Source organism: Canis aureus, chromosome 34 (genome assembly GCF_053574225.1).
Source record: "Canis aureus isolate CA01 chromosome 34, VMU_Caureus_v.1.0, whole genome shotgun sequence".
Lineage (NCBI taxonomy): Eukaryota > Metazoa > Chordata > Mammalia > Carnivora > Canidae > Canis > Canis aureus.
Window position 1 is genome coordinate 13,116,524 of NC_135644.1, and position 144,179 is coordinate 13,260,702.

The window sequence follows — 144,179 nt, forward strand, 5'->3', positions numbered from 1 at the left end:
CACACCTATTGCCTCTCCAGCTTTCTGAAACTCCGCATGTTTCTCTTGGATCAGGGACCCATTACTATGGGTCAAAACAGATATAGCAGAGCAAAATGATGTACTTATTTATTTTTTTTAAAGATTTTTTAAAATTTATATATTCATGATAGAGAGAGAGGCAGAGACACAGGCAGAGGGAGAAGCAGGCTCCATGCTAGGAGCCTGGCACGGGACTCGATCCCGGACTCCAGGATCACTCCCTGGGCCAAAGGCAGGTACTAAACCACTGAGCCACCCAGGGTTCCCAAAATGATGTATTTATTGACTTAATTACCCTTCAAACTATAACTTTACCATCGGCAACTAACCCCACCTCATCACTCATTAGACCAATCATTTTCTACATTTTCTGAAGATAGTATGATTTTTTTTTTTTTGGTAGGCTTTCAGGTCCCAGCCCTATGATGGACGGTGTATGAACAGGTCTCGACAGCTATCTTACCAGGTAAAGTGGCTCGACACGATGGAAAGCAGGTAAGATTTGGGGCCAGAAGACAGGCTCCTGGTTGCAGCTCCAACACTTCCTAGGTGTGTGACCCTGGGAAAGTCGGCCTCTATGGATCTCAGGTCCCTCATCTGTAGACGGGAACAAGTGATTGATTCTTCCTTTATAGGTTTAGGGTGAAGATTTAGTAAGATCTCGGACCTCTTAAATGAATTCTCTAGTGAATTATAAAGCCCCACGAACATTACCATCTTTACTTTGAGGATCTACTGTAGCATTCAAGGACCATTTCAAGAGCCTGCTCTCTATGGTACAGAATCTTTCATTGGTGCTCAAGCCATCGTCTTCTTTCTCTTTCCCCATTTTTTTATAAGATGAATGGCAGAGTCTTTATCATAAAATACATGTTTTGAGTTTCCAATCCGTAGGTCTGAGGGTTTGGGTGACTTTACCCTGAATCTGTGCTCCCTGTGGCAACCCTGATTTCACTGAAGGAGATCTGACCTGCAGGGTTACAAGTGGGATGGAGAGGACAAGTCTGCTGGGTCACAGGAGTGGTCTGGTTCTCATCGGTCATGCTCATAAATCATTACCATTCAACTGGACATCAGCAGTCTCTCTAAAAAGAATCAGTGCTGCACACTCATTTCCCAGGGACACACAAGCCTGCATGGACCCTGCCCCAGCACCCACCTGCTCACTAGGGTGATGATGAGCTCTTGGGCGGTTCTCTGTGCCCCCCAGTGACCTCTTCTGCTGGTGACTGCTACATGTGAGTACCCTATCGTGGAGGCCTAATGCTTCTATCCCCTCCATTCCATTTTCTCCAACGCCATACAGAAGGTACCACCTTTCATTCATTCACTTACTCACTCACTCAGCACTGAGGGTCTACTCCATGCAAAGTGCTGGGTTTAAACCCTGGGAACATTTTTAAAAACATTATCAGAAATAAACAGTGCTATGAAGGAGCAAATAGCCCAGTAGGAGCTGGAAGACATAATCATAAATAACTTTAGTCAGTGTAACAGAGACCAAAAAGTATGTTAAATGGTGGCAAATAGGGGGGCCTGGGTGGCTCAGTCAGTTAAGTGCCCATCTTTGACTCAGGTCAGGATCCCGGGATGCTGGGAACGAGCCCCAAGCTATTACAGGGGTAAAGGAATCGAGTGGCAAGGCAAGGGGGGAAGAGGAAGAGAGACAGGCAGGCCAGATGGCTGCGGCTTCGCCATGGTGAAAAGTAGCTTTTAAGAGTAAGGCTGTATAAGATTTAATATTGTGGCATTTAGGAATATAAACTTCCACTCATTGCTTCAGCTCTCTAGTAAACTTGACACACAGCGCGTCCTTCTCTGACTGCTCTGTGTGTTGGAAATTATGAAAAAGGGAGGTGGGGCTGAGCACCACATCAGCTAAGAGAGGAAAGAGCCACAGAAGGTAAGACACGGAGTTTAAAATTTCAGTGAGAGCAGGAACTTGGAGCCAAAAGAGCCCATGAGTCTGTAATTCTCCAGAACTTTCTGGACAGAGGAATAGACATTGCCTTTCCCGTAGGATTGGTTTGACATCTCAAGGACAGGTGATTTCTTCTGTAATCTGGGCCCCCAAGCAGAACAGGAGGTTGTTGTAAGTAGAGACTCTATGAAGCAGCTGGTGTGAGTGAACAGATCTTGGGAAGGATTTCATGGGACCAGGAAGAGAAAGAAGACAATCCGGGCAGAGGTAAAGGCTGAGGCCAGCTGTGGACAAGTGTGGGACATGTGCCAGCCACAGCCAGAGTAGCGGGAGAATAAACTAGAAGGCAGTTTGGACCGTTGGGATATAGAAGGTTATTTCATTCTTTGGTAGGCACCTGGGAGCCTACCTTTTACAAAGTATTTTAGCGCTTACGATCTGATTTGATTTTTATCACCTCTCTATTTAGAAGAGAAATACAAAACGTCATGATTCCCATTTTACAGATAAAGAAATTTAAAAACTGATGAACAAAGTTGTTCATGATCAGCACAATAACTGAAAAAAATTTCACCCCCCCCCCCAATTTCCTAAATTCGAATTCAACAACCTTCTGGTGCTTCTAGTGCCCATAAATATCCTCTTTGAATAAACACATCCAGGAGCTCCAGGAGAGTCCCTGGGGAGTGGGGGTGGGGGGGAGGGAGGGAGAATCAGGGGGCATGCTCTGGCTGATTTTCTTGGGAGCAATTCTGGAGAAGAATTTCTGATGAATAAAATTCTCCACCTCATTACACAAGTAACTAATCTAATCAGCCAGGCCAGCAAGTGGGCTAATTTCTGGCATGTGTACGTCTCCCTCAGCCCACCCACTCTCCCAGATGCCCTTTCCTTCTTCTTGAGTATCAGCTGATTGTCAGCAGTTCATTCATTGAGCTGATACTCCCACCCAGGCTCGTGGAGTGTCAGGGAAACAGCCTTCTGGGGACAGGGATCTATCTTATCCCAAACCAAAACCTTTATCCTTCCTACAAACAAGGATGAGCACACGTCTGTCACACCGCCTGCAACCCAAGGCGGCCTTGCCGAGTAAATACTTGGTAAAGAGTTGTTAAAACTTCTGTTTTCCCGGCCCACCCACATCCACTCGTCTTCCAAGTTCTGTATATTCTGAGTCCCCATCATGAAGGACATCTCGCATGTTGATTTTCCGAAATTCCACCCCTGATTCTCCCTGCGACCTGCTGCTGCTTCCATTTTCTTACAGTTCAGTCCTGGTGGGATGACATTCTTGATCTAGAAAAAGCATTAGCTCCCCAGCCAAGAATCCTACTCCTAGGTATTTATCTTCCCACCCCCGTCATCCCCAGGTGAGCATACATCCCCCAAAAGAGAAACTTCACAACTGCTTTGTTCACAATTGGCCATAAACTGGAAACAACTCAAATGGCCACGGACAGAAGCTCGAATAAACCAAATATGGTACATTTATTCTATTTAGGAATAAAAAAGAATGAACTACCAACACATGTAACAGCAGGAATGAATCTCAAAATAGTATTATTTGGGGCAAAAGAAGCCAGACACAAGAGTACATAATGTGTGCTTCCATTTACGTGAAGTTTAAGAAAAAAAAAACAAAGCTAATTTATGGTGATAGTAATCAGTACGATGGTTGCTCATGGAGTAGGATCAGCTAAAATAGTCTATAGGAGAACTTTCTGGGGTGGTGAAAATGTTCTGTATTTGGGGGAATTAGTAAGATATGTGTATATATTGCTTAAAATTCACTGAATCTTACACTTAAGATCTATGTATTTCATATGTGCAAATTCTACCTCAATTTAGATAATTGGTAGCTCCCAACTCTCTAGTTAGTTCTATACAAATTCATGGGCCGAATCCATACGGACAGAAAGTAGATTAATGGTTGCCAGGGGCTGGGGGAGGGGAGAATGGGAAGTGGCTGCTAATAGGTGGGGGGTTGTTTTTTGGGGTGATAAAAATTTCTGAGATTAGATAATTTTTATGGTGGCACAACCCTGGGAATGTACTAAAACCATGAATCACACGGTTTAAAAAGAATGAATTTCATGACATGTGAATTATACCCCAATTAACAAATCTTCATCTACCCAGCATTCCAGACAGTCATGAGATGGTTCTAAACTAACTTTCTGGCTCAAACCCACTAACTGGTGGTTCCCAAACACCTTAGGCTCTACAGTTTTCTCACTTTGTTCCTTCTTCCCAGAATCCCAACACACTCAGCAAACATCTCCGCCTGTGAAATTTTCCCCATCATTCAAAGCCCATCTCAAAAACCATGGCTTCCTAGTTCTCCACGCAGATCATGGCCACTTTCTTCTCTGAACTTTGGGTACTCGGTAGAGCTCTTTCTTGGGAAGATCTCACCATTTTCTGCCTTGCATTATATTTATTTGTGCATTTGTCTGATACTTCTTACTCAATTCTAAGATTTGTGAGGACAAGAACTAGGTCCTGCTCAGCCCTGTGTCCCTGACAGCAAGACACTGTTGTTCATTAAATGCTTGATCAATTGAATTAACCAAGATTAAGTAGCTCTAACTTTATAAATTTTGACCCAGGAAGAAAATGATGTCTACCCAGTGACAGTTCTTGTAAGGCACGAATGTTTAGGCTGTGAAGTGATCACCCACTCCAGCAGGTTCTCAAATTTCAGATGTACCAGCATCACTTGAGGGAGCTATTACTAACTGATTCCGCACTAGAATGAAGCCCAGAAGAACCCCAGGTGACCCACAGACCACATTTTGGGAAACTTTGACTTTGAATTGGACGTTTACAAACGAATACAAAAAATGACTTCACTTAATTTATTTTCTTGAGCTGTTTTACCAGCTAAATTCTTCACCTTCTTATGGGAATGCCCTGCTGGAAGTCAAAGAGGGCTACAGTTTGTTGGAAGTTTTCCAAACAACCCCCAAAAAGTTTGTGGTTTTTGAGTAAGAATCCTATGGTGATTTCGCAACCATGCTGCTATCATGGAAACCAAATCACACTGATGCCTCAAACTTTGAGTCTAGTGGTGATTTCTGATTTCCCAGATTTCCCAGCATCACAGTGCTTCCAGCTTGGCTTTGGGCAGTTTGTTATTCCATGGGAAAATTCACTGAGGGGCGTGTATGTGGGGTGGGGGGCGAGAGGGGGAGTGTTGGCTGGTTTTTCACACTGAGTTCGGAACATAAGTTCTGAAAGTAGAAAATGTTCATACCTTACCACATGGGCGAAAGAGCATAGCTGTACACCAAAGCACTCCAATACTCATCTTGAAATAAAAGTGGGCCTCTCCCAAAGCCAACATAATCTAAAGATCTAATAAATATTACGATTCACTTGGATTTTAAGCCTAACGACCACAGACAAAAAGGTCCTCTCTCACAATCGTCCTATCTGCAGGAGGAGATAAAATGTGCTCTCCACACCCCCCTGCCCTAGACGGGAGGCCTGGCGCGCCTCCTGCCAGAGTGGAGGGCTCTGAAAGGATGCGTAGACACTCGATCTGAAGCACAAAGAGCTGAAAGAGCAGAGAGCCACGTCCGTCCTGCGCACATTTCTTTTTCATTGTGTCCTTCATTTGATCCACGCACCAAGTATCTCCATTAGCGCCCACAGGACTCCCGGGAGCAGAGCAAAGGGACGATGTTCCAGCAATGAATCATCTGGTTCCTGAGCGAGCCTCTGGTTTTCCTTGGATCCCCACGGCTGTAGGTCTCGGATCCTCCTGTCCCTTTTTACCTGTGCCTTCAGGCAGGGGTTCATGTATAAAGCCCCAGCAAGCGAGAACTTTGAATCGAGGGCTCGGTGGGGAGTGAGCCAGGTTCAGGGGCTGGCTAAGGTCTGCTTTTGTTCTGAGATTAATTAGAGTTGCATTTTCCCCCGCCAAGTGTCACCGAAACAGTAGCACTAAGGCCGTGGGAGCAGACCTCACCTAATTGTACATCTTCCCACTTCTTGTCACAAGAACGCAGATTGCCCATTTGCTGGCAGTGCACTGATGCATGGGCTCTGTTTACTTGACCTGCAGTCCTGAATGGCTCTGTCCTAGTCAGTCGGGGCAGAACAGGCTCCTCAAGAGGTCTAGGGTGCTGGATCCCCAGGCATCTTGTTGGATCAGAGTTAAGGACAATGAGAGAGGTCAGCAGAAAAGAAGCCGTTCTTACCTGGCCTGGCTCTTTCTCTCCCTCCACATCTCCTTACCCCTAATCAGCCCTAGGTTTAGACTTCCAGAGAGAAGAGGATGGGATGAGGATGCCGGGTCTGATGAGCACTGCTGAGGCAAGCGCAGGAGAGGAGTGGAGCTCATTCGTGGAGCTCCACATTCTGTGGCTCGGAAGGCCCAAGACCAGGCAAGGATACCGGAGGCTCAGGACGTTTTGTCCCACTCTGGGATAGCCTTGGACACATCGAGGGTCTAGAACTGCTGACCCAGGACCACCACTACTCTAGAAGAGACCTAACTAGAACCAGCCCGTAGGTGCAATGACTTCTTTCTCTGGATTCGCCCCGGTGTCTCTCATCATTTGGCGGCTCCTGCCGGAGGTCAGGGGCCTTTAGCTAGGCCGAGAACCATCTCTCCAACCATGTACCAGCTGTAGATCTTGGGGCAGTTACTTAACCTTGATGTGTTTCATCTGGAAAATGGAAATGATAGCTCCCCGATGAAATAATGCATTTTGCAAAAGGTTTAGCAACGTGCCTAGTTTGGGGCAAGCCCTCAATCAGTGGTCACCGTTCTTCTTGTTACCCATTTTTCACAGTAATACTGTGAAAAAGTATAATAAATACTGTTATTTTAGTATTATTTACTAAAACAGTCTGACCCGTCCCCACATGTTCTATGCCCCCTTGGCACCGATGCCAGGGGTCGCTGGAGAAGGCTCGGCGGGGAAGCCTGAACCTTAGGAAGTGGTGGCCGCTCCAGTGGTGTGACGTCAGAATGTTCTGGGCTTGGAAGAAAAGGTTTCCTCTCCGGGCTGCCTCTGCATAGAAAGGAAGGGAGAGGTGAGGAACAAATCTGTTTACTTTTTCTTCGCTGTAGAGTAAATGAGGTTTGTTGAGCCAGCACACGGTTGTTTGCAGAACTCAGGTTTTCCAAGAATGGGGGCTTGTGAATGGAGGCAGTGATAGCATGGGTTCGCCCTCTTTCCTCCTACATGCAGCCCCAGAATTTGCCAAGACCGGCTTTTCTGTGCTCCTCCGGCCAGTGCCAGTGCCACAGGACTCCCTCCGCATGCCCGCATGGCCTCTGCTCTGCCCCCCTGGTGGGCGGGAGGACACATTCACAGACGACAGCTCCAGGAAATCAGGAAATAAGCCCGTCTCTGACCCAGATTTGGCAATTCCAAGCTAAATTCTTTAAACATTTGGAAGGATTGTAGAGAAGGAAAACAGCTAATAACTTTATTCCTTACTGAAATATTGGAATGAAAATGTGAAGAATGTATCAAGGGTATTTGTAGACCTTCAGCTGGGATCCCCCGAGTTCTAAACCCGAGAGTGAAGAGTCTGTGCTGCAAAGCCTCCGTGACAGCCAGGCACCCCCAAAGGTAGAGTCCAAGCCCCTCTGCACGATGCACAGAATGTTCCATCAAGTGCCACCTGCCGCCTCTCCAGCCTTGGACAGAGGCTGGGTGGTGACTAAGAGACCTTCCAGTATTCATAGATTTGGATTCAAGTTTTCAAGCAAAACTCGGGCGTGAAGAAGCTGTCGCCCAAGGAGAAGGGTGGGCGCTGGGGGAGGCTCAAGCATGACCCCGGGGTGCTCAGTGTGTAGGCACTGCAGGCTGCTCCAGGAGAAGGTCCGTGGAAGAGCGGGGGTCTTAGAACTTGATTATTAACTAAAAGTTTAAATCGTATTGAAAGAGAACCAGATCCTGAGTTTCCCTTTTAATTCTGCTGCTTATTACCAGTGTGAACCTGGGTGAGTTACTTATGATGCCCAAGCCCTATTTCCTTCCCCAGTAATAATACCTGTCTAACCAACCCCATGTTTTGTGAGATTAAGTGCAGTTTGTAACTGTAAAGCACTACACCAATATGAGTGATGATTACTTTCACCATAATTCTGGGGCTTCAGAAGAAACAATGACAAGGTGATCGATTATTTTCAAGGTCCTTAGAAGAAGAGGAATAAACAAAAATACTTAAAAAAATAAGTGACTTCTGATAATATATATATATTTTTAAAAAAATTAGCAGACTCAGGCTAGGAAGGGTTCATTGTAGAGGGAGTTTCAGAGACCAAGTATATTAATCAGGATGCTTCAGAGAAACAAAACCAAAGGATATATATCTATATGCTACCCTTACAAAAAGTTTAAAGATTGAGACACAGATGGTGACAGGGTTAGAAAGAGAGAGATTTGTTTAAGGCCTTGGCTCAGGTGATTTTGGAAGCTGGAAAGTCTGCAGCAGCCTGGTGACCCAGGGAAGAGTTAATGCTGCAGCTCTAGTTCAATTCCCTGTTCTTCAGAGCTCCTGTCTTTTCTTTTAAGGCCTTCAACTGATTGGATGAGCCCCACACACATTACAAAGATAATCTACTTTACTTGAAGTCTTCGGATACAAATGTCAATCCTATCTTTAAAAACCCGTTACAGCAGCATCTAAACTGGCATTTGACTAAATGTCTCGATACCATGTCCTAGCCAGGTTGACACATAAAATTAACCACCACGGCAAGTAATCCAGCACTGCCACTCAGGGTAGTTTTGCAGGTTCTCAAAGACCCTAGCAGGGTGGAGACCAAACAAATAACATGGGGACCAGCTGAGTAATCTCAGGACTTCACTGGATGCTGAAGGGCAAATGGAAAAGCATTAAAGATAGAAGACATTGGGCCAGATTGCTGAAGATGGTGCTAAGGGTGGGTAGGAAGGAAACAAGTACTATCGCTAGAGCCGTCGGTAAGATAGGCATGAGCAGGAAGGGAGAAGGGAGGATGGAGATGGGAAATTGCAGAGACCACCCAATCTCCGCCCAAAGACCAACCCCTTTTATGGTTTAGCACAGTCTGATAAGCAGAAGACATGGGCCACTGGGACCGTCCAACTTTGGAGCATGCGCACGTAAGAAAAACCTTGTCCCTAATAGTCTCAAGGCTGTTATAATATCATTATGATATCCTTTGCACTGAGACTTTGCCCCACCCTCACCCTCACCCCCACATCAACCCCCACCCCATGGGTTTCACTTAGGAGCTCGTCAGAAGATGGCCAACTTGAACACCTGCAAAAGGTTGGAGGGGAAGAAACCAGGGGGAGGGATCTAAGAGGTGGTGTGATGGTGACAAGATGGGACAGAGGAGACCAAATAGACCCACATAAGAAAACGCAAAGCAGAAGTCATCAGGCTGCTCCCCACCCTCAGGTCAGGCTCTCCTCCAAGCTTCGAGTGCACCTTCACCTTGCTAAATAAAAGCTTTTGTTGCTTTAACTCTCTTTGGGGGGTCTTTCGACAGAATTCTTTCCTTTGAGAAGACAAGAACCAAGGAATTCCACAGTCCACCACCAGGTAACACAACGAGAAGGGAGGCCGACAAGTATTTCAGAAGCTGCTTCAGCAGCAGCTGAGTCCAAGCAGGACCAAGTGCTGGTAGAGGGGAGGCCTAAGCAGTCTCCGCTACAGGAAGGAATGCTGGAGAGGACAATAAAAGGCAGAAGCAGTCATTTGTCTTTCAGGTTGGTTTGTTGTTGTTTTTTAAATATAAAGTGCAAACTCTAAACCAATCAAGACTCAGTTGTTTTGGAAAAAATTGAAACCAGATGAGACCAGAGGCCAAATAGGTTTACAGAGAATCTGAAAGCTGGATGCACGCAAGTGAGCCAGTTCTAATGATATGCAGATAGAACCTTCTAGCGCCTAAGATTCTTTTTTTTCTTTTAAGACTAGAGAGGACAGAAGTTCCTTTTGAGTAGAAATGTGAGCAAATGTTATACTCATTTTTTAAAAGATGGGGGCTGGGAGGTGAAGATGAATTAATAGAGTAATTACAGACCACATAGCACGGATAACTAGAAAAATTTGATTAAATCACTCATTAATCTATGCATCAAAGAGCATAAAACACCAGGAAGCAGCCAATGGGTTTTTTTTTTTTTTTTGAAATGCCTAAGGGACAGAAGGTTTAAGGGCAACTTTCTTTCCAAATTTGGGACACACACCATGGTCACACTGCCCCTTAACCCAGGACTCCTGGATTTATGTCATCCTCCAGCCCTAGCCTCCAGGGGTCTGGGGCTGCAGAGCCCATGCTCTTGGTGTAAAATATACTTGAGCAGTGGTCCTTTTATGTGGGGGAAATGCAAACAATTGAATTAAATCCAGCGCTCACCTCTTGAGTGTTTACTACGTGCTGCCTCGCCAGGAAATGATTTTGAAATTACGAGAATGCAGAGGACATGGTTTCTGCCCCCCGCCCCCCCCCCAAGATCACTGAAAGAGACCAACGAACATATTCATAAAAGAAAGAGTTTGATTGTAGTTAAAACAGGAGGGGAGCATTTCAGACCCAAGCAATAACTCCTAAACATCAGGATGATAACATTGGAATTTCCTCTGGAGAGAGAACTGAAGAGTTTGGGTCTCAGATGTAAAATTGAGACGAAAAGCCAGCCTGTCTTGGGTGGTTAGACTTTCACCTGGCCCGGAACAGAGCCTGGGGCAGGTAAGGTGGGGCGGTCCCTTCCACTGTATAATTCTAAGACACTCTCATTTCAAAGTTGCTAAAAATAGAAGCTTGGCGTCTGGTATGTAACAATATACACTATTGCAGCTGTGTCTTTATGATGAATAATAATACTTTGGAGTTATATGATGAGGCAATCACTTTGCAAGCAAAATCTCATTAACCCTCACAATATTCTGATTAGGTAGGCAGGTGGCAAGTGATCTGAACTCAGTTGGCAGTTGAAGCAACCGAGACACAGAGAAGCCCAGAAACCTCCCAGGGAGCACATGGTTTTGGGGCAGAGCTGGGAATGGCAGCCAGGTCTCCCTTTCCCCAAATCTGGGGCCCTGAGTAGTAGCAAGCATCCCTTCTCAGGTGCAGCCCCAGCCACAACCCAGAACCGTGCTGCCCAGTGGGCACCCTCTTGGGAAACATTGCTGACTTCTCTTCAATAAACTCCAGGGTCACCCCAAGATACAAGGTTTACTGTTTCTTTGTTGATCCTTCCTCTCTGGGAGCTAATAACCAACCTCTTCTTCCCTACAAACCCCAACCTGTCTTGAAACAAATGAAAGAAATGTAAAAACCACACCCAAGTCTCTTCAGCACTTTTTTTCTTTCCTGTCTCTGTTCATGCCTCCTGAGCTTTGGTTTTCATTCTGGGGCCGATTTAACCAAAGGGCAGGTTTAAGAAAGTTTTAAGAGGAAGTCACTGTTGCAAAAGTTTCTGAACACTGGGACAGGCACTGTCTAAACAGCTTTCTCCTTTCAGTCCTGATTTTGTTTCTTTGTTTAAAAAAAAAAGGAAAGAAAAAAAAAAGAAAAAGATTCTTTGGCTTTCCTAAACTCAGACTAGAGGAACAGGTTTGGTGGTGCTGATAGAAAATTACAGGGAAATGACACCATTAACCAGGAAACGTTTGCCAGCCAAGAGCAAAGGAACCTTCCCGGCCTCTGGGGAGACACTGACGTTTGTCTATGTGGGAACCGTGAGATTAATATGGGAACTCGGGTTTTGTGCTTTTGGGGTAGGCTTCCCTGGCTCCCTTTGAGACAATGACACATCTTCAAATTGTTAATTATGTACTGCCCCCTAGGGATTTTCGCTTTGCTGGTGGCAACCTGCTTCAAATCCTACAGGAAATATTTATCAGCTGGCTTCAGCCAGGATTTGGTCTCATAGAAAGCGGTACCTTTTGGTGACCTTGTTGTACTGAGTCCACCCTTTTCCCTAGCAAGTCGCATGCAGGCACTTTACTTTTTGGATTATTGATTTTTTTCTCCCCCTCCCTCTTTTGTCTTTATGTCCCCAGGATGGCTACATTTGCATAATGTGGGGGTAGACCTCGCCTCCGCTCTTTTCACAGCTTTGCTTACTGCATCCCCCCCACATTTACCCCCCTGCCGTTTTGTAAACATCTCCGGATCTGGGGAAAAGAGGAAGAGCAAACTGTGAATTAGAGACACTTACACATATGCACTTACATATTTATCTGTACTTATCGATGGAGGAGTTCTCTACACTCCAGAATGTTCTCTATGAAATCCCATTTAAATCAAAAACTTTTATCAGAAAAATGAAATTGCTTTATGATTGAATAGCACTTTGCTTCTAAGTACCAGCCATCGAGGCTTGATGAAATGACCACGATGACATTCTTCCCCAGAAAGACATCCTTGCCCTTTATTTTAAAGGTGGAGTAAAAAAATTCGGTGCTGTATTCTTTCATACTGGCCCCCTCGTTCCCGGGAACAGCCTTTGGCCAAAATTAAGGGCATTTTGGCATCTGATAAGAATGTTGTAAACATGCATGTTTTGAGTCTTTACGTAGTTTTGCTTTTAATAATGCAGAGGACAGACTTGGCAGGAATCTTTCTTTCTGCATTATATATTTTTCAACACATAGGCACACACGCGCACACAAATCCTGTACACAACTTTAGCAAATATATGCATGATCAAAACAGTTCAGAAATATAAGATCTGAAAATGAGAAAGGGCAGCAGGTTTTTGAATAGGCTTCATCAGCGGAGGGGAGAGGTCAGCCGCGGAGATTAGTTATAGGAGCTATTAAGTCTCCTCTGACACCCACAGTACAAGCTGCTTAACATAATCAGCCGCAATCAGCAAAACTGCTGTTTATTACAAAACGTTTTTCCCTTTTAATATTTCATATTGTTATGTAAAATGGTGCAGTGTAGGGACACACACATTTCACCAGGGACAAATTGTACAAATTGTCAGCAATAATAATTTGTGGCTCTTCTCGTGACATCTTTCGAAGTTAAAAACCGTTGAGCGATACCTCTCCAGAGCTATTTTCTCTAATGTGGTTAATGGTTTGCACCGGAGTTGACCAGCCACTCTCGGTGCGATGTTGTCACCACCGTGTACCGGCACGAGAAAATGTTTGTGTGACCGCGCATCAATCAGTCAAGTCTCTAATTTGGGGCGCTGAAGCTTGGTTCTGCTCACTCTCGCCCATGTGGTCAGAGCCTTGCATGATAGGTGGGTCTCCTGTGTATTTACTAGTCTGTCTGAATCACCAAAGTAATTCCTTTTCCAAAATCTTTTCCTTTAAACAGCACTGTGTATGAGGCGTATGAGAGTGGGCCTTGTAGCATTCCCTTGGATTTCACACAGTAGGTGTTGGGATGGGAGCAATGTCCTAGCTGTCCTATTGCATAGGCTGCAGTGGCCTAGATCGGAGGGCATCTGGAGATGACGCCTGCACTTCCCTAAGGAGGAGGAGGAGGAGGGATGGAGACAGGCACTGCTGGTCCCGACCCATTCCAGCCCCCTAGGGATCTCCTACAAGATGCCCCCACCCCTGGAAGCTGAGCCTCCTAAGGCTCCACTCCTGGTCCTGGGCCTGCTGGACTGAGAGGCGGCAGTGGGAACAGGACATGGGGATAGGATTTCATTTTTACAAACATGCTAATAAATACATAAAAGATTAGGTAAAAACTGTCGCTTACCAAGCAGTCACTTCAGCAGGCTAAATAACACTTATTCAAACAAACAATGATGCTGCTATTGCTCACTTTTTCGGGCTATCTTGTTTGCCATCTTGTTTATCCGCCACCCCAAGCAAGCAGTTTCATGGCTTTGCACTCAACTTCCCTTTTGAACCTCACCTTAATCATCTATTTTATTCGCCAGGCCTGGCTCCAAATTAATGGACATTCCTCAGACTTTGTACAACCTCCTGTTAAAATAATTCCTTTAAAAAAAAAAAGATTTTATTTATTTATTCATGAAAGACACAGAGAGAGAGGCAGAGACACAGGCAGAAGGAGAAGCAAGCCCAATGAGGGACTTGATCCCAGGATCCTGGGATCACACTGGGATCACAACCAGAGCCAAAGGCAGACCTCAACCACCGAGCCACCCAGGTGCTCTAAAATAATTCTTATGGATGTGTATTTATGGATGTTTCTCAGGGGTAATGAACTCCTGAAGGTTAGGAAATTTTCATTTCCACCTGACCATGCATCACCGTCTCACTGTGTCAGGCGCACAGTAAGTGCTCAAAGCATGTTTGCTCAATAACCCAGTGAATGGTGTCTGGAAATTAAACTCCTTCCTAGAGGACAAAGATGCACTTCCATGAGAGGTCTGGACTCTGAAGATTATTCTATTACAGTTTTCTTTCCTTGAACATTTCTTGAACCATGTAAACTTCTCAGGAATTATGGGGACAGTGTGTCATTAAAATGTAAAAGCTCTATTAGGATTCTTAAAACCCCCAGTCACCAGACCTTCTAGACTAGTGATGTCCAATGGAAATATAATGGCAATCCACTTAATGAAATACAAATTTTCTAGTGAAATACAAATTTTCTAAGAGCCACATTAAAAAAGATGAAACGGGTGAAATTACTTTCAATTCAATATTAATATTTTATTTCACTCGATACATCTGAAATTTTATTATTTCAACATATAATCAACTTAAAAATCGTTAGTGAGGCACTTCACATTCTTTTTTTCCTTGTTGCCTTAAGTCTTTAAAATTTGGTGTGTGTTTTACACGTCCAGTACATCTCCGCTCCCACCAGCAAAGGGAGCGGAGATGTACTGGACGTGTAAAACACACAATGCAAAGGCTCACAGCCACGTGTGGTAGCAGCTACCCCATTAGATGGTGCAGCTCCAGACCTGTCTCACAGCCCTTTTGACCTGTGCCTTCCTGGCACTGATACATTTCCAGGTGGGCTGCAGGGGGCAGCAACAGGCAATGACTGGATGTGCCATGAGTGGTCACTTCATGACTTGACTTGTCCTTTCTCCCCATTGGAAGCCATGGCTAGAAATGGGATCTTGTTCAGATTAGAACAAAAAGCTCATGAGACGCACCAGCCTTTCTATTGTCCATACTGACCACATTTGTATTCCTTAGGCTAATTGTTCCCTTGCTGCTTTTCCTTGTTTTCAGCCCAATCTAGCTGCTGATGACAAGTATGGTTTGGACTAGAGTAGCAACGGTAGAGTTGATGGGCTTATTGACACCAGATATAAGAAAAAGAGAGGAGCCAAGGATGATTCCTGGGTGTTTTCTTTGCTCAACCATGTCAGATGGTGGGATTGACAATCCCCTAGAGAGGAGAGTGTGGCTAGAGAAGCAGGTATTACTAATTGCAGAGCCTTGGAATAGTCCACCGCTACAGGCAGAGAAGAGTAGAGGGAGCCAACAACAGAGGCCGAGGGGAGGAGCAGCCTTAGAGTTAGAGATCAACCATGGGGTAACGGTGGGGGTGGAGGTGGGGGTTCGTGGGAGGGTGGGGACACATGGTCCCAGAAGTGGAGAAAAACTACCTCCAAAAGGCTGGCATCAACAGTTTCTGGAGGTCAAGTAAGACAGTGTGGATACAAAAATGCGAAACACATGAAGTGGATTGAGAACACAGGCTCCGGCAGTGAGCAGAGCAGAATCAGGATAGTCTGAGGACAGGGTAGCAGATCATATTGCTCCAACAGGCCAACTAAGCCAACGCTGGAAGAAGGAAAAAAACAAAGCTACATGTACACCTTGAGGGCTTCTATGTCCCTCATTAGCCCAGGAAAAGCTACCCCTCCACGGAGTTTTCCTTATACACAGAAAAGGGCTAGTAACACTTCCAATCCCCAAGGGATTGTAAAAGTTGAAGTGTGCAGTGGTTTGAGCCAATCTAAATTTAGCATAACCTGAGGCCTTGACTTAGGAAATTTATTTATAGAAATTCTTGCTCATATAATTGACCTAAATGTTCTTCAGTAGAGAATTGGTCAAATAAATTATGAGACATTCAAATAATGCAATAGCAAGCACTCATTAAAAAGAACAAGTGAGAGCTGTACATATTGACCTATAAAAACACTCAAGATTCGTTTCTAAGTGGAGAAAGCAAGGTTTGTAACAGTGTAAAAAGTATGCTCACTTTTGTGGTTAAAAAAAGAGGGTTATAGGGGCACCTGGGTGGCTAAGTTGGTTAGGCATCCGACTCTTGATTTTGGCTCAGGTCATGATCTCAGAGCTCCACCGGGCATGGAGCCTGCTTGAGGTTCTCTCACCCTCCCTCTGCCCCACCTCCCCAGGCTCCTGTGCATGTGCATGCACATGCTCTCTCTCTCTTAAAAAAAAAAAAAGTTCTATACATATTATGTATCTACATAAATGTACCCTCTGTGTGCACAGGAATTTTCTGGAAGGATAAGAAAGAAGCTGTTAATAGCATTTGCCTCTGGAGGAGAAACCAGAAGGGAATTTGGAATGAGAGGGACATGTAATCTTTAGTATCACTCAATTTCTTTTGGCTAGGTGCAGGAATTATTATTTTTTAAGTCAAAATAACAGTTTAAAGTGTTCTGAGCAATATTTTACTTACACTGTTTAAATTACAGGATTTAATAGTCCTGTAAGTCCAAAGCCCAAGAGACTTTGGAAAAAGGACTGCATTTCTTTGCAACCAGTGTACCATATTCATTCAACCACTCTTCCAAATTTCAAATTTGGTGGCACTGGAAGACTGCAGTGACTAAGGGTCCACTTCCTCTGTATCAAAGCTTTTCCTCTTAGCAACTGTACTTAGAGTCCAGAAATCAAGCTCATTGGTGGCTGACATGAAGGCGCTGCTGTGGCCCTGGACTTCACGGAATCTGAAAGATCCCAAAAGCTGGACAAATGTGAAAAGCAAGACCTGGACTAGTCACGGACTCACCTCTAGGGTCTTTCATCGGTTTCTTAGCACCACCTGCATGCCTTGCTTCCCTCCAGGTGACACCCACGATCAGGCCCAGGGAGACACCAGAAGGCTGTCTATCGGGAAGGAGACAATGCTTCTCGTTCTGGAGCTCCCAATGACACCGATGTGAAGAGGCATGGCATCAGGCACGATGAAGAAGATGAAGGAGAAAGGGATCCCCGTGTACTTTGGAGAGATAAGAGAAACTTCCACAGGCAAGCCTCCCAAGGCTCTGTTTGAGGACTGTCTGCTACAGGAGTTCAGAGGTGGTAGAGACCATATGTAATCTATGCGATTAGCAAAGATGGAATTTGAATGGGGTCTTAATATTATTGTAAAGGGTGATTGTCAGCCCCCAGTTTCTTGCTGCTTTGCCATCTTCCATCCCTTGGAGCCGAAGCAATCTGTCTCTTAAAGAAGGGCAGAACCTAGTCCTTGTAGAAAAGACAGTATTTCTTCCTATTTCAGATCCCAGAGTCGTGAGGCTTTTGTCTGTGAGAGCCAAGCTTTGCTGAAGGAAGGAAGAGTCAGTGGACTTCAGGGACCTAAAGTTAGAGGAGTAGAGTTTTGACAATTAGCCATAGGGAACGGGGCAGGGGGAGTTCTTGAAACCCTGGGAGGAGAAAAGCTGCTCCAAGGACAGGGAGTGTCGGCTGTGGGGATGAAAGAGGCGTTTAGGAGATACAGGCCTGGGGTTAAAGCACTAATTACACATGTGAGAAAGCACCTGTGTCTTCGAGCCCTCGGCTTGAGAGAGCGCCAAATGATAGAACCCGAGGTCACTGTAGGGGGCTTGGGGCTTTCTGTTGAAGTCTAGGGAGGAGGCATCTTGTGGGTCCCTAAGCCAACAAGCACCGCTGTGGGAGAACATGGCCAGTAGATGCACTTCGCTAGAGAGGGTCTGAGTGGGAGATCCTCACAGGCTGCATGTGGAGATTCAGAAGTCCCCCCGGGAGCTCTTGGGGAGCATGGGAGGCCTGAGATACTGGAAGGATCAGAGAGATCCTGGAGTTAAAAAGAAAAGCTGGCAGACCTTGCCGACAGAGGCTTCAGCGGCGACCTCACAACTTTTGGCTGAAGATGCCACTGAACAGTTCCCGGCAGGGAGGAACATGGCGAGTGTGGTACTTTGGTTTCATAGCTGGGTTAGCTTAGGAAGCAAGGACTCAAAAAGCTGAGTGTTTACGTAAAACAACAGCACCCACGGCCAGAAGGTCATCTTTAACGGAATGGCAAAATGGTGCTGCTCCAAGGGAAACCAGAAAGTTCTTGTAGGGAACTGTATTTTAAGTGCTTTTGTTTGTATATTGGTTTTCACCTGGATTTGAGGAGAGAGAACAGCAATGGCTTTCTGCATCCGGAAGCTGTTCCGTGACCACGGCAGGTCTCCACCCTGCCCACCTGTGGGTCAGTCACCTTTGGTGATGATCACCTGGCTCCGTGGGGTTGCTCAGAGTCCACGGTTACTCATAACTAATAACATTTCTCATCCTGAAATGATAAAGCTCCCCACGTCTTTAACATTCGGTACCATCCAGTATGGCCAGAATGCAAAACAAAAGCCAGAAATTACAGTTAATAAACCCAGGGGAGCTGGTTATTGTTCCTTGTTCTTAAATTTGTTGAACTGGAAATACAGTGTGAACTGAATTCTTCAAGTAAATAATAAATCCAGTTTGCTGCTGAGAACAAATTCGAGTAGACTCTATTGTTGAACTTTTTTTTTTTTTTAAGATTGTATTTATTGGGATCCCTGGGTGGTGCAGCGGTTTGGCGCCTGCCTTTGGCCCAGGGCGCGATCCTGGAGACCTGGGATCAAATCCCACGTCGGGCTCCCCGTGCATGGAGTCTGCTTCTCCCTCTGCCTGTGTCTCTGCCTCTCTCTCTCTCTCTCCCTGTGTGAGTGACTATCATAAATAAATAAAAATTAAAAAAAATAAGATTGTATTTATTTGAGAGAGAATGAACAGGGGGAGGGGCAGAGGGAGAGGGAGAAGCAGGCTCCCTGCTGAGCAGATTGCCCAACGTAGAGCTCAATCTCAGGACCTTGGGATCATGACCTGGGCTGAAGGCAGACGCTTAACGGATTGAGCCACCCAGGAGCCCCTACTGTTGAACTTCTTTTGACTCATCCTGAATAACCTTTCCTTTGGCCTCCATTTCTAGACACTGGCTAAAAATCATACTTAGTAGAGAGCCTAATGTACTCATCTCCACCATTTCTTATGAGAGGAGTATGTTTTGATAGCCCAGCTAAGAAAATAGAACAGAGTGCTTCATCCCTGCTTCCTCCAACATTAGAATGGTATTGTGTCTATCTAAAAAGATCATCCAGCCGTGAAGATGCAAATGAAAAAGAGCAGTGCCAATCTAGATGCCTTTCAACTCTGTATTAAGTGTTCACCAATACACGTGCATCCCATGCTTCTTTTAAATTTCATTTATAGAGAAGAAACACTTACACCATTATACATTATGCATTGTATCTCTGATGGACAGTAAAGAAGATTATAGTAGATTTACTGCCCTTGGTGTATTTTTTTTTCTCCCTCATTGGCTAGGAGCTCAGATAGCCAAATAGGGCCAGCAAGAGCCAGCCACATCAGCTCATACAATTTTAAAAGCATTTTGGCTGAACAGTAAGTCGAAATCCTCTTCTAATGAATTTCTGTCCTAAAAATTATCTTCCATGTCAGGAAAGATACCACAAGGAACAAGCATCTTCTTTCTCTGATTTGCATTGTGGAAAGAAAAGGAAAATAGCACAGATGCATTCGGTATTGTACAAAGAGCATATATGGGCATTTCAATCCCTAATATCACACTAGTTTCTGATGCTAATGTAAAATATGTTCTTTTTGCATTTATAATCATGATGAGCAGATGGCGAAGACGGTTTAAAGTAGTACAGTATGTCTATTAAAATAATGTATGCTGTTAGTGAGTCTTCCCTAAAACTGGAGTTTAATTGCTTATAAACACATACGTTAGAAAGAATCAGGATTCTAAGAACCATTTGCTTTGCTAGGACAATAGTTAGAGTTCTCTATAACAGGCTTTGGCCTCAAGACTTTTTGTGGCAGCAGATGCTTTGCTATGCTCTCTCTCTCTCAAAGAGGCTTAATTGAAAAAAAAAAAAGAAAACATCAGTAGTGGCACAAAAGGACCTTGGTTTCTTAAAACAAAGGAATCCTTCTTAAAATTAACCTAAAATAGGGAAATTAAAGGAAATGTTGGCTGGGGGGAGAACAGGTATGGGAAAAAGGAGGTATCAAGCTTCCTCTTTCTTTTTTCTCTTTTCACAACCTTGTCTCAAGCAAACCATCAACAATAGCATTTTGTCATGTTCAGTGATGAATATTGATTGTACCGTTGCTGCTTTCTGGAAGGAAAACTGTCAGATGGGAGAGCTTCCCCTGCTGAATTTCCAGGGGCTGCTGAGCTGCTGGGGCGCGGGGGAGGGGGGAGCGGGCAGGGCATAAGCCATCCGCACCAGCCGCCAGGCCTCCCTGGGAAGGCAGTGCTCCCCAGGAAGGATGTGTGATCAGGGAAGCAAACGACAAAGTCGGGAGGATCACAATCCACCCCGAACACCAGTGAAAGGAAACGGATACTGTTTGCAAACAGGAGGAGGAGAAAAGGGAGGAGGCGGCAATAGAGAAAGGCAGGCGGAGAGCCAAGGGCCCTAAAAAGGCAGCAAGTTTTAGAAAACACTCATTTGACTAATTTGCCCAATATAATAAAGAAAGGATGGTTTGATTTTCAAATACAGAAGTGGTGATTGATTAGGTGGGCATTATATTTGGAGCATGTGGGATGAATAATGGTTGTGAATGGATATGGAAAATATCTCACCAAGAAGGAAAAAAAAAATCCATAAGTCATACAAGGCAGAGCACAAAAATACCAACATACCAACATTCAGAGAGAGTTTAAATAATAACAGACTGAATCTTGGAAGCACTCCAAAGAAACAGGGAACAGAAAGAGAGCTACACGCAGCATAATGGTTTCTAGACAATAGGCATTGAGAGAGGGTCTGCACATGCTTGTGAATGTGGTATTAGCTCTTTAATTGCTGTAATTACCCAAGTTTAAGGTCAAATCACCTGTGTATTGCTGATAAAATGAATGATTTCTTCTAAAATAGTGGAAGTAGCACTTAAATTGCCCAGGATGTTATAGGAATGGGTAATCCATGGGAGTGAGATACTGCGGAATTATCCCCATTTTGTACAACATCTCTGATAAAGAATGGCACGGAATCCCACCACATCTGCAGTAGTCAGAGACCCCGGGGAATACATTCCAATGCATGAGTTCCCTCTTTGGTCGAAAGGGGCTCCTCTCACTACTTAAGAAATGCCTCCCGGCAGTTTAAGAATTTACCTTGTAATAGGTAAGATGCAGCGAGGCCCAGAAATTTGAACTCAAGTTTTGTGAGCTTTGACCAGTCATCAAATTGCAGCCTGAATCAAAAAAAGACTGGGTGCGGAAGATTTGCACGACACCTGTATTTGGAATGTTTCTGAATGATGAAATTCCAGAAAGTGTTATTTAAGTGGTGAGGTGAAAGATTTCACTTTTTCTTGTCGGGACTAACTAAAAACTTCTGTGATTTAATTTTTCATCAGCATGAATTCCAAATTGTTGAGAACCAATACTTGAAGCGTCTGATCCAAAAACTCCAGGAAAAAGCTCTCCTGTTGTCCTTCAGGTAGGACCTAGCTAGATCTCAAGCAATATGGATGCAGCTCAGACATCTATATTTTTCAAGTACTTCATGGGTGATTGTGATGTACATCATCAGGCTTGAGAACCATTGCTGTAGGTAGGGGGCAGTCTTTAATGGTTTAAGGGCTTGTGGGATCCGTATTTTTTCAACAGATCACTGGTTACTACATAGTGGATCAATTTGAGGTGAAGCAAGACTGGTGTTAGGGAGGGCTGTTGGGATACCACTGTAATCATCCATGGGACAGGTGATGGGTTCTGAACCAGGGCGGTGGAAGCTGGAAAGGGAGACAGAGCTTAGGAGTAGGGAGGCTGACTCAATACGTATTTAGAAGGCAAAATCAGCCCTACTCTGTGATTGAATGTGGAGGGTAGACTAGCAAAGAAGTCTAAAATAACTCAGATTTGTACGCTGAGTGACTGGTTGCATTGGTGAAGCTTTTATCTAAATACATTTTAACAGCAACTCTCTGACACCAGTGGGTATTCTATAGTTCGACTCAATTCCAGCACAATTCAGAATTAAAGCAGACCCCACAACTTAAAGGCTCAGTCCCAAAAGACTGCTTCGCTCAGCCCCCAGGTGACCCACACTTCTGTTGGGCTTGGCTACAAATTCAGGGGTTCCCACAACCTGACTTTATGTTCAGTAGGGTGCTAAAATGACTCACAGAACTCACTGAAACTCATTATACTTAACCATGACCATTTTATTGTAAGGATGCAAATAAATGACCAGATGAAGAGATGCATGGGGTATCTGGAAGGGTCTGAGTATAGGAGCCTCCGTCTCTCTAGAGTGGGTTACACCACCTTCCTGATAAGTCGATATGTTCACCAACCAGGAACTTCCTTGGCTTCCTCATTTCAGAGTTTTTCTGGGTGTCTGGGATTTCCCTGCAGGCATGTTGGTTAAATGACTGGCCACTCAATCTCCAGCCCCACTCCTCTCTAGAGATGGAGGGTACTGAAATCCCAGTCCTCTAATCCGTTGCATAGTCTTTCTGGTACAGCCAGCCCATTTCTTGAAATTATCCAAGGGCCCCCATGACTCACCCTGTTAGCACAAACTCAGGAACGGTTGAAAGAGGCTTGTTATGAGGGACAAAGATGCTCCTATCACTCAAGAAATTTCAGAGGTTTTCTTTTTAGGTTTTTGTTTAAATTCCAGTTAGTTAACATATACTGTAATATTAATTTCAGGTGTATGATATACTAATTCAACACTTCCATACATCACCCAATGCCCATCACAAGTGCATCCTTAATCCCCATCACCTATTTCACCTCCCCCCGCAGTGCTGTTAACCATCTGTTTGTTCTCTATAGTTAAGAGTCTGTTTCTTGGTTTGTCTCTCTTTTTTTCCCCTTTGCTCATTTGTTTTGTTTCTTAGATTGCACATATGAATGAAATCATATGGTATTTGTCTTTCTCTGACTGACTTATTTTGCTTAGCATTATACCCTCTAGCTGCATCCATGTTCTTGCAAATGGCAGGATTTCATTCTCTTTGATGGCTAGGTAATATTCCACTACACACACACACACGTGTGTGTGTGTGTGTATAGTAGATCCATATATATATATGGATATGGATATCCACTATGTATTATATGTGTATGTATCCATATATCTATTGATGGACATTGGGTTTCTTTCCATAATTTTTCTATTGTCAATAACACTGCCATAAACATGCATGTGCCCCTTCGATTCAGTATTTTTGTATCCTTTGGGTAAATCTGCAGTAATACAATTGCTATCGTAGGGTAGTTCTATTTTTAACTTTTTGTGGAAACTCCACAAAAACTGTTTTCCACAGTGGCTGTACCAGTTTGCGTTCCTACCAACGGTGTAAGAAGGTCTCTGCATCCTTGCCAATATCTGTGCTGTTGATTTTAGTCATTCTGATGTGTGTGACATGATAGCTCATTGTGGTTTTGATTTGTAAGGAAAATTCCAAGGATTTTGGAAGCTCTGTGCCAGTAACTGGGGCAAAGACCAAATATAAATTTTTTTATTGTATCACACTAAGAAATAATAAATTAAGTTTGCTAAGGAACATAGCTAGTTCCATTTTACCACGATGAGCTTAAGGATTACTTGAGTGAAGCTTAAGCCTAGCAGGCACTTAGGAGAAACTCAGGAAGGAGGTCAGTCACAACTGGAGGCAGAAATTCAGAAATCATTGTTTGGATGAAATACTCTCTATCATGAACTATGGTGAAAAGAAAAAAAGGCTTCAAGTTAAGCTGTGCCCAACAAAATGCAAGATGAAGAGATAAAGCTTGTAGCCTACCACTCCTTACACATGGTAATATAAATTTTGTGCTCTAAACCAAGGGTCAGAAAACTTTTTCTGGGAAAGGACAGGCAGTAAATATCTTACGCTTTGCACAACATAGAGTCCAGAGCAACTACTTAACTCCACCATTATCATGAAAAAGCAGCCAAAGAAAATAAGCAATCAAATGTGCACGGCTATGTTTTAATCAAACTTTGTAGACACTGAATTCGAATTTCTTATAATGTTTTATGTGCCACAAAATATTCTTCCTCTGATTTTTTTTCAACCATTAAAATTAGTAGGAACCATTCTTGGCTTGTAGGCTATTAAAAAGCAGGCAGGAGGCCAATTTGGCCCTCAGGCTACAGTCTGCCAACCTTGTTCTAAACCAGTAGGCTTGGGCAGCCCCAGTGGCTCAGCGGTTTAGCGCTGCCTTCAACCCAGGGTATGATCCTGGAGACTATGGATCGAGTCCCACGTCGGGCTCCCTTGCATGGAGCCTGCTTCTCCCTCTGCCTGTGTCTCTGCCTCTCTTTCTCTGTGTCTCTCATGAATAAATAAATAAAATCTTTAAATAAATAAATAAATAAATAAATAAATAAATAAATAAATAAATCAACAGGCTTGTGTGACTTCCTGAAGAGGAAAACTAAATGTGAGGACCCAAGGGCAAGGTGTTGGTGCACAGCGGAGGAGCATGGTAGTCCCCTTGCTGATGGACCAGAACTGACCCGGGGAAATGTGGAGAGTCTCCTGTTCAAAGGGGTGTTGCATCTGAATTGGTGTTTGTATCTCTCAGAGCTGAAGCCAGACACAACCCTTCAGTTTGTGAACAATTCTAGATACAGCTCTTCAGCGCAGGAGCAAATTTCCTCTTGGCTTTTTGCCATGACACTTTTGTGGATTCCTCCTACCTGCTGGATGCCCTTTCTTGCTCCCTTTGCCAATTCCTGTCTGTTCCCCCTTCTGATACTAAGCTGATCAGCTGTCAGTGCTTGCTTCTCTTTTTTTTTTTTTTTTGCTTCTCTTTATCTACACTCATTTCCTAGTTGGTTTTATCCAGTCCTGTGAGTTGAAACATCTTCCAGATTCTGATGGCCACCAAATCTCTATCTTCAGTCCTGATCTAACCCAGAACTCTGCATGCGCATGTCTAGTAGCATTCTTCACCTTTCTCCATCTCAGAGATAAACAGGTAAACTGTAGGACCGTTCACCCACTGGCTTAACCCCAAACACTGGCTTTCTTTCATCTCATATCCGGGCCATTGAGAAGTCCTGTTAAACCAATTTCTAGATCTCTCCATCTTCCCCACTTCCTTCCCTCCCCTCCACCCCAAAATACAGGCCACATATGCCTCATGTGGACTGCAGCAGTGTCTCCAAACCACTCTTCCCTCCAAAATTAGCTCCAATGACTTAAAAAAAAAGTAATCAGTAGATCATGACAGTATCATACAGAATAATTTCACTGCCCTGAAAATCTCTGTACTCCAATCCCATTCCTCCCTGGCTCTCCGAAATCCCTGGCAGCCACTGATCTTTTTCCTGTCTCTATAGTTTTGCCTCTTCCAGAATGTCATATAGGTGGAATCATACAGTAGGTAGTCTTTTCAGATTGGCTTCCTTTACTTAGTTATATGCATCTAAGTTTCCTCCATGTGTTTTTTTTTTAATTTTTAATTTATTTATGATAGTCACAGAGAGAGAGAGAGAGAGAGAGAGGCAGAGACACAGGCAGAGGGAGAAGCAGGCTCCATGCACCGGGAGCCCGACGTGGGATTCGATCCCGGGTCTCCAGGATCACGCCCTGGGCCAAAGGCAGGCGCTAAACCGCTGCACCACCCAGGGATCCCATCCTTCATGTGTTTTTGTGACTTGATAGTTCATTCCTTTTTATTACCAAATATTATTCCATTGTACCACGGTTGATTTATCTATTCACCTGTTGAAGGACATCTTTGTTGCATCCACATTCCAGTGGCTTTTTAACATAGAAGCCAGAACATATCACACTATCCTTGCACCCAACTACCCTGACTCTGACTTTTAATGCCCTAGTAATTTGGCCCTTGCTTGCCCTTCTTAGCTTCTCCTCCTCACTGTGCTGCTTCACTTTGTCATTCTTTCTATTCCTGCCTTAGCACCTTTGTACCACTGCTTCCTCCACTGGGATGTTGTTCCTTTGATTATCCACATGGGCCACTTCTTCACAATTCCGATCTCAGCTCACTTTTCTCATCCTCAGAGAGGCAGAGAGGTTCTCTCTGACCCTAATCCAAAGTTACCATTCAGTTGCCCCCATCACAATATCTCACTTTTAATTCTTTCCTTACCATTTAACTCTACTTGATATTTTCCTTTTCATTTATTTATAGTCTTTCTTCTCTCAATAAGAGCACAGACTCCCTCTGTCTTATTCCCGGATATAAACCCAACACCTAAAACCATACTGACGAATCAACACTTTATTAAATGCTTCTCATTTCTAGAAGTCAGTTGCACCCGCTTCTTTACAATACTAAAGGGGAAATCAACTTTTGGAAATGTAATTTTCCCAGACTATGTATTTTTTATTTGCATCATGAAATTCTTCTCTTGGTTTCTATTCTTAGTCAAGTTCTTACCTTCCAAGGCCCTCTAAAACTGTTCCTGAGTCTCTTAGATCTTTGCTAACATGACGAAGCTGTAGGTTTAAGTGGCAGAGCCAAAGTGGTAGGGCAGGGATAAGGACACTAACTAGGTGCTGCCCAAAGAGAGGGAGAGGAAACAGCAAACGGACAATCAACCAAAAATATCAAGTAAGAGCTGGTTTGGTGAAAAGTTCTGAAAGCAATTCAAAAGGTAAAGTCTTACAACTGTCTTGAATAAGTAAAACAACCTCTGAATAAGTGTTCAGCTTTTATACCCATACATTTTATTCGATTTTTAGATAAAGCTGTTAAAGGGGGAAAAAATCAGTGCTTAAAGGATGGTTGTAGTCTTTGATCTTAAGAAAAGGTATACAACTTATGACTTTTAACTCTGTGGGTTTAGAATCAAACTTGGCATTGTAGGTCTTTATATTCCCTTCCAGCTGTAAGGTTCTACAGTTCTGTATATGGCCATCATTCAAGCCATCTTTCCTTTGTGAAAATGTGGTAATAGATCAAAGGATAAAATATCCAGTGAACATTTGGATTAGGTCATATACAGTCAAGTTGTCTTATATTCCCTGATCAGCCTTCAGGTGGAGGAATAAGAATCAGAGTGGTCAACAACTTAATTATCAAAAGGCTTGCGGGTGGGAGGTAGCTATAGATTAAAGCCACTTTAATGCAGGGGTCCCTGATTTACAGAGGCAACTCCTCAGAGAGGTGAACAGATTTATACATGAGCATTAATTTATTGCAAGCCATGGCCAGCATCTGAACCCAAGACCTCAGGCTTCCCATCCAGTGCCCTACCTACCTCATTTCAGCTGTCTCTCTGCTGGTACTTTAGGTCACTAAGTTTTGGGATAATTTGTCACTCAGCATTAGATTACTGGAACACACTCATTGAGGACAATTCTTTAAAAAAAAAAAAAAGACAGAGGGAGAGAAAAAGGAAAGAAGGAGGGACATGAAAAAGATGATTATAATAAACACCTATATGTGTTTTACAAAAAGGACCCCCAAAGGTCCTCCCATCTCCCATCAATCCCTTTAAAGACAATTAGAAGAATAGAAGAAAGGGCTCTCCCCCTAAAGAATCCTTTCCATATTAATTGCCTTGATGGAGCTCTTCTTTTGTTTTCTGCTTTGCTACTGGAAAAACAAACAGGAATTATGAAGGTAGACATTTGGTAGTGTGTTCTGAGCTCTGTGATAATATCCGGTGACTGGCTACTGTATGATTTTGTTAATTGAACCACTGCATATATTTTACTTATTTATTATCTAAAGTTTTTATTTATTTATTTATTTATTTATTTATTTATTTATTTATTTGAGAGAGAGAGCACACATGCACAAACAGAGGGAGGGGCTAAAGGAGAGGGAAAGGGAGAAACACTCCCCACTGAGCAGGAAGCCCAACATGGGGCTCGATCCCAGGACCCTGAGATCATGCCCTGAGCCAAAGGCAGACACTATACCGACTGAGACACCCAGGGGCCCCAAGCCCCTGCATAAATTTTAGAAAGCTTCTCGGTATCTAGCCATATCATATATATGGCTTATTGAATATCATAGTTGAAGTCATTTTTGGAAAGCCTGGACATAGGGTCTTTGAATGGGAATGTTACACCACTATTTATAAGTCAAGTCAGAGATGACTCACATCATTTCAACTCATAGTACCATTTTCCAGGAACAGAAATACAAGGACTTTCAACTATAGAATATTCCTAATTCTGACACTATACGTAACTCATTAACCCTTTTGGGAGTGACTTGGGAGATCACTGTACCTTTTATAAGTCCCAATTAGCATTGCTTTCCTGACACAGAGAATTATCAATTAATTCAAACTTTAGGGAGGGATGTTTGAATGGAAAATCAAGGCTTTTAGTCTGCTTCTTAAAAGCTCTCTATATTTTTTTGTTTCAGTAACCATATGATAAAAATATCATTAAACCACTTGGTTTTGTAGAATTTTCTCATCCTCATCGAGATATTCACAATGTCACTAGACTAAGATGAGTTTTTGAGGCCCCTGATAACTAGATATCGCCGATGGAAAAAATCAGTAAATGAATTTTTCCCTTTTACTAAAGAAAGCAATTTACCGGAGTGCCTGGATGGCTCAGTCAGTAGAGAATGAGACTCTTGATCTCAACAAGCCCTACGGTGGGTGTAGAGATTACTTTGAAAAAGAAAAATCTTTAAAAAAAAAGGAAAGAAAGAAAGCAACTTGCCAAAAACACTGTCATTATGAGAATTCACTGCTGGAGGATTTATTTGTTGATTGAAGGGGTGGGGGGAGTTTTCTTTCTTCACATCTTTCTCTTCATCTTTGGCTCTTGGTAAATTTTGTCAATTAAAACCTGTCAGTAGTTCTTTCTGGAACTGACTTGGCCAAGTCTTTAGACAGTATCAGCTTATCCACTTCATTATCACTAAACATGCTAATATTTCTCCCCAAGACTGTAATATTCTCTTATGAATGTTACAACGAATTTCTTTCCTACGTTGGCTATATTTTAAAAGTGCTTCGCTTAAAAATTCATTGCATTTCATTAAGGTACCGAATGCTATGCGTAACTTTCTATAAAAATTTGTGAAGTGTTAAGTACTGTTTTCTTACCTGTAACTCACATTATCTTTTCTAAAAACCAAGAGCATCATTTCTTTACCTTGTAGATAAAGCACTTTGCTCTTTTTTTCTCAATAAAACTTTCAGGCACTGCAGTTTTACCCACTTCTTCCCTTTCAGGATTTGTTAACTGCTCTTGAGGCACTGAAAGCTTTTTCCTTTCTATTTTACTTCCCGGTACTCAGATACGAAATAGAAGCTCTTTTACCTTCTTCTCTTCCACTTCAATCAGAATGATGGGCGTGCTTACTCTGCCTTGCTCTACTCCTTTGGCGTGGGTGACAGCTAATTTCTTGCTTTTATCCAGAACTGCACCATAGGAACCTGGTGCTTTTTACTGCAACTCCCAACTCCTTTACGACTTTCAGGGGTCCCCAGATGAGTACCTCTTTCAAATGCCAACAAAAATGCTGCTCAACCCCCTAATTAGATGGAAAGCACACCACCATGTCTCATTCAGAGGAAATGTATATGATTAGGATCCATCACACTGATCAAAATGACTTTACTTGTCTCAGATAAACTCACAATAGCCTAAGTGATCATGGGAATTTGCCACATTACATAACGAAGAACTCTTCTTTGGAGAATTTAAAAGAAATTTTTGTTTTTACTTTCTTTTTTTTTTAAAGAAAATTTTAAAGGTGGATTTGTGCCTTAGAATCTATATACTGTTGACACTTCATCTACAAATATACATGATAACAGTGTCTGGTTAATTAATAAAACACTTTTATGGTGGTATAATTAGAGGGTTGGAAGGTGGAAAATCCTGAATTTCTTTTTTTGGTTTGTTTTAGGTAACTGTGATTCACATGAATGAGAAGTTATCCCATTCTAATAATTAATCATTGGTATACAGGCTGTAACCTTAAAAAAAAAAAAACAATTCCGAATTGTAAAGCAAGAAGAAAAAAAAGGGCGGGGGGGGGCGGTGGAGAGGCTTCCAGTGAAACATGGCGAATTGTAACAGTTTTAACTTGCATTTGTCTCCTCTTCCTCCCCAAAAGTCCCCAGAATGACAATAAAGTATTAATATATGAGGACAGAGAGGAGAGAAGAGGAGACCAAAGAGGAACAGAGACTTCAGGAGGTTATTTGAAAGATGAAACCTATGTGGGAGAGACAGGAGCCAACTTTGCAGAGCTGAGGAAGTAGCAGGTGGGAGTGCTGCAGAGTGAGGTCTAGACACCCCAAGCCTGCCCAGGTTCCACCAAGCTCACAGGACAGTTCAGGTTCGTCTCGCAGAAGCTGAACAATAGAGCTTCAGAATGGGCTCCCAAGGATCAGTGGCAGGTAGGAGTGAGGCCATCCTTCACACAGAGAGATGAATTGTGGGACACAGTCCCTGTTCCCCAAAAGCCAGCAGCCAAGTCTCTGAAGCAGGAGACTGGAGGACTCTTCTCTTAACAAAGCTAAACAGCTGTTTATTTGCCAAAATACCAATCAAACAAGAAAGAATAGTGTAGTGGTTTATTTGAGCTGATATAATAAAATACCGTAAACTGATGGCTTAAGCAACAAAAATGTATTTTCTCATAGTTCTGAAGACCAGAAGTCCAAGATCAAGATGTCAGCAATACTGGTGTCCGGTGTGAGCCCTCTCCTTGGTTGCAGATGCCTGCCATCTCTCTGTGTACTCTCTGTGCGCAGAGGAAGCAGGGGCAGGTGAGTTTTCTTCTGTCTCACTTCTAGGGACACTAATCCTATTGGATTAGGGCCCAACCTCTATGACTTCAATGAACTCAACTTTAATTGCTTTCTTACCCACATACAGGTATACTAGGGGTTGGGGCTTCAATATATGAATCTGGTGGGAGGACACACACATTTAGTCCATCAAAGATAGCCTAGAGACTATTTCAAATGTGCAGACTTAAATGCTTAATCCATGATACTCCTGCCTTAGGGAGCTGCTAAGGGACATATCCCTTTGGCTTGGAATCCAGAAAACAGGGACATGGGACTGGAGATGTTCCAGGATAACTGATGTGTACCAAGTTAAAGAACACCAGTCCACTTTGGAGCTGGAAGGAAAACCGTAAGAAAACTAGGAACCTCTATTATCTCTATGAACTACATTATTAACAAAAAGTTTAATTAAAAGGTAAGATAAATGTAGTGTATCATTTGGTTCAGCAATGATATTCTGCATATAGTCATAATAATGGAAATATTGACTCTTGATTTAAGCAAAAATTGTGATACAACTGTATATTTGCAGCGGAGTGAGGGGAGGTGGGGAGGGTGCTGTGTGTGGATGGCCACAGTGGTGTAATAAAGCCAGGTCCTCAATCACCATCATAGGAAGTCAAAAGAGAACGTCTCTTCTAAATCAATTTATTTCACAAATACTTATATGTCAGTATCAGGCACTTTTCTAAGGCTTAGTTCATACGAGATCAGCACTATTGTTATCCTTATTTTATAGAATAAGAAACAGACACAGAGAGGTTAAGTAGTTCACTCAAGGTCATGTAGCTAGTTTGTTCAGAGTTAGGATTCTAAAACAGGCAGTCTGGTTCAAGAGTGCTGTGCTCTTAGCATAGTAAAACGGATAAATGAAGACATAGCAGTATAAGCATTTCATTTAGAAATATGGAGGTAAATTCTGGAAGAAATAGTTAAGAGTTGAATGTGTTCGGCTCTGAGAAATAAGACTAGAAGTAGGGATAGGTTGGGCAAGGGATCAGAGTTTTTATTATAAGATTTTTTAAAACTTTGATTTTTGGGGTGCCCTGGGTGACTGGGTCAGTAAGCATCTGACTCTTGATTTTGGCTCAAGTCATGATATCAGGGTTGTGAGATTGAGCCCCACATTCAGCTCCACTCTGGATATGGAGCCTGCTTAAGATTCTCTCTTTCTCCTCCCTCTACCCATCCCTACCTTGCTCTTTCTCTCTTTCTGTCTCTAAATACAACAACAAACTATTTGCTTTTAAAAAACTATTTGCATGTATTTTAAAGGAATAATGTTATTTTTTAAAAAAAGAAAAGAGAAAGAAAAGAAAAATACCAGCTTTTTTTACCATTGCCTCTTCTTCATCCCTTCTCCCCACAACCATAATTGTTCCTGAATCCTACTATAACTTGACCAGATGGAGTCTGAGCTCCTGGCTCTGCATGAGCCTTCCTGCTTCTCCAGCCTTGTCTTACCCATGCCCTGTCTCAGAGTCTATACTCTAATTATGTTAAAATATTGATAATTCCCTGCACACCTCCTGCTGTTCTGGCCCTCTGTGTCCTATCTCTTGCATTCCTCTTGATCTGAAATTCTCTGATAAGCATAACAGTTTGCCCAAAGGCCCAACTGGACTGCAGCATTGGCCATTTACTCTGGGTTTCACACCTCTCTGAACCCTAATTATAATGAAATTGTTTACATCTCCCCCAATTACTGTGAGGCTCTCAAGGCCAAAGGCTCTTTTGTTTATATTGTGCCCTGGATCCTAGAACAGTGTCAGGCCCATAGCAGGTCCTCAATAAACATTTGTCTTTGTATTTTTACCTTCCTTTACATGGAATTTAGGACACCCTCATGTTGTGCAGTCCAGGTAAGTTTCTCAAGAAGCTCTGTCAGGTTGGAGAGCCAGTCCAGGTTTACTTTGGCCAGCTCATCTGAGTTCTTTCTGTAATGGTGAGCATAAAAACTGGACAGTGCTACAGAAGGTAAGTCTTAAAGTCCATCCAAAGAAAGATCCCATTTCCATTAGCACAGAGAGACATAAATGGAAAGATGTAGAGGCTCTCTTTCATGTCTACCTCAAATGTCAGGGAACATAATATCATGAAATGCCAAGGTTTCAAAGGATCTCAAAATTCATCTGTTCCAACTCAAAATGCAATTAGAGCAGTACAGAGACAAAGAGCATAACTTATACTCCCCAACACAGGTGTCTAACTTCTCACTCAACTTCTCTTCTTTGAACTCTTACAGAAAGCACAAAGTCAGTATGTCCAAAATTCAACTCCTGATGTCCCCACTAGGGTGTTTCTCTTGTACTATTTCCTGTTTCCGTAAATGACACCACCATAAACCCAGCTGCAGACACAAGAAACCAGCACCATCCTAGACCAAGTTCATCATCTCTTTCCAGGATCATCGCAATGACCTTTTAACTGGTCTTCTATGGACACTGAGCCACACTCCATACAAATAGTTTCTTCACAGGCATAATTGAACACATTTCACATTCACATTTAAAATCTTCCAGTGGCTTTCAGTGCTCCTGAATAAAGACTAAATTTTTAACATGGCTTAGAAAATTTTACATGGTCTAGCCATTCAGGTATCTCTAGCTTCATCCTGTACTGTGGCCCCTTCAGTCTCTGCCCAGCTACATTGTCCACCTCTCAGTCCCTTTTACTATTCATCATCTAGTGAACAGTGTGCTTTCAGTAAAGAAATCTTGAATGTATGATATCATACAGATGTGGGCTCAAAACCTAGTATGTTTTTGAACACAGAAACCTCCCTAAACCTGTTTCCTTATCTACAGTGTAGAGACAAAAATAGCACCTACTCATGGGTTCTTATCAGGATTCAACAAGATAAGGACAATAAAGAACTTATCATACTGTCTGGCATAAAGTAAGAACCCTTAATTTTTTTGCTATCTAATATTCTGCAGAACCCCATCCAAATATTCTATTTTCATTAGTAACTAGTCATGCAAGTCATTTATTAATTAATTGAAACCTTTAAAAACTTAAAATGTTCAGTCTGTGCAAGTTCTTGGGGATAATAAATTTTATGACTTTATTACCCTAAGTGCAGAGTAGTCAAGTAATGCCAGAGGTGTGCTGGAGCTGGTCTGTCCCAGCCCAGAAGAGCTAACTGTTAAATTTTCAGGAATTTTGTGAACCAGTTGTTAAATATGGATTTTATTAAAAACTAGACTATATAAACTTACAACCGAAAAAAATTATATTAAAAGCAATAGTAATAAAGGTAATAAATACTCAAAATGCATCACTTCCCAATTATTTTGCTACATTTTACTATTATCTATACTCTTTATGACTGTTGTATCTATATAGTAAAAATACTAGACAATGGAGGACTACACATCTTTTCCCAACTCTGTATTCAGTGATGTCACATTGGGAGCTTGAAACTGGCCACGCTGGGAGTATTTACACCATGGAAATCAGCAACCATTATAAAAGAAAGCTTCTCCCCACTGCCCCCAAAAGCTGGTTTTTAAACATTCACTAGCACGTCAGTGTGTAATGTCCAATTATGTAGACATCAGACACAGATGAAGACCTCAACATAAATGACAATGACCTCTCAGCAAAGTCAAGAGCTCTCATAAAGCCCTTTAACTAAAGATCATTTCATTTACTCTATTATGAATCCATTCCTTCCTTAGAGGATATACTGACCTTAAGTTTACATACAATTCTTGTTAGTTTGGCTACCAGGTTTGTTAGTCTATAAAATAAATGAGATAGGCACATTGCTATGAGGGAGACATGACAGCTAAGATCTTGGCAGCAAACAGTATAATAGCAAAGGAGGACAAATAAAAACAATGAAAACATAGGAATGAATAAAGTCTAATAGTGGGAGGTCATTAGGATAGGAGAGCCACTTTAAGAGTCACTGTAATACAGCATAGATTAAGAGTTAACAATCTTGGATGTAACAAAGAACCTTCAAGAAAAGGTTTGCTGTTTTCCATACACTGTTGAAGAAAATAGAATAGTGTGTAATATGCATTTTAAATATCTAAAAATGCATTTCAACAAATGGGGCTGAAGAAACTGGATATGCACATGTAGAAGAGTTAATTTGGAACCTTAGCTTACAGAGTGCATTAACAAATTGACTCAAGATGGTTCAAAGACCTAAACATAAGAACTAAAACTATAAAACTCTCAGAAGAAAACATAGGAGGAAAGATGCATGACATCTTGGATATAATACCAAAAACACAGGCAACAACAGTAAAAAAAATTTAAAAGATACATCGGTCTTCAATAAAATTAAAAACATTTGTGCATCAAAGGACACCATGAAGAAAGTGAACAGGCAACCCATGGATGAAAGAAAATATTTGTAAACCATAGATCTGGTAAGGGATTAATACCCCAAATATATACTAAATGCCTACAACTCACAACAACAAATATAAACAACTCAATTTAAAAATGGGCAAAGAACTTGAACAGGCATTTTTCCAAAGAAAATACACAAACATCCAATAAGCACTGGAAAAGATGCTCAACATCACTACATCACTAATCACTAGAGGAACGCAAATCAAAACCACAATGATACACCATTTTATGCCCATAAAATGGCTATTATCAAAAAACTAGGAAATAACAAGTATTGGCAAGGATGTAGAGAAATTGGAACCCTTGTGCATTATTGGTGAGAATGTAAAATGGTACAGCCACTAAGAAAAGCAGCATGGCAGTTTCTCAAAAAATTAGCATAGAATTACTATATGATCCAGCAATTCCACTTCTAGGTATAGAATCAAAAATACTGGAAGCAAGGACCCAAATAAATATTCATACACCCATAACCATAGCAATATTATTCATAATAGTCAAAAGGTAAAAACAGCCCAAATGTCCATAGACAGATGAATGGATAAGGAAAATGTGGTACATGTGTACAAGGGAACATCATTCAGCCTTTTAAAAAGGAATGAAATTCTGAGACATGCTATACCATGGATAAGCCTTGAAAACATGCCAAGAGGAAGAAGACAGACATAGCAAGACAAATATTCTATGATTCCACCGCCACAGAATAGTTAAATCCATAGAGACAGGAAGTAGAATAAGGATTTCCAGGGCCTGGGGGGTGGGCAGGAATGGGAAGGGAATTCTTAAACAGTAACTGGGTCTAGAGTTTTGGTTTAAAATGATGAAAAGTTCTGGAGATGGAAAGTCATGATAGTCATACAACATGGTGAATATACACTGAATTGCACACCTAAAAATTATTAAAATGGTACATATCATGTTATGTATATTTTACCACAACAAAAAGTGCTTTATAAGCATACGAATCTAAAACTGGGTAACTCTATTCAAAATGTGCGACTTACAGTGTGTGAGCTCCAGATCTCCCAAATCGTACCTTATATGAAACATCTTAGTCTCTGGTAGGAACGATACACGAGATGTAAGGTTTGTTATGAACATATCGTGAGATGTCAAAAATTGACATCCTCTATTGCTGTAATTTAAACACGTGGTCAGTATAAAAATTAATACAGTCCTTGTGTCTGTGGCAGGAGAGAGAGAAAGCACACACTGGAACTGGAAGCAAGGACAGGGGGTGGCTCATCTCAGGAAAGGTGAAAAAAGAAAGAAAGAAAGAAGATAAAAGAAGGCAAAAGTGTCCTTAACCATAACAAAAGATGTGAACTACAGTAGGACAGGAAACAAAAATGATCACGGGGTGGGTCTAAATACTGCTGGCTCTTGCACTTGTTTCCATTGTATACCACTTTGGGCCTGCAAATAACGCATTCCTGCACACCTCACTCTGCACCACCCATCCGTGTCCTTTTTGCCCACTGGCACTTCCCCCGTTAGAGTCCTTCCCCTCCCTCATTGCCACTGATAGTACAGAAAAGAAGATTCTAGGAGATTCTTCTTGACTTTTTGTATTTCAATAACCTCAATACTGAAGGGAACACGCACACACACGCACACACACGCACACACAAATGAAGGTTTTTGCCACAATATTTAAAAGTTTAAGATGAGGGGTCACCCTCCCCCACCTCCTACCCAAACCACATGGAAACCAGAAAGGCTTTGCCCAGGCTGTGTTGAGGGAGCAAAGGTGGTAAGGTAGGGAAGTGTTGGGAAGGGACCACAGATGAGAGGGGAGTTCATAGCAGCCCTGAGCCAGGGACTGCATGGTGGGTTTAGGGCAAACAGGCTCTCTGATGATTTTCTAGTTTTGTGGGGGTGGGTAGGAGAAACCCCTACACTGAGAATAGACACCCAAGGTTAAATTTCTGCTACTTTGGTAGAATAGTGATGTAAAACAGACCTAAGTTATAGAAAAATCAAGAAAGGGGCATCTGGGTGGTTCACTTGGTTAAGCGGTTAAGCATCTGTCTGCCTTTGGCTCAGGTCATGATCTCAGGGTCTTTGGATAGAGCCCAGCATTAGGCTCCTGCTCAGTGGGGAGCCTGCTTCTCCCTCTCCCTTTACCCCCTGCTCATGCCCTCTTGTTCACTCTATCTCAAAAAAGTAAATAGAAAAAGAAAGAAAGAAAGAAAGAAAGAAAGAAAGAAAGAAAGAAAGAAAGAAAGAAGAAAGAAAGAAAGAAAGAAAGAAAGAAAGAAAGAAAGAAAGAAAGAAAGAAAGAGAAGAAAGAAAGAAAGAGAAGAAAGAAAGAAAGAAAGAAAGAAAGAAAGAAAGAAAGAAAGAGAAGAAAGAGAAGGAAAGATCAAGAAAGCTATGTTTTTTTCCACAAGCCAGTTTGTATACTAAGATTGGCACTTACTACATAGTTTTGGGGAGCCCAGGAAAACAAGAAAATGGTCCAGGAAAGCACATCAAGTGAGAAGGTTAGTGGGGTTGGCGGAAACTCTTTATGACTTAGTGACCAAGAAGTAGAAACATCTACAAAGGAAATATAGACCCAGAAAGGTAGGAGAGAGGAATGACCTGGAAAACAAGGCCCTGCACTTCATCGAGAGGTCTTGATAATCTGGTGGTGCCAAAGTCATCAACGTGCTATCACTTTCCTGGCCTTAGACTGTAATCCTCTTCTCTGACTCACCTGGTTAAAGTCCAGCCCTGTGCTCTCTGCCTGGAAATCCAAGCCCACTGATTTCCATTTTGAGTTCCCCGGTCTGTGTGACATAAAGGCACCCCCAGGGCTTTCTAGGTCACTGCTCACTTGTCTCCTAAGTGCCTCTCCACTTGGTCCATGACGGTTCTGGTTGGCTGTGTGTCTGCCTCTTTGTCACAATCTCACCTCTTTCATATCCCCGAGTCCCTGCCATGCTGTGACCTTACCTCTTCCTTTCAACCTGTCTTCAGGATTAGGATCAATACCTGCTGCTTGGCTTTTATTCAAGTGATGGATAGCTTTGGAAACTCTTATCTGGGCTGGTTTGCTGTCTCCATCTGATACTTCAAACTGACCTTCAGCCTAGGAGTCTTAAAAAAAATGTCCATGTTTTAAGGAAAGATGGATGATCCTCTCTGTTTTAAACAAGAAGGAAAATCTTTTGATCAGAATGGAAGCAATGGAGGAATTTGGTTCTGTTTTGTTTCAAGAAGTCTTTGAAAACCTGTGAATAGGTTATCCTTCTTTCCTTTAATTACGTTTGTGTCCGAAATTCAGTAAAGAACTGGCTAGGGGAAGAGAAGATCAGTAGCAGTAGCATCCCGGGTCTCAAACTAGGGCTGTACACAGAACTTCTAAATATCTTTTTTGAAAATTTCTCACCAGATTATTTTCTGCTTGTTCTTCTAGGCTCAAGAAATACAGAGACATCAAGAAATAGCTGAGATTTCATCTAGACACTCAAATTAGACTCCCACAGTGAAATTAAAGCTTTCCTCAAGGTTGCTCATCCTTATAGATCCTCGGAAGCTTTGTACTTGGGCTTTGAGCTCAAGCAGGAAAAGAGATGCCACAGATTTCACCCAGAAATGGTCTTTTTCACCCCATCTCCAGGAGGTGGCTTTGTCTGTTGCTCCCTCAACTCACGGGATGACTCAATCACAAGTGTGTCTTTCAAAAGCTGCCCATTTGATTTAAATTGTGAAACACTTAGCAGAGACCTAAGACATGCAAAGTATAGAGCTAGCTAAGGGAAGCTGGGGGACCATAAAGAAAAGGGAGTGATGGTGAACTTGTAACCTTGTGACCTTGACATCAAGGAACCTGCCAAATATAAGATAGAAAATAAGGATGAAAAGAACTATGATGTAATAGTGTCATCAAACAGAAAGGAATGAACACTTAGATGAATTCTGAAGTAGACATGTGAGTTTTTAATGAAGGGGCATTTAGAAAAGGATCGATGATACAGTGGGACTTCTTTGGGGCTGACCCTGGAAGATTGGGTAAGATGTCAAGCATAAGTACGGAGTTGACGGGACAGTTTGTTGGTTTAGAAAATAAAGAATAGCAGTCGAATGCAGAAGAACTAGGCGTTAGTGTCTGTTTTAAACTGATCGATGCTAGTTTTTCCTCCAGCAGTGCTATAAAGAATAGAGAAGTTCCTGAAAAATCTAGCTGTGAAGCAAATTTTTGCCCAGCACATTCAATGCTACTTTTCCCCAGTGGCTTATGGATTGAGAGCAGAAATGCACGTTAGGGTTGGAAGGGATAGAGGGGTGGGAGGATGGAAACTGATGATGCAATAAAAGGTTTAAAAATGTTTTTAATGTAATAAAAATATGATTCAAGAACTGTGAGAAATTACAAAGTTAAGGCAAAAACCTCTGTTTTCAGATGTATGCAAAGTAGTTTGGGAGTCCACAACTAAGCACACCACAGAGCTCCTTCCCTCAGGCTGGCTGTGTTGAGAGTCTAGAGTGACAGGAACGGCTTGTGAATGATTCAGAGCAGATTCAGAGCAGAAACAGAGACATGGGAGGAGGTAATTTAGCACCACAAAAGAGAAGGGAAACAAGCTTTCTGAGTAGAGGTGGGGCAACCATGGGTATTCTGTGAATACATCAGGGAGGATAAGCTCTGAAGCAAAGATCTACTGGGTGTTAGGCTTGGGAGATCGCTGACCTTCCAAAATGCAAGAAAATGGAGACAGTGTGGGCAGGCTGCCCTGTCAAGAGGTTCGGTAGTGAGGAAAGGGGGAGTGGAGAGAAGCAGACAGCCTGGGATGCCAAGAGCTGGGCATTGGACTGGATGGGGAGATGGGTAAAGCTGGAAATGGACATAGAGTGAAAAGGAGTTAAGGGTGTGAAGGTCAAGATGGACAGGAAGAGCCAAGAGAAGCCGGGCTGGAGAAGTCATGATGACACCTCAATATTTAGGGTCTCCAACAGGCCACGCTTGCAAGACAGGACGATAACCCCTATTTCCCCTTACATGCTTCTACTCCTAGTTGAAAATATAGCAGGGAAATTCAGTTCTCAAAATAAATTCCCTCCTCAACAACCAAAACAGAATAATACATTATCCAAATTCTGCAGTAGTAGGGTCGATCAGAGAAGTGGAGTGCTGTGAGTGGCAGAGGGGATTTACTTTTTATTTATTTATTTATTTATTTATTTATTTATTTATTTATTTATTTATTTATTTTTAGGGATTAGACCTCGTCTTGCCGGATCACTGGAGCATGGCAAGCAGTTGTGTACGTCTGCTGTTCCTGTGCGGGCTGGTGGACATGAGGTCAGCAGAGCCAGCAGTGAGAACAAGCCAATGGTTGGGAAGTGGGGGCAGGTGAGAGCAGACAGGAGTCTGGGAGAAGGAGCTGGAATCTGCTTCCCTTTCTCACTGGAACCCACTTCAGCCTCTCAGCACCTTCAAGTGTCCAGCTCCAGCAGAGAACTGGCACATGTCACCAGAAAGCCCTCACACACCTGCCCTGGAGTCAAGGAGGCTCAAGGAAGAGTTCTGTGGAGGCTGGAGGAGCTGTGGGTGGGGCGGCTGCCTCACACCTGAAGATGAGCTAACAGACCGCCCCCCAACCCCCTCAGCAAGCCTGATCTTATTACACTGGCAAACTTTATGCTGTTCTCACTTTCTGCCTCATTCATGTATTTAAGAAATTGTTCCTGAAGGAAAAGCGATAGTAGAGATTGAATAAATAAATGGAAAAGGTGCTTGAGACTTACCCACCCACCTCTGGGTAAAACCCTATCTTTGTAGTCCCTGGGGTCTACTAAGACCAGTGGCTCTTCCAAAAATGTCTTCTAAATTCAATCTCTTTTGGAAACTGGAAAAATCAACCTTTTCCTAACAGTATTGAAAGAGGCAAATAATCTTAGTGTTATTAACAAGATCAGTTAAACAACCCGAATGGTAAACACCCCTTCCCAAGAAGGTTTGCAGTTTTAGTACCCTGTCTCTCACACCACGGAGATTCTGATCCTTCTTCTCCAGGATTGCGAATCAGAGCTCTACAGCAATCATTCCTAAGGCGGTGTGGCAAGACAGCCTCATCTGAATTATCTGGCAAGATTTTTTAATTGCACCCCAAACCCCATGACAAGTGGTCAGACATAGAGGAGAAGGCCCTGGCAAGGAGAGCAGCAGGGACTAGAATTACATGGTCACATGATGAGCAATGACTGGAGCCACTAGAAGGCAGAGGGAGCAAGGATGGAGTCTCCTCTAGAGCCTTTGGAGGGATGGACGCCCTCCCTGGTCTACACTTTGGTTTTAGGCTTCGGAACTGTGAAACAACAGATTTCTGTTTGTTTTAAGCCATCAGGTTTGTGGCAATTGTTAACGGCAGCCCCAAAAAACTAGTACACCCTGCACGTGTCCTCATAACCCTGCAAATGAAAGTTAATGCTTGGTACAGAAGGGGCTTCCAGGAAACTGTTCTAGTATCGTGGACAAGCAGCAGTTCTGATGGGTTAGCAGTTCTGATGGGTTCTTCCTGCATAACATCATGCAGGAAGTTTAAAAAGAGAGCAATGCCAGTTGTGAAATACTTTGAAGAACACCGTGAAAAAAAGTGTAAGCGTATGATTGAGCCTCGTGCAGGTAAACATTGAAGAACAATATAAAACAGAAATGGTTTTGTTAATGATTAGGAAATGAGCCCAGGTGGGAAGAAAGACCTATTTTTGCATTTTGTTCTCTTCTACACTGTTTGGAGTTTTATTTTCCCCACGCATAACCTATTTTTTAAACCCCTAAGAAAAAAAATAAAACACCACGTAGTTCTGATAAACAGACATGTTCGAGAATGCCTGCATTAGGGACCAGCTAAAAGAGGCACAAGAGAGTCAGCCCAAGGCAAAATTCGGAAACACATGAGGTGGTTCTGGGAGTTTCCAATCTAGATGATTCTGAAGGTCAAGAAAGAAAGGTCAAAGATCTGGGTAACCAGAGGTTATCTGTTTCTAAGTTTCATCACATGTGAAGCCTCTACCATCCCAGAAACAGCCATATTTTAGCCAGGTCTCTGTTCTCGGCTGGGAGGACCATTCATTCACGAATACGGACACTGCTTTGCATATCATTATTTACGCCACTGCTTGCCTACCTCCTGAGGTGTTTATGGTGAGGAGTGAGTATCACATATATAAAATCACACTAATGTTTTATATGAAAAGGAAATCATACTGAAAAGGAGAAAAGTCCATGGCACCTTGTTAACAGCCCCCACTGCCGTCAGTGAGATCTGTCAAGGGTTCTGGTTGCAAAACATTGATTTTATAATAGCAATAAAGTTTACAAATGGCAAAAATATGAGCTTGTTTACTTCTGGAAGATTTTATTATTCATGCAAACTATTAGTCAAATACAGAGGCTGTGATATACACTGCAAAAACCATTTTTTGAGCCAGAAAGACCCCAGAGAGAGAGATACAAAGGAAATGATTTTGTAAAATCTAAGGATTTCTTAATCCTTAGGTTAAAAAGCCAGGTTCTATACCTGGAGCAAAGGTGAGCCTGGTCCGGATCTTTGTGATCAGCGCTCTCTTATAGTTGGTTGTGTTAGTTGTACCAATAGAAACTTCCAGGCTATGGGATACCTGCAGCTCAAACCCAAGTCTACTAGACCTAGTGATCATACACTGTTGGAGGGTTGAGTTCTTTTGCCTTAAACGCAGTTGTTCAGTGGGTCCTGCCAGGTAGCATGCTTGTTGCTGGTTTTTAGGATCTTTTATGCATCTCCTCCACTGGTCTACACTCAGTAAAAGCGATGGTTTCCCTCTACTTCTCGATCTTAGCCTGGCTTCCTAGCTGGTTACCAGAGTCTCTCTAATCCAACTGTGGCTATTCACTGAGGAGCTGAATATACTTAGTGTAAGTGAGACAGACCTGTTTTCCTTCTGCCTTAGCATAATCTGCTTAGAACTCCCCTAAAATACATTGTACAGATTCTAACTATAGATTTCCTTCCTGCATAATATCACGCAGGAAGTTTAAAAAGATAGCAATGATACTGTTAATTCCTCCAGTAAGAGCCATTACAATGTTCTACAGGCAGACACCGAGGGTCTTCACGGATCCATGAATAAAATGTTTTCCTAAGACTGTAATGATGATAGTGAGCTTTTTTGTCTGTTTTCCCTCATCTCCCACTCTATGAGCATTCATTTCTCCCTTTCCTCCTACTAGGACCCTGAAATTTCTAGCTATATAATTTGAGTGTCCCTGACCTTCCCCAACAAGGACACACTGGCCTTACTTACCTGTCTCCTTTGATTGGTTCAGAGTTGATGACACAAGTTGGTTTAAGTAGATAAAAGATCTACTGGGGAGAAAAAGCTGATGCTTTCTCCTAGTGAAGGAAAATTAAGACCCATCTAATTCCAATTGTTACTTCCCTCCATTCCACAATAAAGAGGAGAACCAGCCTTTAAAAAAGCTGCCATAGTACAAGGCAAAGCAGAGAGAAGAAGACCAGAGGACACCAGTAGCCATTGTTGGGCTTCTGGATCAATTCTAGCATAAAGCTCTCCTTTCCTCTGGATTCTTCTGCCAATAAACTCCTTTTAATTGTTTAAGCCAATTTTATACAACTTAAACCTTATATACAAGTAAAACCTAACTGATACAGTGATCAACACAAAATTAAGTGCTGTTTCATAGACATTCAGCTACTTTCCATGCAAATCCTTAGATTTCATTTCCAACAGTAAGACTGAAATGTTGGGGCCACCCCTAAATGGTCCTTATAATTAGGGACCTCAAAATACTTCCTGGAACCTGTGTACAGAATTCAAGGTCGAGATTTGAGTTCTAGATGAATCTGTGAACTCCAAGATTTCTGGGTATTTACAAACAATCCCACAACCATCTAGAGGGAAGGAGCTACCCCAGGAATACCCCCAGCTTCCCTAGGATCATTGGACCTATGGATGAATTCTGGTCACTGCCAAGAAAGGGTCTTGATCACACCAGGGTTTGGCCAGAATCAGGACACCTTCCTATACCACCACTCGCCTACTTGCCTTTGCCCTTTTGCTAGCTAGAGGCACTGAATGAGTATTTACAGATGAGCTAGTTAAAGCAATTCACAATCCAGAGTTCCTTAATTTTACCACTACAGCTTCTGTGAGAAGAGCCACAGAAGGATTCCAGAAAACACTCCCACAGGGTCAGTCTGTGAACACAAGATATTTTAAAATCTTTTAAATAGGTGTTGGGTATATTGTTTTAATAGTGAATATATTTACTTATACTTTATCTCTGAAAACTATTTGAGGTCGCTTTAAAACTATGTAGGAAAAAAGATTAATAAATGAAATCAAACAACATAAAAGTAAAAATAGGAAAATCAAAGACAGGGTAAGGTTAGTATACAAAATGGTTTCATAATATCCTACATAGTTACTATAGATAGACAGCAAATTTGTTTCTGACTTTTTGAATTAGATGTGGCAAAAAGGAAAACACACCTCTAATAGATTCCCAAAGTCTGGTAGATTTAAGAAGAAAGAAAGAAAGAAAGAAAGAAAGAAAGAAAGAAAGAAAGAAAGAAAGAAAGAAAGAAAGGAAGGAAGGAAGGAAGGAAGGAAGGAAGGAAGGAAGGAAGGAAGGAAGGAAAAGAGAGAGAGAAAGAGAAGCAAACAAAAAGGTAGTTGCATGAGAAAGAATAGTTTTCCTGTGAAAACTTTCTCCTGCAGCGAAGGGGACGTTGTGTTACGGAGAGTCTCAAAGAACAAACTGTGGAAATCACATCAGCTTAGCTGATGGGATAACCTCAAAGTACTGTTCAGCAAAAGCAGTTCTAGGGAACAAATTACTCTCTGGTTGGAGCACATAGCTTTTTCACTATCTGCCTTGGTCCAATGAGGCAATTTACAACATCTATTTAAATGTCAGGACCTCAAGCCGTAAGGATGCCACCCAGGGGTGTCTTATATCCATGCAGAGAAACCACCAACAAGGAAAGGAGACCTGAGAGACAAAGAGACACACACAGATGAATTTGATTGTCTGAACACCTGGACGGCTCAGGTCCATCAGCCAATAAATTCCCTTTGTGCTTAAACGATTGGAGTTGAGTTCTGTCCACTGTACTCTATTTCCATACTCTTGACAGATGACTCCCACTGCGTTCAAAAACGGTCTAGGGGCACCTGGGTGGCTTGGCTGGTTAAGTGTCTGCCTTCGGCTTGGGCAATGGTCCCAGGGCCCTGGGATCAGGCCCCGCATCATGTTCCCTGCTCGGTGGGGAGTCGGCTTCTCCCTCTCTCTCTGTCTGCCACTTCTGCTTGTGAGCTCTCTCTCTCTTTCTCTCATCAAATGAATAAATAAAAATCTTTAAAAAAAAAAAAACAGGGCTAAATCGAGGAGGAAGGAGATACAGGGGCACCCATACTCATCCCAGAGGTAAGAGAAAGTGGGGCTTTGTTAATTCTAAAACCTACCACTCCCTCCACACACGATGACCAGGTAGCAAAATGACAACAAGATTTATGTGTGCGGGTCCCTTCACATCTCTGGCTGTTGTATGAAACCAATTGCTTCATTTCTTTATCTACCATCTATTAAATCATGAGTTAAGGAAAGATGCTCTGTGAATTGATTCCACATATGAACTGAATGAATACACATCATCTGAGGAACCAACTGTCGGAGCACAGATGGTATATCGGAGCATGAGATAGTTTCCTTGTCGCAAAGCTCTGCTCTCTGCAACTGCTTTGCCCCCTGCTGTAGGACTGACTTGTTCAGGTAATCTATATTTATCAATAGAGCACTAACATTGTAAAAATAAGGCAATTATACTCCGGTGACAGAGTTAAATATTATGTCACTATATGCAGCAAATGGCATTGTAAGTCATTTCTTCAGATATGATTTGCTCTATAAAAGCTGCATTTCAAGGCATTGGAACTCAGCGGGGATTCTTTGTCAACAATCTGCCATTTCTAGCAAAATTAAGTAATCATCTGGCTACTATATTTAGAAAGCATGTGCAGGCTATAGAACATATAGAAAGCTCTAAATGATGCATTTATCTTCAGGGGACACCATTAGATAGGTGCAGAGTAACATCTGCTTTTATAAGAAAATGGGCTTTCTATTGGAACCATAGAACAAAAAGAACACCACAGTGTAAAGTTCCCTTTGCCTCCCAGAATATCCAGGATCAGGGGATCAGGTCACAAAAACAATGTAGAATAACTTGTAGTTTTTCTTAAAGAGAGTTCTGTGGTTTGAAATTATTTCTCTCCCGTGCCTCTAGCCTTCGCAGAAGTTTTAAGAGACTCACCCTTGGATTATTTCAGAATCTCTCCTTCTATAAGAAGATACTCTGCGCTCACAGACCAGAGATTCATTATTTTAAACCATTATGGTAACTTTGAAAACTATGATGGCAGCTCCTGTTTCTTGTGCACTTACCATGTCTGAGGAATAAATAGGCATTGTGCATACGTTATTTCATTAAGTAAATGATACGAAATTATATAGATGTATGTGTGTGTGCCTATTGTGGTTAGGATATATGTATAAGGTATATATTTGTGTATATATCCCTGGTTCATAAATAAAGAAATCAATATTCAGAGACATAAGAAATTTACCGAATATCTCATAGAAAGTAAGGGATAGAGCTGGCTCTGGCTACTTCTGAGGCCAGGCCTAACACCACACCACAGCTGCCCCCCGAACAATCAAACCATCCATTGTATTATTTACCCTCTCACATTAATTCACATCTTTCTCCTCCTGGATCTCCAAGCCCCTCTTGCCTTCCATCTATAGTTACACATGGTAATGGGCTGAAACATAACGACTGCTTTCAGGAGGTGTCCCGAGTTCTCTGAGAAAATAAAACTGAATTCTGTGAAAGTTAAAGGACAAGTGAAAAGGACAAGAAGAAGAGCAGATGACATGAGACCCTGGTGTGCCCATTGCCTGATTTCCAGTAGGCTCATCCTGATTCACTGGGCCCGGATGCTTTGGAAGATGTGTTTATTCCATGCCTGCACTCTTGCCCACTGCTGCTAGAAAAAAGACCTCGGGACCTTGCTGGAGGAGTTTTTCCTGTGTGCTTTTTTTTAAAGATTTATGTATTTATTTGAGAGAAAGACAGAGAGTGCAAGCAGTGGAAGGGTAGAGGGAGAAAAAGAGGAAGAGGAAGAGGAAGAGGAAGAGGAAGCGATCTCAAGCAGACTCCCCACTGAATCTCTCAGACTCTCAGATTCCTGAGATCATGATCTGAAACAAAACTAAGAGTTGATTGCTTAACCTGTTGAGTCACGCAGCCGCCCCAGGACTTTGCTGTTTATGAGAACTCCTTGCGGGAAGGAATGCAGGGAGTGCGAGGCAGCCAGTGTGGGCCTGAAGACCACTGCACGTCAGGTTCTATCCAACTTCCAGGCTTTCTTTTCTACCTGAGATCTACTCTGTGGTCAGCAAGAATTTGATCACCGTATGCTGCGTGAGAGAGAGACAGAGAGAAAGAGTCTCTCCTGCTTGGAGTTATTGGGCTTCTTTTACTTACAAGTTTACAATTTTAATCAAAATTGGAACATTTTTTAGCCATTATTTATTCAAATAAATTATTGTTGCCTTCTAGTCTCGCCCCTTCTTCTGAGACCCTAGTAACATATATGTAAACTGCTTAATATCATCCTACAAGTCACTGCTGCTCTGTTAGGCTTTTTGGTTCCATGATTTTTTAACTCTATATTTCATTCTGTATAGATTTTATTCCTGGATCTTCAAGTTCACTGATTTTTTTCCCCATCTTTAGTGCCTAATCTTCTGTTAATTCTATACACTAAATTTTTCTTTTCAAATGTTGTATTTCAATCTCCAGAAGTTTCATCTGGTTCTTTTTACCTTCCATTTTCTCATTCCATTCATGCTTTGCTTTACTTGAACATATTTATTATAGCTGGTCTAACGTCCTTCTTTGCTAATTCCATCTATAGAGCTAGAGTGTCTCTATTGATTGATTTTCTCCTGGTGTGGGTTACATTTTCTTGCTTTGTAGCATGTTTGATGATTTTTTAAAAATGGATTATGGAAATTATGAATGTTATGCTATTGAATGTGTGGATTTTTGTTTTTCTGTTTTCCTTTAAAGAATAGTGGGCTTTGTTTCAGCAAGCAATGACTTGCTTTCCAGCTTCACCCCTTCTAGACCTGTTTGGTTTTTTTGTTTGTCTGTTTTGTTTTTTCAGGTTTTCTATCACACACCTTGTGTAGTTTTATTCCAGGGGTTGTTCAGCCTTACTATTAACACATGACCCCTTGTAGTCTCCACTGAATGCCCTCATGACCAGTGAGGACTCTCTACCGTGGGTGCCTGGAGCTTAAACATCTCCTTGCCCTTGTGAATTTACAAGTCTCTGATTATATTTCCCCCTGCCTCATGGACTTTTACCCCATGCACACACAATGTAATAATTGGCAAAATGCAAGGGAGCCCTGCAGGAAGATTCATGCAGCTCCATTTCTGCATAGTACCGTCTTCTTTACAGTTATGATCTGCAACTCCCAAGGTGCTCAGCCTCCCTTTATCTCCTTTTCCTTAGTTCAGCAAGCCTACTGAGCTCTGCTTGGGATTCTCATCCCTGCACTGTGGTTGGAAGTTGCCTCCAAGTGGAAACCAGGGTGAGAATGGGGCTCATCTCATTTGCTCCTGTCTCTCAGGAACCTCAGCCCTGAGCTACCTCTGTCTGGTGTTTGGAAATAGCTGTTTTAGAGACTTTGTCCAGTTTCCTACTTGTTTATGGTAGAAAGATAAATTTGGTCCCAATGCCTCTTCTCTGGAAATAAACAGAAATTCAAGAAATTTTTTGAAGCTTCAAAGTTCTCATAACATTTCCCAATTTATCTGACCATGCACCACCTCTTATAGAGCAGCTATTAACATCTTTGGGAGTTAGTCTTCCTTGGAATACCTTTTGGAAAACTTTGCTTTAAGGGAACATATTCTTTAGAGTAGATATAAGAGCGTGTAGGAATGTCAGGAAGGATGATTACATGGGTCTAGCATATTTCTGATATAGTTATTTTTCTCCAAATGGCTCCTCTTTCAGTAAGTTAGTTTGGGTCTATTCATTGGATTTATGGTGATTTTTTTTTAAATTATGCTCTGTTACTACTTACTGTTAAGTATGCCCTATAGATTGAATAATTTAGTTACCAGGGGAAATGACACTGCAAAGTTCAAAACCCAAATTAATATAAGTAATCTGTTTTCTTATTCAATAGTCTAAATCTCCAGCAACGTGACCAGAAAAAGCTTGTAATCCTTTTCTGCAAATATGTTAAAGAATACTCAGGGATGCCGCATAAGTGACTCAAATGTCCCCAAATGCACTAATTGACAGGTCACATTATTTTCTCTCGGGGTGGAAATGTGAAAGATTGTGTCATATGTGATCAATTACTACCTGCAGCTCTAGGGGTCTGAAGCCTCCCTGACAGCCTGAGTTCCTTGGTGGGCCACAAACTGGTTTTTCTTTCAGACCTCAGATCCTGTCCCACTGCCTGTCTTTGGTGACATTCTTCACACTGTGTTAACAACAATTTTGAAGCAAGAAAATATAATTCAAGAATTGTTTGAGGGTCAGAAATGATCTCCAGATATAGACAAGGAGAAGCTGGAACGTGATTTCCTGAAGCCACCGAAAACTTTGGCTCAATTTAATAAGTATTTACGAAGTATGCACAAGATAAAATATTTTTTAAAGATTTATCTATTTATGCATGAGAGACACAAAGAGAGGCAGAGACACAGGCAGAGGGAGAAGCAGGCTCCCTGCAGGGTGCCCGATGCAGGACTCGATCCCAGAACCTCAGGATCATGCCCTGAGCCAAAGGCGGGCACTCAGCCTCTGAGCCACCCAGGTGCCCCAAGATAAAATACCTTTAACACGTCTTCTCAATAGCCAATCTTTTCCAATCATGTTAGAACCAACAGAATGCAGTCAGGCTAGCATAAGCTACTTTGGCCATCCCTAGCCAGAACTTCTGACATCCGTTTTTGTTGTTGTTTGAGGAAAATCTTTATTTCTGGGATTTTTAAAATGATATTGCGCCTTGTAGAAGACGTGAGGGTGGGATCTGGTTCAAAATACCAAATATTAACACATGAATGAACTCTTCAAGCTAAAATTACTCCAGCTGCAACGTGACTTGTAAGAGATAAAAAGGGAAGCAAAGAGGAAAACAATTCCGTAAGCTAACAAGTTCAGATAAATGAAATGAATAAAAACCCATAGTGACTTAAGGAGGGATGTGGGACAGTTCATTTAAACGTGTGTGTGTGTGTGTGTGCGTGTGTGTGTGTGTGTGAAAATACAAAGCTGAAGCCATCTGAGTACTTCCATAAGAAAAAATGCATTTTTCCATTTCACCGATAGCCTTATGTCTTTCTATATATTTTTTAAAGATTTATTTACTTAAGAGGAAGAGAGAAAGAGAGAGAGTGGTGGGAGAGGAAGAGGGAGAAAATCTCAAGCTGACTCGGGGGCCCAACGTCACGCCCCTGAGACCACGACCTGAGCCAATTGTCAGATGCTTAACCGGCTGAGCCACCCAGGCACCCCTATGTTTCCAATTTTTTTTTAAGTAGAAAAATATTATCTGTGGTTTTAGGTAGAATGAGCCACTTGCACACATAAGTAGTTCAGAAAACATCTATAAACTCTTCATGAATCCATGATCTTTCTGTGTATATTTTTGCAAGCCTCGTTTCAGATCTCATATGTCTTTGAGGATGAAATCCCTCCTAGTATGCCACAGTATCACTTTCCTTAAGAAATCTCAAAGAATAGGGCAGTCCCGGTGACGCAGCGGTTTGGCGCCGCCTGCAGCCTGGGGCGCGATCCTGGAGACCCTGGATCGAGTCCCACATCGGGTTCCCTGCATGGAGCCTGCTTCTCCCTCTGCCTGTGTCTCTGCCTCTCATTCTCTCTCTGTGTCTCTATAAATAAATAAATAAACAAAATCTTTAAGAGAAAGAATAGATTACTTATGCTTCAAATTAAAAGTGTGATAACTTACTATAGGTCAGTGAGTGTGCATAATATATTGTTCCTTATACTTACCCTGACTGCGGAAAGCTTCGTTTTTTGCTCCCCCAGGTACATGTGATTTGAGACCACTCGCCTTTGATGAGTGGGACTCATGTGCAAACCAACCTTCGGTTTGGAACTGCAGTTGTTTTTAACAGAAGCTGTTATTTGTGGTTTTGTCTCACTGCATTGCAGTCTACAAAATGCCTTTGTTCAGTGTTTGTCGCCTCACCTCTAGTTACGACTCATTATACTGCCTTTTCACTTTTTCTTTGACCGCTTTCCAAAATTCAGTATTTAATAGCTAACCTACCAGCACAAATACGGGCCCCGAGGTATGCACACGGCGCACCTTCTCACCTGATACCCATTACGTTGGCAAATGGTGCCTGTTTATCCCTCCACTTGACACCTTCTTCCTGTGTGTCCTTTGAGTGAAATTGTGATGTCTCAATATTTACCTCTATCATTCACAGACGGAACTTATCATCTGGCTTATCGGTAAGTAGAAATGATGCACAGCTTATGTGCAATGAAATCATCGCAGAAGCGAAATCCAGAGACTGATCCTAACCTTGTAGGGCAGTGTCTTGTCTCTCTTTGGTGAGGTGATTCGGTATCTCTAAGAGTATCAGTCATTCATAGGGTGTTTGGGATACTGATGTCAATAATCCTCCCACTGCTTAAAGATCACGTGTGGTGCTTGTTAATAATACAAATTCCAGTATCCCATTCTCAGAGATTCTAACTAACAGGCCTTGTGCGTGGCCCATTTTAGCAGTTCAGCAAACACTTTCAGATGGTGTCCTGATTGGACTTCGAGACACACTGACCTGTACAACCTCAGAGGTTAAATACCTGCACCACTGGGCTAGAGCTATACATTCTTTTTTTTTTTTTTTTAAGTGTGTTCTGAGTTTTACGGAGAGGTAAACAAGATAGTGCGCTCTGATTTTTATCAACAGATATCAGTAGCTGAATTAAACATCACTTCAACTTCCCTAGCTGACATTCTGTCCAGTTCAACTTTGAAATATTATTATCCCAAAGAGGATCACTGGCACTTCCATGTGGCGATTTGACCTTGATGAGATGCTCTGCTCCGCAGATAGCAGGACCTACGATACCATGAGCTGCTCGCACGCAGTCAGGAGACACCTGCTCAGAGAAAGAAATGGATTTGTTTTCCTCTCCAAACCCAATGTGGGACCTTGTCCCATTTTATTTGTAACTAAAACACAACCGAGGAGACTTCATCAAATCTGTCAAATACTAGCCAAAGATACACTTGACCTGGAGTGAAGTATCAGGAATTTTTAAACATTTAACTCCTAGTGTGTATGAGTTTGAAACCAAGTTGAGCAGAACCCATTAATGTCACAGTGATCGGTTACCAATGGAAATAAATAATTCATGATGAAGGGAATTAGTCTAATTAGCAGGCAGTTTGAGTCCTTTGATAAAACCTCGCTCTAATTCCGTGAAGGGCAGGAAGTGCTGTCATCAGTCAGCCCTGAAAAGATTAGCATCTATTATGAATGAGGTTCGACACCCTAGCGAAGTCATGTGTGTCCTGGAGACAAACTTAATATGTTCCAGAATGGGACACAGTTTGTCTCACCAACACATCACGATTCCTACCAGGCTATTGTATGTAATAACAAGCAAAGATCAACGCTCCATCCTGTCACTCACTCCGCTGTCCGTCATTCTGACAACTGTGCAAATACATTCTCCATGCAAAGGAGGGAGTGTGCCCTGAATACTTGTAAAATTGCACAGGATGTCAAGGAAAATATGTGTTACTTTCTCACTCACCAAAACAAACACACAGAACCAAATGTCAGCCCGGAAACTGACGGTTTCAGAGATGGTGGGCAATATAGGATGTCAGGTTTGGTGTATACACATTTCATTTTAAAAACTGTTGTCAGCTCTCCCGGGAAATTTGCTTCCCTACTTATCTCTCTCTAGATATTGAAGTTACAAGATCAATCACAGGCTTCTGGCTTCTGCAACTGCAGATAAATGGAGATAAGGGTCCTGAGCAAAGAAGCTGCTGGAATTCCAAACGAATGTTATAAAGGAAAACAGGGAAAAGTTTTTTGGTTTGGCCCGTCGTTAGAGTGCACAAATGGCTTGCATCCTTGGGATGGCTCAGTTCTGGGAAGATCTGCAGTTTCTGAATATGTGGCCTGATGTATCTAAAAGATGTTGACTGTTCCGCACTGTGCAAGCCCCACATTATTTTGCAGCCCACAAGCTGACGCGGCATCAGCTGTGTTTCCATTTTTACTTATGAGCCTTTTGAAATTACATGTTTCCATTTTGCAATTTGATGTAATAATGAAGAAACTCCAAATTTGTAAGTTATTGTATTGCTTGTTTTTATTGTGTAAAATTAATTGCTCCATTTATTTATGTCATTAAGAAGGGGGGTACCATTTTGCGCATTTTATCATTTGCTGTAATAATTAACATGCCAATAACACCACAGACGCCTTGGAAACAGCAAGGATCAAGCCTGAAAGTCTGAATAGCACATAACATGGCAGCCCCTGTTGTGAGAAGGGCTGCTTCCCAAAAGTGAGGGGAAGAACGTAACATCACACGAGTATTAATAATCCTGATGAGCACATACTTGTGGAAATGAAGTGGAAGTGAGCATGTTTAGCCAATACAAGAAGTGACGTTTGTAGAAGCAAAATAGTATAGTTCTCATAAATTGTAATCCAGCTGTCCAAACACAGTTGAAATAAGCGTCGATACTGTAGACATACATGGGCTGCACCAACTTGGTGTTGACAACTCACTTAGATCTGAAAAGATACCTTGGTAAATATTTGGTATAGTTCTTTAGAATTAGCTGTTACTAAGGAGGGTTAGATATTGGCTCTATCTTTCTTTGCAACCTATCTACCAACTAGAGAGCTGAATCAAAATCTTACAGTTTTGCATTTATGTAGCCAACACTGGAATTGCTCTGCAGGGGAGCAGAGAAATGATTTGCAGATCTGCAAAATCTTTAGCACTTCGTGTATACCTCCTATTTATGACCAATTACATAGATAGATAGATGATAGATAGATAGATGATAGATAGATAGATAGATAGATAGATAGATAGATAGATAGATGATAATAGATAATCTTGAGGGCAGGAAGCATTCTTTATAAAAATTTTTTTACTTAAAATTCAATTTAACTGACATAGAGTGTGTTATTAGTTCCAGAGGTAGAATTTAGTGACTCATCAGTTGCATAGAACATCCAGTGTTCATTACATCAAGTGCCCTCCTTAATGCTCATCACTCCATTGCCCTACACTCACTCCCCTCCAGCAACTCTCAGTTTGTTTCCTACAGTTAAGAGTATTTTTTTAAAGATTTTGTTTATTTATTCATGAGACACACACACACAGAGAGAGAGAGAGAGAGAGAGGCAGAGACACAGGCAGAGGGAGAAGCAGGCTCGATGCAGGGAGCCCGACGTGGGACTCGATCCCGGGTCTCCAGGATCAGGCCCTGGGCTGAAGGTGGTGCTAAACCACTGAGCCACTTGGGCTACCCTAGTTAAGAGTATTTAATGGTTTGCCTTCTTCTCTGTTTTCATCTTATTTTATTTTTCCTTCCCTTTGGCTATGTTCATCTGTTTTGTTTCTTAAATTTTACATATGAATGAAATAATATATTTGTCTTTCTCTGACTGATTTATTTCGCTTAGCATAATACCCCCCTAGTTCTAGCCACGTTGTTGCAAATGGCAAGATCTCACTCTTTTTGATGGTTGAGTAATATTTCATCATATATATGTAGATATACACGCACACATGCACATCTTTACCCATTCATCGGTCGATAGACATCTGGGCTCTTTCCATATTTTGGCTATTGTGGACATTGCTGATATAAACATTGGGGTGCAGTGCCCCTTCAAATCACTGTTTGTCTCCTTTGGATAAATACCCAGTAGTGCAGTTGCTGGGTCATAGGGTAGCTCTATCTCCACACTGTTTTCCAGAGTGGCTGCACCAGTTTGCATTCCCACTACAGCGTAAGAGGGTTTCCCTTTCTCAGGAACCATTCTTTATCCCTCTATATATCTTCTCTTCCTCATACCAGTCTCCAGCAGGGGGAAAACGATATAACTGGTGTCGAGTGAATCTTGACTGGGTAAATGGACAGAACCTACTAACCAAGGTGCAGTCACCCAATCAAGCATTTCTCTATAAAGAACAACAGAATGGCAACAATCCACACCAATCTTAGAATGCATCTGTGGCTCAAAGTCTCAGGGTATGATCATGGCTGGCCTTCTCAGCTCCAAGGATCTGTTGCCTGTTTAACTAATGGATGCAGAGTCCTGTTCTGACAGCATCCATCAGCTGAGCTTGAGCTCAAAAATCACCTTGTGTTCTACCAAGAGCTCCGACTCCACAGAGAGGGAAAACCTTCCAACTGAGACCCTATCCTCTCTCAGATGTCCCTACAGAGAAACCCATAAAAGACTGAAAGTATTTTGACATGCAGTAATTAAAATTATTTTTCAGAATCCAGAACATTAATCCAAGTCTCATGTCTCCTTAGAATTCAGTTCTCTTTAGCCAAATATTTAAGACACTGTTGCCAGAGCAGACAGTTCATAGATCACAGGGAAGTTGGTTACTTGAATCTAGTAAAAATCACTAATTTAGATTAATTGAGAAAACTCTGTCTGAATTAGTGAAGAATATTATAAACAGATTTTTTTTTAGATTTTTTTTATTTATTCATGAGAAACACAGAGAGAAAGGCCGAGACACAGGCAGAGAGAGAAGCAGGCTCCCTGCAGGGAGCTCGACGTGGGACTCGATCCCGGGACTCCAGGATCACACCCTGGGCCAAAGGCAGACACTCAACTGCTGAGCCACCCAGGCATTCCTATAAACAAACTTTTTTAAACAAGTGTTTTATTCCTTTTAAGAAGTATGGCCTAGCTTGAATGGGCTAGGAGAACTCTGCAAGTATCTGCATGGAGAATTCAGATATGGAATTATTATGTTATTTGCCGGTAAATAATCATTTTAATTCATTTGTATTTGTTACAACCTTTTAGTAGAATGTGACTTGAACACTACATTGCCACTCAAAACTTGCTGAGTTATGGGCAGCCCGGGTAACTCAGTGGTTTAGCCCCGCCTTCAGCCCAGGGTGTGATCCTAAAGACCGGGGATCGAGTCCCGGGTCAGGCTCCCTGCATGGATCCTGCTTCTCCCTCTGCCTGTGTCTCTGCCTCTCTCTCTCTCTCTCTCTCTCTCATGAATAGATAAATAAATAAAATCTTAAAAAAAAAAGCTTGCTGAGTTACGTTTTTAACAGCTTTATGACACGTCTAGGTAAGCTTATAATTTTGTCACTCTAAACAATGCTCTTTGGAAAGCATGCCCTAGGGACGGTTACTCCCATCAAGTTGGTTCAGTTTAATGTATGAGTTCCTAGAGGCCTGGTACATGCGGTTGGTAACGGCAGGGGATGAAAGATTTAGAAAGTAGATCCTAGAAGGTAAAAGTTCTTTTAACCAATATTTATTTTTCTTTTAAACATCAGAGTACAGCTCAGAACATTTCACTAAGAAAAAAAATTGGTTTTACTAAGGAATCCACTCCATTGCTGAACACTTCAGTCTGCACAGTTAACATTTAGTTACATACATTTTGCAACAAATGTCACCTTGTCCTGTTAAAATAAGCCAATGTGGAACTTTTAGCTGGGCTTTTAGTTCCTACATATCAATCACACACAGAAATAGAAATCTTTTATTCCTGTTAAGTAGCTCTTATCATGCCATACAGATTTTTTAAATGTTAACAAACAAAAGGAAAAACATCCTTGAGTATTATCAGAGGGAATGAAGACAAAAATACTGAACACATGTACAAATAATAATTCTAAATTAGTGGTTTTGAACCAAAGGAAGTATAGTGAAAGCTGTAGCCCTTTCTTTCCAGAAAAACACACAAAATGTCCACACAAATGAAATTTGGGCACAATTTCTTTAAGAAATCTGTGATATTCTGTGTCTTCTTAGGTGTATTTAGGCAGTTATTTCTTTAATATCGTGCAAAAGTACATTTTGGTTCTGGAACCTAAAGAAATTACTACTGCTTCTGAGTAACTAGAGCCCAGATTGATCAGTTTCTAATTTTATCTCCCACTTCTCTTTTCTATCATTCTATTTTGCCCTCTGCTAAGAAGTTCTGAATTCACCTTATTTGCAAAGACATTCCAAAGAGCAGAAGACATAGACTAGGTTCTCAGCAGTGACAAGAGATGGAATGAGGGCGATATTTCAGAGCCAGTAATTTTCATTAATAGATCCAAGGAGAGATTTGGATAATTTTCTCCTCAATAGCCATGTTCTCCTTTCCTATTAACATAATTTCTATTTCCTACTTTAGCTGAGGGTTAGAAAAGAACTCTACCTTGCAGCCTCTCTCGCAGCTAGAAGCAGCCATATCAAACCATGGCCAGCAGAAGCTTCTGGGGAGAAGCTCTTTTGAATGCTCTTTACAACGGGCTCAGTGGTTTGCTCTCACATGACTTTTTTGCCCTTTGCCAGAATGCAAAGACGATGCCTTGAGGTCCAGGACCCACCTGGCAGCCATAAGAGCAACAGTCACACACTAAAGATGGCAGAGGAAGAACATGAATGGACAGTGAGGCAATCATGAAACCAGCCCTGAACTGATTTATCTCCAGATTTCATATTATGTGAGAAAAATAAAACCCTTCTTTTTTTTTTTAAACTACTGTTTTCCTGGCTTTTCTTTCATTTGCAACTGAGCCTACATCCTAACTCATATACCCACATCTACTCAACCAGCCACGTTGAAGCTGTGTTCCACTGACTTCCAAAGCAGTGTTTTCATAACTTTAAGGAACATATAACTCCTTGAGAATGCTGTTAAAATGCAGATTCTGATTCAAGCTTGAGATGGGGCCCAAGAGCCTGCATTTCAAGCTCCCAGGTGAGGCTGAGTCTGCTGGTCTATGTGCAGATCCCCCTTTGAGCATTAAGGTTCTATAGGATATATAAATTGAATGGAAATTTCATCCATATGTGATTTTTCTTTCCTAGGGAGAGGTCCTATTGTTTTCATCAGATTCTCAAGGGGGTCTGTCAAACAAAAAGATTTAAAACAGATATTGTATGGGATTAATTGACAACAAAAGAAGAGAACCCTATTGACCATGGGATCCAATTCCCCATCCGTGAGGGTCTTTGGGAAAAGAGTAGATAAAGCAAGAACTGACTGTCCCCCCTTTGCCTCCAGTCCCTAGCCAGCTTCATTCCTCACCCTCTGTGCCTTTCTCTGGCCCTGGGAGGAGGACCCTAAGAACTCCATCACCTGGATTGTCTTATCAGCTGGCTCTGGTTGGGTTAACCAGCAGAGGCACCAGTGGGAAATCCCAGGCCTGGAGAAGAGAGAGGTGGGGTTTTCCTCCCTCACTTCTGTCCTGGGCATCACACCTCTGGCTTGTGTCTATGGCAGACACTATGTCCCTTCGTGAGTCCAGCTCTCTGAGTCGCCTCACTGGGCTCTGGCAAAGGCATCTTCCTTTGCCTTGTCAGCCCAAGGACTAGTTCCCACGATGGCTAGTGTCTGAGTAGCCAAACCAACCGGAATGATTTCCACTTCCTGCTGGATGCTGAATGATGTACACGGCAACTGTCCTCTGGGCCATCAGGCCAGTGGCCACCTACCAGTACCCAGTTTGGACTTCTTTCTCTAGCACTCCAAACTGTTTGCCACTGTCACACTTCTCTGTCCTCAACACGCTCCTTCTAAAGTTTGCTCAGACCTCTGGTGGGAAGGGGTGACTAATGGGCAGCAGCCTCTTCCTGCCACTGCTCAGGGACTCCTCAGCCCCATCTTCTCCCTCCACCACAGTCCTAGCACCTATAAGATGGGGGGAAAACCCCAAACAAACCTCAGACTCCTTAGTAAAGCATCAAGGTCCCTTTCCAGGCCCATTTCCTACCTCTCCTCCAGTCATGTCCTCCATGGATTCACACCGATCCATTTGACGCTCCCTAAATACATCTTGCTATTTCAAGCCTCTAAACCTTTTCATTTTTTTCCTTCTTCCCAGAAGGGGCCTTTAATTCTCCAGCTTCCCAGAAAATTCCACTTGTGCCTTAAAATTCTGCCAAATGTCACTCACAGAGACAGTGGGTTCAGCCATCCTGTCCATCCTTTGTGCCTTCAGAACATTCTTCACATGATGTACCCATCACCCAATATGGGGCAATCTGTTTCCAGGTCTCTCTTTGCCCTGTGGCTGGGCACGCTGAGGACATGCATGACAGCTTTCTGAGGTCCCGCTCCCAAGTGTCTGACACCAGTCAGTGCCCTTAATACGGGAGGAGGGAGGGCACCTGGGTGGCTCAGCGGTTGAGCATCTGCCTTTGGTGCAGGGCGTGATCCTGGGGTCCTGGGATCGAGTCCCCCATCGGGCTCCCTGCATGGAGCCTGCTTCTCCCTCTGCCTGTGTCTCTGCCTCTCTCTCTGTGTGTGTGTCTCTTATGAATAAATAAATAAAATCTTTAAAAAAAAATACAGGAGGGGGGAAACAGGTAAAGAGAGAGGGAGAAGCCTGGGGACATTTACATCTACTTGATCAGCCTCTCCCTTCCGTGGAAGCAAGGGTAGCAGCGCCCCACTCCATCTTCCAAGAATCTTTCTGTTTACGCTGAATTCTGTATGTGCCTTGGACCTGGGAGAGCTCGGAAGGCCCGAGACTGAATCCCTGAATCATCGTATAGGCGGGACTGATGCAGGGCTCGGCGCCGCTCAGTGATGAGAAATACAACACGAGGGGTGATTCCCACAGGGGGCCTGGGCCATTCCCCTGGAAGTTCATCAGATGACCTACAGTTTTCTGTTTCCACAACAATTGCTGTGGTTGTTTTTTGCCTCCATGTAATATTTATTCTTCAGGAGTCCCCCGGCTTACAAAATAGAAGCCCATGAGAAGGGGGGAAACGCTGTGGGTAGTTATGGAAACCCAGTTAGTGTTCATCACGGTGCCCTAAAAGATAGAGAGGCCAAACCGCTTCAGTAACTGCCCGTCCCCTCGCCCTCCCGGCCAGCGGCCCCGCGTCTCTATCCTTGCTCTGCAGACTGCCCTGCTTGACCCACAGGTGCCGGGTCTTTATGAACCAAACATAGAAATGAAAATATTCATCTGCCTCATTCCGTCTCTCCTTTGTTTCTCCCGCTGCTTCAGCTCCCCCTGTACAACCTCCGACAACAAAGCCCAGTGCGGCCGCCGCTAAGAACACGCCGGGGAACGCTCACGGCTGAGCCTGCATTACTTACGGCGCTAGCTTTTGTTCGTCTGTGTGAAGTATGTGAGGGCCCCTAGTGATTCCGACCCCACTGGTGATTAATCATCTTGTTTTGTATCATTCTTCCCGTTGTGCACGGCCAGGGAGGCGACATCTGTCCCAAAGCTAACTGTCAATATCTTCGTTAGGACCTCTGCGTTAATCCTGCGGCCTCCCTTGCTCACGGCCAGGTGGCCGATTCCCCAGAGTCCCACTCCCGAGAGGGGCTCTGAGCAGGACTTTGAGCTCTTGTATGGACCACAAGCCAGCCTCAAACCTTAAGTATCGGTGGCTCAGTGGCTGAGCATCTGCCTTTGACTCAGGTCATGATCCTGGAGGCCCAGGATCGAGTCCCCCATCGGGCTCCCTGCATGGAGCCTGCTTCTCCCTCTGCCTGTGTCTCTGCCTCTCTCTCTCTCTCTCTCTCTCTCCCTAAGTGTGTTTCTCATGAATAAATAAATAAAATCTTTTTTTAAAAAAAAAGCCTTAAGTATCATAACTCAAGAATGGGGCCTGTTGGCCTTGCCGCGAGCTTCCTGCCTACAGATGATCTTGAAGGACTACTTATTTCCATTTTTTTCTCCTCCTGATTGCAGTTAGAAGAAGAGTTAGAACTGCTTTCTGATCCTCAACCACAGTCCCTTACTATCAATTCACTTCCAAGAGCATCTTGCTTTGTCCCTCGGGAATTTCTTACTCTTACCACTTAGACACCATCTTAATTTGATGTTAAGGTTGTGTTAGAAGAGTAGGGTTTTCCATCATTCCAAATACAGAAAGGAATGACTTCTGCCAAGGAGTTTATGTGGACTCAAAACGAAAGAGAGGCCTGTCACCCAGATTTGGGTCCTAGTTAGGAGCTGTTGAAAGACAGAAATGTGGAGGAGGATGTGCTTTTCTTCTCCGTGAGGTTGTTTCTCATAAGGTCTCATTATTTTGAATTGTACCGGGTGTGGGAGCAGCTGCTCTCTATCCCCCCAAATCATTTTCCTTTTGCTCTTCACATAACAGAATTTTTCATCTTTCCCTTTCTCCCTCAACATAACAGAAGAAAAAAGACTACATTTCCCATCGACTCTTGCAGGTAAAGATGGCCATGACAGTAAGTTCTGGCCAGTGAGATGTAAATGGAACTGAAGAATGCAATGAACAGGCTAAGCCCTTAAAAAGAAGGAGCCTCTTTCTCTCTCTCTTCCCCTTGGCCTAATGTGGAAATAGACCATCTTGGACCTGCCAGTGAAGGTGATACATTATGAACGATACAACAGTAAGATGGAAGGTGTCTGGCCTCCTGCTTATCACTAATGTTCTTCAGATGCCACAGTATATGAGGTCCCTCTATTAAGGACCAAGGTTATCACTTCCTAGCTTACCAAAAATAACCCTCTTTCTTGCTGTCCCTCCTGCTAACTTCCTTACTACTAATGGAAAAATAAGACCTCACGTGATAATTTTTTAATTCCTTCCTAACATCTTACCTCCAGAGAACCTTACTTTAAAGATTTTCTTATTATTCATTTATTTGACAGAGAGAGAGAGCACAAGCAGGGGCAATGGCAGGTAGAGGGAGAAGCCGGCTTCCCACTGAGCAGGAAGCCCAATGCGGGGTTCGATTCCAGGACCCTGGGATCACCATCTGAACCAAAGGCAGACGCTTAACCGACTGAGCCACAGAGAACCTTACCTTAGAGTAAGTGTGATGAGGAAACTACAACAAAGTGACTTATTCTCTGCATTGATATTACCATTCACTGGAAGGTGCAGAAAAGATCCAAGGATCAAGACCCTCAAGATCCAAGGATCTCAAGAAGTGAAGGGCCCCAGAAATGCACTGGCTCTTCACAGTGCCATATGTACTAGTGGTACCTGTGACTGGCCTCTTCCTCACTGACCGCAGCTGAATTCCTAGAGACTGTCCCCAGAGCCCTCCAGCATCCACTTCCATCTGGCAACTTTTCAGTGCCACCTCCCTGCATTGGCAGTCCTCCTGTGGGGTGGAGCAGTGACACACAGCAGTGGCCAGCATTGTCATCCTGAGAAGCAGCCAGCAGCAACAGGATCGTTCTGCTTTGGGGCACCTGGGTGGCTCAGTGGTGGAGCGTCTGCCTTTGGCTCAGGACGTGATCCCAGGGTCCCGGGAAGGAGTCCCTCATCGGACTCTCCACAGGGAACCTGCTTCTCCCTCTGCTTATATCTCTGCCTCCCTCTCTGTGTCTCTCATGAATAAATAAAATCTTAAAAAAAAATTGTTCTGCTTCTGTGCTGATTCTTTACTATCCCTTATAGAGCTTAACTACAGTCACTTTACCTTTTTCCCATGCCCAATACCCTTGGATGTCTTCCCTGAAACAATGTGTCACCGGCCCAAGATCTGCTCTCTGTCAAACAAGCAGAAAGCTGAATGCACTTGTGAAACAAGAGGTGCTTGTGGTTAGGAGTTCACACTTCCAGATTTAACCAATGAGAAGCATCAAATGCTTTTCCTGTCCTTGAGAGAAACTGTGTGGTTTGATTTTGGAGCCTCCCATATCGCTTTTCTTTGCTCTGGCCTCTTGTCTAGCTCCTTCCTTATCCAGCAGATGGTCAACTGGCTTTTGATGCTCCTGACGTAGAGAAAAGTCTGACAAAATGCAGGGCCTTGCACAGAGTTGGTGTACAGGAACCTTAAGTTACTTGTAAATAACATAAACTAATTCTAATTAAAGTGTAATAAATGCATATGTTAGGCCTTGAGAGCATCTGTAATATGTTTCAAGTATCCAAACTAAAGGCTAATAACCATAATAATAAAGATTGGGGCCATCTGGTAGCTAAGTAGGGGAAGTATTTTGGTTGAAGCACAGGATGGAAGATAGGAGAGTAGTACATGTGGCTCACCTGTTAAAAACAAACCTCTGGGGCAGCCCGGGTGGCTCAGCGGTTTAGCGCCGCCTTAAGCCCAGGTCGTGATCCTGGAGACCCGGAATCGAGTCCCACGTCGGGCTCCCTGCATGGAGCCTGCTTCTCCCTCTGCCTGTGTCTCTGCCTCTCTCTCTCTTTCTCTCTGTCTCTCATGAATAGATAAATAAAATCTTAAAAAATTGTCAATAAATAAATAAATAAAAATAAAAACCAGACTCTGATTTAGTGGATCCCAGAGTGTAGCCTGGATTCTGCATTTCTGACAAAGCCCCCAGTGATGTCAGTGCTGCAGTTCCATGGGCCCTGCCTGGAGGTCAATGTTCAATCAATACTCTCATGACATGTCGCATGGGAATAACCTACTTGTTGATTCATTTCTGTTCATGACAACAACACAAATACAGCTATCATTCTGACCAACCTCTAAGCTTTAATGAGTTCTCACATTTTATACTTCCTCAGGAAGCTAAAGTGAGTAATGAACTGTTATTATTGGGGGCTACGGAGAGTCCTCTTAGCAGATTAGAATCTTCATTGGGTCCAGGACTTGGCTACCTATTTACAAGATTCCAAATTACGATCTGGCAAGGAAGAATGGCCACCTCTCTCGGTGGTTCCGTATCACAGAGTCTGAAAGGACCTTTCAAGTCAGAAACCCTGTGTTGCAGGTTTCCCACGAAGTAGACTCTGAGACAGAGATTAGCAGGCAAGACGTTCTTGGGACCAACACACGTGGATGGGAGGAGGCAGGACTGGCCAGCAGACACTGAGCCGAGACACAGGCTCAAGGAAGTTCTTACTCTGGGAGCCCTGAACCTGGGATGGCCCTTGCCTCAAGTGGAACTAAGGGGCCTGTCCTTGGATGCAGGCTGACCCTGGAAAGAGCATGACCTTGAGAAAGACAATTTTCCTCTGCAGAGAGCTGACATTTGGGACTGTCCAGAAGCCAGTAGAATAGATTTTTATTCCTGAAGGGAGCTCTGGGTGGTGTGTCACTCTGTCTACCACAATTTGCCCTCTGGAGGCTCCCAAGGATCTTAAGAAAGACTTCACCTGGCCTTCAGAGCTAGGATTGCCCTCCAAACAGTAAATGCCTACCACTCTTCTTTGTTCCTAAAACCTCAATTTTATTCACTTTCTGCCAAGTAGCCATGTCCCTCAGGGAAGACAGGCTCCAAACTGTCACTCACGGTGGTCTCATCAGCGCTGGTTTGCACATGGCAGACACTTCCTTGAAGGGAAGGCTGATATAAACTTCTGAAAAAAAGCTTTTCTCAGTGTTAAAAATGAGGGAGAATGTCCCTTCTTTTGTGTCTTGCTCAGATCAATGTTACTGTATCTATGTGTGACGGCTGGAACTGCAACCATGAAGGTAAAGGCCTAAAAACGAAAGCCAGACAGTAGAACATAAAGATGGAAAGAACCAAGGGATCCCTGGGTGGCGCAGCGGTTTGGCGCCTGCCTTTGGCCCAGGGCGCGATCCTGGAGACCCGGGATCGAGTCCCACGTCGGGCTCCTGGTGCATGGAGCCTGCTTCTCCCTCTGCCTGTGTCTCAGCCTCTCTCCTCTCTCTGTGTGACTATTGTAAATAAATAAAAATTAAAAAAAAAAAAAAGATGGAAAGAACCTGGATCTTCAATGGTATCACTGAGCCACTGCCTTATTCCACCCTAGAACTGCCTCCTCTGGATGTCTCATTATCTGAACTAATTAGTCTCTTCACTTTTTAACCATTACAGGTTTTTTTAATAATATGCAATTGAAACATCTTAATAGGTTCAATACTTAATCAATGCTTGCTAAAGGAATAACTGAGTGAGTAGAGTAAATGTCAAAGGGCTCAAGCACCTCACGTGAGGCAGAGTGGTGCAGACTATCATTTTATAGTTTCATTCTGTTGTGTGTGGATTTGGACCGAAGGCATACTAAGGGAAGAGAAAGGCATGGAAAGATTACTTGAACTTGGGACAGAAGGAGTCTGGTTGTTTATAGTGGAGCTAGATTTAGAAAGCCCCTACAGAGGCACATGGAAAAAGTATGTCCCAACTGCGGTCCAGCTGCTCCGGCGGGGGTGGTGTGCTGATGCAAGATGTGAATCACACCTCAAGAAAGCAGAGCAATGATCAGACCTCGTCTGGTAATGCTGCATGCTTAATGTGAATTATATCTTAGAAATAGCCCTGCATTTGACATTCACTAAGCCCCATGCCAGCTACTTTGTCTTTCATTCTATAATTAAACAGGATTCCTTTTCCCGGGTTTGGAGCTTGCAGAACTCCATCTTTTGACTAATTCACCTTCAAATCAGTGCAGTGTCTTGATGTATTACAGCGATAGGCTGCGCCATGCATGCAATCCATCATAGCAGTCAGCTGTTGCTGGGCTCCCAGCATAGAGAAACTGAGCCAGCTGTTGTTCTGACACATCAGAGCGATGCATCACCCAAACCTAGGACACCGATGATCTATTGCTCCAAGGTGGCACTGTCCAGAATAGAGATAGTCCTGGGGCATATGGAGCATCACGCTGGCTTGACAGAGACCTACTTGGGGCTGAGAAAGGCTTTCCTAACACCCAGTGGTTTGAAATAGATTGGTTTTCCAGACCAGTTCAGCGGTTTTAATAAGGGGGTACAGAAGCATTCACATGGATTGCTGTTATTGATCAAACTCAGGACATCAATTTCTTAGTAATGTATTTCTGAAAAATCAAAGCCATCCCGACAGCATTTTATGTATCTTAATCTGTACTGTTGATGATTTGAATTGTCTACACAAATCTTTCAAGTCAGCAAATGATATAGGCTGCTGGTTCAACATCGGGGCCCCCGGTTGGGTATATATAAAGAGGAACTGTTTAAATATTGACTGCTGAGAATTTGCTGAGATCATGTACTTCCGGTTTGCTTTTTGTTCTTCAAGTGAACACGTGCACTAGCATCTGCACTGCCTTGGTGCACAAGAGCACAAGTGCAGTTCCCTGATTCACTGGCATGAAATACTTAGGAAATTATAGCTGCCCCTCATCCACGCTCTCTCCTTTATCCAGCCTTACCAGTCCTGGCCTGGTTGAAGAGGAAACGAACCCAGAAAATGGAAATATTTAAAGATGGGCCATCAAAATTCTTCACTGTTGGCTCTCAGAGAGTTTTCTAATTATTTATAAAGTTTTCTAATTATTTATATTTAGTGTTTCTAAACAATTCCTCACTTCCTCCAGCATCTTTAAGAAGCCACCAATCTAATGAAATTATTTCCCTGGCTATGACTCCAATGGCACAAAATGGACCCTTTTGTACCCAAATGTCCTCCTTTGGAATATGAGAAACGATAGTGAACAGAAGGAGGTCACTGCCTAGAACTGGAGGAGGCAGCACAAGCAATAGAATCTTCTTAGTAATACAACGGTCCTCTCTACTTTGCTCCTTTCTTTATTGTGGCAAAATATACTAACATAAAATTTGTCATTCAAACCATTCTTAAGTATACAGTTCGGTGGCATTAAATATGCTCATAATGTTGTGCAGCTACCACCACAGCTCTTTTCATCTGGTAAAACAGAAACTCTATACCCATTACACACTAACTCCCCATTCCCCTTCTTCCCTCTCCCCAGCGCCTGGCAACCACCGTACTACTTTCTTTCTCTGTGATCTAGATTACTCCAAGTACCTCATATAAGTGGAATCATATAGTATTTGCCTTTCTTGTGACTGACATATTTCACTTAGCACAATGTCTTCAAGATTCACCTATTCTGTAGCATATGTCAGAATGTCCTTCCTTTCTAAGGCTAAATAACACTCCACTGTATGTATATATTACATTTTGCCTCTCCGTTCATCTGTCGATGGACTCCTGGTCACTTCCACGTTCTAACTAATGTGATAAATGCTGCTAGGAACGTAGGTGTGCAAGTATCTCTTCGCGACCCTGCTTCGAATTCTTTGGGAGCATATACTCAGAAGTGGAATTGCTGGGCTATATGGTAATTCTATTATTAATTTTTTGAGGGACTGCTTTTCTGTTTCCCACAGTGGTTAAACCATCTTATATTCTCACCAACGATGCACAAGGCTTCCAATTTCTCCACCTCCTTGCCCAGACTTGCTCTTTTATGAGTTTTTGATAGTAGCCATCCTAAAGGGTATCTCATTGTAGTATTGCTTTCCATTTCCCTAATGATTCGACTCCTATCCATTTTAACGAGAAAATTTTCATTTTATATCAAGAGGAAAGTTACCCAAGTTGTGTAGAAAAGTTAGATTAAGAGCAGCCCGGGTGGCTCAGCGGTTTAGCGCTGCCTTCAGCCCAGGGTGTGATCCTGGAGACCCAGGATCGAGTCCCACGTCGGGCTCCCTGCATGGAGCCTGCTTCTCCCTCTGCCTGTGTCTCTGCCTCTCTCTCTCTCTGTGTGTCTTTCATGAATAAATAAATAAAAACTTTGAAAAAAAATGTTAGATTAAGAAATCTTTCGTTCTCTGCTACCCCCGTATGACCAAAAACTAATGAGGACGATGACTTCCATAAATAAAACACCACAAGATAACATGTTTGGCACCTCAATGGAATGTTCAGGCAACGATTTGTTTGAGGTTCATTTTCTCTGTCCCTGCCAGTTGGACTCGGTCTCCCTTGTTTATTCAGGCACAGAATCATCACTTTTTACCTCCCCACCAAGAAAAGAAGCATGGGAGTCCAGGGTTATTTTTCTTTAGAAAAGCAATGAAGACTATGTCTCTAACATAGATAGAGTTGGTGGGGTGACCAGTTTGCCTGAGACTCTCCCAAGTTTAGCACTGCAGTCTCTCATTCTGGAAGACCCCTCAGTGCTATGCAAACTGGGACAGCTGGTGACCCTAGCAGTAGGTCCTCAGGAATTCACACTTGGGGAGAGTGTAATTAAGCTAAACCAGGCCATTCTATCTAACCCCAGAATTCTGTTTCCTCCTGTGCAAATGTTGTGCCATGAAAATTACAATGAAAACTAGGTTGAGAAATGGGCTTGCAATAGGCACAGCTCTTCACAAAGGGTTCTAGGAAAGAAGAGAAAGGGATGTAACATTCATTAAGCAGCTATTTTAGGTGCTTTACCTAAGACATTCATATAATCCTCACTACCCTGAAGTAAATGTTATAAATACTTTTATAGAGCACATTACTGAGACTGAGAGAAGGAGTAACTTTCCTAAGGTCATATAGGTAATGAGTAAGTGGCAAATTAAGGATCTGAGCAAAAGCCTTCCTACTTCTTAACACAACCTTAGAAGTAGATAGATGAGTACAATTATAGAAGAAACCTCTGCCCAAAATAGACTGCTCTACTGCTTGTAATTCTTTCATTATAAAATATATTTTCTTGCATCCAGAAAATGTTAATAGCCTCCAACTAAAAGGCAAAAGTTCCTATAAAGGGAACTCGAAGGGATTGAGAGTATTATATATAGGCTAATATTTTTCTTATTGACTACGTCTGATTTCTCCATCTTTCCCAAAGTCCAAGTTAATGGGTTCTAGAAAACACTCTATAGCCTAGTGACTATGGAATATCATCATGCTTATTCCCATTTCTTTTTTATTTTTGTCTTCAAATAATTTTTTGAATTGTTAGATAAAATTTCACCCAGAATTATCTTAGTGCACATATAAACCACGACCCAAGGTCTATGTTAGGTGAACATAACCCTTCCCTTTACCCTTTGCTAGAACATGTCTCTCTTCAAGCATGTCAATTCTAGAGAATATTATAGTCATGGAGCCCTGAAGCACTGATCATCTCTCCCACAAAGAATCCTTTAGCAGAGCCTCAGAGCTCACCCATGACCCCCACATGCTGTGGGGTCTGCTCCTCAACCAAGACCAAATAGTGGGGTTCTTTCCTACAATGTAGGCCATGTCTCATCAGTACCCCTCAGACCCTTCTGATCTTTCCTACCTCTAGCCATCTGTTGTTCATGGTCTGAGCACAGTTTAAGAGACCAGCAGCTTATGTCTTCCACATTAAAATTGTCCAGGTTTTATCTCCAGGGAAAATTACCTTCAATTTAAAACTAACCATTAAAAAATAAAAATAAAAATAAATAAATAAAACTAACCATTCACTTCTGTGAGGTCGCTAGAGTAGTCAGTCAGAAAGAGTGAAAAGCAAATCGTGGTTAATAGAGGCTGAAGGAGGGGACATGAGGAGTTGTTATGTTAATGGATATGGAGGTTTAGTTTGGGAAGATGAAAAAGTTGTGGAGATGGATGGTAGCGATGGTAGCACAATGTGAAAGTACTTCACGACACTGACTAGTATGCTTAAATACGGCTAAAACAGTAAATTATATGTTATGAATATCTTGCCACAATAAAAAAAAAAAAACTATCATAGAAGGGAGACTCTGCTCACACCAAAGTTTGTGTCCTCCCCAAATCTGGATGTTGAAGCTTAATCCCCAGTGTGATGATATTTGGACGGGTGAGGGGTGGGGTGCTTTGGGAGGTGATTAGGATATACACATCGAGGCCTCATGAATGAGATCCACATCCTTTTAAAAGAGATCCCAGGGCAGCCCAGGTGGCTCAGTGGTTTAGCGCTGCTTTCAGCCCAGGGAGTGATCCTGGAAACCCAGGATCAAGTCCCATGTCAGGCTCCCTGCATGGGGCCTGCTCCTCCCTCTGCCTGTGTCTGTGCTTCTCTCTGTGTGTGTCTCTCATGAATAAATTTTAAAAATCTTAAAAAAAAAAATAAAAGAAAGAAAGAAAAAGAGATGCCAGAGAGCTCCCTGGTCCCTTCTACCTCATGAAGACTTACCGAGAAGATGGCCATCTCAGAACTGAGAAGCTGGCTCTCACCAGACACAGAATCTGCTGGCCCCTTGATCTTGGGCTTCCAGCCTCCAGAACTGTGACAAATAAATGTTTGCCATGTAAGCCTCCCAGACAATGCTTTTTTTTATTACAGCAGCCCAAATGGACTAAGACAGACTCACTTCCTGGTTTCATTGTAATGACTGTAACCCTGAATGCTAAGTGCAGGAAAAAGTAGAGAATAAACAAAGGACACCATTCCTACTCTGGAGGAGCTTAAAATCCAGTGCAGGGAGAGCACTTGCTTGTAAAACAGATAGGAAAACACTTGCAGGGAAAAGGGGGCACATACCCCTGCGTTGTGTGGCGTTTCCAACACTGCACACTAACCCAGGAGGCAGAGGTTGTCTTGTGAGCCTCACAGGAAAATGTTTTATCCTTCACAACATAAAGAGGCCCTTAGTGCTTCCTTATGTTTCTGGACAGAAAATAATACAGTACTAATAGTTAAGGCCCTAGCATCACATTGCCTTGTTTAAAATGTCAAGTTTGTGGGGCACCTGGGTGGCTCAGTGGTTGAGCTTCTGCCTTTGGCTCAGGGCATGATCCCGGGGTCTGGGATCCACCAGCATTGGGCTCCCTGAGAGAAGCCTGCTTCTCCCTCTGCCTATGTCTCTGCCTCTGTCTCCATGTCTCTCATGAATGAATAAATAAAATCTTAGAAAATAATTAAATAAAATGTCAGGTGTGTGTCCCTGAGCCATTAACTTAATCTCTCGGCTTTAGTTACCTTATCTTTGAAATGGGAAAACCAAAGAAAAGTCTCTATCTCATATGATCATTGCATGAAGCATGTGAAGTGACTAGATCTCACTTAGCAAATAATAAGTATGCGATAAACGTTTTTGGGTAATCTTCTTGGCTATGCTCCTCTACCTCTTTCTAAGTGAAGAGCAAAGTAAACTTCAGGTTTAGTCTTCTAGGTCTGCTTTATAAGGTGTCTTTTTTTTTCTTGGACTATCAAACTTTCTTGCTGAGCATTGGTTTTGCCAGACTTACAGATCAAAAGACTGTATACTCCTTGTGGTTACTTTGAAAATTTCCTAGAAAATCGTTTTTTTTTTTTTTCAACCAAAGAAATTTTGACATACAAAGAGTAACATTAATATGCAAATCAGCATACTGTAAAATTCATTTTGGTGCCTCAGAGGCAGTATTTTTATAAATACAGAAACATAATTATGCATCCTCTAGAGGACTAAAAATAATTATACAAATTTACAACAAAGCCCAAGGCTGTGTTTCCTTTTAACTGACTGTTTTTAATATCATTTAAATCTTGTTAGAACTTAATTACCAAATCTCTCTTGTAATAATTCAGGTGGAAGATTTAAAGTCTAAACTTGCCATTCAGAAAATAAAACCTCATCAGAGAAACAAAGACATTGAGTCACTGATTGCCCAAATAGGACAATAGAAGAAACTCTGTCAGGCTGGAGCCATGTGGGCCCTAGACAAGGAGGCCCACCAAGAGAAAGCATGAATATTAATATGTGAGCCACATTAGTTTTTTAACCTACAATTTCTTGGAAAGATTACATATTTTGATCATTATGGATTTAAACCCAATGAACCATTTCTATCTCTTAAGTTTTCTGCTATATTTTTCTTGTCTTTTTCAAATTAAGGTAAATACAGTTTGGGAGCAACATTTTTCTCATAATGATATGATTATCCTTTCCAAAATCTATCCAGTGTGTGTATGTGTGTGTGCGTATATGTGTGTTATCTAAAGACTGGCTTATGTTAGTGCAGAAAAAAATAAGCAAAGTCATGAGGAAGGTTCCAATTTATAACCTGTCTTAAAGGCAAGTATTTATTAGTACTTAGACAAAATGGACCCTTTATTATGAAATAAAAGGCAAAAGAAGCTCAAACACTTAAAATTCAAGCACATTTTCATTTTACCACTAGTTAATAATAGTTCCTAGGACTTACAGCTCCCTGGAAAATTAATTAGTCTGCTTATGTTATAAAGGATAATAATTTGTTTATGTGAGATATCTCTAACATAGGTTGTTATCCATTATGGCAGAAGCTGACCAATTAATTTTCCAAGGAGCTATAGCAATTCCATATATGAGATGTCTATGCAATGTCGCAATTCATTCTAGCCACTAAAAAAATCAGTCAATTCAGTGAAAAAAAATATTAATCAAAATGATTGTTTGACAGCATTTAGACAAATCAGCCAATTGGCTGAATCTTTCATTTCTCAACCATTTATTTTGGCTTTGTATAGATATGGAAATGTGCATACATATGCTTATAGTATATGGATTTTATTTCTGTTTCAGTGGCTTGAATCCCAATGAAAGGTACATAATGCTGGAACATTTTCTATAAAATATACTTAATGTGTGTGTGTGAGGGGGTAAAAGACTTTGCTCTTGCTTCTTGGGCTCATGGATTCTTTTTACAACCCCCCTTTGAATGCATCCAGGAGAAGCAGCACATTGACAGAGGGAGTTGGAATGAAAGTTCCAATTGAGTGGGCAGATTTTTCTATTCTAACGCGTCTTCTTTCACTGATGTGTTATCTTTTGAAAAGTTATCCCTATTGTTCCATTTTCTCCTCATCACATAAAATTCTGTCATTACCCGAATTCAAGCATGATTTCAAGCCATTTATTGTTTTGGAAAACTCTACTCTTGAAGTGTTTAAATTTCTGAGCCATGGTCTTCGCTGTCATTTGTAATTGGTCCAAATGGAATCTAAAATAAATAAATAGACCTGTAGAGATTGTATATCTGAAAGAAAGCCTATCCAACAATAAAGCAAAGCAAAAAGATCGGATCAGTCCCCACAGCGTCTCTAAAGTTGCATAGAATTGCTCAATTCAGGATGATAATTGAAGAAATCCAAGCACATGGGTTTCCTCTAATCTCTTTGTATTAGTGATAGCAGAGTATTATTCAAAATCTTGAGACTAAGTATATCGGTGTGGCTGCTGAAAATGGAAACACCTAAAATCTCTTTCTGGAGATACAATACACAGGCATTTGCAGCCTGTGATCATCTTCCCTTTTGGCCAGTATGGGAAATCATCCGAGATATCTGCCCATTGTACATGTCTATTGCATTTGCCAGCTAATGTTTAGTAACAAGGGCTGTTTGTTCTTCTTAATAATTTGAACTTTCTCCATTTGTGTTTACCTTCACATCCAAACTAGAACAACTCTGCTCTGAGTTAATTCCCCAATTTCATTATGGCCACACTGGGGAAGGGGGAAAGGATCTGCATCCAAACTACCAGACAGAAAACAATGGGAACAGGCAGCAATCCAAGAGCTTTGGCACGATTTGCAGGAGGAAGCCAGCTCTGATTAATGCTATCAAAAGGCTTGTCTTTCCTTTGATTGATATTCAAGACCCTTGTTAAAATTATTGATGCTGGTGACAACTATCATCAAACTCTTTTACAGTTCGCTGTAAGGGAGGGAGGTGGCATGGACTTCACCAGAATATTTGCACACCTGCCTCAATTTAACCTAAAACCCATTATTTTGCAAACAAAATATGCAAACCCAACACAGCAATCATGGATTCCCATTTCTTCTATAAAAAACTCTCTAGTTCATGGTAGGGGGTAGTCTGCTTCTGGCCCACTACAGGAATAGTGTATAAATGGCAGTGTGGAGGATAGGATGCACCTTTAGAAGGTTCTTTGGGATATGAAATCTGGCAAATTAAAGACATCATTTGGAAGGGCACTCTTTGTCCTTTGATGGTGACATTACAGCAGGCTAAAAACGGGCAGGGGTAAAGTTTTCTGGGTTGCTGCTCTTTAGAAGTAAGTGATAAAACAGCCACAAGTATCTGAAGATGACCTAGTCCAGAAGAGCCTGCCAGGGATGCCACAAATGTGGCTATAAACACTAGCACAGAGGGCACAGGGTTGGTTTTTGTAAGTTTAACAGGAAGTCTGAACAGGTTCCTACTTACTCTCAGATTACTTATCCCATTATTCTGGTTAAAATAATTACCAGGTCTACATCTGTGCACTTTCTCGTTTACTAAAGACTCTTCCTATTTTCCTGCCTCTGATACCTACAGGACTGTAATGTTTGGTCTTTCAGTCTCCCCAGGGCAAAATCCTAAATTATAGGAGTCAGAAAACCACAATGAGAGTAATAGAGTATGTTTTACAAATGCTCTTTTAGTGAAGCTTAAGATCATTTAAAGAAACTTTTTTTTTCAAAAACAGACATTCTGAAAAAATAAATCTAAACATTCCAAAAGATTTATTTTCTCTAGAAGTTATTCTTGTTAAATAGTAGTTAACATATGTACATAGGAGAAAGGGGCCCTACCTCCCCTCTGACACCCAGCTATCTAGCCAGAACCTAGAACTGTGCCCCTCATAGAGTAAACATTGAACATATATCTGTTGAATGAATGAATAGAACAAACAGAAATAAGCATTTGTGGGGTAATGTTCTATATGGGTTGTTGCCAATTTGGCCTGATCCCTGGAGGCAGCCACATCTTGATTAAAATTGACAAACGAGGTATACTTAGTCCAGATATCTGTCTGTATCAATATCGAGTGTGGTTTATTCCTCCAACTTTTTACTATCAGATTTTTTTAATCTATAAAAATTTTTGAAACTGTTCTATAGTTCAAAGACAGTGATTATAGTTGCTTTCTCTATGTGTGTGTGTATGATGTAAAAGTAATATGCAGATATCTTGACGTTTCAGCTCTTAATATTTCAGCATCCAATTCCTGAGCACAAGGATGTCCTCCTACATGATCTCACAAAAATTTTTAACTGAAATTTTTATGGAAAAAAAATTTTAAAACCCAGGATATTGGGGGAATAACAGACATGATTGTTAAATAAGAACTAGAAATACTTAACTTTTGAGCCCAAGTGCATACAGCAAGTTTCAGCGGAGGGATTGTGGTCATTGTGCACAGTTTCTCCTCACCAGAGGCAAATGGAAATCCTTAGCATCTGTGATTGGGGCCTGTTCTGGGCCCCTAGTGAATCAGGTCCGGTTGGAGTGCTCTTATGCATTCTGTGCTGCTCTCAGTCCCCAAGGTTTCCTCGTACCACAGCCCTTATTAAGATTTTCAGGAATTTCTCAGTCTCAGACAGCAATAGCTTTAAGTCCAGGTATCAGCACTACTTAGAGTTTAAGATTTGTTCTACTGCTCTTAGTCCATTTGGGCTACATTAACAGAATACTGTAGAGGGAGTGGCTTAGAAACGATCAAGATTTATTTCTCACAAGTTCACAGACTGCGATATCCAAGATCAAGGTACCAGCAGATTTGGGGCCTGATGAGGGTATGCCTCTTGGTTCATAGGTAGTTATCTCTTCTCTGTGTCCTCAGATGGCAGAAGGAGCAAGGGAGTTTTCTGGGACCTCCTTTATGAGGGCACTAACTCCATTCATGAGGGCTCCACTCTCATAACCTAATCACCTCTCAAAGGTCCCACTTCCAATTACCATCACTTTGTAGATTAGGTTTCAACATAGGCATTTTGGGGACATGCAAACCTTCAGTCTATAACATGCTCTCTGTCAGTCACTGCTGTCAGTTATTGCCCTGGGAAGGACTTCCTTTCCAACTACTATGGGCTTTGGAGTTTTCCTCTCTCTAACCATTCTCTCTTACAGTGTGTGAGTTCTACACTTTGACTGGAAGAACTTCCAGAATGAGATGTGAACTGAAATGGATGTCCTGTGACGCTCTACAGAAGTCTTTTACCTTTCATGCAATAAGCCCTTCCCCATCACCCCTCTCGTCAGGGCAGCCAAGAGCATTACCCTTTAACTACTGCTCTCCCTATAGCAAATGAGCCACATCATACATATTTATGTTCCTAACAACACAGAGATCAGCACGACAAAATACTGTCATACTTAGTTTCGATTACTATGTATAGTCTTAAGTTATTGTCCACACTTTGGCTCAAGTGTTGGATAATTAAATACTAATTCATTGAAGACATGGGTCTAAGATGACTTCCTTTTATAAATGGAATTGGTGAAATACTTCATTTGCCATAAGAGCCCTTGTTATCTGGAAAGCAAATGTGGGAAATAGTTGTGGCGATGCTCAGGGGGCAGGACTCCACTTCATTTCAAGAAACATTCACTGAATGCCTACTGTGTGCCACCAGACACCATTCTAGGCATTGAAGATACAAAGATGAACACTTGTCCCTGAGAAATCCATCGTTAGTGGGAATAACGCTAATTTCTTAAATTGACTCACTCCGAGGCATTAAGTCATTTGTTTTATTGAAAGATGTAAGAAAATAATATGAAAACATGTTCATAATAATCTTACCCAGGGGTAAGCCTTGAGATAATGCAGTACCTCATTCCATCCTCAAAACAACTCTCCCATGTAATTATTAATACCCGGTTAGATATCTGGTTACAAAGGTTGGATAATTTGCCCAATATCACGCCAGCACAGAGACCTCAGAGCCCAGAATCTTGACAGCTACTCTGTACACTTCTTTACTTTCTTGCAAAAGATATAGTTCTACATGAAATAAACCCCATGAATTTGAGGTCATAAAGGCTGTATTTACACCAATTGACTCTATCTGTTTGGGGCTCTCTACAAGACGGTAAGATCTTTGGATTATTTTTTCCCCCACACCTATCAAATGAGGGTTGTGCAGTTGGTTATTTGGGCAGATTATAGTGTGGATTTTTATGCTTCAGTATGAATTACAGTGATTTTCATTCTTTTAAAATATTATAATAAATAAACGAACACAGGAATATCATTTAGATCCACATATTCCATAAAGGGGTGGATCTGGGGCCAACAAGACTTTCCCAAGCTGGATTTATGGTAGTGATTCCTTGTGCACTCTTTATTCCACACACTCTAGTTTTCACATTCCCAAATAGAAGAATGCTTTCGCCGTGTCCCGAAGTTCATATAGAAGGATCACGACTTTCTTTTCCAGATTTCTCCAATATCTCTTCTTCTTATCAGCAAAAGTTTGGTGTTTGTTTGTCAACATTTATTAAGATGATCAGTGGGTTGGGTGAAAAGTAATTCATCACTTTCGGCCTCATTGCAGATAAACTTCCCTGAGTCTTTGGCCCAGTTGCTGATAAATTTTCCTCAGCTGTGATGACTATGGCATTATTATAATTAGCTATCATAGAGAGATTCACTCTACCCCCCCGCACCCTACCTATTCTGGTGTGACCAGCCTCAGGTGTCTTCAATCATCCTTCTTCCAGCTGCCATAGGCTGTCCAACCTCAGGCTGGAGATCTTGCCCTGTGCTGCTCTGTTCCAAACCCAAATACCATATACTCTGTTCCAAATACCAAATACCAATACAGCCACCACCAGGCCACCACCACTCTCCCCCACAACATGCACCTTAACCATACAGGTATTACCTAATCTAACTCCAAATCCTTCCAATGTGCTCTCTGGGACTCCCCATCATCAACAAACTCACTTACATTTTTCTTCTTCTTTTAATGTAACTTCCTGCTAAGGGAAGCCAGGTTGTCCCCCCGAGGGAAGCACTTCCAGCAGCCCTCTCAATTGAAAAGTTTGTCTTTCCTGTCCCCAAGCACCTCAAGCTGGAGTGGGGGTGGAGGGTAAATATTCACTTGGCACTCCTGCACCACCTCTCAGATGTCTGTCTCCCATCATTCAAAAACCCTAGCTTTCTAGAAGCAAATCATCAAATTTTGCCACCTCTTAAGTCATCTCCTTGCATCCTGGTGAGCAGAGTCACAGCTGATATCAACAAATGGCTCCCTGTCTACATCTCCGCTACACTTCCTATCATCAATGTTGGAGTCGTCCAACTTCCTGACACTCAGCTCTTTACCCTTCATAGCTCCAGTGATCTCTTCCTCCACCTCACCTCAACCATCTACTCATATCATCATACATTATGCCTTGTCCTTGCCAGTAATTACAAGCCTTGGCTCCCAGACACCCCACTCCTCTTATTTTCCTCATATGTTGCTGGACACTTCTCAGTAACCTTTGCTGTTTGTTCCTCATCCCCCTGAACCCTAAACATTGGAATGTTCCTCAGATACTCAACTTCTTCTTTCCTATATCCATGCATACTCCCTCAGAGGTCTCATACAGTTTCATGGCTTGGGATGGCTTCCCAACTTTTATCTTCAGAATAAAACAGAGCTGACCTACAGTCCAGGACTCTGAACTCTAGTCCTGTGTACTTACTGCTTATTCTACATCTCTGATCACAAGTCTAAGAAGAATCTCAACCCTGACAGGGCCAAAAGCAACATCTGTTCTCAAACCAAATCTAATTCTCCCTCCGTTTCCTCTACTCAAGTAAATACCCGTTCCAACCTTCCATTTGCCTGGGCCAAAATTCTTAAGAGTCTTCCTTGACTCCTCCCTCAGTGTCATATCCCACATCCGGCCCAGCAAACCCTCTTTGTTCTATTTTTACAACATATGCAGATTCTGACCACTCTTCACCATCTCCAGTGCTACCGCCCAGGTCAAAATCACTACCATCTTTCACCTGGCTTACTGCAGGAGTTTCCCAGCTGTTCTCCCTCCCTCTGCCTTTATCCCCCTTCAGTCTCCTCTCAACACAGCAGGCATAGTGATCCCTTTAAGAATAAGTCTTGTCTCTATTTCAAACCTTCCAAAGGCATCCCATCTTACTCAATGGGAGTAAGCCATGACCTTCAAAACCTCCACAATCTGGTACAGGGTTCCATGTGATCTGACCCCCCACCCCTCCTCCACCACTGCTACCATTATCTCTCTGACGTCCTCTCCCATTACTCTCCCCTGGCCACTTTTCCCAGCCACTTGGCCTCCTTGCTGCCCCTCTCAATTACAGGCATGTTCCTACTTCAGAGTCCTTGCATCTGTTATTATTTTACTGGGACTGCATTTACCTGAAATATCTGAGTGTCAGTTCCTTACTTTCCTTCCATCCTTTATAAAAAAAAAATCACTTTCACAGAAAAGCCTTCTACAACCATCCTATTTTACACTGCAATGACTTCCTTAGTACTGCTCATTCTCCTTCTCTGTTTTTTGTCCATAGCATTTATCATCATCTGATATATTATATAGTGTGTTTATTGTTAGTTTTATGCAATAGATTATAAGTGTCATGGATATCTGTTTCATTCATTGTGACATCTCCTGTGCCTATAAGAGAGCCAGATGTATACTAGAATATAAACACCTCTGAAAGCCCAGTCTCCAATGAAGCCAGGTCATCACATTCTGTTATTCCAGCACCCCTCTTTGAGACCGCCAACCCACTGACCCAGCCATGTGTTCACCCTCTTTCACTTCCTCAAGTCCTCACAGCTCTCACTACCCACCCTGCACTCCATGATCCATCTCATTCTCGAACATTTTCAACCATCCCAAATCCTCTTAAACCCAACTAACTGCTTACTATATATCCATACCCAAGCAGCTGAATATTGCTGGAGAAAACCACACAACCATGCTACCAGGATCCATTTCAAATTTATGATCAAAATCTTCAGTAAGCATTCAACACTATCTGACAATGAAACTTCCCTAGTAAATTCATTAACCTATTCCCAAGATGGCTATTATGCACTTTCTCCTCAGTCCTCAAATCTCCAACATCTCCTCCCACCCAACTCTCAGGTGAAGATCTTGTCATATATTTCATAGAGAAATATAGATGCAATCAGATGAAAACCATTTCAACTTCCCACCTTTCATTCCACAAATGTACTTATGTCTATAGTCACATGCCCATCTTACACTCTTTCTCCTGGACTTGGTTCCCAGAAGAATTTCCTTTTTGCTGCTTCATCCATTCCTAAATAGATTTTTTTTTTTCCTAAATAGATTTCTAAACTAAATCTCTAAGTGCTGGTTGCTCCAAGAATCTTTTGTTTTTGTTTTAAGATTTATTTATTTATTTTAGAGAGTGTGCACAAGTGAGCAGTGAGGAAGGACAGAGAGAGAGGGAGAGAAAGAGAATCCTCAAACAGACTCCCCACTGAGCGCAGAGCCTGACAGAGGGCTCTGTCCCAGGGCCCCAAGATCATGATCTAAGCCAAAAATCAAAAGTTGGCCGCTTAACCGCTCCTTAGCCACCCAGGAGCCCCATCTCCAGGAATCTTTTGTAAATCTTCTCTCTAGCTACACTTTCTCTCCGAGTCATTTTAAAAAGTTCCATGTCTCACGGGATCCCTGGGTGGCTCAGTAGTTTGGCGCCTGCCTTCCGCCCAGGGCGATTCTGGAGACCCCGGTATCGAGTCCCACATCAGTCTTCTGGCAGGGAGCCTGCTTCTCCCTCTGCCTATGTCTCTGCCTCTCTCTCTCTCTCTCTCTCTCTCTAGAATAAATAAATAAAATCTTTAAAAAAAAAAGTCCCATGTCTTCAAATATCATCCATATGTTGGTGATGCTCAAATTTATTTTTCCAGTCCAGACCTCTTCCATAAGGCTTAGACTTGTGAACACATAACTGGATGTTGATATGGATGCTTAATATGCCTCTGAAACTAACATAGCTAAAACTGAACTATTGATTTCCCCATCAAAAAAAAAATCATTCCCCAAAATATCTGTATCCCAGAAAATTTCACCACCATTCACTCAGTTGCTCAGATCAAAACCCATTCTCTCTTTCTCTCAATTCAACATTCGACCCCACAGTCCTGTAATCATGACCTCCAAAATGTATCTTGAATCCTTCTACTTCTCATTATTCCACTGCTCCTACCCTATCCCAAGCCATCATCTTCTCTTCCTTGGACCACTAAAGGCAACAACAATAACAAAAATGAGTTGAATACATAGCATGCTTCATAATGATAACAGCTAAGGAGGAAAAAAATAGAACAAGGAAGAGGGATATATAGGGTTGAATTGAAGGGCTTAAAATTTTAGGTAGGGTAGCCATTGAAGGTCTCAGATTTTGAAATGGGAGTGTGCCTAAAGAGTTCAAGGAACAATGAAGAGACAGTCATGACTGGGACAGAGAAATAAAGAAAGAAATCGAGGTCAGAGTGGACACAGGGGTAAGGGTAGGGGATGGCCCAGCAGTCAAAACATGGAGATCCTTGTGGACCATAATAAGGACTTTGGCTTTCACTTTGAGTAAGGCAGAAAGCCCCTGAAGAGTTCTGAACCAAGGATGACAGGATCTGACTTCATTTAACAAGATCATTCTGCTGTAGTGTTGAAAGCAGATTGCAGTCAGCAAGGGTACAAGCAAGGAAACTAGATGGACGTAATCTATAAAGTAAGTAATCCAGTAATTACGGTATCTATTTTATGGTAATCCAGATGAGAGATGATCTGGCTTTGACCAAGATGAAGGCAACAGAGGTGGGTGTAGTGAAAAGTGGCTCAGTTTTGAGATCTGTGCATATATACACATACATATATCTGTATATGTGTAGGATAGATAGATAGGCGGACAGACAGACAGGGATCATAGCATCATAGCATCGTAGCAAGAGTCCAATTGTAGATGCCAGACAACTCTAGGTTTCAATCAGGGCTCCATTATTAACCATGTGAACTGTTCATGTCACTGAGCCTCAGTTTTCTCATCTGTAAAAAACGGAAGGATTAATATTAACCTTATAATGTGTTATAAAGATTAAATGCAATATTTTATATAAAGCAAATAGCACAAAATCTTCCATATAGTAGATGCTCAACAAAGTTAGTTTATCCCCCCTTACTTGCTTAGATAACAGGTGGCGAAGCAGGAAGTACAGTATTTATACCCAGATTTGTGGCCTTTCTAATACACACCCTCTATTACTTGTTATTTATCTCATTTAGATATTTTTGGGTCAGATACCCTTCCTCGGACCTCTTTCTAAAAGACTTACATTCAGTTAGCAGATTTTGATTTCACCATATACTCCTAACATGATCTTTAAAGAAGCAACTGCCAGTGTGATTGATAAATAGGCAAAATGATGGTCTTTCTTGTACTTGGAGGAGTGAAGGATGCTACTATATTAAGAATTTGTGTGTGTCCCCAACAACCTCCTTACCCAGAGTCAAAGAAGTAATCAGATTCATTAGCCAAGCAATGGTGTTTGCTATGGACACCCAGCAGGCAAATAAAACCTCAGCAGGCCATTAGTTATCCCTCCTTCATGTGTAGGGAGGTGGTCCCAGACCCTTCCTCCAGCGAGACTGAGCTTTAACTCCTTAACTTGAATGCTGGCCTAAGTGAGTGTGATGCCACACTCTCAAGGTCAGACTCCCAGAGTACTAAGTAACTAGTCACAGCCCTTGCAAAAGCTCTGAAAGTTTTATAAACTCCCTCCCTTCCTTTTTCTCTGCGGATAATGGCCCCCAACACTTGTTAATCTTGATAAAGAATTATCCTCCATACCTCTAAAATCATTCTTTATCCCACAAAGGAAACTATCTGAGAAATCCAGAGGTAGATTCATAATTTTTGCACCCCAAACCACTCATGAGAGTGTTTGAGATTAGTAACAGCATTTAATTTCATGAAGAAAATTAAAGAGGTTATATTTGAGGACATGGGCTTTGCAGATTGCTTTTGCTTATATGATTGTACTTTTTGCTAACAATGTATTCTTGTTTCAGGAACTTTTTCACTTGAGGTTCCCTCTGCCGATATCCTCTGCCATCAACAACCTGCTACACGGGTTCTTGCCATGCCAACCACCAAAAGACCATTCCAGCTAAGTGCCCTTTCTCCACACCCTATCCTCTAATTTACTTACTATTTCATAACATCTATCACTCTTTGAAATTACCGTGTATGTGTATGTATTTACTTAGTCATTGACTGTCTCTATTAATAAACTCTGTCTTATTTTCCACAACACCCAGAGAAAACCATACACAATATTATCTAATGTTTGGAGAATAAATGAATACATCATAGCTAAATTGATTGACTCTTTTACAGTATTACAAGTGATTTTCGTTTAATCCTCAAAGTACCCTAATAAGTAGGTACTATTACAATTCTAATTTTACAGATGAGGAAACTGAGCCTCAGAGAAATGAAGTAACTCTCCCCAAATCATAGAATTTGAACCCAGACATCATGCTCAATCTATAAGGTGATCCTTTCAATAAATATTAACCCTCTTCCCAGCCCAGTTCTAAACAGTTTGAGAAATAAAACAAAAGTACAAAAATGGAGACCAAAATACTCTCTCTACTACTGATAAAAGCTGAATTGGAGGACATGGCGTTAGGCCTTTTAGGGAAAGAGACCTGTTATAATTGAACCCCAGATTTGGCAGGCCTACACTCTTAGCCCTAGGCAGCAATATGGAGGATTCCATATGAACTCGTAGCAACAAAGGAGCAGAGCAAGACTGATGTCTTCAGAAGGCAGGGTAACTCCCCAAAGCCAGAAAGTATTACCAAACCTAGCAGGCCCAGTTACTTTTCCCAAATTTACCAATCAAATAAGTCATCCCACGCCTCCAGGAACAGAGAAGACAAAGGGACACAGAGAGGCCAGGAATTTCACCCACTAGTTCCTTTTACAGGAACAGAACATCAGGAATGGGGGAAAGCATGCCATTCTAACAAAATCTCGTGAGTACTGGGACACGCCCCCGTGCATACACATGTGTACAAGTATGTGATCAGAGCATGTATATTCCACAGAGTGTGCCATACATAGTTCATGCAGATCTCAGCTCAAACAAGAAACAGGACAATTGTTTCAGCTTTGATTGATATTATAGAGCTGACTCTGGCGCAGTGATTTGTTGCCTCCAATGCTTTGACAAATGCAGATGAAGCAGGATATAAATAAGTGCCATTTTTGTAGTTTTTGGGATACTGATTCCAAACAAGGCTGTAAAGGAGCTCTGAAGAGAAGATAAGCTAAAATAAAAATTAAAAACCATGAGTTTGAGTCCATCAGAGATCCCAGGTTGGGCCCCCCCCCCCAGTTGGCACCACATGGAGCAGAGATGAGCCATCACTGCTGAGCCCTGCCTAAATTCCTGACCCATAGAGGCATTAACAGAGAAATATTTGCTATTTTGAGCCACTGGTTTTAGGAGTAGTTTGTTACACAGCAATGGATAGCTGATACAGGAGTAAATGGATGTAGCATTTCATACACTGTATTTTTTTTAACATTTCTCCATGAGACTTTTCTATCTAACAGACTCTAGGAAATGCTGGTCCAAGTAGTTAACATGGTGGGTACACTTAAGTCACTGTCAGGCAACTTTTGAAAAAGTGACTGCTATGGTCTCAGAAATCTCATCGTTAAAAGATTAAAGTTATTTTGATGTATCCAATAATTCCACTACTGGGCATTTATCCATAGAAAATGAAAACACAAATGTGAAAAGATATGTGTATGTTTATTGCAGCATTATTTATAATAGCCAAGATATGGAAGCAACCCAAATGTCCACTGATAGATGAATAGATAAGAAAGATGTGGGTGTGGGTATGTAAATATATAAATATGTTAAACATACAAATTATATATGTTATATATACAATAGACTATTAGACAGCCATAAAAAAGATGATATTTTTGCCATTAGTGACAACATGGATGGACCTAGGGGGTATTATGCTAAGTAAGATAAGTCAAACTAAAAAGACAAATATCATATGATTTCTCTCTTACATGCAATCTAAAAAAAAAACACACACACACAATACAAATGAATAAATAAATAAATAAATAAATAAATAAATAAATAAATAAACAGAATCAGACCTATAAATACAGAGAACAAACTGAGGGTTGCCAGAGGTAAGAGATTGGAAGAATGGGCAAAATGGGTGAAGGGGACTGGTTCCTACAGGCTTGCGGTTATGAATGAATAAGTCATGAGAAGAAAAGGTGCAGCCTTGGGAATACAGTCAATGGTAGCATTGATGGGGACAGTTGGTAGCTACTTTGTGATGAGCATAGCATAACATAGAAGCCTGTTGAATTCCTGTGTTGTACACCTGAAACTAATGTGACATTGTGTGTCAACTGTACTCAAATTTTAAAAAGAGAGAGCATACATTTTAAAAGATAAAGCCTAAATTCTACACACAGCCTTATTTCTCTCTTCACTGTCAGGTAGCCTATACTCCAGCCTTATCAAATATCACACTGTATGCCCTTCTCTGACCACCCCATACCTTGCCCTGTGCCTTTCCCTCCATTTCTAGGAATTATCCTCTCTCCCCCCCATTTGAAAAATTCATATTCCTTTTTTAAGCTGCAACTCACATTACCACCTTTGTGAAAATGTTTACAAATGTTAGGGACAGGATCCTTTTTGTTTTCTTTTCTCTCTTAGAAGCATTTTATATTCACCTCTGTTACTGAAACATGTTCTTGTAATTATTTGTGTAAACTTGATTATCACATTCAATTTTCCACTCTGTCCACTCCATACTCCATCAAGCAAGCTCCTCCTGAAACCCCTAGTGATGGAGCACTATGGATGCACTCTGTTTCACAGGCTACACTGCTGGGCTCCTACAGGTCAAGATATTTTAGAGAACCACTTTTGATATTGGTCTTTTTCTCAGCCCCTTGGACCTATGTCTGCGGGAGTTAGCAAGAAGGAAAAACGGAGCGACAGGCTCAAATCCTACCCCCTAGCTTTTCTTCCACAACGTATTTTTGGGGTTTTTTGCCAGAGTTTTTTCTGTTGCCTCACAAGTAATTACCCTACCGCAAAGCAATTCCCATCCACCAGCCTCCTACACAGTTCCTCAATGCTAAAATCTATGCAGCTTATGTCAATAGTTGAGGTCTTTAGCATGCTTACTGGTATTTCTGTCTCTGCACAGCTAGTCCCTGAGAGCCAAAACCTTGTCTTTGGTGTCCACAGATCTGTCTAAGCACTGCCATCAGGAGCTCGGTGACTGAATGAGTAACTGATGATTTACAATGTCTTTCTAAAAAGTCTTTAGCTATTATTATTATTATACAATCAAATTCTTTTTAATTTCTGACTCTAAGTAAGTATAGCAACTAGAGTGGTCCATATGTGAGCTTGAGATTCCTTGAAAATATCACACAGCATATATCTTCTCTCTAACAGCAATGGATTTAGATTATAGACATACACTTGTTATCCTCATTGTTGTGATATATGCGTAATTGCTGTCCTCCAAGAATACTTAATCACAGCAGGTAAGGCTTTAAATAATATTACTTAATATATGAGAAATCTAACATCCATCAAAATAACATGGCACTGCCTTATTTATGAGGTCCTATGCTACTGCTATAGAAATGATACCAGGTATCAACCAAAAGAGTGTATTTGACTTTTCATAGGACACTCCTCAAAACAGGAGGGTGGCTTTGCCTTGGAACGTGTTACTTTTGGTATTAGATTGATATTTCATCAGCAGCATATACACTAAGAGTCAAAGTTAAAAGATTTAACTTGAGAAGTACATACAGCGGGTGAATTCCCTTTACCTCATCAGAATTCGGTTGAAGAATCTTTTTTTATTCACCTTAGTTAAGTTCACTGGAACATAATGAGTCAACCCTTTTTTCTAGAACATTGTACACTATGAACACTATCCTAAATATATTTTTAAAATAAGGCTCTATGATGTTTTCTGCACTCGCTTGGATGTGAGGTGGGAAATATAGCAAAATTTGCTCTTGGGTGTGGTGGAATTTATATGATTAAATGCTTTATTCATACTCATATGTCAATCTATTAGTGTGCTGTTAATTCAAATGTTACTATGATGTATTTTATCCCCATTAGCACATTCATCACAGGTGGATGTGGAACTTAGACAAAGGTGTATGTTCTCATTAATGATGAGCAGCCTATTCATCTTACTAGGATGTAATTAATGTTAGTTACAATCCTTAATTTTTCACTGTTTGTCACGATGCATATTTAGCATTTCTCTTGTCCTTTATCGACTGACTCCCTCTTATCACACAGTCAATTCAAAAAGTCATAGATTTAACTAAACCTGGGCCTTCATTTTTCAAGTATTTTATACACGTATGTTCCTTAATGTTCGCGGCAGTTCTCATACTCTGAAACTTCATGTTGGATGTAGTAACTGCTAAAACAACATCAAGGGGACGGTTTGGTTCGTTTTATTTTTTAGTGTATAAGATTAATGTAATTCATTTGCTAGATGGAGTTTTAAAACTTAAGGAGAGATATTTTTATATTTTTATATTCTGCACTACAGCATCAACTGAACGGTTAGGTTTCAGCAAAAAAGCATTTAAGAAACTCATGCATAAAAAAAAGAAACACTTGCGTATTATGTATTACACAAACACGTAAATACACATGTCTACCCAGCATTCTCTCTACGAGGTCCCATAAAATGTGCTATGTATATGACAACCCACTGAGCTCTCCTAACAATCCCTGTGGATGTGTTATTGAGGTAGGTTATTATTATTCCTGTTTCACACCTGAGGAAATGGAAAGACAGAAAGGTTGAGTAACTTGCTCAAAACCCCACAGCTAGTGAGTGGTGGAGCAGGGATCCAAGCCCAGACTGCCCGACCTCTGAGTTTCTGCATGTAATCCGGCTATGCTGCTTCTCCTCTTCATAATTCCTAATGAACTTGGCCAACTAACACATTACAGGTACATGAAGCCTAAACTGGGTTCTGAGTTTCATTATCTTTAAAGATTATTTTTTCATCATTTTGCTTTAATATTACTCTAGTGACACAAATGTCTTGAGTGAAATATCTACGTATTATTTGTAAAACAACAAATTCAAAGCTCTGTGAGGTCAGGGAAGGCGTGTTAAATGACTTTATCCTACCCATATCTGGACAAACATCTGCACACAGCAAGTGTTCGATAAATATTTTAACATACAAATGACTTTTTAAAATTTAGGATTCAAAGAACAATGAGAGAGAAATTCAGGCCTTATACAGATTACAGTTTGAAGGCTATACTAATAGGTATTTCCAAGGTTTTCAGATGAGATTCAGGCATTTAGCCGTGTCTCCTCTGCTCCCAATATTGAAGTTTAAGATTAGGTCAGGCGTTTGGGTTTCTCAGGAATTGAAATAGATTTCTCAATCCACTAGCCAGGTTTTCAAAAACTGCAACTCCCTTTACTTTTCTGTAGTCGAACTAAGTTTCAGTGGAAACTGAAGCCTTCATCCAGCCCTCTACCAGAAGATGTTTCCCAATTCCTAATCAAATGAGGGTCAGCCTAACTGATTCAGGGTAAACTGATCAATTTAAGGTCTTCCTTTCTCCCAGAGGAAGCATGCCATCTATTTTCCCAGGAGTGCATAGCATCACAGCAGCGAGGGGAGGCATCTGGTCCTCAGTCTGCCCCCTTGGCATCCTCGGAAATGCATGCATCTTGCCTGCCTCCCAGCTGTCCTCAGCTCTGTGTGCAGGTACCTACCAGGGTGGCCCAGTTCTCACCTGGCCTCCAGCCCACTCCATGCTGTGGCTACCTTTCCTCACACTAGCCACAGGGCGCCCTTAGGTCATGGCTAGCTCTTGGCTCCATGCCTTACATGGGGGGGTGCGCAGGAAAGCATGTCACTGCTCCTGCATCCTGCCAGGACCTGAAGGCTTTGGGAGACTCCCTGAGGCAAGCTGCCCACATGTTCTCAGTAGTAAAAGCATAACCACAGTCCTCTGTGCTCCCCAGGTGGCTCCTTGCTGCCCCCCGCCCCAGGGCCCAAGGTGTAGGAAGCTGCAGAGCTCCTCTCCTCTCGGAACTCTGGGGGACTGTCACAAGCGGGCACACGCAAGGCACACACATGCACATACAGGTGCGCACATGAGGGCACACGATCAGCAGAGGCCTGGCGGAGAAACCCCTTTGGGAGGTACCCTCACTAACTAGTTTGGTCTTCTCTAAACTTTCTTCCCTTCTTCTCTCAGATTGGGACCTCTTTCTTTTGGGGACCTGGAGGTGGGGACACAGGGTGCTTCCCCCAGACCTTGTTTTCTTCCAAATATTTCCTGTTTCATACTCAGACCTTGAAGTAGGGCTGCAAGGCTAAAGATTTTGATCCACACCAACCCACACCCTGGGTCCCAGAAACTCTCCTACCTTATGGCCTGAGGGAGTGTGCAGAGGCGCAGGAAGGGGGAAATGCTTTAATTCTGTTATCCCTGTCAGGGTATTCTGGAGAAAAAAAACTATCTGCACCATCGGTTGACTATGCCATCTATCTCTTTTAAACACCTATCTAATGGACAGCCTTCACATTGAGTCTTAGTCTTCTCTGCTGTTTATTAGCTGCTGCAGCAATGTACCAGCATCCATCCGTTTCTTTAAGACACCTTTCCACCTTTCCTTCTTTTCTCAATTAATTTTCCGAACAGCTGTCCAATGCCGAATTTGTTTGAACATACAGAAACAGGATGAGCTGGATTAAAACACCAGTTCTCCCTTATACGAAGGCACGCCCGCCCAAGCTGGCTCAGAAACCAAGAAAACCAAGGGGTAACTTAGGCTACTTTTAATGCAGATCCCACTGTAGCCACTGCCCTACTGTCTGCATTTCGGGTGAAGGGAATTATTTTGGTAAATGTCTTTATGATGTAAAGTATTTCAAACCAAACTCCTGTTTCGCTTGTTCTCTTTTTTAAAATTTTTTTATTTAAATTCAATTTGTCAACACGCAGTACAACACCCAGTGCTCATCTCATCAAGTGCCCCCCTTAGTGCCCGACACCCAGTTACCCCATCCCCCCGCCCACCTCCCCTTCGACAGCCCTTTGTTTCCCAGAGTCAGGAGTCTCTCATGGTTTGTCTTCCTCTCTTGTTTTTCCCACTCAGTTCTCGCATGTTCTCTATGTCCCCCCACCCCTAGCACCTCCGAACATGGCAAACTCAAGAGCACAAGAGTCCTCTCACACAGAAATGAAGATGGGGCATGTCTTATCTTTTTGGTCCACAAAGCCACACGGCTTACACCCCCTCCCCTGAATATCATCGCAGGTTACCATGGGCTCATGAGATGAGTCAAAGGCCACCAGAGAAAGTTGCCAGCTGTCACTTTTGTGTAGACTCTGCTTTCTTCTCTCCGATTACATTCCAAGGAAACATCATGCTCGCTGGAAAACCACTCACAGCAAATCAGTAAAGGCAATAGGAGTCTCAGTGCTTTTATTTTGGAGACACCATCCTCTTCACACCCGAGAGACTTGGAGACTAGGAAAAATGCCCATCTCTTTTTTAAGTTAGAGAAAAAGGGGAGGCCTTTAGTAGTTAAATCACCTTTCCAACCTCAGGTCAGGACACCGTCAATGTAAAAACCAAGCATCTCCCCAGGAGCAGAGCATGCCTTTGGAGTTATGCCCCTTCAGACAGCCTCTCTCTGCCAATCTGTCAACCAGCCCAAGGTGCCTTACTATCCGTACTCAATCCACCCCCACCTGGTGGTTGACTAGACTGATGACTGCAGCAGGAGACCTCGCGTCCAACAGGCCACGGCCTCTGGACAGGGGTTCCCCGAAAGGAAGCTCCGGTCCTCCCCCTGGCTCCCGGCCTGCCCAGTGTGAGCCATGTGCAGTGGTGGTGGCCTGGCCATGCTGCTGCCAAGGCAGATTTAGGCGAATCAATCTCTCTGCATGGAGCGTCAGACCTGTGTGTGTCTGCTACATACCGAACCCCGTCTTGCCCTGTCCCAGAAGAGGCTTCCCTGTCGGAACGAAGCTCTAAGCTTTGTACAATCAAAAGCCTTTGATTAAATCGGACCCAGTCCTTCTACTTGCCACCGCATTGTGTGACCTGGGAAAGCAGCAGGGCTACAAAACAGCCCGATTTGTCGCTAGGTGGGCTGACAAAGCGGGGCTAAACACACGGTTGATTTCAAGCTACGTTACATCTCCAAGTTGCAAAGCTAGCGATAAAGCAAGCCAGAAAAGCAACCCCGTAGGTGAATATTTCTCACAGACAGAGGCCACTCTGCCTCTGAGAGGGCTGTTGTCCTTCCCACTGGGAGTTTTTAAGCCACTTAGGGACCGCGACCGTTTGAACAGAAAATTGTTCCTGTTTCTAAATGATTTTCTAAAAAAAGAGAGAAAGAAAGAAAAGAAAAAGGTCCCAGGAAAGATGCTGCTTTGCTGACATCTAACCCATAAAACACACACATGGTCACACAAAAAGAGACCAGTTTGTAAGAATTAACTCAAACAGAGATTTGCTTACTCTGCTGCTCACCTGCTGCCTGCTTGGGCCTCATGCTATGTCTCCAACAGTGCTGTGTGTTCTCTCCCAGCCTCTAAGCCCCGAGACAGAACTCAGGAGAGCTCCAGCTTACCCCTTTCTGTACTGGAATCCCTCCTAGCAGCCTCCTCAGAGGCAGAATGAGAGTTGTGGGTGCCCTGGGCAATCATTTGGGGCCACCTTACATCAACATCCTTTAAAGAATCTTCAGCGTTCATCTCGTGGAAACAAGGCCTGTGCCGCACAGGTGAAGAGGGAAGAGGACACAGGTGCCGGCTCCCCGAATAAAACCAAAGCCCCAGATTCAGTTTTGGTGGTCCCAAAGGTGGCCCTTTCTCAGGTGGCACTTCGGTTACCACCTATTGTAGCTCCAGCATGCTCCTGGCACAGGGGGTCTCTCCAAACCTTTCCCACATCTTGAGCGGAAGAGCAAGAGATTTCTTCCAACCATGTGCCTGATGCTCTCTGAAATGTTTTCTAAATGCAAGATTCTCCAGCCCCTTACATTTCGATTATGTTTACAAAACCCTTGCAAGCTGGTGCCTCCAGGACCCCCTGCCTGGCTCAAGTTGACTTCAACCCTCATGATCTTTCCTGCCGTATCTCCGCGTAGGACCGAGCTCTGACCCAAGCAGTGGATCCCATAATGGTGAAGGACCAAGGGACCTAAGCAGCTACTGGAGAACAGATGAAGAATCCACTAGGATCCGGAGCAAGGGGATTAACAGGGTGAGGAGCCACCATCTACCCTGTCTTCATTCTCTGAAGGCTGGAATCAGCCTTGCAGTCACTGGAGGGGCCTAAGGTGACCCAGCACTCGGAGGCCCAGTCCCCATCCCCGAGGTGGACTCACCGATGTAACCATACGAGGCTAGGCTTTGCAGCAAATGGAGGGACCTGCATTTGCTGGAGTTCAAGTTGCATCATTTCTTCAACAGACTGGTGCTGGAGCTCCATTAAAAAAAAAAAAAAAAACTTAACATCGGATATGGGTGTGTATTATTGAGGCTGTAGAATCTAGGATAACAGAGCTTTGTTACTGACACGAGGTGTGTCTGAGGGCCCATTTGCAGTGAAAATGAGTTTCCAACACGTTCCCACGTAGGCTGCTGCTCAGCGTCACCAACCACTGGTTAATTCATTAATATTATTCAGTGAAAAGCATTTCTTCCATTTCATTTGTTAATAAGTCTATTTTCATTCTCATGGAAATCAGCCCCTTTCAAGTTCAGTTAAGAGGAATATTTCATAACTTTCGAAGATGGGAGGTGTTTTCATTTAAACACTTGCAACAACTAAATTGAGAACTTATACTTTTTCATCTTTAAACCTATTTTCCTTGGGGTTCTGGGATGCTTTGTGGTTAGAAAAGACTGTAAAACTAGGAAACATGACACAGAGAATTAAATAAGATGGAAACCGATTTCAATAACATTGGCTTTGTTGGTATTATTTGTTGTAAATCAATTAAACGGTGGGAATTTATTTTTAAGCTTAGACATTTGTCAGGGTAGCAGCTGCCTCATAAGAGAAGTGTCTGAAATAAATAACATAAGTAGGGGGAAAGCTTGCTGCAAAATGTTTAATGCTATGCAAACATCGGTGCATTTTTCTTAGTAAAAATAAATAAAGGTCCAAAAAGGTAGATTCTATAGTATGAAACACATCTAAGAGAAGTATTTGATGGTGTGCTTTTGTGGCATCCCACTGCTTCCGTAGCGCTGTATCTGGGAACCGCAGGTACTGTCGGATTGTGCCATTACCACTTTGTACTTTCCGTTCATTTAAAACCCCAACAGAAGAGGCAACATTTGTATATGGTTGAGCCCTGAAGTGGTTAAGTCTTTGTTTTAATTTCTTTACAAAGGAGGAACCGGGATTTCCCCCTGGCCCCATCTATTTCTAATGTACTTTTGATGTAGAGTAGTAAATCATTTCATCATCACCTTTGTGTTCATTTTGTATCTACTCAAAGTAGATCAGAAAGCAAAAAGAAATAGTACCCCACAATCAGCAAGAGGCTTTGCACACTGGCAGCCTGCCGTGGTTGAGGGAAGGGGGTGTGCAGGAAGCCGAGCCCCAGGTTAGACACAAGCCGTGGGCAGCCTGAATGGGGATCACTTCCAGAATGCGTTGGCATTAGTCAACCTGGCTTCTAGAAATACTTGTACGTAATAATGAGAGAATGTTAATAATGATTATTTTCAGTAGCATAGGACAGCCAAGCCCTCAAAAAGAGAAAGTTTTCATTGGTAAGGCATTTCATTTAAACGTTGAAATGTGGTGTAATGTGAAGTATGAAATAAGTTTTGAAAGGAAGCTGATGATTAAGAAGAAATGCAGTGGGCATTTAATAAGTGGAGGAACCGCAAGATAATTAACTGGCATGCATAAAGATTCATGCTTTATACCAAAATTTTAATTTTGCACATAAATGTGCCTGATGTAGGCAGCATTTAATCACCTAGCTGACAGGAGTAACTACTTTCATTTAACCTTGACTGAAGATCATGAATTCTAACAGGTTTAATTGGATACATCATTTAACAGAATGAACAGAGCAAATTTTTCTCAATTCATAGGTTCTGATTGACATGCACCAGCAATAAGGCGTTGCACAATTACAGCTGCTCTGCATTCCTGCCCTGGGCAGCAATTGCCATAGTGATGTGACACCACTGGATCACTGGGGCACGGGCACTATGCTGAATCTCCCCTTGTTTTGAAAAGGGCAGTGCTTAAAAAAAAAAAAAAGAAAGAAAGAAGGAAGGAAGAAAAGAAGGAAGGAAGCAAAGACAAAAAAAAAAGAGAGGGATGCTGAAAAAGAAAGGGATTTGGACACTTGGGTTTTCTCATATTAATCCCGTTGATAGGCACTGTGAGAGAACGGGCAGGTAGGCCTTGTTAGCCAGTGCACGGAAGGATGGGGGAATAATGACACTGTCCTCTATCTGTTTAGCACCTCTTTTCAGAATGTCAGAGAAAAAAAAAAAAAACTGTAGTCACACAAAACAGACTCAAAAAAGAGAACCTAGAAGAAAAGCCACGAGAGCCTGACGCCTCTGATCCTTCTAAAGGGAAGGCAGCATGGTATCAGCTCCTGGTGCTGCTACCTATATGGGGAGCATGGGTGCCTCACGTCCCATCTCCAGGGGCCAACACACACTGGACACATACGGACCTGGGTCTGGGGGACTGTCGTGTTGCTCCACTCACAGGAACCCAAAGGAATCCAGGAAAGAAAGCAGGGAAGTTCCCACCATAAAATTTGAAACCTTTTCCTCCTGATGGAGCGATCAATGACACACCTCAAGCCACTGCTCGGGTGGCTGACTCCTACAGTCCTTGGCCAACCTCAAATACCTCAACCAGTTTTGTCAACACGCCAGACAGACCCAGAGCATCCTCCAGAAACACTGCCAGTCCTGCTGCTTTCAAGATATAAAAATAAAAATGGAAAACACTAAATTTTAAAGACTTTTCCTCTACAAATTAAACGTCAGTAGTTCCCTTGCTATGGTTTCTTTGCCCGGCACTCATTGTCCTGGCTCAGGACACCAACTCGGTTATTAGAATCCCTCCACTCCCGCAGGCTTGGTGGTGAGTCGTGCCCTCTGCACCCCCCAACCACCCCCCTCCATGTTACTGTGTGGTGAACACTGATCTGCTCATTGCTTGTCCTTTCGCTGGTTACCTCCTCCTTGCACTGCTCCCCACCACCGCCACCTAAACCGGGGGCTTCCCCAGGACAGACCCTACGTTCTTCGTTTCCATATCCGCAGTTCCTGGAGTAGTGCCTGGTGGCTAGCCCCGAAACACCATCATTATTGAATGAACTAGTGCACAGACGTGTCGGGGGGGAGGTCTTCGAGTCATGAAGAGTCACAGTGCTTCTGTTTTTCCTCTCCCGTCTCTACCTTTCCCCTCACCTTGTCTTTCTGCTTTTCTCTCTTGCTGTTTCCTGTCTTCCCTTCTCTTCCCTAAGCCTTACAAATATGGATTCATTTGGCAGAGGCATACCATGCTTCAGCTACATGCCAGGCCATGTGCCGAAGGCTGGCACCTCCCAAGTGAGTAAGACAAAGCTCTCCTGCGGTAGTTCCCAGTCTGGAGGGGGAGACAGATGAGACATATATAATTATAATATAATGTTATTTGTATTGTACTATGATGAGCAACAAGGCTGTGGGAACTAAGAGGAGGGTGGAGGTGTGACTACTCTTGCCTGGGGTGCAGAGAAAGCTTTTGCGAAGGAGGTGACATATTCGAATGAGGAGCAAGTGTGGAAGCCTGCAAGATTCTGCAGAGAAAACAGCATTTACAGGGTTCTAGAGTGTGAAATAGCATGACTTCTTCTAGGAATGGAAAGAGATTCTGGGAGGAAGGGATGGAGGTGGAGGCAGAGGGGAAGTCTGAGAGGCAGGCAGGAACCAGGCTCTAGAGGCTCCTGTGTGACATGCCAAGGATTCTGGAGTTGATTCAAGAGATGATGGGGAACAGGAAGACATTTTTTCTCAGTGGGGGGTCAGTCTGTGCTCTGGGGATATTAACTATGACAAGTGGTGTGAGGCATGGATTTGAGCAAGAAAAGGATTAAAACTCAGGGTCTGGGGATCCCTGGGTGGCGCAGCGGTTTGGCGCCTGCCTTTGGCCCAGGGCATGATCCTGGAGACCCGGGATCGAATCCCACATCGGGCTCCCGGTGCATGGAGCCTGCTTCTCCCTTTGCCTATGTCTCTGCCTCTCTCTCTCTCTCGCTCTCTGTATGACTATCATAAATAAATAAAAATTAAAAAAAAAAAAAAAAAAAAACTCAGGGTCTGGCCTCTGTTGCTCTCACAGAAGTCCCTTATCCTCCCTCTCCCCTTCTCCATGGGGCCTCCTGCACTCCCACCGAGTTTCTTTTCTGTTCTTTCTCTGCTTTCCGGTTCCTACCTTCCTGCTTTCCCTCCAGAATGAACTCAAATGATCTTCTAAAGAATTGTTGAACCATAAATTTTTGAAATTTGGTAACAGCCCATAAAGGGGCCAAGTCTCAAGGTTGTAGGGCTGTTTCCATAGGAGTTTCACTGGTCTTCTCCATTTTCACTGAAGAGGAGGGAGAGGAAGGCAGCAAATGGCCTCCAGCAAGAAGAACTCAGGTGGGAGAATGGGAAGACATCTGAAGAGACCTCCTGGGCCTACTTTTTCCCAGGGGCTGAGAAGCTGAGGAGAGCTGAGGGGACTCCTCTCCTCCACCCAGCATCGGGTCCCCATGGGTTCCTAAGGCAACTGGACTGAAGACAAAATTCCAATCCTATAGGTGCCTGACCTCGGTGTTCCCTCTTGACCCCAAACATCAAGTGCTCTGCCCTCTGGCCCACCTCAGGCACAGAACCAGAGGACCACCTGCCACCTGACAGTGAGGTGGTGAAAATCTGTGCTCCTGATAGGCTCACCGTGGGCAGGACACACACAGCAACAACTTCCAGGGAGGATGGGGACATACTCCTCTCAGGAGCATGAGTAAAGGGGGAATTTTAAACAAAGGCCTCTTCCCTCTCCCACCCCCTAGAGACAAGTGACCAGGGCTTCTCAGCCCCTCAGCCTCAGAGTAGCTGCTATTGGCCATAAATTCCTTTCTTTTATTTGCCCTCATTAGGGCATCAACCCACCTCTTTTACTAAATGGTGAGTATATGATGAGTTCAGGAGCCATACCTTATTCATCTCTGTACCATCCTTCCCCTTTAAGTTCATAGTCCTGCACCTGGCAGCTGTTATGAGTTGAACTGTGCACCCCCAAAATTCTTATGTTGAGGTGCTAACCCTCAGCACCTCAGAGTGTGACTGTATTCAAAGATATGGTCCTTACGGAGTTAATCAAGTTAAAATGAGGTCATTAGAGCGGGCTCTGATCCACTGGTTACTGGTGTCCTTATAAAAACGAGAGATTTGGGGATCCCTGGGTGGCGCAGCGGTTTAGCGCCTGCCTTTGGCCCAGGGCGCGATCCTGGAGACCCGGGATCGAATCCCACGTCGGGCTCCCGGTGCATGGAGCCTGCTTCTCTCTGCCTGTGTCTCTGCCTCATTCTCTCTCTCTCTCTGTGACTATCACAAATAAATTAAAAAAAAAAAAAAAAAAAACGAGAGATTTGGGCAGCCCAGGTGGCTCAGCAATTTAGCGCCGCCTTCAGCTCAGGGCCTGATCCTGGAGACCCGGGATCGAGTCCCACGTCGGGCTCCCTGCATGGAGCCTGCTTCTGTCTCTGCCTGTGTCTCTGCCTCTCTCTCTCTCTCTCTCTCTCTCTCTCTGTCTCTTATGAATAAATAAATAAAATCTTTAAAAAAAAGAGAGAGAGAGAGAGAGATTTGAAGCCATTCACACAGGGAAATGCCATGTGAAGGTGAAGGAAGAGATCCGGGTGAATGAGGAACACCAAAGATTGCCAGCGGACCACGGGGAAGAGACAGGGAACTAGTCCCCATCACAGCCCTCAGAAGAAACCAACCCTGCCAACACCTTGATCTTGGACTTCTAGCCTCGAGAACTTGGAGACAGTAAACATCTGCTTGTTGTACAGTGTTCCAGTTTGTGGAACTTTGTTAAGGCAGCCCTAGCAAACTAAGACAGTAGCCATTCTTCTAATAGAACCAGAGGGTTCTAGAAAGTAAGGGATCACTGTTCTACTTGACGAAAGGTTGGCCACTTGGCCATCTGTGTTATCATTGATGCAAGCTGACGATGTAAGATATGGAATAGACTTTGCGGGGTCTAGGCTTTCCTCCTAATTCAGTTTATGGTCTACACTGGTTTTGTAAGTATGTAACCATGATCCAGCTGCTGGGAAAGAAGAGAAGGATGTAAGAACTTCAGAAATCGCAGGGGGCGGGGGGCGGGGTTGTTTAACTGGATGAGGAATTTTAAGTAGTGGCCTAATAATTCCACAGGCCCAGGAAACACTGACCAAGTTTCTTCCCTAATGTTCTGTAAACAATCCTTTCCCTCTTCCAGGCAGGCTCTTGGCCTCAGTTTCCCTAATAATAAAACAGACTGATAATAGCTCCGCAGCTCTTGGGTAAACAGGCAGTCACACCAAAGGAACTTTGAGATTCTCATATGTTACATACCCGAAGAGAGTTTTTCTGATTCTTATTAATTATTTCCAGTGTTAACGTGTCTTCATAAAAATGTCATGAGCAAAACTCTGCACAATGCCTTATCTACAAATGCCTTCCCCACTTACTGCGAGAGCATAAACAGTTTCCCTGTCTTCATGGGCGTACTTTATAAACATGAGAGGAGCAGATGATTTGTTGAAAGAGAGCAGCCAATCAGAAACACACACACACACACACACACACACACACACAAATGGCTCTTTTGCTACTTGAACACGACTTGGACAATGATTCTTCTTGACTCCTGCCTTTTCTTTTCCAAATCTCCCTCTTCTCACCATCCCTCTCCCCCAAAGAAACAGCCAAGGCTCTCGAACACACATACACGGAAACCTTCATTTTCCTACCCATTCTTTCCACTTATCCTCGGTGAGCTCCATTGTCATCACAGCCTGCTCAATGGGCCCCCCAATCTCCTCGGCTCCCTTTCTCCATTACATCCCCAGCTGGAAGTCGTGCTCTCGCTGGCACCGCCCCAGCTCCCGGCCCGGCTCCCTCCCTCTGAGCTGTTGATTCATCACAGCTCTTCAAATCTCACCTTAAAAGCTTCCCCTGGGTTTTATCTTGCCGTCAGCACTCAATGCAAAATGTTTGGGGACACTGTGTATTAAGTGTGTTATTGGCACTAATGGTACACACAAATCAATTGTATTAAATCTTCATGACTTCAGGTAATTTGTCTGGGAAAATGGCATTCTCCATTTCCCACTAGGATTTTGAATTTGTGTGTATGTTCTTTTCTTCCCTCGGTGCTGTTCTGAACAAACAACAAAAATTACATAAACTGCCGAATATCCTTTTCTTCCATTTCCCCTACTGCACCTTCTCATTGTGCGAATTGGCACAGTCTCCTGAACGCGGTTGTGTTTACTTCTGGGGCACACTGTATAATTTAACTTTCTGCAATATAAAATAAGTCAGTGGAGATATTTTTACTTGTTCTGACAACGTCCAAAGTTGTCTCTCACTGTTTTTATTTAAAGGAACTAGACACAAACCTGGCTGCCTTAGCCACGGCCTCTGGGAGGGCTACAGCTGAGAAAATCCGCCGTCAGGAAGAAGTGAATAGAACTAACAAGACTATTGAGCTGGCCAACAGATTAGTGAAAGGTCTGGAGGTGAGGTCCTACAGGGCAGACTAATGAAGCAGGCTGCAGAAAGCACTTCTTTGTTATACACTACTGATCTGGCAATAACAGCAGCACTTAGCAAAGAGCCTGATGAGCTGAAAAAATTATGTCATTAGCATTCATTTTTTTCATAATAGAAACATGTTTTTGACCTTTACATTTTCTTACATTTTGCCATGCTGCGGCCTGTGTTAACTGTAAGAGTACCTAGTGACTAGCATATTCACAAAGCCCTACAGGAAAGGAAAAAGTCATTCTTTCTTGAGTATTGACAAATAAAGTTGATGCAATAAAAAAAAAAAAAGGCAAAGACTTTATTTGGAACAATTAGACAAGGCTAGTGATAGAGCCCTAGGTTGGTTTACCACGAAGCACAATGCAATTTGTCCGACTTAGTTAAGGAATATGATAATGCCCTAATTATCTGTCTAAGATGTGCCCTGGATATTACAGAGGAGACAAAGAATAAAGAGTGGCAAACCGTGAATTATCCGAAATAATCCATATTGTTAAAGGTTGGCTCCTGAGAAAGTCTGGTCACTGGCAGCTCTCTCATTTGCCATTCATCTATTGTTAATTTAATCTTTTGTATATATTCAAATTTTTTTCCCTGGGTTAACATTTGTTGGGAGAATGTCTCTTCTTGTTCCCCGCCATTGTAGGAGGCATGTTTTTCCAACCAGCGGCTCTCCATGCCTTTCTTTTATTCTGGTAACTGGACTTGCAGTGGGCCAAGAAAGCATCAACCCACTGCTAATTAAACAGATTTATCCAACTGGATATTATTAGGAGAATTTAAAATATAAATTGATGAGTGCTTGTTTAGTGCCATTTGAAGTAAAAATTGAAAGGATTTATCGGCTGAGAAGAAAAAGTCTCGGTGTCTCAAATGAAAGCTGGAAAATCTAATGAATTTAAATGTATCCCACCAGGGTAGCCATATTTCTTCTCACTGGGAGACACTGATGTCTCTCAAATTAATGGAAGTAAATTACTATCTTAATCTGACAAATCTATCACTGTTTTATCAAATCAATTTGCCAGTTCCCAAATAGATCAGGGGAAATAGTAGAGGAGTAGCAACGGATTTCTTTTTTTCCAAAGAAAAAAGCCTGAATCCCCATATCCTGAAAGAACATCCATACCCAAAGTTCACTCACTTAGCTTCACTTGATGAAGCTTCTTTGAGAAGAAAAAGAAGAAGAAGAAGAAGGAGAAGAAGAAGAAGAAGAAGAAGAAGAAGAAGAAGAAGAAGAAGAAGAAGAAGAAGAAGAAGGAGAAAATACCTGTTGGAACAAACTCAGAGCAGAACCACACTCTAAGCCCAGAGAGTGTTGGACCTCTTCCAATGTTTTCCATGTCTCTTGTTCTATCCTTTCTAACATAATGCATCTGTGGCCTCCAAAGAAGGTTCTACTGGGACTATGAACACAGGACACCTGCAGGAAGACTTGCCTTCCCTCAGCAGCTGTGACTCTGTGCTGGCTCCTTTGTCAGCCAGGCTCCCATTCGGCTTATTGAGAATCCAGGTCACCATGACTAACCCATCAGCAAATAAATTCCACCGCCCCATGTAGAGATGCGTGGTGCGTCTACCTTCAAAATCTTCTTTGTTGAAATACTTGTGCTATTTATTTTGAGGCACTTTATAACAAAGGAGAGCATTGGAGACTGTGTGCATGTCTGTACATTGGACATCCATGATGACAGGGCCCAACCACACAAGGGTCACAAAACCATTGCCATCTCTATGGCTTTGGCAGTTTGGGCAATTAAGGCTCGTTTCCTGCAAGCATGTCTTTCTTAAGCTACATATTCCTCATACTAAAAAATGTTTTGCTATTTAGCCCATTAAATATTACCATCCCAGAGATGGAGTTTGCTTAAAAATGTCTTTTCTCTTTTTGGCCTGTGTTCTACTTGGGCGCTTTTTTGTATTTTCTTCCTTTCTAGTTTTCCTTTTCTTCATTACTCTCTCCCTCCTGCCTCCTTTTTATTTTTATTTCAGTTTCATAGAGGTATAACTGCCAAATAAAATGACAAGATATTTAAAGTGAACAACATGGTGATTTGAAATATGTATACACCGTGAAAGTACCCCCCACCCCACCCCGCATTGAATTAACTGACACACCCATCACCTCACATACTTACCTGTCAGGGTTGTGGGGGAGAACATTTAAATTTCTATTCTCTTGACAAATTTCAATTATACGATATGGGAATTATCAACTATAATCACCATGTTTTGCACTGTATCCTCGGGCCTTACTTGCCTATGTCTGGAAGCCTGTACCCTTTTACCAACCTCTCCCTATTCTCCCTCCCGACCCCAGGTCCTAAGAGCACTTTCTTACTTTGCATTTCTAGGAATTTATCTTTTTTTCTTAGACTCCACATAAAAGTGATATCATGCAGTATCTGTCTTTGTCTGTCTGGCTTGTGTCACTTAGCACGATGCCCTCAAGGTCCATCCATGTTGTCACAACCACCAGCAGGATTCCTTTCTTTCTCATGGCTGAATGCTATTCCATTGTAGATAGATACACAGATATATACACACACAAACATGCCTATATATGTGTATATATGTACATATAAGTGTGTCATGTATCTCATGTCTTCTTTACTGACTCATCTATTGACAAACACCTAGACTGTTTTCATGCCTTGGCTATTGCAAATAATGCTGCAGTGAGCACACATGTATGGATATCTCTTCAAAATTCTGTTTTCATTTTCTGTGGGTGAATCCCCAGAAGTGGAATTGCTGGGTCACATGGTAGTTCTATTGAATTTTTTCAATAGAGGAACCTCCATACTGTTTTCCACAGTAGCTGTACCCTCCCTGGTTTTTTTAACCTTTCTGACTTTCTGACTTCCTGTTCTCTTTCTTCCCTCCTTTTCTTTGTTCCTTCCTTCTCTCCTTCTTCATTCATGTCTTTTTTCTTCCAAGGTATTTTCTTCCACTGCATCTTTCTGTGTGAAAAGTAGAAATCTAATTATCACTGATTTTTTTTAAAGGCAACTCTTTTGAGGGACAATCATCATATGGTTTCACTCGTATGTGGAATATAGAAATAGTGAAAGAGATCATAAGGAAAAGGAGCGGAACTGAGTGGGAAAAATTCAAGAGGGAGACAAATCATGAGAGACTCCTAACTCTGGGAAACAAACAAAGGGTTGAGGAAGGGGGGTGGGGGGTAACTGGGTGATGGGCACTGAGGAGGGCACTTGTTGGGGTTAACACTGGGTGTTATACTATATTTTGGCAAATTGAATTTAAATTTTAAAAAATGTAAAAAAATAAAAATAAAGGCAACCCCTTTGGTGCAGACTATTACATTTTTGTCTCTTCCTTTGTAAAACACAAAGATGGTTCATTACAATAAGTTCTGTGTTTACAGTTTGAAATTCATGTTTGGAATAATCAGGGTCTTCATTTGTAAGTTCTGAGCATTTCTCCCTCTTTGGTACTGTACTAATAGCCACTTCATTATCATTTAAAATAATTCTTTGGTATCACTCATTATTAAATGTTGTTATAAGAATTGTTTTCTCCAAGACTATTTCACTACCATCATAAAATTCATTTAATTAGCATGTTTTTTTAAATTAGAACACATTAAAAAATGAAGTACAGAAATTTTACTAAGCCTTGCTGCTTTAAAACATACTGTTATCTTTCTGAAGGAAAATTTCAGAGCTTTGAGGGCATATACTTTGACCCAGGAATCTCACTGCTAGGACTTTACCCTAAGGAAAGAAGAATATGGCAAGGATTCACTACTATAATGTTTAATGCAGTGCTGCTTATAGTAGCTATAGGTTAGAAATAGGATCAATGTCCCCAAACTGGCAACTGGCTAAATAACTTACAGGTCATTCATAGTATGGAATATCACTACCCAGTAAAAATTATGTGGTAGAAAAATATTTTTATCACACGGGGAAATGTTCTTAGTATATTTTGAAGTAAACAAAGTAAGTTACAAAATGATCTCTGTGCTGTCATCTCAGTTGGGCAAAATATTGCCTCTCAACTCCGGATCTACTCGATTGCCTCTTCGGCCTTAATAGGCCAGGCCCTTTACTCATTTCTCCTTTGCAGCAAGCATGATGTCAGGTTTGTCAGTAGAGGGTAGAGACAATGCAGGAAGAAGAAGCTTCCTTTCCTGATTCCAAGACTTTTCTTTCATTTTTCTTCTTGCTCCTACACCACTGCCGGAGGCTTCAGCCCCAGCCACACACCTAGAGCATATGGTCCCTCAGCAGATACTCAGCCCCACTCCAGGCAGCAACCACCTTGCAGCAGCCTTCCCAGCAGGGACACCATCACCCCAGGCCTCCATTTGTCTTGCCAGTGAGCTGACTCTTGGCAACCCAACTGCCTCTGAGCACCTGCCCTTCTCCTCCCCTGAGTACGTTCCCTTCTTGGCCAGGTACTGTAGACCAGTGCTGGCTCAGGCAACCCAAAGAATGTCACCATCCAGAAGGGCTGTCACCTTCTCCAGGAAGGCCTGCATCCACTTTGAGAAGAGGGTTCCCCACTTTAATGTTATTCCTCTCTTGGATGCTCTTTCTCAGCCCTAGGGTATTCTTCAGAGTTTTCTTTTCATCTTCCTAATTACACTTATGTTTTAGTTAATAATTCTTCATAATAAATATTCCTTGTCCAAATTAGCATGTGATTTCTGTCTTATGATTGGACCCTGACTAACACACATGTTTATATATATAGGAAGAGAGAAAAAAACACTGACACAAAAAGGCAAAAACTTAACAGGAGTTGACTCTGGGAGGTGTGATAACAGGTCTTTTTCATTTCGTTTTTGTGAACCACAATCTTTTCCAAAATATTTTGTGAGAAGTTTATTTATTTATTTTCATTTCTACTTCTTTTTTTTTTCTAAAAATTTTATTTTTAAGTCATCTCTACACTCAATGCCGGGCTTGAATTCATGCCCCAAAAATCAGGAGTCACATGCCCTTCCAACTGAGCCAGTCAGGCTCCCCTTCACTTCTATTTCTAAGATTCATTATTATGCAAAAGTTAGCCTTGATATGAGTTTATGTTCTTCCTATAAAATTCAGATTCAAAAGCAGAATGGTCATATTAGGTGCCTAATTTAATCAGCAGATTGGATGGGGCTGCCCTGATAGTGGGGTCACACAAAGTCCTACAGTTGTTCCAAAAAACTGGCCTCTCTACACTGACCACAATCTCCTACCCCAGCACTGGAGATACCCTACAACTTCGGTTTTAAAATCACCCCGTTGATGCAAAGCTATTAAGACTGTTGTTATAAATAAAAAATAATTTTAAAAAAATACTGCAGCAATCTTGAAAAATTTATCAGGCAATTTTATTGCAGTCTTCTGCTACTGAGGTATGTGTCTACACATGTAGTAAATTGACTTGTCACCATTTCAGCAGAAGTACCACTAATGCAAGAAGGACCTTGAGGTAGGCTAAATTCTAAGATGGCCCTTCAATTCACAGCCCTTAAGGTGCAAACTCCTTCTCCTAGTTATTCAATCAAACATTGCAATGAGAGGATTGTGCCGATGTCCCTAAGCTTCCAAACCGGCACATCTTAAGATAAGGAGATTATCGGGATCCCTGGGTGGTGCAGCGGTTTAGCGCCTGCCTTTGGCCCAGGGCGTGATCCTGGAGACCCGGGATCGAATCCCACGTCGGGCTCCTAGTGCACGGAGCCTGCTTCTCTCTCTGCCTCTCTCTCTCTCTCTCTCTCTCTCTCTGTGTGTGTGTGTGACTATCATAAATAAAAAAAAAAAAGATAGGGAGATTATCTCCAATTCTAATATATTAGGACTGACTTAGTCCTATGAGCTCTTTAAAAGTAGAGGGTTTTCAAAAAAAAAAAAAAAAAAAGTAGAGGGTTTTCTCTGGTTGCAGGAAAGGAGAAAACTCCAAGATCAGAAGCACAACGGGGATTCAACATGGAAAATTCTTCACTGCTATCTGCAAATGAAGAGGCCAAGTGTGTGTCAAGGAATATGAGCAGTCTCCAGGAGCTGAAAGCAGATCCTACCCCTAGAGCCAGGAAGGGAAAAGGGAGCTCAGCTCTACAGCCACAGGAACTGAATTCTGCCGACATGAACACTCCTGGGAGCACGTTCTTCCCAAGAGCTTCCAAACGAGAACAGAGAACAACTAGAAGGCAGACAGATTGGATTGCTCTAGCCACTCCTCAAGGATTCCACTACAGACACCAATTTAAAACTCCTGGGGCCTGGTGAAGGGAGCTACAGATTTCTTGGAAATGTGAGCCTTTAACCCTCTGGCCTCCATGTGGCTGTCCCTGGGAAAAGGCACTCTGGCTCTACCAACACACCCAGAGTGTCTGGATTAAGGACTCAAGTTCTGGATTCCGGAGTCCACACATCCACTCGTTATTGGATGCACTGGGACTGCCTTTCCTTATTCACACTCCTTGAGGTTTTGATTATAAAGAGTGACTTGACCAGAGGCAAAGACTTGGGAAATAACCACTACTTTTTTATCTTCTGGTTACAATTTTGCAATCAAATAACCTCTTACTCAATAATAGCTTTCTGTTCTAACACTTACTCCTTCTATTAACCCTCTCCCTTACTCACACTCCCCCTTGCTCTTACTATCCTAACATAATCTCTCTAATTAGGTGACTTTGTGCTTTTGTTTTTAGTATAGCTGGTTTTTTCCACTCTGCTTCTTCCATTCAGCTTCCACTCTTGCACAGGGTAAGAAATAAGAAGTAAACATTTTACCAGCAACTTTAAGTGATTTTTGCTTTTCGGATCCTAGATGAAAATTTGAAATCTGGTTCCAGATCGCTTTAAGTAATTTCTGCCAGTTATCAAAGAAGGAGAAGCTAAGCTCTTCCCAGAGAAGAATGAATCTGGAAAGTCCTAAAAAGAATGGGTTTTTCTGTGTCATCTTAAACTTAGATGATGTCGCCAGAGTGAAGAAATTGCCACCCCTGGACAGGAGCTGCCGAGGGCCCCTCCATCCATCCCCAGGACTTCCTCTGCCCTCCAAGCGAGTTTGTTTTTATCCCAGTTTCCTGATAGATATTAATCCTGGTCCACTAATTCTCAATGCTCCCTCTGCAAATGATTATTTCTCTGGTCTCCCACGGCTATTTCAAGAACAGGGCAAAACAACGCTTTATTTCCCTTTTGAAGTCAACTGGGAATTGAATGACAGAAGTCATAAAATCACAGCAAAAGCCCTTGAGATGATCAAGTTGGAAGGGCAGTGATGCATGTTTCTTCTGTTGACAAGACTGACATTATAGGCTTGAAAAGTCTTTATTGCTATTTCAGGCTGCACTCTCCAAGAAGGAAGATGATTTCAAAATCCAGTTGAAAATCCAGCAAGAGGAGTCCCTCACCTGCTTTCCCTCTGCACAGGGTAACTTCCTTGGGGACACTTCCCCATTGCAGAAGCTAGAAACAACCCCAGTGCAGCAGCAGAGGTCATAATAGAAGTTACACATACAGGAAATCTACTGGATGAGTGTTATAGGCTGAATGATGTCCCTCCAAAACGCTGATGTGGAAGTCCTAACCCCCAGGACCTCAGAAGGTGATCTTCTTTGGAAATAGGGTCATTGCAGATATAATTAGATAAATGAAGATGAAATCAAATGGAATAAGGTAGGCCCCTAATCACTATGACCAGTACTAAAGGAAAATTTGGGCACAGGGACACATATATAGAAAGAGCCACATGAAGATTAAAGGTTATGCTATCACCAGCCAAGGGACTCTCAGCAGCTGGGAGAATGGCCTGGAACAGACCCTACCCTAGCACCTTCGGAAGGTGTGTGGGCCTGCTGACACCTTGGTTTGGAATTTCGGCCTCCAGAACTGTGAGACAATAAAATCTGTGTTCAGACACACCCAGTTTTTGGTACGTTGTTATGACAGTTCTAGGAAACTAATACAAAGAAGACAGTGATTCTCTCCTCCTCGCTTTTTAGTGCCCTTGGCAAAAAACACACCATCATTGCCCGTAAATCCACTCCCAAAATTGCAAGACACTTGAACAGGAGGAATGAGCAAGGCTGCATGAGGCCTTTGACCTAAGAGCAAACCAGAGGTCTCTGGAAACTGCTCAAATAGACCTCTGCACGGTCCAGAAATGAGTCCTCATGACATCCCTCAGCACCAGCCTTTCACTGTGAGGACTGAGCCCAAGAGCTGCTTCTGATCTAACTTTCCTCCTCATCTTTAACATCAGATTTACCGGGATACCTGGGTGGCTCAGTGGTTGAGCATCTGCCTTTGGCTCAGGTCATGATCCCGGGGTCGTAGGATCGAGTCTTGCATCAGGCTCCCCATAGGGAGCCTGCTTCTCCCTCTGCCTAGGCCTCTGCCTCTCTCTGTGTCTCTCATGAAAAAATAAATAAAATCTTTAAAAACACACGCATCAGATCTAAAGATGAATACAGCTCAGCGTGGGTTATCATTCTGCCCTTAGCTTTGCTCATACCACTTGCTGTACCACAAACCTGCAAAGGGAAGAGTGGACAGCTCAGGGAGGGAGAGGGTCTCAGACCATCATGCCTGAATTTATTTCACCTTATCCTCCAGTTTCCTGTATGAAGGAGTAACAAACATGGGAGTAAAACAAAGTACATTTATCAAAATGCAAGAGGGACTCTCCATAGTGACAAAAGATAAAACTCTAATTTAATAAGGAGGAGGTAGGTTCAACATGTGTCATAACCTCTGATACTTAGTAGGAGAGAAGTCAAAGATTTATTTTTAAAAAACGCGATTTGGCAGCTTTTTGCCAGCCCCAGTTTCTTCTGGATTGTTCTTCCTTGTACATTCTGCTATTTCTCAAGAGCCACCTAAACTTTCCACCCCGGGAACCTCTCCAAGGAGTCCCAATCTGTGTCCCCTGGTTTTCCTCAGGCATGTCGAGTATTTTCACAGTAAGGATCTTTTCCGGAAGCATGTTCACCACATAACTAATTGGCTGTAAGGCAATTTTGCCATAAAAGAAAAAAAAATCACAAACAATAAAAGAGACATTCATTGAAAAGGACATATTAAAACATGAAAAACAAAGTTTAAAAGACTTTATTGTGAAATACAAAATAGTCGGGTACATTTAAAAAGGGTGTCAATTCATGGCAATACTGTGCAAATGTGGATTGTACCTAAGCACATCTTTCTTCCCTAGTGTTTTATATACACACACTTTTTTTTTCTTGTTGATGCATCTCCTTGTGCAGCATACTTTTTCTTTTCTTACTAAAATTTCTTCCTTTGTTAAGAGAGGTGTATATTTGCAACTGAGCTTTGTATTGCACTGCAAAAGCCTTCTGTTGCTTGTTCTTGGTCTATTGTCATGTGTCTGTTGATATACTTCCCAAAGTTCTGTGGGAAATGTGGGTTAAAACCTCTGCGCCCCTGTATAGACCGTTACGAAGGCTAAGATTTATACAAGACAGAAATGGGTGTGACTGCATCAATGGAGAAATGAAACCAAACTGTCAGCCCCTTGATGGAACCAACAAACTGTCAAACCAACTGTCAATCAGCTCTTTTCATTGTCTTACTGCACAACTGCCTTATGCCAGCTAGGTATGTGGCAAAGATGCTTGCAGCAAAGCTTAGGGAGAAACCACCACGAAACTTCATTCAACAGGATCACCCTAAGGTTCAAGGACAACATAAAGAGAACATATGGACACATCAGAGAAACACCTTTCTCCATTGTAGCAAAACCAACTCAAAGAGCATACCCTTCTGGTAGAGGGTCATAAGCATCATTTTTTCAGACGACAGACAGTACATTATAATTTCACAACTATCTCAACAATCTCTGGCCAGAATACCTGCATTTGTCTCTCTCTCTCTCTCTCTCTCTCTCTCTCTCTCTCTCACACACACACACACACACACACACACTCACACACACACACACACACACACACAATGTGATCTGTGGGAAATGAGAGCAATCTCGCAAAATGTAATGCTCTCCTCTTGACTCAAATCTTGGTTAAATTTTTTTCACTAGGAATTTTCTTACCAGCTGGATGTGGTTGATTAAAGAATTTGTCTGGAACAGATTAGCTATTCTCACCTATGTGTGATTTCACCTTATCATTTAGGAATTTCTGAATATACAAAGGCCCCTGCAAAGACTCAAGCTGTAGGTATAAATGTATATGAAAATCCAGAAAAATATAGTGCTGTGTTTTCCCTTGCTTTATGATTCATCAAGGCAGATTGAAATAGTTAATGCTCCCCTAAAAGAGAACAATTTACTCTGGTCTCAAAAGTAGGATCAGGGCCAATAAACTGTAACAAAGCATTATATTTAGGACCCACATATAACTCCACTCAAGGATAACATAATCTACACATGATTCATAGAGCTAGTTCCAATCAATTCTCCTCCTGTGAATACATGGGGCTAATAGATCTACTGTGGCCTTTACATTTCCATCCACATTTGATGCATCCGTTCACTAGAAAGCACAAATTATTAATCAGAGTAGTCTCTTTCATGCTTCTGTTATTTGTACCCAAAGCCATCTGGAATGCAAAATAAGAGGAATAAAATTCAGAGGTCAAATCATATCCAGTTTGCCATATAAAATTAAGAGTTAAGATGGAAATTTTTTTTTAAAAAAAAGCAACGTAAAACTTTTCTCTATCCATTTCTAGGACCCTGTTCTGGTTCAAACTTTATGACTGCCTGTTGCTAGCATATCATATGAAATTAGCTATCAGGCATTTGAAGGTGAAGAGCTGATTTTACAGCTCATTGACGTTCTAAGGGATGCACTGCATTTAATTAAGATAGTTCTTTACATAGGGTTTAAAAACATTTATAAGGCTTCCCAGACTATCAACAGGTGAAGTTAACCAAATAAGTGGGGGAAAAAATTTGCCTCCACATAATAATGAACCAGCCCCAAATTTACATAGTTTTCGTGCACAAACACATAAATTCTTCTGCTTAAAAAAAAAGTGATAGGGTAAATAGAAAAATTACACAGATAAAGGAGAGTAGTAGTTCTAAAAAGATTTTATTTATTCACTTTGAGAGAGAGGGCAGAAGCAAGCAGTGGCGGTGGGGGGGGGACAGATGGGGGAAGGACGGAGGGAAAGAGAATCTCAAGCAGACCACGCTGAGCACAGAGCCCGACTCATTCCCATGACCATGAGATCATAACCTGAGGCAAAATCAAGAGTCCGACACTTAACCAACTGAGCTACCCAGGCGCCCCAGGTAGAGTAGTATTTTTAAAACACACAGCAAGTATCCAATTAAAGCTGATTTAAAATGTAACATCAAATGGACTTAATCACAGAGAAGAGATTACCAACTAGGAATGGAGGCTGTGCTGCCTAGGAGGTAGAATGTGGGAGTGGGGGGTCAGATGACTCTTTGACTTAATTGGATACCTCTTTGCTGTGAGGTGACCTGTGTATATGCTCTGGGCACCAGAGTGGGGTTCACCAATAGTGGGAAAGCTCCCATCTAACAATCTAGAACAATAACATTCAGCTTTCATATTGAAGAATTTTGATACTATATCATGACTGAAAATATAAATAGAGAAATTTACTGTGACTCTCCACAAAGAAAAAAAAAGTAAGTGGCTTTGGTTTTAGAAAGGTTGAGAGAAATCTCACTTAATGACAGGGTAATAATGATACCTTGACACATTGAGATTTACAATCTCTTATCTGAACTCCTTTGCACCAGATATCTTTCAGAGTTCAGAAATGTTAGGAATTTAGAACTATAATTGAATACATGTCATAAATTATATAATATCTCCATGTGTTACAGGTAGTATTGCATGATTAAACACACTCATTTTTCTGCAACTAAATGTATGTTTGTACTAAATGAAATAAATAAAAATTACCAATAGCCTCATGTCAGGTCATGCCATGTTTTACAGCTGAAGGAGTTATAAAATAACATCCAGTTTTTATTTTTTTTATTAAAAGATTTAATTTATTTATTCATGAGAGACAGAGAGAGAGGCAGAGACCTAGGCAGAGGGAAGAGAACAGTCTCCCTGCAGGGAGCCCGATGTGGGACTCGATCCTGGAACTCGGGGATCACACCCTGGCCAAAGGTAGATGCTCAACCACTGAGCCACCCAGGCATCCCAGCATCCAGTTTTTAAAATGATTTTTATATTTTAGAGTTTTGGCTAAGAGCTTGTAACACCTAAATTATCCTTTTCAATGCAGCATCACTCACAAATTTCATGAGGATCTATCAAAGATGCATTAAAGTTGGTAAAATAGGTAATAGCATCCCCACATGACAATGTGGAACTAAAAGTTTAAAGATTAAATGAGGGGCACCTGGGTAGTTCACTCAGTTAAGCATCTGACTCTGGACTTTTTTTTTTTTTTTTAAGGATTTTCTTTTTTTTAATTTTATTTATTTATTTATTTATTTATTTATTTATTTATTTATTTATTTATGATAGTCACACACAGAGAGAGAGAGGCAGAGACACAGGCAGAGGGAGAAGCAGGCTCCATGCACCAGAAGCCCGACGTGGGATTCGATCCCGGATCTCCAGGATCGCGCCCTGGGCCAAAGGCAGGCGCTAAACCGCTGCGCCACCCAGGGATCCCTGACTCTGGACTTTGACTCGGTCATGATCTCAGGGTCATGAGATCCAGCCCCGAATTGGGCTCCCCACTCAACACAGAGTCTATTTGGGATTCTCTCTCTCTCCCTTTGCCTGCCCCCCCAAATAAATAAATAAATAAGAAATTATTTGACCCACTATCTTACAGCTGGTTCTTGGAAAAGTGGGAACCAATCATTAGTTTACAGAAATGCTCAAATACTGGGAAAGCAAAATGAAATATCACCTCAGCACTGTCCTCAAGGTCCACATTCTTGAAGGAAGAGGTAATGACCTCACTGTCTGGTCCACTGCCACTTCTATTAATAACTATCCTCATGGTGATCCAGTTTCCAGGCTTATAGTAATTCCATGTGTCCTATTTCATCTGCACAGAGATGCTTTAGATATTTCTCTAAAAAGGAATGTCTCTAAATAAAACCTAATTACTTCTCTTCTCTTTTACAAAGTACCAAAAGATTTTGCTTTCTTTTTTCATAACTTCTAAGTAGAAGAGCATAGAAAGCAGATTTCTCTTATTTGTGCACAGAGTACCAGGCTCCTACTGGGAAGAAGGGAAAGGACATGTAAAATTACAAGAGTAAAACAAAATCTAGGAGAATGAGTATCAAAAGAGCACTCCTTCCCAAAGAGTGAAGTATGCAAAGAGGAGGCAAGAATACCCCTTCTATGGAGAAATCTGACAAACACTTCCTCAGCTAGGTGATCAAGGTGAGAAGTCATGTTGATACTATCTGCCCCTGATATGGTATGATGAGAAAGAATGACACTTTTTCTTTGTGGCTTCAGCAAAAAACAAACAAACATGATCCCAGTCTAGTCATGAGAAAGATATCAAACAAACCCAAACTGGGAGGCATTCTACAAAATAACTGACCAGTACACCTCACGACTGTCAAGGCCATCAAAAACAAAGAGGTCTGAGAAATTATCATGATCTAGAGGAACTTAAGGAGATGACTAAGTGTGATGTAGTGTCCTGGATGGCTTACTGAAAGAGAAGAAGGACATTAAGTAGAAAAGGAAATCTGCAGAGAATATGGACTGTAGTTAATAATAATGTATCGGTATTCATTCATTAATTGTGACAAATGTACCATATTAATGTACGATGTTAAAAACAGAGGAAATTGGTGTTTATGGGAAACCTCTGTACTAGATATGCAACTATTTTGCAATCTAAAACTATTCTCAAATTAAAAATTTATTTTAAAAATATTCCTCATAATATACTAGATACACATAAACAATGGAAATAAATATTTAGGGTAAGAAATAGCTTAACTTATACAATAATATAATAACTCCTATAATACTGTTCTTCACTGTTTGTGATTTAGAAAGTTGGATTGCTAGAAAGGTTCATTCATTGTTATTCTAAGTTTTCTTATTTAAAAGCTTAAAAACAGATTTGTAGAATTTGGAATTGTATAGACTATTGTTCACCTTTTTCTATCATGTTTGCAAATGTAACTCAAATGTTCAAAAGGAGTACAGTTCTGTCCTTTTGGCTCTTGCTAATCTTCCTTTTGACTTCTCACTTTCTGGTGGGAAAAATAACTTCTCATTTTATGTCATTCAGAACTTCATCTATTCCTATCATTTAAAAATTCCTTTATATTTTTTCTAGTGTGTTCATCATTTATTTTTTTAAGTTTTTATTTAAATTCCAGTTAGCTAACTACAGTGTTACATTAGTTTCAGGTGTATAATATAGTGATTCAACACTCCATTCATCACCCGGTGCTCCTCACAAGTGTGCTCCTTAATCCTCAACACCTATTTAACCCACCCCCTACCCACTTCCCCTCTGGTAACCATCACTTTGTTCTCTATAGTTAAGAGTCTCTTTCTTGGTTTGCCAATTTTTTCCCCTTTGCTCATTTGTTTTGTTTCCTAAATTCCACATATGAGTGAAATCATATGGATTTTGTCTTTCTTTATTTCACTTAGCATCATACTTTCTAGTCCCATTGACATCATTGCAAATGGCAAGATTTCATTCTTTTTTTGTGACTGAGTAATATTCTGTTGTATAGATAGAGAAGATGTGATATATATATATATATATCACATCTTCTCTATCCATTCATTAATCAATAGCCATTTGGGGGATCCCTGGGTGGCGCAGCGGTTTGGCGCCTGCCTTTGGCCCAGGGCGCGATCCTGGAGACCCGGGATCGAATCCCACATCGGGCTCCCAGTGCATGGAGCCTGCTTCTCCCTCTGCCTGAGTCTCTGCCTCTCTCTCTCTCTCTCTCTGTGACTATCATAAATAAATAAAAAAAAAAAAAAGCGCCTTCATCTCAAAATTAGTGAAGAGCTGAGAATGTATTTAAAAAAAAAATAGCCATTTGGGCTGTTTCTGTAATTTGGGTATTGTGGACATTGCTGCTATAAACAGCAGGGTGCTTTCATCCCTTAGGAATAGTATTTTTTTTTCTTTGGGTAAATACCTAGTAGAGTGATTGCCGGTTTACAGGGTAGTTTTATTTTTAACTAAAAATCCCTTCAAATATTATTCACTCTCTTAAGAAAGAACTATTTTCAGACAGTTAGTTTGTTCAGTCTTCTTTCTGCCTCTCTTATCAGCTGAATTTCCTAGATGGTAACTAGGCACACTGAGGAAAAACATGCCCCTTGCAAACATGTAGTGGAGGGAAAAGTTGGTGCCTCTGGTCTCCACATAATCTGCCCACCAGGTTGCAAGGCACCTATAGCCTCTGAATCTAAGGGCCATTACTAGTGAGTCTGGCATGGCTTCTTTTAGCTCAGAGAAAGCATCCGGGGAGTCTGAGCTTTGGCATCATCCTACAGCATCCAATGTTTACTCCAATTCAAGACACTCCTCCCAAAATCACATTTAATTTAACCCTTTCAAAGGGATCAAGAATATTTTTTAAGCTACAATATCTTTAGTTCAAAATAAAACTGTCAGAGTTCATCTCTTCCTAGGTCCTCAGATATATCCTAAAGCTAGAGATCCTTCTTCTTCCTCAGTAGGGGATTTTCATTAGTCAGACCCAAAATAGAGTTGTGTAGAGTTGGATTATGTCACTTGGTTTCTCTAAGGTCAGATGTCATAACCCCATGCTTTCTAAAGGGCTTGCGGTGTACTTGCTCAGCAACAAATTCAGAAAAGGACGGGCACAACCCAGCGCTTCTGAAGCAGTGTGTACTCAGACTCTTAACCACTATTGACAGAGGATTAGGTTTATAAAGAAGACCAACCAGGTCTTTTATGGATTAGCATTTGGGGGAACTTGGAAGTCTTCCTTGTCTGACACTGTTTGGACTTGCCTAAAATGCAGACAGACACTGGGCCCCTTCCTACTCTGAAGCTCCCTCGTAAATATAATGGGGAACCTCAGGCCTTCCCCTTTCTTGTGAGCAGTAGAGCTTGCAGCTGGAAAGCTCTTTGTGTGCCTTGTCATGCCAATAAAGTTACTGAAGTGAGGGTGACAGGTTAGAAATGTATGAGGAACAATGAAGGGAACGGGGTCCCCTCCCTTCTGATTCTTTGAAAGGTTTGATCTTTCTGTGCCAAATGGAGAACTTTAACTCTCCTGTCTTTTAGTTTGGCAGGACGAGGGAAAAGTTAAAGAGATTACGACTTTTACAGAAGAGATTTTTGCCCAACGAGGAGACTCCAAAGTAGATGCAACCTTCTCCTGAGCTCGCTACTCTCGCTTCACTCTCCTTGAACCAGTGGCACAGTCAGCCAATACACAGCCTGGGCAAAAACTGACTTCCATGGAGAAATAAAGACTCTAAGCACCCCATGATCACTGCAAGTAGGTCTGAGACTCCTGAGTCCCTCACCACCTCTCTTCCATCTTCAAACCTTCTATCCCTTTTATCCCCTAACAGCCTGCTATAATATCCCCTCTTCTAGGAAGTCTTCATTTATTTTAATCCATCCCTCTCCTCTCTGCTTGAAAATTCATAACTTTTCTGGGCTTTTCTCCACTCCCAACATCAAGTTAATTCATCTTATCACATTGCATTACAATGAATTGTTTGCTCTGTTTTCATTTCCAGGAGATTGGGAACTCCTTGTCTTATGCATCTCTCTATTCCCAGTACCTAGCTTGTTTCTGCTACATAGCACATGCTCAGTAATTATTTGTTGAGTAAATGAATGAATGAGTACTAGGAGCAGCAATTGCAGATAAAATCCAGGAATTATGATTGTCACATATTCTTCTCAGGGAAGAATAGTCACTCCCTTGGCCTCAGAAGACTAATTATGACCGGTGTAAGGCTGTAATCTTCCAACTAGTCTTTCCCAGTGATTGAACAAGGAACAGGCATGTATCTATCTCCTGCCCATGAAACATAAGAGAAGCCTCTGGAAGGCTCCTAGGAAGGCACCTGATTTCCTGACAGAGAGGATAAAAACCTGTAATGTTCTCCTTTCTATGTATTGTCTTTCTAGTCCCAGTACCTACTTTAGTATTGGCACATGGCAGGTTCTCGGTAATTTTGTGATGAATGAATGAATGAATGAATACTAGAAGCAACAGTTGCACTACCTGGTCCAGGCACTACCTTGAGTGTGGATGTGGAGGCTGGTGCTGTAGGAGCCATCTTGCCACCATGAAGGAAAGGCTGAGCATTCTAGATGTATACTGGGCTGCTGAACTGATGTCCAGTCTCTGTCCATCCCCAGACCTTTTGCTATGTGAGAAAAGCAAACCCCTATTGGTTTAAGTCACCACTGGTCAGGTTTTGTTACCTGCAGCCAAAAACAACCTAACCAATAGAGGGATCATCTCCTTTTCATTGTTGCCTCCTTACCACCTACTATGCTCAGCCACACCTCTCCTGAGTGCGTCTCCATAGCATTGAGAGACTTCACAGTCCCCTGGAGGAGAAAGCTCGAGGTTTTCTAAGTCTACGAATTTCCACATTAAATCCTTCAATATGACCTAGTTGTTCACAAATCTACCTGAGGACTGCAAATAAAAGATTTTAATGCAAAGTGTTATGTCTATCCTGGAGGTTTTGATAAACTGTTCTGAGAGCAACACACACACACACACACACACACACACACAACTGATTACTACTAATACTGAGCAATCTCAGATGTCTTGCACTCTCTGTTTTCAGCAACAGGGAAATCCCCACCCCTTTGATCTCTTGCCACTTTCTGTTTCCTTCTGATAGTGGAGAATAAACTCTTTTGTTTTCACTAGGTCTCTGTTACTGGCAAATTTTAGAAGTAATATAACTGGGGAAATAACAAATAAGTGAAATAAAGTCTTCATTGTTCTATTTCCTCATAGGTGAGCTTTATTAATTCAGGACCTAATATATATATATATATATATATATATATATATATATATATATATATTCCAGTTGACTCTTCAAGAGCAGATCTGTTTGTGTGAACAGCTCATTTAGTCTTAAAGGAAATTCATTCACTGACTTTCCTACAACTTTTCTCTCTTTCTTCCCCACAACACCTCTCCCTCCTTAATCTCACCACAAAACAAGATTGTAGATGGGACTTTACAACATTGTGACAGACCAATAACTTCATTGATAAGTCTCCATTTCACTTTCATTTTCATCCATTGTGGTCTACTGAAACTACATCCACTCAGTAGGTATCTTGTTTTCCCACTTTAGATAAAATACATCTTGTTAAATGTATGTGCATACTGGGACCACATGAATTAAACTGTGATGCTATTCTTCACTTTTTTTATTAGCACAAATAGGTTCTCTCACATTACTCTTTCATATATTTCTTGAGGCAGGTCATTTTACAGGTCTCCAAGAGATTACAGTAAAGCAGCTATGATTACAAATTGCACTTTAGTATCACATGCCTTCTTGACGTGGAATTAACTTGGCCTATATGATGAAATGTTTACATTTTACTGTGGAAGCATTTGTGGTCACTACACAAGATTCATCATCTAAATATGAAGGATGGTAGAGGAAATCCTGAAGCGAGTATTATACATTAGCATTTATACTATGACAATGTTTACATTTTTATACTTGGCATGAATGAATTATTGACTACTGATAAATTACTGTGTGTGATTATTGCCAGAAACCAGACCTTCCATGATCATTGCCTCACCAAAAAATTAAAATCTTCTCAAGTCTGGTAAGTAGTGGCAGAGTTCTTCCTCAAAAATAGGAGATTTTTTTAAATACGATGAGCCATTGGGAAGGGTTCTGAAGTGATAAGTGAGGGGGGGGGGAATCTCACACGTATGTGCCTGAACCTCTCAGGAAGAGGAAAGAAAGGAGAGAACAAGAGAACAAGGTAGGAAACCAGAGATCCTGGATGCTTGGGTCTGTGGTGCCATATGGGCTCCCTGGACAAAAGCCATCTGGAGTAGCACAGATTGTTTTATGATGTTAAAGCTGCCAGGATTGCTGGGATTTCTCTCTGTTCCCTGGGGCAGCCTAGAAATTTAATTCTACACATAATCTAGTAGTGGGATATAAACTGTGTGTCCTTAACCAAGGAAGACAGAGGGTCTCATCTTTATCCATCCAATCTTGATTAGAACTCTAGAAATGTAGCTCTTTACAGGGGGAGAAATTGAAGGGTCAAAAGTTTGAGAAATGTGTTATACCATCCCTGGAGGGTACATAATGGACAGAGTAAATTCAAAGTCTTGAGACACATCCAATTTGAAAAGAATCTTGCTTTAGCTAGTATTTCTCATACTTGCTTGATTTACAGAAACTTTTTTTGTTTGCATTTGCGAAAAAATTGCTGTAGAGTGGTGGACAATAAAACCTCTTTTCTAGTACTGCTTCCACATGCTTCCAGACCCATCAGTCAGATGTGTGCAAATGTAAAACAAATACTCTTGCTGTTCTTGGGAAAGACCAGAATGCACATATTCTGACTGGGAAGTTCAGTGTGACCTTCAGTAATGTCAGTTGAATGTAGTTTTTAATAGGACCTATGCTTCTGAAGTTAGGTTTCCTTCAGGGAAAATATTTTCTTAGTAAATATGGATTTAGGCAACATAGACTCATAGGCTCCAGGTAGGCTCTAGGAAGTGCCCTCGTGTTGGAAGACTGGCATTGCCTAAGCTCAACCTTGACCCCTCTGCACAAGTATCTAACCTGAGCCACTAACCCAAAGTCTGGGACATATATGATACCAAATCAGTAAATATGACATCCATCAGTAAATGTCAAAGGGCAAGGTCACAGGAGTGCAGTTGCCCCTAAAAGAAGTAGACATAGTCAAATAACCATAACGTTGAAAGCAACAATCCTTACACAAAGAAAGAGGAGGAAGGTCTAGTTAAAGAAGAACTTTTTCCTTTTTCTTAATCTGTGCAAGCTTGGCTCTGGACTCCAGTGAGGGAAACATAAACATGCTATGTGGGGCAAGGGGATACTATCTCCGTTTTAAGAAAGATAAGTAGGTCCTGTTGACAGAGTCTGGGAAGAAAGGTGTCCAGGTGTGTCTCCCTGTGATGGATGGGGTGATAGATATTGAAAGCAGTCCTGTCTGCAGCCCTGGACTCTGGGATTTAATTCATTTCCCATACTCCTAAGCCCTCAAAAGTTACAGCCTGGTGTCAGCTTCCACTGGGGGATTGCAGGAAGGGTCTGTATCCACTCTCTGGATAAAGCAGGGTAGAGAAAACAACAGAGCAGAGAACTAGTCACAAAGTGTGGGGAGAGGAGAGCAGTGTTCGGGAGCCAGATAAATTAGACAACAGACAGCCAGAAGGGATATGTGGAAATTATAAGACTGTTCAACAGAATGGGGCCTCAGATGATTTGTGATGGCAACCCTAGAGTGATGAACTGGAAACATTTGGGATGTACATTCAATACAAGACATCACTCATATATTTCTCTGAAGAATAAGGAAACAGCAATGGTTCTAAAGAAAATACCACTTTGATAGAAATGTCTAGTATTTTTCCTCATAGCAAAGATGGCAATACAAATGGTAGTAGGTATTTCTAAATATGCTTCAGGAATTCCAAAGAATGGATTAATGGCAAGAAAAAATATGAATATGTAATATGACAGTATTTTAGCCCCATATATACCTAGAGATAACTTCATTTGTTATTTCATGTTGATATTGTTTTTCACAGTGATTTAAGTCAATAGTATGTTATATACTTTGTGACCAATCCTCTCAACTTTGGTGTCCTCTATGCTTTCTCATTAACAGAGTATTTTTTTTAAGATTTAACTTATTTATTCATGAGAGACACATGTCTTTTTAAAGATTTTATTTATTTATTCATGAGAGACAGAGAGAGAGAGAGAGAGAGAGAGAGGCAGAGGGAGAAGCAGGCTCCATGCAGGGAGCCCGATGTGGGACTCGATCCTGGGTCTCCAGGATCATGCCCTGGGCTGAAGGTAATGCTAAACCGCTGAGCCACCCGGGCTACCCTCATTAACAGAGTATTAAATAAGCAAACATTTTTTAAAAACGAAAATGAAGGACATTCTCCAGTAATGCCCAAGATTTTTGTTCTTCTTTACTAAAGAAGGCATTCTAGAATATAAGGCCCAGAAGATCCTTGCCTCTGAAAGAAAAGCATTCTCTTGTCCAAACACAAACCTACTATGGATTCTCTGTTTTTAAAAGTAACACTCTAATTTACCTGTCTTGTGTAAAGAAGAGTAGTGAAATAATTGACCAAATTTAACTGGATATTCCCACTCATTAAAAAAAAAAAAAAAAAAAGGCAAGTAACTCCATAAATACAATTTAAGCTTAGCTGGAGCCAAGGCTGACCAAGCTACTTTGACGGTAGTTTTAACATTTAGGACACCATGAATATTAACTCTGAGTTCACTACTCACTGGGGAGTTCTGTGGACCAATTTGGTTAAGTACAGAGGCTAAAATACCTTTTTAAAATGTCAAACGTGTGTAGGATATAAAGGAAAAGAGCAAGGTAAATGCAATTAGCAAAAATAGAAAATTGGGGAAAGTGGAGTTTTGGCATTTGTAGTTTGACCTCACATAGAGATAAGTAGGGGCTGTGAGTCACCTGAGCATAGGACTTTGGGTCCAAGCCTTGCCTTACACGGTTGTGCTCTAGAAGCTTCCATGAAAGACACATGTATGTCAGCTTCGCACACTGGCTGCCTCAGGCTTGCCAGCAAGGGACTAGGCAAATAGCAGTAGTGTTCCTTATTTCAAAAACTGTAGCTAGGGCATTATTCTTGAAGCCTTCTAACCATACGGTTTCTAACCTACAATGAGTTATTTACATCTTAAGTAGTAATAAGTAGCATTTCAAAATAGCATTTTAAAGATGCATAATGAATATATTCAAAATAGTATTTAAGAGACAAAATGACCAACTTACACTGATTCTGTGTCATGCCTGTAAGGCTCTCTACAGGTTTTTCTACTTTTCCTGACCTAAAATTTTTCATGTGCCTTTGTACCTCAATTACTTCAGGGGGGTCCTTAACAACAAAACAGGTCACTGTGAGGAAAAAAAAAAAGGTGGTACAAAACTAGAATTAATTTTAGGATTTGGGAGAAGTTTTAAGGACGTCTGGGGAAAATAGGATTCTCTTGTCACTTTGGAGTCACCACAGGGTGACAAGAAGTTGGTTCAATGGCCACAAAGAAAGCTATAAAAGCAGCCCAAACTAAGGGCGATGGAAGGGCATTTGTCAGTATGTCTCAAAAGATTTTAAATTGTACAGTCCACTGTAGGAGCTTATCATCATAAGTAAACAATGTCGAGTTACAAAAAGATGTAACAAGAAGGCTCGGTGCACCACTGTTAATAATTATAAATATTAGGGGCAGCCAAAAGTCCAGCAATAGGGCATTGAGAAAATGCATTAGAGTACATTCAGACAATAAAATAATCTGCCAGTCATTAAAGATAATGTTAGATAGACATCTTTATCAACAATAAAGAGCTATTTATAATATATTGTCAAGAGAAAATGCAGGCTACACAACAAAACATATAGCACAATGTTCTTTTTATTTATACATCCATGGATTGAAAAGTGGAATTATATGCATCAAGGTGGTAAAGTGACTAATCTTAAAAGGGTGGAATGGCTACTTTTCATTTCTATTTGTCTTTTCAGACTTTTCCATAATGGGCATGTATTACTTTCACAATAACTAGGCGCAAAAATCAATTTTCATTTATTTTAAATATAAAATAAGTTTTATATTTAAATTTTTATATTTAAAATATGAATTTAATTTTATATATTCTTTAAAAAATAGTTTCAAATTGCAAAAATAAACACATAAGCACCTAATGAACTTTTTTTTAAGTCTAGAGGATGCACTTGTGGTTAATATTTTGAAAAATTACTATACTGACATTTTTGATTTGCCACAATGATGGAGGGACCTGCTGACACTTAAAAGGATGAGTTGATATGCCGGAAGTCCACACAAGGAAGAAATATCCCACCAATGGATGTTTCTTCATAAGTACCTCGCCATATAGTAGTAATACATACATGGGACACAATACTGTGGTAGTGTGCATAGATACCTTCTTCTTTTCACAATTTTCATTAATGCTACTACATATAAAATTTATCTGGAAGTGAGGAAGTCAATGACTTCCCATACAGATCCCTTTGGAGAAACCTGTGTAAATTACCTTAATTGAGGAAACTAGAGAAACCCAAATATGGAAACAGAGAGTTTATCTAGAAGACATTTAACTCCATTTTCTCCAGGCATTGTGCTGGGTGCCCTAGAGGGTGCAAAGATGGATAAAATAAGACTCTTGCTCTTAAAAAAGCTCTTGGTCTCTATGCAAAAGACAAAAAAAAAATCAGGTACAAAGAAGCAAATGCCATAAATGAAATGTGTGTGAGAGAGAGAGAGGGAGAGGGAGGCAAGGGAAAAGGGAGAGAGTAAGCAGATGGAGTGGGAGAGAGGAAGGGAGAGAGAGACACAGAGAGAGGGAGAGGGAGGAGGGAGAGAGAGAGACCTCAAAACCTTAACAAAATCCCAGAATTAATTCAATACCCACAGAGAATCTCTGGATTTTGAAATCTTAATTAAAAGACTGTCATAAAGAGGTACCCATTGAATGGTGGTGGTACTTATCTGCCCATCCACGTATTCATTCAATCAACAAACATATACTGGGATCCCCGGGTGGCTCAGTGGTTTAGCGCCTGCCTTTGCCCCAGGGAGTGATCCTGGAGTCCCGGGATCGAGTTCCGCGTCAGGCTTCCAGCTTGGAGGCTGCTTCTCCCTCTGCCTGTGTCTCTGCCTCTCTCTGTGTGTCTCTTGTGAATAAATAAATAAAATCTTGCAAATAAATAAATAAAATCTTAAAAAAAAACTCTTCCTTTAAAAAATATATATATATACTAGTATGTATGTATGTGTGTATATATATATATATATATATACACTAAGTGCTTATGTGCAAACTCTGGGAATACAAATAAGAGGAAGACCAATCTCTGCCCTCTACATGGGGATAAATAGGTAAACCAGTGAAGTACACTATGGATTACAAACCCCAGAGAGAGAAGAGGAGATGAGAACGAAGAAATGGAGAGCTGTGTGGACACAAAGGAAGGAGGAAGAGTTGATTCTCTTTGGAATAGATAGAAAAAGCTTCATGGAAGAAGTAATCCTCCAAAGAAGGGTAGGCAGGAGGTGTAGAGATGCTACCCTGAACCCAAAGGGTTCTCCCCAGTATGGCAGTCATGATACTACTGATTCCAGGTGACTGAGACCCAACCTGACCAAGCTAAGGAGAAAAATGAGAAGGTCCTAGCTCAAGGACCTGAAGGGCAGGAGTGTGGCTGGAGATGCCAGGGATGCCGGCTGGTCAGACTCTCATGTCTTCCTCTCTCTGTAGACCTGCTTCTCTCTCTCCTGCCACAGCCCAGTTTTCCTCACAGAACAGACATGGCTGTTGCGTGCTCACATCTCCCAGCTTTTCCTCAAAAGAAAAAGAGTTCTCTACCATCCAGGTTTAGTTACTGAAACCCTAAGGGAGTTTCTGATTGATTTCTTGAGTCGTCCACTGGGGACATGTCACTGTGGCCATGCCAGTGACTTCCATGATTAGCCCAGCTTGGCCAAGTTTTGTGTTTTGACCAAACACTATGCATAGGCAAGCGGGCCCATGTAGGAGATGAATTCCCCCTCTGATCGATAGAGGGTAGAGAAACAGCTCCCCAAGGAAAGGGGTGTTAGTCAGAGAAGGCAGGAGGAACACAAAAAAAGGAAAATCCACCATGCCAGGACCCCCCCAGGCCATTCTAGCTCCCAAATGCTGACAGCGCCTCTTGTTCCAGGGTTCCTATTACAGCAGCAAAGTTGCAAGTACAAGCGTCGCTGCGTGAGGCGACTTCTAACTGGATTTAGGTGGTACAAGTCCCTTCAGGGCTGCTTGAATCACAGCCAGCGAGACTAGCACTGGGTCTGGCAAGGAGCAAAACTGCAGACGGAGAAGGAATGCTGAGCCTCTGCCAGAGGTAGACACCCAGGATGCCCATATCTTCAAGGCCCAGTCAAGGCCACCGACTCGCTGCCACCCCTGAAGACGGGCTAGCGGTGACAAGGTTGCAGTGGGCACCGGTGTTCACAGAGCAGGGAAGAACCTTGGGGCTGGAGGTGAAGGGGGGGCTGTGAGACAGGGAGTGGGAAGGGCAATGGGCAGCACAATCCCAGCGGCAGATGTTAACTCCCTGGTCCCACTATACTCACGCAGAAGGGAAGCTTTCTCCATGTCCCTTCTGGCACCATTTCTCACAATCCCTCATCTGCCCTTCCCCACTTCATGGTTTCTCTTGCTCACTCATAACTACCCTCCTCAATCTCAAAACTACCCCATTTTCCTTATTTCCCTTGCTTATTTCTGTGTCCCCCAGGAGATGGTAACCTCTGTGAGGACAGGGCTTTTAGCCTGAGTTCCCTAAAACAGTGCCTGTTACCTGATAGGTATTAATGATATTTGAAAACCGTTAAAGGACCAAATTCCCAATAATCCAAAATGGAGATTGCCCCCTATTGAGGAGAGGATTGTTTCTCCACTCCTTACCTTCCACGGGTAGGAAGCTACCTAGCATAGCGTTCCTGGGCTCACCTCTCAATTCCTTAGCCCCTTGGGAAGGTAGAGTGATGCACTCAGGGGTGGGTTCGAGACAAAGAACAAGGTCTGAGTCATCAGCAGGAAGGGTCTGCCTGCAGGAAGCGCACCTTCTGCTCCGCGCCTACACCTGCTGCGGCTGCTGAGAGCAGAGGCACTTCCGCCTGATTTCTGCACACACAGGTTCTAGTCCTGGGATCAGCTTTCTCAAGAGTCAAGGTGATGTTTTGATCCCATACTTGTGCCTAACTTGTCTGCCTTATTTCTCTATTAGTTCCAAACTCTTTATTGGTCCCTGTTGAGTTCTAGCATGACCTTAAAATGGCATAATCAGTAAAAATGATCTTGTTACAAAGCAGCATATGGCACCACCTGAATTACGCCCTGTCACAGGTCAGCTTCCCTGGAAACAGACCTCAGGACTCTGACATTTGCATGCAAGAGGTTTTGGGGGGATGGCTCTCAGCTGCAACCACCTGTGAGGGAGTGAGAGGAGAGGGACTGGCAGGAGGGGAGGTCGCACTGTGATGAAGTAACATCAAGCTGGCCAGGGCTGCTTGCCCTATTTCCCTCTTTGTCTCCTTGGCCAGTCACTGCAGGCAGGCAGCCTCAGGCACTGGGCATGCATGACGTTGGCCAAGGGCAAGTCCCTGGGAAAGACTGGCTGAGGGTCAGCAGCAGCACAGTCTAGGTCCTTGAAGGGGAATCTGTGTGAGCACCACAGCGTCAGTCCACACACCATCCCCCTGTAGCAAATGAGCTGTAAGGCAGAAGAAGGAGTGAGGTTGGTAAGGGAATGTTTTGAGGTTAGGCCTGGAAAGGGGAGTGAGTAACGGAGAAGACAACATCCAAGTGACATCACATGCACTCAAATTCAAGTAGGTCAAGAGGAATGTTCGCTGGAGAGATTAGGGCTCCAGGAAAATAGAGGAATCTGGAATATCTTCTGCGAGGCATCATCCAAAGAGAAGATGCTGTGTTTGTGGAGATAAGCAGCAGGAATTCATAGTCTCACTTGCAATGCTCTCCAGGCCAGGATGGAAGTAGTGAATAGCAGGTCCTGGTTTTCCAAACTTCTGGAAAAGTGAAGGAAATCTGCAAGTTTGTGAGTCACCCGAAGAGGGGATTCTGGGCTCCCATAACCCTGGGCCTGCCTCTATCACTGTACGTACACTGTGAGCTGACACAGACAAAAGACTCTAAAGGGACACATCTGATCCCCTCCTGGGTTTAATCACTCGAACTCCTTGGCAGGAATGGTTGGAAAATGTCTGCATTTCCTTGCTCAGTAGGGAAACTGTGCCAGGTGTTGTCCTCCCAACGCACCTAGCTCTACATAACCCCATCTCAGTTGTGCACACTAGCATGGACTCAGAATTCAAAGGAAATTAGAGTCGATCCAAGAAAACACAAGATTTAATGAAAATTCACAATCTTGCCCGAGGACTATCTTCTGTCTGATAGTTGGGAACTGTTACATTAATTCTTATAAGCTTTACACTAGAAGGGCCAAGGCCAATCTGTGAGAAGTTAAAGGATTTTTTATGCTTATCAGTAGAGTGTCAGAGCATGTACTTGTGCCAGTAGCACACATAGGAATGAGATCCAGTCATATAGCAGCATATTTGTGGGTAAGCCTGGCCACTGTGATATGTCACTAAAGTTGTCCTGTGCACGTATTTCATACGCAGATAATTTTGAGTGAAAAATAAGGAAAAACAAATAAACAAAAGAATGTTTAAGTGCAAATGTGATAAAAGAGAAATCATTAACCGAGAAGTGTACACTATCAATATAAGGCAATTAGGTACATTAACCAAAAAAAAAAAAAGAAAAAGTTTGAACCCACAAGTAGTTCCAACATAAAATAACTCTTGAAATCTACATGGCAATTTCAATTTAAAATGGACATCTGAGATTTTTCTGCTCCACTAATCTAATTTAAATTGTTAAAACACAGTAAAAAAAAAAAAAATCCCCAAGGAAATACGAAATAGGATCAAAAATTATATCAGAGTTAAATTTGGCTCTTTAAAAAAAATCAGGGTATAATTATTAATCTATAACATTTAGAGTTTAAAATTTGACAATTCTTGGGCAGCCTGGGTGGCTCAGCGGTTTAGCACCGCATTCAGCCCAGGGCATGATCCTGGAGACCCGGGATCGAGTCCCACGTCGGGCTCCCTGCATGGAGCCTGCTTCTCTCTCTGTCTCTCTCTGTGTCTGTCATAAATAAATAAAATCATTAAAAAAATAAATTTAAAAATAATTTGACAATTCTTTATTGCACTTTTGTAATCTGATGTCTAGGCAACTTACGGTATGTACAAAATGTATTATAATACCGGAATAGTACCTTCAAGTCTTAAGTAAGTATCTAACCTACTCACTCATATTCTCTAGCAGTGTTTAAATGTTCACAGAATTTCTAAGAAAAATAAAAAATAATTTTGGGGGGTGCAGAGAGAGAGTGTGTGCACTCAGGAGTTGGGGGGACAGAGGAGAAAGAGAGGGAATCTTGAGCAGACTCCACATCAAGCACAGAGCCCATGTGGGGCTTGATCTCAGGACCCTGAGATCACGACCTGGGCTGAAATTAAGAGTTAGATGCTTAACCCACGGAGCCAGCAGCATCTCCTAAAGAATAATCTTAATAGCAATTTATATTCCTAGATCTTAAGGGTACTTCAGGTAAATAGGGACACTTGGGTGGCTTAGTCAGTTAAATGGCCAACTCTTGATTTCCACTCAGGTCATGATCTCAGGGTCCTGGGATCAAGCCCCATGTCAGGCTCCATGTTGGGTATTAAATCTATTTAAGATTCTCTCTCCCTCTCCTTCTGGCCCTTCCCCTGCTCATGCTCTCTCTCTCAATCTCAAATAAATAAGTAAATCTTTTTTTAAAAAAAGAGGTATTTCAGGTAAACAAAGATTAAATTTTGTTTGACAGCTGAAAACTCTAGTTAAATGATGTATCAAGAGTATTCAACAAAGTCTGGGTGAAGATGTATAAATGCAATGATGAATTAGTGGTCCTGACTTCCATAACCCTACTCAAAACAGTAAACTTTTCTTAGACAGTAGAGTTTGAAGATTAAATTTAAAATAGCACTCATTTGATTTTATAGTTCCATGTCTTGCAATACAGTCTAAGAAACTAATCCTAGTTTTAACTAGAAAAAGCTCTACACTCAAAGATTTGGCCCAGCATTATTTATAATTAAAAATTTTTAAATAATTAAAATGTCCAGTAATATTTTAGAATGTAATCTTGAGTGTATCAGCTCCATGGAATTATATGTGGGCCTTTTTACATATCAGAGTCACATAAACTGGGACATACTCTGACCCAGTGTGAAGATCACTATAACTGGATCGTTTCTTCAGGGATGCCTAAAAATGTCAAAGACAGTACAGTATATCTTCTCTATTTTGAGATAGCAAAAAGTGATATTTTGGTATCTACAACCACTTCTCTCTCCTGTAACTTATTCTCATGGGTTAGTTCTGAAGGCAAGATCAAATAAGTCTACATATTTAAAAGAATGCCTGGAAAATTTGCCAAATGTCAACGTCTTACAGAGTTGACTCTCTCGTTGGCCGGAGAAAAGGGCATACAGCAAGAAATAGATTATAAATCCCCGTTCTCAAGTTGTTTATGCTTTTGTTAAGCTAGCACACTAGAAAAATTCTTGAAAACATCATTTAAGCCTATTTTAAAATATAGTATAAATGAAGTGCATAAGCACTGAGAGGCTTTGGCATAAAGGGGCTAATCAAAGTCAGGTGGTGTTAATCAAGGCCAGTACACCGGAGCTAGGCACCGGTCAGGGCCCACACAGAGCTCGCTGCAGTGTTTTTGCAAAGTTTTAAGGGGCATGAACAATATACAGTCACTGATCCAGTCGGTGGCATATTTGCTCTCTTCATAATCTGCTTCCTATATAAGCTGTTACTGAATGGAAAACAAATGCAAACGCATCAAGTCTGCGAACAGATGGTGCTTCTGTATGAGGAAGAAAAAATGAGCGTGAGAGGGACAGCAAGTTTAGAAAAGATGGCTTTCTCCCCTGCCCCCCTCATTGTCTGCTGGTTTCCTCCTCGCCCTCCTCCTGGTAGCCCCAGCTCTCTCTTCAGCTCCTCCCACCTTTGTTAGATTGAAAGATGTTACAGGTTAGAGAGATAGAAGATGATGCTTAATCCTAAATCCCCTTTATGTATTTTAGTTGAGCCCTTGTCTCCCAAAGTAAAATAAAAAGGCGAAGGCAGCTGTAAAATGGCAGCGAGGCCATGCACAAACAGCACAGGGCATATGGTGACCTTCCTTTTTCCGAGATGGGTTGAGCCTCTGTTGTCATGCTAGGGGGTTGTTCTTAAATATCATTTGGACGCTATTGTTTGTTTGCGGCCCAGGAAAATGTGACCGTCTTGCTGAGCTGGAGGGAAAAAGAATCTAAAAAGGATTTATGGAAATGCCTGGAAATTTTGCCAAAATGTCAGCGTACTAATTGTCTGCTGAATTACATTTGATGCAGCTCCATCTCTGTGTATGGGTTTGAAAATGTATGTGCACTTTCTTATTGTCCTTTGGTTCTTCTTGCCCTGTCCTGGATCAAGGTTCTGGAGTATTACAGTAAAAGTGTTGTGGTATGTGTTACAACGTAACATTACATTATGCTGACAGTGATCACACTAATCAGATTTTCCAGAGTTGTTCTTATTTCTTTATATCTATTTAGGACTCTCCTACTTGTCAGATTATATGTTTGTCCAGGTTTTTAATTCTAAATAAATAAATCATTACTGGTCTCTCGTTTATTATGAAACATGTACACAGTAGGCATGAATAAATATTGAAGGAAAGAAGATAAATGAATGAAAGAAAGAACAAATGAATGAGAGTGCTATGCTAGGAGGTAGCGGGATGCTTAGATTTTAGTTCTAACTTTACCATTATTTGTGAGGCACTTGATCAAGAAAAGTGACCTTCTAGGTCTTTGGTTTCTTCATCTAGAAAATGTCTGACACGCCTCATTTATTTCTGAGTTCCATCCAGATCCCAAAAACCTATATTCTAATAAAAGATGCCTTCATGCATCATTTTTAAGCCCTTGTTCTTGGTTCCTGGTCTGATGACTTAATTGTGACTAATCAGGTTTATCGGTTCTCAACCAAACATGGGCAAGGACATTTATATTTCTTTATCCTAAGGTAGGTGGCAAGCCCAGGATTGGTAATCACTAAAAGAACAACCTATCATGGGGGGAAAATATGCAAAAACAAGATCATTTAGGCCTACTGTGTTTCTTTAAGGAGAAAATGAGTATAAGCTTTAGGGCAGAGGGCATATCAAAGTGTAGAGGCAAAAATTAAAGGAAACTTAGTCAAGAATTTTAATAGACGATTTAAGAATAATATACTAACTGAATCGAAAGACATAAAAGTGAAATATGAGCAATTTGGGGCTTGTGTGGGACTGTTCCATAATGAAGACAAGACATCTGAACTTACAGGCAAGGAAAGAATGCCTTGTAGTTTGCTGCATGTACTCAAAATGTGGTCCAAGTTATAAAAGAAGACATGAAGGGTTATTTTTGAAAATCATTTTTATTCTAATATTTAATGTTGCTGGAAAGAATGTTGTAATCTAATGCAGTATTTAAGTAAAAGCTGATAGAGATTTAAGAAATGCATTCCATCAGACCCCAGGGGCTCTAAGGGGCCCTCCAAGCTGGAGCAAGGTGAGAAATCCTAGGCAAAAGACCTAGTAACTTCTCCCTCAGCATTCCTTCCCCCTAGCAGGCTGGAGGAGGGCACCTGAGGATAAGGAGGAGGAAAAGGAAAGGGAGATGAATTCTATGTCTATGCATGTTTGGGGGAGTTCATCCCCCAGAGAGACCCCATAATACTAGCATACATGCAACGGAATACCAACACTGAGCAAGCAGTGTATGGTATTTGCTACATTAGCAATAGAATTATCTTTGTAGTTAACTTATTCCAATTTTTTCACTGTTTTTGTTGATTAAACAGTGATATAAAGGGATTTTTTTTCAGAATTGATAATTTTTTAAAAGAAAGAGAATGGAGACTGAGCGCTGGTGACAGAGCTACCCAATCAGTCATAGATGGTGAGGTGGAGGAGACACTGAAGCCACTTGGGAGACAGAAGAGAGTACAGGGAATCAGGATGGTAAACACGAAGGCATTCCCATCAGGAGCACCGTGGACAATTCCACCACCATGCAGCACGCACAGCCTGATCTTGAAGACCTAGAGTGCCACGTGTGAAATTAACCCCCGGAATGACCTCAACTTCCTTCAAATTCACTCCAAGAGAAATGAAATTATGGTTGCACCAGATAAAGACTATTTCCTGACCATGATTCAGAATCTAACTGAATCTACTCTCTTAGCGCCCTCCATCATTCCTTTATTTAATACCCCCCAAGAATAATAATCATGTCAACCAACGGGCAGGTAGAAATCACCTTAGAGCCTACTTAGACCAACATCATCAAAGTTATCCCTCGGCTGGCCAATCACCCTTGAGTTCTTGGGAGGGCCTTCTCTCTTCACCTCCATGTTTTGGAACAAGAGCTTTAAGCAGCCCCCACCCTGCTTCCTTCTGACTTTCAATTCATTTTGTCACCCTGGAAAAGGCTTTTTCTTTAACTAAAATTAACTGAAATGCTAAAAAAAAGAATTAAAAAATGAAAGAAAAGAGAAGGAAGGAAAGAGGGGAGGAAAGAAAAGGTGAGGGAGGAAGGGAAGAAAATGTGCTACAACTCTTCTTTACTCCAAGTAAAAGATCTTTGTGTTGTCCAAGTCTAGGCTCAGAATATGGTTTCTTGCTAAAATCCTAACGTATAGTCCTGGCCAAGAATATAGACTGCTGGCCAGCAGGATATAACTCTGAACTTGTCTCCAGTATCTATTGCAGTTCCCAGGGCGGCATCCAGGGACAAAAACAAAACAACTAAACTTTTTGCAGGGCCCTAAAACAAGGATAGGAAACTGTCAGGTGTTCTTCACTTCCTACTACCAGCCATCTGTGAGCCCTCTCTTTGCTTAGGAACATTCAATTAAGAGTGAAAATCTTTTTTAAAACATATAATTTAATATGTTTTAATATATATAAAATATATTTAATATACACATTAGACTTTGTATAATTTAATGAGCTCTGCCATTGATCTAAGTATCTCTTCCATCTAAAATAATAATAAGAAAAATATCTATCATATATTGAGCACTTACCATGTGCTATGTAGTGTTCTGGGCACTTTTCGCATATTAACTTCTTTAGGCCTCACAGCAACCCCATTGGGAAGTTGCCAAATATTAGTCCCATCTGGCAGATGAAGAAGTTGAGGCAAATGAGATAAAATGGCTTGTTCAGGTCATGTGACCAGGATCATCTACTGGCATTCTGGCTATTTTCTTAATCCTGAGACAGTGTGATGTTAAAAGCTTTTTGTGGGAATTAAGTCTTCTTATTTTTGCTTATCTTCTTCCTTGTTAAACCATACATCATGGTTCCTTTTATTTCCTCAATGAAATCTGGAATCAGAATCATATAAAAAATACACATATATATGTATGTATATTGAAACAGAGTAGTTCAAAGAAATTCAAGTCTGAGAAAGCTTTAGAAGCATATTTGTTCATTTTAGAAGATTTTCAGAAAAAATGCCAGTGTTTTTAATCTCTACTCCCATATGTTTAAAATAAAAGGCTTTTATTAGAGCAAGTCATTGAACTAAGATGCAACATTAAAAGAAAGAAAAAAAAGAAGAAAGAAAGAAAGAAAGAAAGAAAGAAAGAAAGAAAGAAAGAAAGAAAGAAAAAGACCCCTGAAAATGACCCAGAGCCATTGCTTTCCAAGAAAACAATTTATCAATAGGACTACAGATATAAACAATTTTAAAAATCTAAAAAAAGTATTTGGGTTTAGTTTGGATATTTTTTAAGATGTACTTCTAATCAACAAAGATGGCCATTATTCACATTTTGGAGCATTTCCTCCAATAAGCATTAATATTTCTAACCAAAACCATTTTGCTTACAGTTTAACTGTTAGATTATGAGTGGGTAGTTTTTTGGTTTGGGTTTTTTTTTATTTTTGGAGGATTTTTGTGCCTTAAAAATAGCCCTCATGACCTTGGGGAAAGTAATGGCATTAATGTATTAAAAGAAAGTACTCATGGCACTGAAAAAAAAAACAAAAAGAAGTTCTTTTTGATTCAAATGCAAATCCATATTTAATATCATTTAAGTTTTATCATTTCTTATGCACAGAATGGACTTCTGCAGCACCAAAACAACTTGCCAAGTGAACAGCTAGATTCTAGTTATTAAAACAAAGATCCAATCAAATAAGGGTTTCGAGATCAAGAAAATGAATAAAAGAAAGCAAGGATCTTAAAATGTCTGCCTTTTAAACTTTAACCCAGTTTTTGACCCTGTGGTCAAAAATACAGTTTCATTTGATCATTTCCTTTTTTGAGTTCCTTGAATGGGCTTGGAACAATACAACCACTACTAGAACATAGCTCAATGAGCTTATTTAAAACATATTAAGATGATTGCTGAATTGGAATGAGAAAAAAAAAAAAAAAAGGAGGCCATATAATCCAAAATCTCCCTGTGGAATGCCTAATGCATTAGGAGTTTATAGAAAGGATTGATAATCGCGTTCAAGGGCACCCACTTTTTCTTATCTGTCCCCCAGTACAGATGGCATGATATTAGTCAACTTCAGCCTTAAGTAGTTCAGGTGAATATATGTAACTTATGGTGGGAATGGTGCAAACCAGGTATTCTTAACCCTAGCTGCTTAGTAGAATCACTGGGTGAGTTTCTTAAAAGTGCTGATGCCCAACCCAGACCAATTTCTTCAGAATCTCTAGGTGTGGAATAGGAACAATGGTATTTTTTTTTAACTCACAGAGAATACTATTATGCAGTGAGGCTTGAAGCACAGAGAAACCACACAGGCTTAGGAGCCAGCTAGTGCTGGGTTCAGAGATTGGCACTGCCTCTGACTAATTGTGCAGATCTGAATCTTGTTTCCTTGTCTGGAAAAGGGAGGTTAAAATACCTACTTCCAAAGACCACTGTGACTATTAGATGAGAAAATATGTGGGAAATGTTTGGTAAAAAGCAGATATCTATTAATGCCAAGTTCCCTCCCTACGTACCTTTAATTTGTTTAATACTCTAAAACAAATGTGATTTTGTAGAAATCAAGAAAGTAGCTCAAATATTCAATGTCTTTTCATTCTGTCCTAAGGAATTGCCTTCTCAAAGCTGTGGAGTCCCTGGCTAAGGCACTTCTCTGGTGGGATTATGCAAGAACAAGCCAAGTGTGAATGCCATAGTCTGGAGCAACGAGTCCAAATCCAATAATCCTGTCACATGCCTTACCATGGGAGGAACAGAAAGGTCTTGCTGCTGTCTATATCAGATCAGATCTAACATGCAGATTCCTCTCCCTTTAGGAAATGACTTGAAGCAGCCCAGAGGGTGCCTGCAAATGCTCTCTTACTGAATAATAAGGGTTCTGGTATCCCTTTCCAGTAATACCCTACAAACGTGGGGTACAATGGGAATCTGACCCAAGGGATTTTCTTTAAAATAAGATCTACAATGTGGCATTAAGACCACAACAGATCTCATCTTAATAACCTTGAGAAGCCCCATGAGCTTTGTGACGAGGCCCAGAGGAAGTAGATATTGTTGGAGAAGTCAGAGGTCATCCTTACATGTGGGCCTTGCAGGGACAGCAGCTGCGTTTTCTTGGCAGCCTGACCCCCAGTGGGGGGTGTGGGGAAGCAGCGAGCCCTTTCCTTAAAAGGGCCCTTTTTCCATCTTAAATTGAAGTCTTAAACAGTAAGACTTCCCGCTCCACTCACCATTCTAGAAAGGACCAGAAATTATGTTGACTTCTGTGTTCACTTCAGAAAGAGAGAATTATTTATATTCTTGTTATCATATTTCAACGACCTAAGTTAAACACGATCCTCTCTTCCTCAGCATTCATTATTTCGCCATGAGGCAATAGGTGCATTTGGAGGTTCAAGTTTGCATTTTTTCACCAGTTCGAAAAAGCTCATAATGTAATCGTTGAGTTAAAGACAGGGAATTTGAGTACCAACAACCATGGCAACTGCATCAAAAGGAGGCCACTGGATTCTACTTCAAATACGTCCACATTTCTCGTCACATCTGTGGTGCATCGCAGGACTGAAATCTGTAGCTTTTCAACATAATATGTGTCTAGATCAAACAATATTAAATAATCATTAAAATCTGCTTTGTTCTTCTTGAAGAGCTGCTCATAGCTTCACATTGTGCTATGTGTATTAATGGAACACTGGATGTTATATAAAATGTGAATTGCGACTGTCTTGTGTGGTAGACAGTTTACTAAAGTATTATCCAGAACACATGCTATCTGATTTACTAACTTATTATCCATTAAAAAAATCCCTGGGTAAATAAATGTGTAACTAAAAGAATTGTTACTCCGTATAATCAGATGAATAGATACAAACAGGGAAGATTGCTGTCATTATGTTGTATATTGTGCTAAACAGATGCACATGATTTTTTTCAGATAGTGTGCTATATCAAACTGCTTCCTTCCGTCTAGGCCTTGCTTTTATCAATAAGATGCTTCGTATTTCAAATCAATCATTGTTCTCTGAGAAGTCCATTCCTCTCTCCCCTCTCCTCCTCCCACCCTCTAGCCTTTCCACCACACTCCAGATCTTTCAGCCAAAGGGCCTGGCACAGAAATGACTGGAAGCGTCGGGTCTATAATGTGTGGTTAGCATTGCGTCTGCCCTTACCCCAGGATGCCTGTCGCACCACGGGGCACGTCGGAAACTCAACTCAAATCACAGTGAGTGGAAACTGAGTCCTTGGAAGTCTGTTGGTTGCCCCAGATAACTACTCCAGCAATAACAGGCTAAACCACATTAACATCACTTGTGCTTTGGATTCTTCAGTAGGTCACAATGGTGGAGCTGTACTGGCCTACCCATTCCTCATTCATTCCCCCAGTGGCACGCATGTTTTAGGGAACTGGTGAGATCTCTAAGAGCAGGCAGGAGTCATGGGTAGAGACAATGACCCTTTCCTTTCATCCATCCCCTCATTCCATCCCATCCACTGATCCACTGATCCCATCCACCTAAGAAAACTTCGTGGGTACCTAGAGCATCAAGTGGAATGCTAGGAATGGAGATGAAAGGCCCTCCGAGACTTGCTAGTAGGGTCCCAATTATAATATGGAATAATAAATGGGATGCTCATGCACGAGATGCTTTTGGAGCACGGAAGGTGGGCACCTGACCCAGACAGTTCCAACCACCACGCTCATCATTGCTGGTATCAGGGAAGTAGGTAACTATTAAACGGAAAGAGGTGGGGATGTCAAGATGAATGTCAGAGTTTAGGTTTGGCAAAGTGCGAAAAAAGTGGAGGTACTTATTAAGATAAACAAGGAGGCTATGGTATCGGCCTCATCCTCAGTCCTTTCTATGGAAAACTGCCCTACCAAGCACTCTTATTTTAAAACAGCTTTATTCAGTTATAATTACTTACCATACAATTCATCCATTTCAACTGTACATTTCAATGTCTTTTAGCATGTTCCTGGAATTTTGCAACCGTCACCACAATCGATCATCACCCCAAAAGAAACACCACACCCCTGAACTGTCATCCTCCAATTCCCTGTCCCTACCTCCAGCCCTAGGCAACTACTAATCTCCCGTATGTTTCTACAGATTTGCCTCTTCTGGACATTTCACAAAAGTGGAATCACACAATACGTAATCCTTTATGACTGACTTTTTCACTTAGCATAGGACTTTTGGGTTGTGGAAACACACTTGAAGATAGCCCAGGGGTCCCACCCTTGTCCACAGCTCACTGGATTGGATCTGCCCCAATGAAAGGCAATCCATATGCTGGTCAACAGCTAGTAAGGTGGCCCGGCAATCAGATTCTCTCAAGTTTGAACTGCAAAAATACTGGAGAATGACTCCATGGGATTCAGTGGTAGCATTCAGTGGGGGCTAAAGCTCCAGAACACACGGAGACTCCATGTGCTGGAGTGAGGAGGGGTCAAGGCAAGCCAGGATTATACAGAAGCAGACGTTATGGGCAAGATGAGGAAGAGGAAAGTTAACAGAAGCTATGATGTTAAAAAACAAAACAAAACAAAACAAAAAAACCCCCCGCACAGCCTATAGGGTGGACCAGCCATGCAGTAGCAAGTACAAAGTAGTGCAGAGTCTGGAGGATAGCTGAGTAAGGTTAGACTAAAAGCGTGCTGGGTCCTGCCGTTAATGTTCCACAAGCTGCTCTGGGGTCCCACTTTTCCTGATCCACTCTGGTTTCTCTTCGCCCCCCACCCCCACCCCTGCCCGAGGCATGGTTTTGTTTTTTGTTTTTTCAGCTCTCTCACATGTGTATCCTGACAATAAAACTATCATTACTTGAAATGATTCAAATGAGCTTAAAATGAAAAGCAGCTAAGCAGGCTGAGGGAATAATGAATTCAATACAGGATATGCTGTGTATGAGGTATGGGGCTCCGAGTTGAGTAGGTGTTGATATAAATGCGTTTGCGGGAAGGAGGTTGGTGCTATGAAAGGGATTTGCGAGTTATCAGCGTAGACAGAAGATGAGAAGGCCTCCAAAGGAGAGTAAGAAGGGACAGCCAGAGCGATGGGCATAGAACCAGGAAACAGTGGTTGGGGACCAAAGCCACAATTCTGAGGTCACTGTGCTCCAACGTAGATAGCATCAGCCTCCCTAGTATGGCTGCTTCATTTATTTCCTCCACCTGCTTAGGAAAGCAACCTGATTTCCTCACTCTCAGCTTTGATTTCCAATTAACTCAATGAACATTTAGGGAGAACAAACTTATGCAAAGCATATAGACTGTAGGGAATATCTACATGGCGGGGGTGAGGGTGGGGGCATGATTAAGCTGCTGGGCTCAGGGGAAAGGGGAGAGACCCAGGGTTTATTGTGGGCTCCCCATGGGTCAGTCTGGCACCATGCTAGCCACTACTTTATCTTGTTTAAAGCTCTCAACAACCAATGAAGAAACTGTGGATAATCATAAGCGAAAAGCAGACAAAACATGGCTCTTCCAAGCAGCTCTAAGCTCCACTGTAGGACAGGGTAACGATACATGCCTCTGGGGCTGTCATGAGTATTACACGAGTGCTAGACTGAATGCTGGTGCCCCCCAAAATTCATACATTAAAATCTAATCCCAGGGGCAGCCTAGGTGGCTCAGCGGTTTAGCGCCACCTTCAGTCCAGGGTGTGATCCTGGAGACCCAGGATCGAGTCCCACGTCGGGCTCCCTGCATGGAGCCTGCTTCTCCCTCTGCCTGTGTCTCTGTCTCTCTCTCTCTCTCTCTCATGAATAAATAAATAAAATCTTTAAAATCTAATCCCCAATGTGATGGTATTTGGAGGTGGGGCCTTTGGGAGGTGATTAGGAGCTCTCCTGAGAGGGATTGTGCCCCTTTGAAAGAGACCCCAGAGAGCTCCCTTGCCCTTCCCACCAACTGAGGACACAGCAAGAAAATGGCCATCTATGAACCGGGAAGCAGGCTCTCAGCAGAAATCAAATCTGCTAATACCTCGATCTCAGACTTCCCAGCCTCCAGAACTGTGAGAAATAAATGCCTACTATTCGTAAACCACTTAGTCTCTGGAACTAGCAACCCAAACGGATTAAGGCAATGAGACAATGGGTGTGCAATTCCTCATATCTAGAAAGAACTGAACACAGGGAACCTGTTACCATCGTTGCCCCCATTGTCCACTTGCTTGTGAGGGGAAGACCTACTTTGAGTCCCAGCTCTTCAGACCGAGCACTTGTCCACTACACCCCCTTATAGGCTATGAGGATGAGGGATGGGTCTGTCAAGAACCATGATACAAGGCACAGGCAGAGAGGGTCAGAAAAACCTGGTTGTAGCCCCGCCACCTCTTCTACACTCCTCCTAGGTCACCTGTCCTCGGCTTCCCCATCACGTCCCCCACTTCACCTGGTTATTTTGCAGCTCAACTGGCACTGTGCACGAAAGCATTTTGTTGACTGTTAAAAATTGCAAAGGTTACAGTTTGAGAGAACTGGGAAAGACCAGTTGCGTTAAGCTTTGTGAAGGACTTTCGGATATCTGAGATCAATTTTTCATGCAAGTACATGCTTGGGAGGCATCCCACTGGGAACACTTGCCAGCCCCCACCTTAGGTAGGCAGTGGCCTTGTAGCAGAAAACACCTAAGTTGGGCTCCAGGCCGGGCAGAGGTAGAGGCTTCAGGAAGGGACGCAAGGATGCCAGGAGGAGAGGCGGGAGAGGGACAGAGACAAAACCACAACCACATCACTAATTTCCCTGTGGGTCTCTCTGAAGGAGCCCAGACGCCGCAGCCCCACAAATCCTCTTCTGGGCCACCTGGGGTGTTGGTGCCATCTGTGGCTACAATGAACTGACGGAAACCCTCATAATTAGCCACAAACTAGTAAAACAGAAAGCTAGGGAAAAGACCACATCAGTGGAAGTTGCCTTTGGAGATGAATTTAGACCACCCAGAGAGGCACTTAATTCTGTGGAGTTTAGCAAATCTTAGTGCACAACATTATCAATAACAAATAGAAGTAAACTCCGAATCAGACCCTCTTATTCTGAAACAGAAACCAACTGAAACAGACAGTAGACATAACAGACCGTTATGAGCACATACCGCACAACGCACACCACTGGCTTAAAAACACATTTTATTAGTCTGAGGTGCAGACAACTGTTGTCAGAAGGATTCCCCAGATTCTGTTGTGATTTGCTATGATTTGGTGAATTGTATTCAAGGAAGGAAAGGAGTGTTGGGATGTGGCCCCCCCCTCTCATGAAGCTTACTGCCTAGTTAAGGATTCCTATGAAACCACAGCAACAAGGCAGCATATGATGAGTGCTAAATTGTGTGACCCCCGACTATAACACAGTAGCATTTGGCAGATATCAGTGAAAGCTGGAAATATGAGGGACGCCTCCGGAGGGGAGCCAGAATTTGAGCCAGAGCTTGGAAGAGACGACTTTTCACTTAATGGGACTAAGCAAAGAGACCCCAGAGAGCTCCCTTGCCCTTCCCACCAACTGAGGACACAGCAAGAAAATGGCCATCTATGAACCATCTATGAACCATCTGGCACATAGTAGGTGCTTAGTTAATATTTGTTGGATTTGTTCGACACTGTTGAACAGGCACATGCAGATGGGCATGAGCAAGATAGATGCCTAGTACTGTCATGGGGCAAAACTCCATTTCCCTTCTTCCCTCTGACACACCTGGATCAACATCCCCAAGGGAAGGCACTCAAGGTAATATCATTTCCACTCCCAAGTGAAGGAGAGGCAAGAGTTTGGGGAATGAGCAGAAAGGTCCCTTTAACACAAAGGACCCCATCACTCCAACCACCATCCCTTACAACCACTGAGAAATAAACTTTCACGTGGACACCTTCCAACCTGCACCATTTCGTTAGTGTCGGTCCCTAACTACCAGGGGGGCGGGTGCTCTGGAACACGGCCAGAGGAGCCTATAAATCCTTGCAATTTGTGGAATTCCTGTTAAAATTCTGGATAAATGTCCTCAAAGAGTGAAATCCACTTATTACATGAATTAAAACACAACAAAGCCCTTGCAGTCTTATTCATGTGAAGAGAATGATGTGTACAACTGTTCCACAGGTGAAACAAAGTGGGCAGATAAAGGCACAGAAGTAGCCAGGGGAGTGGCATGGTTTATAGGTCAAGTACAAGGAAAGAGGAGTATTGCCTCCTCTTGTATGATTTTGTCTGTTCATAGACAAAAGTCCACAACTTACTTTCAACACAAATGTGCCATTAATTTCCAGGTTCAGAAGCACAAGTTTTAGGGACTCTGAATGCATTTGAATACCTGGCATTCCCCATCCAGCGGAGGGCTACATAGTTTTGTACAACTGGAGGAATGGTCACCCTACAGACGGGAAAACTAAGGACCAGAGGGACAGGTGACTCGTCAAAAATCATAGCAACAGTTAGACTTAGAGCCAACCTACAGAATGCACATGTTTCTTCACTCCTAGGATTTTGCTTTTCAATCTGTTCTCAGCATTTCTCCAAGTGTGCTCCAGAGAACACAAATGCCTGGGGTGTAGCTACTCTCTGAAGAGGAAAAGATATTTCATGGTCAGATAAATCATGGAAAGGCGGGATTAAAGGAAATTCGGTGGGTTTTCTCATTTACTCACTTGAGCTATAGAATTCCCAGGACCTGTAAAAGCTTTGGGGGGGGGGCGGGGGGAATGCTGCTCTGAGCCCTGCAGCTTCTCCGATATTTCATGGGCTGGAGTGGTTTTTATATTACACGTCTGAGTTTTGTGAGGCTTTCTTCCTCCCTCTGTAGAAACTTCTGCACCCAGCATAGAAGACATAAGAGGTGGAGTCCTGATACAGCATAAGGGTTTTGTTTCTCCTTCCTAGGAACCCAAAGTGAGAGCAGCAGGCCCTACAGTGACCCAGAGCTGATGGATGGCGCGGAATAATCTGGCTCATCCCAACCACAGGCAGCTTGCACAAGCTGGGATGGCTCCCTCCTGCTAAATGGATCTTACACCTGTAGGACCAGGCCCAAGATCCCACAGAGAAAGAGTTGTGCCCAGGGGCAGGGGGAGGGACACGAGAAGGAAGGAGGGGCTTCTTCTTTGCTGTCTTTGGAAGACTTTGGTCACCAGCTCCTAAAATGGCTCTCTTCACCCTGCCAGGGGGTCAGGTCTGTTTCTACAAAGGTATTAACTAGTTTCCTCATCCAGGGACCATGGAAAGGGAGACTTCTGTTTCTGGTTCAGTGACATCACCTGTGGGTCTGACCTCTGTGACCGGAGTCACAGGAGCCCTGAACAAACGGGTACATAGAAAGGTCTAGACCCGGTAAATAGCTTTCTGTGACCACTGACAGGTTTCCAGAGTTAGAGCTCCCCCTGCTGGCATCCAAGGCATTTGGTAACCCTGCCTGGAATTCTTTTCTTCCCGCAAGAGTGTGAGAAGCCCAGAAGGAGTAAGTTTTCAGTCAGCCACTTTATTCTCATATCGTGGCTTTTTCCAAGGACCTGAGCTGAAATCAGTGTTCAGCCATTTGTGCGTCTTACTTCCCCTTGGCCATTTCTCCTTTGCTGAAAGACTGTCCAGTTTGCCAGGCCCATCTAGAACTGGACTCCTCTAGGCTGGGGATTTGGGTTTGGGAAATTTCCCAAATTAAAGGCTGGAGGCCCTTGCAGGACAGGTTTCTAATTATAAAATTACATTTCTCAAATACCAGATGCTTTTCGTTGCCCATCTGGATGGGGAAAAAAAAGAAGAAAGGGAGAAAGAAAAAGGAAAAAGAAAGAAAAAGCTCTGCTTTTCCATCATGGGAAAAAGACACGTCTTAGAAAAACTGTTTCCTTTCATTAGGATCCTGTAGATGAAGGGTGGAAAAACACCTCAAACAGTTCCCCTTTGGAGTGAGGTCTATAGCACAAACGTTGGGAATCTGGTTTCACTCTGCCCTGATTTTGCTAAGTCTTCCCTTGCTGTGGGACCCTGTGGTTTCTGCCGACTTGAACAATAAAACCTTCCCTCATTTCTAACTTCATCTTCAGTGCCCAGACTTTCCAGAATCCCTGGTGGTTGAATAATTTCATGACCCTTGATTTGGGGAATTCCTGCTAGATAAAGCTTTAATAGACACCATCCTATTTTAAATTGAGAGCCTCGTGTATCTTTTTATTTTCCAAAAGGGAAGATGAGGGAAAGACGGAAGGAATAGAACCAAGACTGTCCGAAATGGATATCTGGCGTTATGGAGCAAGATAGAAGCAAGGTTTTCTCTTGTTTTTTTCGTTCAGATGATGATCCACTGACAGAGTTTGGAGGCTCCTTAAGAGCTTAGAATCAGAGAGTCCGTTTGCTGTGTTTCCTTCCTCTAAGGATGGAATGTGTGCCCATTTGGGAGCTCATTGAAAATAAGAAATGGAAAGACACCAAATGCAAAAGCCTAAATAAAGGCATACCTCCTTCAACCCAATGAATAATTATTCAGATTTACAAAAATGAATAATAAGGGAGCAAATCTTCATTTTACAGAAGGATGCACCATGGGATTCCTTTACATTCCAAATTCCCCTGATGCATAAAACATATGATTAGATTTAGAAAAACTTGATTTACACTTTTTTTTTTTTTTTTTAAGGAAAACATCTTTGCAGAAAGATTAGGTATGATTAGATGCAAGAGCTCTTCTCTCTGGAGGGAAAACAAATGAGCTTAGCTAACAGGAAATGGTAGAGTTAATAACCAAAAACTCTTCATGCCATTTTGGGAGAGTTGATTTCAATTTTGTAGAGTTTGTAGAGATTTCTTAGGCAACTCCAAAGGACTGTGGGAACAGAACTCGTCCAATGGATTGCTTTATGTACTGGGTGGTCAACCTTTTCTGATCTTGAGAAAGG

The 144,179-nt window shown here is 42.0% G+C and overlaps 1 long non-coding RNA gene across 4 annotated transcripts; it reads left to right on the forward strand.

Annotated features, from left to right (window-relative positions):
* The first annotated feature begins 5,237 nt into the window (after positions 1–5,237).
* Positions 5,238–42,538, forward strand: LOC144304640 (uncharacterized). Of its 4 annotated transcripts, none has more exons than XR_013371564.1 (8): positions 5,238–9,355; positions 9,447–9,666; positions 21,515–21,597; positions 30,721–30,846; positions 31,088–31,285; positions 32,708–32,847; positions 38,648–38,902; positions 40,449–42,538. It is a non-coding gene; the product is annotated as an uncharacterized LOC144304640 (long non-coding RNA). The 4 variants fall into 4 exon arrangements; XR_013371566.1 differs by having other exon boundaries at positions 38,648–38,739; XR_013371565.1 differs by lacking the exon at positions 32,708–32,847.
* The last annotated feature ends 101,641 nt before the right edge of the window (positions 42,539–144,179 follow it).